The 109,422-nt window shown below is 35.7% G+C and overlaps 9 protein-coding genes, 1 long non-coding RNA gene, 7 other non-coding genes and 1 pseudogene across 41 annotated transcripts; 4 read left to right on the plus strand and 14 right to left on the minus strand.

The window, feature by feature from the left end:
* Nucleotides 1–15,984: 15,984 nt before the first annotated feature.
* On the plus strand, nt 15,985–22,794 carry LOC113740690 (putative multidrug resistance protein). 2 transcript variants are annotated; one of them, XR_011813577.1, is made up of 8 exons: nt 15,985–16,590; nt 16,886–16,940; nt 17,365–17,549; nt 17,639–18,096; nt 18,837–19,377; nt 19,473–21,352; nt 21,470–21,908; nt 22,286–22,794. XR_011813577.1 is itself a non-coding variant. In XM_072047555.1 (8 exons), exons 1-7 carry the CDS (start codon nt 16,351–16,353, stop codon nt 21,840–21,842), a joined length of 3,732 nt encoding a protein of 1,243 aa, XP_071903656.1. In that variant the 5' UTR covers nt 15,985–16,350; the 3' UTR covers nt 21,843–21,866; nt 22,286–22,794. The 2 variants fall into 2 exon arrangements, 1 of the variants encoding a protein (XP_071903656.1); XM_072047555.1 differs by having other exon boundaries at nt 21,470–21,866.
* A 5,915-nt stretch (nt 22,795–28,709) lies between these two features.
* Nucleotides 28,710–29,934, minus strand: LOC140005708 (uncharacterized). The gene is made up of 2 exons (XR_011813273.1): nt 29,811–29,934; nt 28,710–29,218 (listed from the first exon to the last, which is right to left on the minus strand). It is a non-coding gene; the product is annotated as an uncharacterized lncRNA (long non-coding RNA).
* Nucleotides 29,935–31,353: 1,419 nt separating this feature from the next.
* On the minus strand, nt 31,354–34,380 carry LOC113741359 (autophagy-related protein 16). The gene is made up of 5 exons (XM_027268874.2): nt 34,251–34,380; nt 33,972–34,110; nt 33,065–33,246; nt 32,767–32,962; nt 31,354–32,591 (listed from the first exon to the last, which is right to left on the minus strand). The coding sequence occupies exons 1-5, from the start codon at nt 34,277–34,279 to the stop codon at nt 31,572–31,574; spliced, it is 1,566 nt and encodes a 521-aa protein (XP_027124675.2). The 5' UTR covers nt 34,280–34,380; the 3' UTR covers nt 31,354–31,571.
* Nucleotides 34,381–36,197: 1,817 nt separating this feature from the next.
* LOC113742852 (autophagy-related protein 16-like) lies at nt 36,198–39,350 on the minus strand. Its single transcript, XM_027270859.2, has 5 exons — nt 39,172–39,350; nt 38,938–39,076; nt 38,201–38,382; nt 37,866–38,061; nt 36,198–37,388 (listed from the first exon to the last, which is right to left on the minus strand). The coding sequence occupies exons 1-5, from the start codon at nt 39,348–39,350 to the stop codon at nt 36,366–36,368; spliced, it is 1,719 nt and encodes a 572-aa protein (XP_027126660.2). The 3' UTR covers nt 36,198–36,365.
* Nucleotides 39,351–48,041: 8,691 nt separating this feature from the next.
* On the minus strand, nt 48,042–55,294 carry LOC113740691 (protein argonaute 4A-like). Its single transcript, XM_027268225.2, has 23 exons — nt 54,561–55,294; nt 53,739–53,990; nt 53,459–53,664; nt 53,144–53,365; nt 52,933–53,069; nt 52,768–52,865; nt 52,587–52,684; nt 52,322–52,493; nt 52,089–52,205; nt 51,891–51,998; nt 51,726–51,788; nt 51,545–51,658; nt 51,278–51,446; nt 51,087–51,199; nt 50,870–51,007; nt 50,607–50,737; nt 50,309–50,374; nt 49,717–49,780; nt 49,514–49,625; nt 49,367–49,440; nt 48,932–49,026; nt 48,824–48,855; nt 48,042–48,479 (listed from the first exon to the last, which is right to left on the minus strand). The coding sequence occupies exons 1-23, from the start codon at nt 54,672–54,674 to the stop codon at nt 48,322–48,324; spliced, it is 2,853 nt and encodes a 950-aa protein (XP_027124026.2). The 5' UTR covers nt 54,675–55,294; the 3' UTR covers nt 48,042–48,321.
* A 123-nt stretch (nt 55,295–55,417) lies between these two features.
* On the minus strand, nt 55,418–59,542 carry LOC113741535 (uncharacterized). Of its 2 annotated transcripts, XM_027269071.2 has the most exons (5): nt 58,827–59,540; nt 58,166–58,202; nt 57,834–58,070; nt 57,616–57,663; nt 55,418–55,996 (listed from the first exon to the last, which is right to left on the minus strand). In XM_027269071.2, exons 1-5 carry the CDS (start codon nt 59,126–59,128, stop codon nt 55,508–55,510), a joined length of 1,113 nt encoding a protein of 370 aa, XP_027124872.1. In that variant the 5' UTR covers nt 59,129–59,540; the 3' UTR covers nt 55,418–55,507. The 2 variants fall into 2 exon arrangements, with proteins under 2 accessions (XP_027124872.1, XP_071903658.1); XM_072047557.1 differs by lacking the exon at nt 57,616–57,663 and having other exon boundaries at nt 58,827–59,542.
* A 12,535-nt stretch (nt 59,543–72,077) lies between these two features.
* Nucleotides 72,078–73,328, plus strand: LOC113740692 (protein JINGUBANG-like). Its single transcript, XM_027268226.1, has one exon. It carries the CDS (start codon nt 72,078–72,080, stop codon nt 73,326–73,328), a length of 1,251 nt encoding a protein of 416 aa, XP_027124027.1.
* Nucleotides 73,329–80,273: 6,945 nt separating this feature from the next.
* TRNAT-UGU (transfer RNA threonine (anticodon UGU)) lies at nt 80,274–80,345 on the minus strand. Its single transcript has one exon. It is a non-coding gene; the product is annotated as a tRNA-Thr (tRNA).
* Nucleotides 80,346–80,612: 267 nt separating this feature from the next.
* TRNAT-UGU (transfer RNA threonine (anticodon UGU)) lies at nt 80,613–80,684 on the minus strand. The gene has a single exon. It is a non-coding gene; the product is annotated as a tRNA-Thr (tRNA).
* Nucleotides 80,685–80,937: 253 nt separating this feature from the next.
* TRNAT-UGU (transfer RNA threonine (anticodon UGU)) lies at nt 80,938–81,009 on the minus strand. Its single transcript has one exon. It is a non-coding gene; the product is annotated as a tRNA-Thr (tRNA).
* Nucleotides 81,010–81,275: 266 nt separating this feature from the next.
* On the minus strand, nt 81,276–81,347 carry TRNAT-UGU (transfer RNA threonine (anticodon UGU)). The gene has a single exon. It is a non-coding gene; the product is annotated as a tRNA-Thr (tRNA).
* Nucleotides 81,348–81,601: 254 nt separating this feature from the next.
* On the minus strand, nt 81,602–81,673 carry TRNAT-UGU (transfer RNA threonine (anticodon UGU)). Its single transcript has one exon. It is a non-coding gene; the product is annotated as a tRNA-Thr (tRNA).
* Nucleotides 81,674–81,927: 254 nt separating this feature from the next.
* On the minus strand, nt 81,928–81,999 carry TRNAT-UGU (transfer RNA threonine (anticodon UGU)). Its single transcript has one exon. It is a non-coding gene; the product is annotated as a tRNA-Thr (tRNA).
* Nucleotides 82,000–82,239: 240 nt separating this feature from the next.
* LOC113741771 (protein MHF2 homolog) lies at nt 82,240–84,448 on the plus strand. 2 transcript variants are annotated; one of them, XM_027269394.2, is made up of 6 exons: nt 82,240–82,462; nt 82,622–82,670; nt 82,752–82,792; nt 83,109–83,148; nt 83,876–83,929; nt 84,011–84,448. In XM_027269394.2, exons 1-6 carry the CDS (start codon nt 82,442–82,444, stop codon nt 84,043–84,045), a joined length of 240 nt encoding a protein of 79 aa, XP_027125195.1. In that variant the 5' UTR covers nt 82,240–82,441; the 3' UTR covers nt 84,046–84,448. The 2 variants fall into 2 exon arrangements, with proteins under 2 accessions (XP_027125195.1, XP_027125194.1); XM_027269393.2 differs by having other exon boundaries at nt 82,267–82,462; nt 84,015–84,448.
* On the minus strand, nt 82,262–82,333 carry TRNAT-UGU (transfer RNA threonine (anticodon UGU)). The gene has a single exon. It is a non-coding gene; the product is annotated as a tRNA-Thr (tRNA).
* Nucleotides 84,449–86,218: 1,770 nt separating the features above from the next.
* Nucleotides 86,219–89,019, minus strand: LOC113740693 (cytosolic sulfotransferase 5-like; annotated as a pseudogene).
* Nucleotides 89,020–90,046: 1,027 nt separating this feature from the next.
* LOC113742147 (uncharacterized) lies at nt 90,047–101,169 on the plus strand. Of its 22 annotated transcripts, none has more exons than XR_011813598.1 (11): nt 90,047–90,512; nt 90,618–91,066; nt 91,673–91,858; nt 92,546–92,653; nt 93,635–93,838; nt 93,926–95,668; nt 95,749–95,859; nt 96,591–97,192; nt 97,270–98,222; nt 98,528–98,642; nt 100,220–101,169. XR_011813598.1 is itself a non-coding variant. In XM_072047559.1 (8 exons), exons 1-7 carry the CDS (start codon nt 90,437–90,439, stop codon nt 97,147–97,149), a joined length of 3,516 nt encoding a protein of 1,171 aa, XP_071903660.1. In that variant the 5' UTR covers nt 90,052–90,436; the 3' UTR covers nt 97,150–97,192; nt 97,270–98,228. The 22 variants fall into 22 exon arrangements, 1 of the variants encoding a protein (XP_071903660.1); XR_011813584.1 differs by having other exon boundaries at nt 90,052–90,512; nt 93,926–95,859; nt 98,528–98,674; nt 100,220–100,317; nt 100,400–101,169; XR_011813585.1 differs by having other exon boundaries at nt 90,052–90,512; nt 93,926–95,859; nt 100,217–100,317; nt 100,400–101,169.
* Nucleotides 101,170–103,656: 2,487 nt separating this feature from the next.
* LOC113740604 (leucine-rich repeat receptor-like serine/threonine/tyrosine-protein kinase SOBIR1) lies at nt 103,657–105,861 on the minus strand. Its single transcript, XM_027268153.2, has one exon. It carries the CDS (start codon nt 105,722–105,724, stop codon nt 103,775–103,777), a length of 1,950 nt encoding a protein of 649 aa, XP_027123954.1. The 5' UTR covers nt 105,725–105,861; the 3' UTR covers nt 103,657–103,774.
* Nucleotides 105,862–109,422: the final 3,561 nt, after the last annotated feature.

Raw genomic sequence — 109,422 nt, forward strand, 5'->3', positions numbered from 1 at the left:
GAAAAATTGTCTGCTCGCCTAGTTCCTGACCGGCCATTCCTTCCTAATGAATTCAATAAATCATTTCACCTTAATTTCCATATTCTCATAATTTTAATAGCCTACCATTGCTGCCCTGAAACTTTTCATGCAAATCAACAGTGACAATTAGAGTTTGCATTCAACCTAATCTTTAACTTCATTTTTTTTTGCCTAAACTCAATGTTTGAATTGACTAATATTACTATCCAAATTCAATCCAAATGGGGTGCAACCTTGTTGATGCTAAAGTAATATCACCAATCAAGAATATAAACATAAAACAACCAAAAGCAACACTAGAGATCACATTCCATATCTCTAGGCAAATATGATTGCAATTTTTATATTCCAAAATTCTTTTTTACACAATTTGTATAATACCGCAACCTTCCTCAGTCCATGTTTCCTTTTTAGCTATCACTTTTATTTTATTTTATGTACTCTGTATCACCGTTATTTTTTTCACCCACATTTAGTTTGACAATAAATATGATCCGACAACTTGTCATTTTACAATTTCAATTCAATAATACTTATTAAAAAAGGAAAAACAAAAAGGAAGAAGTTCTATTTGCAGAAAAATAGTGGATTATGAAATGTAGGAGAAAGAAAGTAGTTAAAATAGTTCGAAAGTTAGAATAAGAATTTATTTTATGATGCAACCGTTGTTTTAAAATGAAAGACTAGTTGTTTTAAAGTGAAATAATGGATTTGGAATACTTAACACTTGAATAATTAAACAATCATATTTTTTTTAGAAAATACAATCCGACATTATATGCTAAAGAGAAACTTTACATCCCAAAAACCATATCAAAGTCGCACATTTATTAAGCGTGTTTATCCCAGAAATCAAGTTGTGGGTTGATAATTAAAAAACAGGCATCAGCATCAACAAAAACACTTATTTCAGCATACAGATGATAAAAACAAAGTGGCTGTTAGTATAGCAGTAAAACAAACAACCCTTTAACAAAACATAACTTTCTTAGAGATTTCCTCATTTGCTATCTTTAAGTAGATACCATAAAAAATCAAGGTAGCTTTCACATGAGTAGCAAGTTAGCATAAACGAAGCAACATATTAAATTTATCCAACAAACAGACAAATTTGTTCCTGGTTGTTGGTTCTGAGTCCTTCCCTATAAAAGTAGTTGCAGCACACATAGCGTTTCTCAACAATTCTTTAGTTTGTATTCTTTTTTCAAGTATAGAAAGCGCGATGGAATGTAACTTGAGATATTTTTTAATTATGAGCAAAAACTCAGTGGATTTAGGAAGAAAAATGGCTGAATCTAGTGGGTTTAGGAGCTTGCCTCCACTGCTTCTCCAACTATTTTTTATTGTCATTTTTCCTTCTTCTTTGTTCTTCTCTTTTGAGGGTTTCTAATCCAAATTCTAAATACACCGTATTCCTCAAGTAAGTATAAGAGGACCAGATCCCATCATTTCATGTCCAAAACGTAGTATAGATACAAATTTGATGATTGATAGTTGTTGTATAATGTTTTTGAACAAAAACGATACAACATATAAGGACGTAATTCGTAGACAAAAATTCTTGTCGAAAATAGACTATCAACTAGGTTGGATTACAAAATTTTCACAGGAAACATCTAAAAAATTGTCTGCTCGCCTAGTTCCTGACCAGCCATTCCATCCTAACGAATTCAATAAATCATTTCACCTTAATTCCTATATTCTCAGAATTTTAATAGCCTACCATTGCTGCCCCGAAACTTTCCATGCAAATCAACAGTGACAATTAAAGTTTGCATTCAACCTAATCTTTAGCTTCTTTTTTTTTTTCATAAATTCAATGTTTGAATTGACTAATATTATTATCCAAATTCAATCCAAATGGAGTGCAACCTTGTTGATGCTAAAGTAATTTAACCTATCATGAATATCAACATGAAACAATCAAAAGCAACACTATAGACCACATTCCATATCTCTAGGCAAATATTATTGCAGTTTTTATATCCCAAAATTCTTTTTTACACAATTGGTATAATATCGTAGCCTTCTTCAATCCATATTCCCTTTTTAGCTATCACATTTATTTTCTTGTATGTACTTTGTATCACCGTCATTTTTTTCACCTTTATTTAGTTTGATAATAAATATGATCCGGCAACTTGTTATTTTGCAAGTTCAATTCAATAATACTTATAAAAAAAAGAGAAACAAAAAAGGGAGAAGATCTATTTGTAGAAAAATAGTGGATTATGAATTGCAGGAGAAAGAAAGTAGTTAAAAGAGTTCAAAAGATAGAATATGAGTTTATTTTCCGTTGTAACCGTTGTTTTAAAATGAAATACTAGTTGTAATCGTAGGATTTTTTTTTGTTTGTAGGAATTATTTATAAGTAAAGGATATTATAATCATTTTACTACATAAAGGGAGGTTAGTGTAATTATTTAAATTTGAAGGGAGGTGATTGAAGTTGTCAGAAACCTCAGAGCACAAAAATATGCTCTGCTAAGATTTAAATCCCAAGAATTAAAGGTCATCTTGTATCTTGCGCTTATATTTTTGGATTAAGCAACCTAGCCATAATTGACAATTAAATACTGTTCAATTCTAGTTATTGTTGTTCTCTCCACAGAACTTAAATTTTTTGGTTTGCCATATGGATGTCCAATCACTAATTAATTGGAATTGTTGCCTTGTCCACAAAACTTTAATTTTTTGGTTTGACTTGTCCACAAAATTTTAATTTTTTGGTTTGCCAAATGGATGCCCAATCACCAATTTAAGATCAGTAATTCAAGAATGATTTAACCTAACAAGTTGTCTAACAAAAGAAACAGAAACAATTTATCTTACTTTGTGAAAACATAAGCTTGGTATCAAAGAAGACAAAAACAAAAATTTACCTAAGAACATAATGCTAAAGTGTTTGTCTCTTGTAAATTACTTTTGAATTATCAAAAATATGATAGCAAGAAATCATGTCTATTTAACTAAGATGGTCTCTCAACAATGAAAATGAATTTGTTTTGTTTGATCATAGAGCACTAGAAAATCGATAAAATAGCAATGACATAACCCACAAATCAGCAAAACCACCAACTCTTTTTTGCTTTGATTAGCAATGCGCAAAGTGATCTAGATTCATCTAATGCATGAACAGTCTTGTCTACCATAAATAATGGATTTGGAATACTTAACACTTGAATAATTAAACAGTCATCTTTTTAAAAAAAAATATAATCCGTCATCATATGCTAAAGAGAAACTTTACATCCCAAAAACCATATCAAAGTCACACATTTATTAAGCGTGTTTATCCCAGAAAACAAGTTGCGGGTTGATAATTAAAAAAAGTGGTATCAGCATCAACAAAGACAGTTATTTCAGCACCCATACGATGAAAACAAAGTGGCTGTTAGTATAGCAGTAAAATAAACAGCCCTTTTAACAAAATAGAGCTTTCTTAGAGATTTCCTCACTTGCTGTCTTTAGGTAGATACCATAAAAAATCAAGGTCGCTTTCACATGAGTAGCAAGTTAGTATAAACGTAGCAACGGATTAATTTGTCCAACAAACAGACAAATTTGTTCCTGGTTGTTGGTTCTGAGTCCTTCCTTACAAAAGTAGTTGCAACACACATAACGTTTCTTCACAATTCTTTAGTTTGTACTCTTTTTCCAAGTATAGAAAACGCCATGGAATGTAACCTGAGATACATTTTTTACTAGTTATAAGCAGAAACTCAGTGGATTTAGGAAGAAAAATGGCTAAATCTAATGGGTTTAGGAGCTTGCCACCACTGCTTCACCAACTATTTTTTATTGACTTTTTTCCTTTTTCTTTTTTCTTCTCCTTTGAGGGTTTCTAACCCAAATTCTAAATACATCGTAACCCCCAAGTGAGTATAAGAGAACCGGATCCCATCATTTCATGTCCAAAATATAGTATAGATACAAATGTTATGATTGATAGTTGTTGTATAATGTTTTTGAAAAAAATGATACAGCATACAAGGACGTAGTTCGTAGACAAAAATTCTTGTCGAAAATAGACTATCGACTAGGTTGGATTACACATTTTCACAAAGAACATCTGAAAAATTGTCGGCTACCCTAGCTCCTGATCGGCCATTCCATCCTAATGAATTCAATAAATCATTTCACCTTAATTTTCATATTCTCATAATTTTAACAGCCTACCATTGCTGCCCTGAAACTTTTCGTGCAAATCAACAGTGACAATTAGAGTTTGCATTCAACCTAATCTTTAGCTTCATTTTTTTTTGCCTAAATTCAATGTTTGAATTGACTAATATTACTATCCAAATTTCAATCCAAATGGGGTGCAACCTTGTGATGCTAAAGTAATATCACCAATCAAGAATATCAACGCGAAACAACCAAAAGCAACACTAAAGATCACATTCCATATCTCTAGGCAAATATGATTGCAATTTTTATATTCCAAAATTCTTTTTTACACAATTTGTATAATACCGCAACCTTCCTCAGTCCATGTTCCCTTTTTAGCTATCACTTTTATTTTATTTTATGTACTCTATATCACCATTATTTTTTTCACCCACATTTAGTTTGACAATAAATATGATCCGACAACTTGTCATTTTGCAATTTCAATTCAATAATACTTATTAAAAAAGGAAAAATAAAAAGGGAGAAGGTCTATTTGCAGAAAAATAGTGGATTATGAATGTAGGAGAAAGAAAGTAGTTAAAATAGTTCAAAAGATAGAATAAGAATTTATTTTATAATGCAACCGTTGTTTTAAAATGAAAGACTAGTTGTTTTAAAATGAAATAATGGATCATCTTTTTTTAGGAAATACAATCCGTCATTATATGCTAAAGAGAAACTTTACATCCCAAAAACCATATCAAAGTAACACATTTATTAAGCGTGTGTTGAGAGGACCATATGTAATGCCCAGTCTTATCATATAGGACAAGTGCAGATGAGTGAAAACTCAATCAAACTCTGGTTTTAACTTTTGTCAAGTCAACATAAAATGGGAAAAAAATGGGAGCTTTTTGAACAGGTCTTAATTTCAAAGAAACAAAGAAATTAAAACAGTGATCCAGTTCCTATATGTGATTATAGATCCTATATTCAAGATGTCTTGGTCACTTCTATGTCATTTTGAGGTTAATAGCATAGAAAACCTTGAACAGTCGAGAAAATATGATTTCCCCAGTAATGTGCTATCTAAATCTCAACACACATCTCTTTTTCGATACACAGCTAGCTTCAATGCCAAAATGTTGCTAACAGACATTAAGGTTAAGAGTGACGTTCAACGCCAAAATCTTGCTGTACGACAACAATACATAACAAGTTAAAGAAGTAAATGGAGAATGACCTCAAAAAGGTAATTGATAGGATAGGGAGAGGAGAAACTTACTCATAGTCATGCTGATACAGCTACTCATGGTGAGCAATCCTTACAGCTATGAAGTTGTCACATTCAACAATTAATCTTTTGAATTCCTGTTTCCCATCAAAATCTAACTCCATGAATAGTTCCATTTTCAGTTGAATACCTTTTAATTCTGTTTCAAGTATATTTGTCATTTCAGGAACTGTGTCAAAAAACAAATCTCCTTCACAAGTCCCACCTAATCTCTGAACACCCCTCCAATGTAACCAACTCCTTTTGCCTCTCCATTCTCTGAACACCCTCTCTAATGTAACCAACTCTTTTTGCCTCTCCATTCTGATGTTCCACACCATTTTCTTTCTTCATATCTTCCAATTATCTCTCCATTCTAGTGTTCCACACCATTTTCATGTAACCGACTCTTTTTGTCTCTGCATTTTGATGTTCCACACCATTTTTTTTCTTCATACCAGTTGATCTTTTTCCACATATTTTGCCTCCGTCAATGATGCATCCACATTGCATTTCAAACATCCCTTCAAGGTGTTGTCACCATAACACTTGTAGTGATCCATTCAAGGGATTGATGCATCTTTTTATCGGAACAAAATTTTTTTGTTCAAGTGACAATACACAAATTATGCACCTATCATCCCATCACATAATTCAACTCTTTTAGCACATGGAATCTTGTGCATTCACTAACACCAACCATCAGTTAATACAAGTCTTTCCTCACATGAGTTATAGAAATATATTGCTTTTAATGAGAATATAATACGATAGTAACCTAATAAATGCTTCACTATCCATATGAGAGAGAATCAATCAGAACAATTTTTTTTTTGGTATAATGTGATTCCAAACATTGTATGGGAAGCATAAACTTCTTTTTTATCTAATTTGTTTTAACTTCATACTTTTCCTTCTTTCTTTTAGTTTATATTGACAATTACTTGATGAAGCACATTCAAATACACAATAAACTTGATAAAGATAAAGTGAGCATGCACATTATGGGTTTGTTTAGATATGTGATTATTTGGAAATAAAATTTTAATTACATCATAAAAACATTTTCAAATCATATTTTTAGTTTTTTAACTACCTTTTTCCTTACATATATTACGTCGAAAAAGTACTACAGTAATAAATGTCCGTGACAATGCTATATTAATAAATGTTGTTTGCATTCATAAATATTTTATTTTGACTTTTAGAAAAGCATTTTCCTCTAATTTTGGAATGTACATATTTTGAGATTTGCTTCAAGTCTTAGTTCGTGCTAACAAAAAGTTCAAATTCTTTTTATTTTCATTCCTATAATACATAGTATGAAGAATGTCTAATGGAAAATTATTTTGTTTCTTTCTACTTGATTTTAAGTACCTTGACAAAGTTATGTTATTTGTACATGTAGGTTTATTCTTTGTTGTGAATAGTTTCTCATCAATATTTGTGGTTCACTGATCTAGTTCCTAGGTTTTTCTCAACCATTTGATAAATGCATATTTTTTGAAAACTTTTTTAGAGTAATTAGTTGTTCACTATTGAAACTAATTATCTATTGTCTTATTATCTTGAAACTAATACATCATGTGACTCAATTTGAAAAAGTGATGCACTATCTTTGTAGCTCCTATTAGGCTATCAGTTTCTTTTCCTTATTTTTTCTTACTTGACTTTTCCTAGTAGTAGAAATTTGTGCTTTCTATTTTTTATATAGTTTTGGTATTTTCTTTTTCTTCAAAGGAAAAATATATGACCAATGATTCAGAATATAGTGCATCAACTAAAGTCCTAACTAACTAAATTTAAAAAATGGTAGATTGTAATGCTTAATAATTCAAGAGATTGATGTACAAAACTCAAGAAGACCTTTCTGTTTAAGTGCTAGTAAAGAAGAGAGAGAAATGCCAAATTGAAAGTTAAGTTTGTTCTTTCAACATTTCAATCAAGAATGTCATTTCTAGCCTTCAAAAAGTAAAGATTTACTCACTTAGACTAAAATGAAAAAGATTTTTTGTGTCACTAATTTTCGTTTTTTATAAAATTGCTCTAATATCATAATTAAAAATTTAATAAGCCAAATAAAAACTCTAAATGCTAGTCCTATATAAATCTTCAAGACTGTTTGCCAAGATATAAATAGTTAGGGGTAGATTTGAACACTCAAATAATAAGACATTGTAGAGTTACTTCAAATCACCTTTATGGAGTTTGACATATTTATAACACGTTGCCCAAGGTATAATAGTGAGACCTAAAATGTTTATTGTTAGAAATTTGAGTCTGTAATCCAACTAATCCCCATTTTTGGGGCTATGTTATTTAATTTTTTGTTAGGCTATGTTATTTAATGTTAGTCACCAGCAAATCATTTAATATTTTTAACTTTCACTCAATGTTTTGAAAATCGGACTGGGCCTGCCGGTTCAACCGGTTGAACCGCAAACCGCCCATGCCTCCGGTCCGATTCAATTAAACACCCAAAGAGTTAATTGAACAGGTCAAAACCGGTCAAGAACTGGTTGAATCGGTAAAAACAGGGAGGTTCAACCGGTTTTTATTAAATATTTATTTTTTAAAATAAATATTTTAGTTTTATTCAAAATTTTTAATACTAAAATGAATAAAAAATTATTAAACCTTTGAACCAGGGTCGAACCAGTTGAACCGGTCGAACCGTGAACTGAAAGGTTTTCCGATTCACTCTCCGGTCCGGGTTTAAAAACATTGCTTTCACTAACTTGTAATAATAGTCTTTAGGATTGCTTGTGGGGTTTTTGTTTTTGTTTTGGTGATTATGAGAAGCATAAGCATTTGACTCCAAATATAACTCAAAATTTTCATTGACACCAGCCACTTGCATTTTTTTTCTTCCTTCTTTTTCTAAAATGCTTAAAAAGGATGAAAAATTGAAAGTTACCTAGCATGAAAGATAACTTGGAAACCTTTGATGCTCAAAAAAAAAATATTTTAAATTTAAATAAATTTTAAACTATTATTAAGTGCATAAATTCCAAATCTCTAAAAGCCGAGATAAGGTTTGGAAAGTAAGAAGAAAGAGAATGATTGCAAAACTCAAAATATGCATCATAAAGTTAGTCGTAAAATATGCATCATAATTAAGAAAGTTCGCATACATACTGAATAATTGGAGAGGTTTATTCACCAAGTTTAGAAAGTTTTGCATTTATCCAAAATTTTTAACCTTTAGAATAATAACCAATTAGAATAGTAGGCTGTCTACAAAGCATTTAATTTTAGTCACGATAAGATAGCTGAAGGTTTGCATGTTCATCTTGGATCGTTTCTTCTTTCTTATTGCTTCTTTGACTCATATATGTATTTTGGATTTCATATGCACTTATGCCTATAGCTAAAAGTTCTGTTCCATACTTTTAGAACAACTTATAATCGAGTATATCCTTATTTTCACTTTTTGAGATAGCAATACCATCTAATTAAAGTTTTCTCATTCTCATATTCTCTGATTCCTCCAGCCAAAAGTCATAGCTTGTTTTAGATAGCCATGATTTTTATTATGCTAAATTTTAATATATAGGTCGCTTACATAAATAAATTAAGAAGTTTGATGAATTATTTGTATTGTACATTAACTAATGTAAAAGGCTTTCATGTTTCATAGATGCAGTTTGTTTTATTAGTTTTAAATTTTGCGAACTTATTTGTATTAATAAATAAATGAATATGGTTCCTTTTTTTTCTTCTACATAGAGGTCTAACATTGTCATCTAGATTATTATGGTTTGAATCATATTTCTACATGTATTTAATGTGTTTTACAACTTATTTATAACCTTTGACAATTTGAAACTTTTGCTATAGACTTTTGTAGGTATGACATAGTGATAGCTATTAATTATGCTGTTTAATGAAATTTTATTATGATTTCTGTTTTCTTCCTTTCTACAGGAAAAAAATTATCTAAGAGAATGAAAATTTTCATTCTTGGAACAGAGAAAATTATATACTAAAAGATACATTGTTCAGATAAGGAAATGATCTCTAAACAAAAGCCCTCTCAATTAGCATTGTCATGCCCCATTTTTCGAAAAAAATAATATAATAGAAAAAATGAATTTTTGATTAATTTTTGTTTGAAATTGATTTTTTATTTTAGAGAATAAATAAAGAAAAAAGGGGCTAAAATGGGACTTAAAATATGTGACGGATTTGGCCCAAAATAATAGTCAAAAAAGGGTTTTTAGGAAAAAATAAGAGTCGCCACTTGGTATTGAGTTTAGGTGTACCAAATCATCCAAAATTCATTTTTAAACAAATAAATAAAAATAATAAAACCCCTTTTAGACGACTTCAGGTCTTTGAAAACAAGAGAAAAGAATTCGGGAGTTACAGTTGAAAAAAGGGAAGGCAAAGATTTGATAGAATCAAACCTAAGGCACCCTTCAACCTTGCGAAGGTTAGTTGCAAGATTTAGACAAAAATTTTTCTAATTTAACCTATAAAACTTATCACATTTGAATGTTTCTACATGGATGCAAATCTAGACTTAAAGGATATGGGGGGGGTCGCAATGTCTCTTCAAAGTTTAATTGGTGCAAATCATATTAATTGTGATGCCTAAAAAATGATTTTTAGAAGATGTCACGAATATGCAAAAAATGAGACTCGTAAAAGAAATTATAATATATATATAAATAAATATATATGATCTAGAAGAGGGAAATGCAATATAATGGGTACGGGATGACTAAAATTCGGGACTCAATTTTTCTTTTTATAGAGGGAATGAGAGCGTACTAAGGTTAAAAAGCCATATTCGTTCATTTTTCATATTGGAAGGATGACTCTCCTAACCTAATCAAGCAAATGAACTAATCTACTTCTAATTTTCTAAATGAAATGCAAATCTAAATGTCATATTTCGTGCACATAAGAATAAGGGAAATAGTATAAAAGGGAATATCATGCAAAGTGAGAAAAAATATCCTAAAAATAAAAAATATGCATGAAATACAATAAATGTCACGCAAAAATAAGAAAAAAAGTGTAGGCAGAATCCGGATGATTTTGGCACAGATTTAAGCTTAGATGACAAGGGAAAAATGAAATACATCACCTTTGATGCTTTAAAAGGGCGAAATAATGCTTTAGGATCTAGACGTGGGAAAGTCGCAAATGGAAGCTCAGTTCTTGCTGCGAAATTTCTTTAAGGGTTGACAGTTTCGTGACTTTGGGTCTCAATTCGACTGACTTGGAGTTGTTTTTCCTAAATCGTTTTTGAAGCGCAGAAGTAAAGAAATGCTCCTAACAACTTGAAATCTGATCAGTATTTGATGAGAAAGTCGGCTGATGGCTCAGCCTGGTCACATATTTTTTGTAGAAATTTTCTTGTTCTTCTTTTTTTTTTTTCGTTTTTTCTCTCTTTTCTCTCCCTTTCTGCTTTTCCGCCGCCTTTTCTACCTTTCTCTTACCCTAAGGCTGTGTTTTGAAGCCTTTTATAGGAACAAAACCTCCCTCAAAACCCTAGGAGCAATGGTGTAGATGAGCTGGGTTTTTGTGGCATTTTTGAAGCCATTGGATGGCTTTGATTCTAGATTTTTCTAGATGTTTCGGATTAAGGTTAGGTGGCCTTGTACTAGGGGGCTTGGAGGGAAAGAAAAATGCAAAAAAATCGAGTGAAAGTGGGATGGAAATGGGCAGCTGTGATTCTGTACTGGTGCTCGGCTTCATAACTAGTACGAAGGTTGAAGAAAATAGCGTGCGTGCTGGCACGTGCACGTGGGATTTTTTTTTTTTTTTTTACAAAATCTGATTTTAATTTTTTCTTTTCTGCCTTTCCTTTTCTTTTCTTTCTAGTTTTCTAAAAAAATAAATTTGAGATGATTTTCTTTAGAAAAAGTAAGAAATAAAAATAAAATAAAAAATAAAACAAAAGTAAAATAAAATGAATAGATAAAAAATGAAAATAGGAATAAAAATAAATGACACAAAATTTTTGGTGTCTAGAAGCATGTCAAAGTGAAGATTTACTATGATCATTTGAAAGTAATCTACCATATAATAGTCTCATTTGACATAACAATTTTTTTAGCATGCCAAAACGAAAAAAAGTAATGTAAATAGACTATATATTTAGTTACTTACCTTGGTCTTTTGCTTACTGTGCTATTTAGAAAAAAAAATGATAAGCTTCAGTGCAAAACAAACACGCATAGCTTACATACTTTAATTAGATCATGAATTCATGTTTAAAATAGTAAATGGGCACAATTTTATGCAAATCTTGGTAAATTACTTCAATAGTCCCTTAAGTTCTATTGAATATATTCAGTTCCTCAATTTCTAAAAGTATTATCAAGTCCTAAATGTATAAATTTTGTTCTCATTGATCACATAAACAAAATTCAATTAAGAAAAATCTAATATCTACCCACTAAATAAGATTTCATTTGATGTTTCTTTGGCACCTTTTACATTTATAAAAGCATTCAAATCAAAGTAGAAATTGCATGTGTTTATGAATTTTGGTTTTCACAAAAATTGAATTAACCTTGCAATTTGATAATATTTCTTTCTCAAGCAAAACAGTTCTTTAAAAATTAAGTAGTTTCCTTCTATTGAACCCATTTTTCCTGTATTCTTCACTGGGCATCTAACATTCTAGAGTGTTAAAAAGCTAAATTAGAACTTTCACCAGTAAAACTAAAAATTAAGGTACAAAAGTTGGCATACATTTTTTATTCGGTAAAAAAGATGTAGCATATAGAGAATAGTTTATTAACTACCAATAGTATTAAAATGTGTCTGAAATAGTTTAGTAACCAGAGATAAGCAACCATACTCCAATCTGGATACCTTTGCCATTCAAACCATCCCTAAATTTTTGGAACTTTAGGTTCGATATTTCTAATCTAGTTTCTTAGTTTTTGATGTGTTTTTTGCAAATATAATTAGCATTAAATAGTATGAAAGTGTGTTTATCCTAATCATTACACTAACAGGGATTGGTAGAACGAAGATGTTATGCTTTATGCCCTATAGTTTCGATAAGTGTTGACAAAATTTTTTGAATTAATATTCTCTTGAGATTTTAACAATAAATATTCACGTGGCTATTGGCTACGTAGTTATATTGCTAACTACTAAATTCTAATCGGTTGAGATTCTTTATGCTACCGTCCGATACCAAATTCAATGCCAGTCCCATTTATCGTGTTAGGGTAAAGAAAACTTAAATAAATAGCACATGACAACTTAAATAATAAGACACTTGGCATAAACACAGTAGTTGATATTGAGTTGCCATTAGAAAATGAAACTGAGGATCCCATGTGAAATTGTAATAGTCAAAAAGAGACACAAAAACAAACCTCACCGTCCGATTAAACAAAGCATCCAACTATACAACTAATAATGTAAAGAAAAAAATTTCTGCTATACAACTAACAATATAAAGACACAACTTGCAAAGTTAAGTTACAAAATATGGGATCTCTTTCGATATGCTGCATAATCATTAAATTTTAAATTTAGAGATTTCTTATTGTACATTGTGTGCGTGTTGCTACTAATATGCATAAACCATTCACGATTCATCTTGTGTGTGTTGGTAGGGCCAAGAAGGACAAATTGCAAAATAACACATTGCCAAAGAAAGCAATAAATTCAACATCATGAGTTAAGAGATTTGGCAAATTCTCTCACGGATGATCTTTCAAAATTCTAAAACTGAAAAAAAAACCATCAATCCTATAACAATCAGTAATTCCTGATTTTGGAGCCAAAAGAACCATATAATGATCATGCGTTATCTGTTGAATTCAAGGTGAGCCAATATTTTATATATTATGTTTCAGTATTTCAGTCTTAGACTATAACGTATCTCAAAAAGACTAAAGCTCTACGGAAACTTTGTGATTTAACAAAAAGGAGATATGAACCTTGACATTGATGATGCTATGGGGATGAATTCTTTGGAGAGAGACTCAAAGCAGAAGATAACCAAGTTAAAGGAGATCAACAGAGCACATGAAGAGCAACCGAAGTGATTTTCTTAGATTGGACTTCTTCTTTCATCGATTTCTAGATTTTTTCTATTTAATTATGCTAAAAACATAGAGAAAATAGAGAAACCCTATATGCTTCACTCATGCCAGTTAAGGAAGTGAAAGAAATACAACAAAAGGTTTCTTATAGGCAATTCCCCCAAAAGACTCCGTTCGAATTAGCTGTTTTTGGGTGTGTTTTTGAAAAACTTTACTAAAGCAGAGTATATAAAAAACTTTTTTTGAGTTTTTTTTATTTGTGTATTATTGTAGCATTGAATTTGAAAAACTTGTATTTAAAAAATAGGGAAATCCAAACGGAAAAAAAAGGAGAAGTATGAATTTGGTTGTTATTGGTGTAATATGTTTTGGATGTGGTATGTTTAAGAAAGGTTAGAAAGATCGTAATCATTTGTTTAGGAAGATTAGATTAGAAAGACTTTAATCATTTGGTTAGGAAAATTGTGATCATGTAGGACTCAAAACAAGATTAGATTAGGTGAGAATTATGAGGAAGGGTATTTTAAGCATTACAAGAAAAGTAAGAAACACCATTATATAATATAGTAATAGAAAGATTTTAATCATTTGTTTAGGAAGAATGTGATCATGTAGGACTCAAAAAAAGATTAGATTAGGTGAGTATTATGATGAAGGGTATTTTAAACATTACAAGAAAAGGAAGAAACACCATTATATAATATAGTAATAGATTTGACAACTAGGAACTAGGATGAAGCTAATTATAAGGTTGTCAAGATATGTTTTACTTTGTAATTTCTCGGACTTTTATAATAGTGTGCAATGATTGATTCTCCAAATCGTTAATTGTGACCATTAATCTCTTTCGTATTAATGAAATAAAATAAATTATTTTCTTAAACCGTTAATCTCATACCGAACTAGATCATAGCATAAACCAAAAAATTTTTTTTTTTTGGATGATAGCATAAATAATGTTGCAACAAATTAGTCACATAAGCATCTAATCTTAAGATAACTGAATTTTACGCATCCATGGAAATGACAAAGTGCAGGCGAAACATTAAATCTCCAATGGCTTTTCTTGCTCTATGAAATGGAACTCAGTATATGTACTGATAAATGTTGTCCAAGTATAAAAGGGCCTATCTTTATACGCACATAATATCTATGGCAATACAAACTTTAATCTTATCTAAAGTAAACTACTTTTCTTGCCAAAATTGTTCTTCATTTTTTGATGAAATATGGGGTTGATTGTGAACCACAGGGGTGTTTCATGGACGGGTACCAGCGTTAGGAATGAACATCAATACTATTGGTACGTAGTGATGATAATCATTCAATATATATTGAATCACATTATTCAAAATTTTAGGTTTAGAGTAATACATTTAATTGAAAAATACATAATTGATCAATATAATTCATACCCAAAAAATTTAGCGATAAAACCACATATTTTAACTCGAATTTGAAATAAATAAATGAAGAACAATGACATGTAAACAAGTAGACAAATAATTACTTTGGCAGTGTGCAAGGTTTTAGAACTAGTTTGCCAAATGATTGGCATGTTTGCATCCCACCATCCCTTTCAAAACAAATTTGTATAGTGAGTCAATTTTGGATTGATTGATGATACAATATTACAAACATATTCTTTTCCAAAAGGGTATTTTCATTATCATCAGATATGTGTGTTTATAAATATTCCTCAATCATGTATATTTGTCATGATTTATAATTTGTCTTCACAAGAATATCCCCAATGCAAATTTGTTATTATATGTATGAAAGGGAAAGCAACAACACCAGTGGACCATCTTGGGAACTGACCCCTAGGCACCAACCGGGACAATGTAATATCCCATCTATTGCACATAATCATTTATCTAGATTGAGACAAGGAATTAGGAAATGCCTTCTGCTGTCCTTAGTTCTGCCCTTTACCTTGTATTAGAGGACTTAAAAACTTCCATCAATCCGGCCATTATGTGTAAAGATAACACAAGCGACACATGTAATATCAGATGCAGCTCCTCAAGGTAAATAGTGCTTGTTTTGCACCATCGGCAGACCTGAAAAAACCTGCTGGGACAAACAAACATAAGATTTCATCCATCATACAGGTATTGGAAAGTGTAGAACACTTGAATGTGATACGTCCAAACAAATATTTTTATAGTTTGTTTATTATGTTTCCAATGTCGAATTCCAATATAACTTTGCCAATAGTTATTCTACAATACGTAGGCAGAAAAGGTTGGCATGAAAAACTACGGCATTACAACAAAAATAAGAGAACAAACTCAGTTGTGTTCACTTCAATAAGCCCAAGCAAGAAAAGTGTTCTGCATATTGTTTCACATGTACTGGAGGTTTCTGCCAATCAGAGCTGATTTTGATTTGGTTAAAAAAAATTAAAGAATTTGCTTTCTTTTACTCTTTACTGACCACAAGAATTTGTGAAATTATAGTTTAACTTTAGACATTGTTGTCCATGCATATCTAGATCACTTCCCCATTAAAGAAATAAAGAGAGACGTTCAAAGAGTTTGTCCTCACACAACGGGAGTTTGAAGGTTCTGCAAAAAGTACGAGATGGGAGACACAACCATAAGTGCCGGCTTGCTGCCCTTTATACCAGCAAGGCTTAGAAAAGGTGTAGGCTAGGTCCTAACTCCTAACAAATGAAGACCTGGAGAATATTCATTAGGTAAGCTAGTGACAGTAAATAACAAGCATGTTTTGACAGTAAATATTCGTTAGCAAGCATGTTTTGACAGTAAACATCCCTTCAAGAAGTTTATCAGGAAAACTCTAGCCAGCAGGCATTCCTTTTTTGTATACCTGCTACTGTTCCAATATATATGGTTCAAACAAATTGAGCAGCCTATGTAGTTGAAACCCTGGATTAGCAAGATCAATTGAAATATGGAAGAGTCTGAGCCTGAGAACAAGAAGAAGAAAACTAGAAATCCAAGAACTTCACAAGGATCGCTTCGGCTTGTTCTGAAGCATGCAGACCTTCTGGATACTTTGTTGATGATACTTGGAACAATTGGATGTTTTGCAGATGGTTCAAGCGTGGCTGCAAACATGCTAGTGCTTGGCAGCCTTATGAACAGTTATGGTAGAGGTGCATCTGCTTTCAACCCTGATGACATAAACAAGGTCAACATACTACAATCCTATACTTCAATAAAAGCATGCACCTTATATTTGGTTTTGTAACAAGTATTTAACGCTTTATCAACTTTTAATACAATGATTGGGTTGGAAACTTTGAGTTGAGCAAACATCTAGATGAAAGATATCTGGCTAGCATATCAACCAATCAACCAATAGAATGTAACACGCATTTATACACTTCTACAAGTTGTAAAAGCTGCCAACTCAAGGCAAAAACTGCCAATCCTTTCTGTAACTCAATCTTAATATACACTTTCTCAATTTGCTCATTGTGCAGTATGCCCTTGAACTGTTTTATGTTGCTGTTTTGGTTGGTTCCGGAGCATTCTTAGGTATGTCATTTCATCCTTCCACAACTCATTGACTTTAAGAGTGTCCAAAATACAAAAGAAAGCTCCTGAGGAATCACATGTCGAAGCCATTCTTTTTTTTGCCCGAGGAATTAATAAATGCATCTGCTGTTTTCTAATTGAGAAAACAGAATATAGAAAAATCTGGAGTGCAAGCTAATGCCTGGTATTTTCATGGATATGTTCCTCATTTCAGAGTCATTCATGAACCGTAATCTGTATAATTCTGATTCTACAAATCTACAGATAAATTATACACAGATGTCAATGTAGTAGAAATGGATTGAAATGCAACGAAGAAACCACTCTATTGCTTTTCTAGTCTCAATGCCAGCAAACACCAGAACTTCTACTGTCCAGTTAGGTATTAATACTTATTGGAGTGTGATTTATGTACTCCTCACAGAGGGATTCTGTTGGGCACGCACCGCTGAAAGACAGACATCTCGACTACGCACCAGATATCTACAAGCTGTCCTACGCCAAGATGTAGGGTTTTTTGATAAAGTTGATGGAACATCCATGACATCTCAAGTGGTCTTGAGCATTTCCACTGACACACTTACCATACAAGGAGTTATCTCTGAGAAGGTCACTTGCATTTAAGAGTAACATAACACTTCACCTAGTTTTTTGAAATTTGTAGGTTACTAATTAATTTCATCTGTCCTGCAATTCAGATTCCAAACTTCATTACCAATATGGCAATGTTCACTACTGCTCAATTAGCAGCATTATATCTTTCCTGGAGATTGGCAGTTATTGGCATCCCTGCGCTCTTGATGTTGATTATTCCAGGACTAGTGTATGGGAAGCTATTGTCTTCTGTTGGACAAAAGATCCAAGAAGCTTATGCTGTTGCAGGTGGAATAGCGGAGCAGGCGTTCTCATCCATCAGGACTGTTTATTCTTATGTTGGAGAACAGCAAACAACAAGCAGATTTTCATCAGCTTTAGAACCTACTCTGAATCTAGGCATTAAACAAGGACTCCTGAAAGGAATGGCGATTGGTAGCATTGGTCTTATATTTGCAGTTTGGGCACTAGAGGGCTGGTACGGGAGCATCCTAGTCATTGAAAAGGGGCTCAAAGGTGGGGATTGTTTCACAGCTGGAGTTTGTATCATCTTTGGGGGAGTGTAAGTTCCAGATGTCCTGAAATCTAACTTTTAAGTTCGTCGTGTAATTATAATCAATACATTGGAAGTCCACTGATCATGAATTTTGTTGACACCATGCATGAAATTGGTTAATGGGTTTTGGACCATTTATGCATATCCCAACTTTTTGTGTTGTGGGTGTGTGAAATAGAAATTCAAACTTATGAGATTTTATAAGATGATAGGAATCATTACTGTTAATTAGAAAGATTTTAGGTCACACAAATTTGCTTTTTATCTTTTTAAATTCCACTGGCTGTTGGCTATCCAGATAAGTTTCAAATCCTTGTGAATTAAAGAGGGCACACCGATTAGAACTGTAAAAATCTAGACATCCACCTCTAATCTATTACCTACAGCCTACAAAAGACAGGTTATACTAATATCTGTATGCTCCCATAGATTTTTGGGATGCTCATCTTCTCAATGTTATATAATAAGAAGCATATACTAAGAAGCATTCTTTTTCCAGGGACTAACTTCTGTGTATAATCCATTATGTTCAATTGTTTGGTTCCTTTCGATTATAGCAAAACTGACAACAAAAGACTGCAAAAAGAAATATGCTGCTGGAATTTTAAATTAACCGATGCAAGACAATAATTATGTATTAAAAAATTGCAATTTAATGAGATAATTGTAAGTGAAAGTTTCCTGAACAGCAAATAGAACTACAGATTTTCAAGCTTCAAAAAGTTGACTGTTACTTCCTGTTGCAGTGCATTGGGGAGTTCTCTAGTAAATATCAAATACTTTGCTGAAGCAAATATTGCAGCTGCAACCATTTTTCAAATGATTGAACGCATTCCAAGCATAGACTCTACAGATCCGAAAGGGGAAACCATTAATGATGTCAAAGGTGAATTGGAGTTCAAGGACATTGACTTCGCATATCCAACTAGACCAGATAACTTAGTACTTAGAAAGTTCAATCTCAAGGTGATACCCCGCCAAACTGTTGGCTTGGTTGGTGGCAGTGGTTCAGGGAAATCAACAGTGATCAATTTGCTTGAGAGATTTTATGATCCGCTTGGAGGAGAAGTATTACTCGATGGGATTAATATAAAGACCTTGCAACTAAAATGGTTGCGGAAGCAAATGGCATTAGTTAGTCAAGAACCTATACTTTTTGCAACATCAATCAAAGAGAATATTTTGTTTGGAAAAGCTGAAGCTTCAGAAGAGGAGATTATCCAAGCGGCCAAAGCTGCCAATGCGCATAACTTCATCACACAATTACCTGATGGATACGATACTCTGGTAGGTCAAATGTCGTTTGCATATGCTTTGGCTTATCTATGCCAATATTTCCTAGGAATTTTCTCAGTATGTAAAAGAACTTTATGTATTTTCAGGTGGGTGAACTAGGAATTCAGATGTCTGGAGGGCAGAAACAGAGGATTTCCATTGCAAGAGCATTGCTCGTGAACCCAAGAATCTTGCTGCTTGATGAAGCCACAAGTTCACTAGATTCACATTCTGAGAAAGCTGTTCAGAATGCCTTGAATCAAGTCTCACAGGGACGTACTACTCTTATAGTTGCACATCGTCTTTCTACCTTGCGCAATGCTGATGCAATTGCTGTCATTCGGTCAGGACAAGTTGTAGACTTTGGTTCACATGATGAACTTGTTCAGAACAAGTATGGTCCATATTCACTGATGGTGCAACAACAGAAGAAACTCATGAATGATGAAATAATTTGTACGCCTAAAGAAGCTGAAGTCCACAGCTCCTCGATCACTGAAACGAACGCTCCAGCTGAAATGAGGATGACCTATCCAGCTTCTTCACTCTTCCTCCATAAGAAGCAAAAAGACCACGAAGTGATGGATAAAGAGTACAGTCCCCCTACTTTTCTGCAATTGTTGAAAATGACCACACCTGAATGGAGTTCAACCCTACTGGGAAGCCTTGGAGCCCTACTCTATGGATTTGTACATCCATTGCATTCTTTTTGCCTAGGTGCATTAATATCCGTTTACTTCATCAATGATCACAATGAAATCAAGTCACAGACAAGAATATATTGCTTTGTCTTCGTGGGCCTATCAGTTGTTGCTTTCATAACAAATACAATTCAGCATTACAGTTTCGGAATAATGGGAGAGAATCTGACCAAGAGAGTCAGAGAGGCAACCATGGCGAAGATCCTAACTTTTGAGACACAGTGGTTTGAACAAGAAGGTAACAGTACTGGTGCTTTGTGCTCAAGATTAGCTAAAGATGCAACCCTGGTAAGATCTCTGGTTGCAGATAGATTGGCATTTCTTATTCAGTCAATTTCAGGAGTTACTATGGCAGTCATTTTGTCACTGGTGTTGGCTTGGAGAATTGCTCTCGTAGCTATTGCACTGCAGCCAGTTACCGTTGGTGCCTTTTATCTAAAGGGCAAGATGATGACTAGCATGTCCAAGAAAATATTGCAGTCCCAAAACAGAAGCAATGAGTTAGCAAGTGAGGCTGTTGGTAACCACAGAATCATTACGGCATTTTGCTCTCAGGATAAGGTCATGACATTGTTTCAGAAGGCACAAGTAGGCCCCAAGAAGGAGAGCCGCAAGCAATCTTGGTATGCTGGCCTGGGGCTATTCACCTCACAGTTTCTTGGAGCAACAAACATGGCACTACTTTTCTGGTATGGGGGTAAACTGATTTACCATCAGGATATATCATTCAAGCACCTTTTCCAGACATTTTTCATCATGATGACAGCAGGAAAAGTGGTAGGAGAGAGTGGAAGCATGAGTACGGATCTATCAAAAGGGACGGACGCATTGAAGGCACTTTTCATGATTCTGCGAAGAACGAGCATGATGGATCCGGATGACCAACATGCCATCATTCCCTCACAATTACATGGAAAAGTAGAACTAAAAGAGGTGGATTTCTTCTACCCAACAAGACCAAAGCAACTGATCTTAAATAATCTCAGCTTAACAGTTGAAGCAGGAGAAGTGGTTGCTTTGGTCGGTCAAAGTGGCTCCGGAAAATCAACAATCATCAGAATGATTGAAAGATTTTATGACCCATCAAAGGGTTCAGTCGAAATAGATGGCATTGATATAAAATTATACAATCTGAGAGCTTTAAGGTCACACATTGCCTGGGTAGGTCAGGAGCCCTGTATTTTTGCAGGAACAATCCATGAAAACATTGCCTACGGAACACAGGGTGCAACCGAAGCCGAGGTTGTTGAGGCAGCAACTCTTGCAAATGCACATGAATTCATAAGGTTAAATGCTAGTTCCGAATTCTAGGATATTATTTCTCACCTAGTCAACAAATTTCTTTTATTCTATAGTTAATCATGTGAACTTTTCTAGTTGTGCTTACTAATTTCAACCAACAGCTCAATGCAAGATGGTTATGGAACTTACTGCGGAGAAAGAGGAGCGCAGTTATCAGGAGGCCAAAAACAAAGGATAGCTATCGCTCGTGCGATTTTGAAAAAGCCACGAATATTTCTTCTAGATGAGGCAACAAGTGCATTGGACGTTAAATCTGAAAATCTTGTACAAGATGCCTTTGACAAGACCATGACTGGTAGGACATGCCTGATTGTGGCTCATAGACTATCTACAATTCAAAAGTCAAACAAAATCTGTGTGGTTGAGAATGGTAGGATCATAGAAGAGGGCTCTCATGATGATCTGCTAGCAAAAGGAGAAAGTGGTGCCTACCATACACTTGTAAAACTCCAACACCAGGCAACAGCGAAATGAAGAGCAACTCATGTTAAGGCCAAGGTGAAAAAGATTCATACAAATCAACATCTATAGAGTCAAACAGTGAGAGTTCGTTTTTATAAGCTCAATTTGTATCATATCGTCAGGCATTTCGTTGTATGATCTCTCCTATGGCTATTGATATCCTACCCAGTGAACTAGTTCCAGTTAATCAGTCTGATGTTTGTATCAGCTTTTCCAATCACTGATGATTCTAAGATTGATCACAATATATCTGCTATGCTTAGATGATTGGAAGTTGGTTAATGTAATATCTGTGTAGAAACGTAATGTGCTAAAGTTGATTCAAGACTAAATCATGTGTAGTTGATAGGGTGTTAATTGTTAGCAATTTTATTGTTAATTTCCCCTGTTATCCTTGCCAAATATTGTTTTAATTATTAATATTTACTTATATTTGGTATTGGACCCAATTTCAGGAGTGAAGCAGAAAATTACCAAAAAGGAGGGACTTGTATGGAAAAATGCAGATTTCTAAGGGCTTCAATCCTTGGGCCCTTGAATTGGTGGGGGACCACAAGCTAGTGAAAGGCATTTGGTCATTTGGGCTTCAAAGAAAGCAACGTAGAGAGACTTGGAACAAGAAGTACTTGGGAGGCTTTGTCCACATGTGTGGGGACCACCTAGATAGCTTTTAGTCATCTTTCTTTTGTTGCTTTAAAAGGGGGACAACGTACAGAAGCAAGAGATATCTAGGGCTTTAGTTTTAGTTTTTTAGTTTAGTTCTAGTTTTCTTTCTTTGGACTGGCCTCTGACACACGCCAGGTATTCGACAATATTCCCCAACGGGGAGAGTTTCTCATGAGGCGTGGTTAAGCTTTTCTAGTCAAGGGGACAACTGACGATTTGGTTCGACAATTACTGTGAGATCGAATCTGTTTTAATTATTTTCTTCATTTATTGGTATTTATATGTTCCTTGATTTTAATTGCTATGGCCTTGTGTATGATTGATTAGTGCGCAATAATTAATTATTCATATAGGCTATTTTTGCTAAATAGGGGTAATTGAATCCGTAATTGTTCGTTATCTCTACCTCAGTAGCAACTGGCGTAATTGGGTTTATGTCAGGGGAGCATATGATCTAATTTAAACAAACCCTCGTAGCGTGTTTGTTGGTTAGGATTGGGCCTTTCTAATTATTAATGCAATCTAGAAATTAAATCCTACGGTCGTACCTAGGGTTATTTTTGGGTTAGAGAAATAGCTAACGGTCGTACCTTAGCTATCGAGAAATTAAGGAAGGGTTGGTTGTTTATCGCGTGCATGACAACTATAACTAATCTATTGCTAAATGTTGGAATTATTTCTGCATCAATGATCAGTGCATGAACCATTTCTGATGTGTACCCTTGGCTAGAGTTTCCCCTTAATTATTTCTTTGAATTAATTATTTCCTGCAGTTAACTTATTTAGTTAGCATTTAATCCAAAACCCCCCATACTCTGGACTCTAGAAGGAACGAGTTATCCCCAGTCCCTGTGGATTCGACCCTGCTCACCGCTATATACAAAATCTGTATTTTTTCTCGAGTAGGTATTTATTATTGTACAGGTTCGGCACCTGTCAATTTTTGGCGCCGTTGCCGGGGACTGGCGCTAGTTATTTGTTTCTTTTTAAGTTCATCTTGTTTTCATTTTTTTTTTTTATAGTTTATGGCTGCTAGCATTCCATATTTTGATGATAGACCGGACTTTGTTCCTGAATGGGGTTATGAGACTCATGTTTTTCCTAATGATCAATGGGCTGTTGCAAATTGTGGAACTTATTTTGACTCAGGTTATTCAACTGACACATGCCCCGCATTTCAAGACAATCTAAGTGCTCCAATTGATACTTTCGGAGATTTTCCACCCCAATATCAAATGCAGTATGACCCTTATTCAAACGGGTATGATCAAGGATGGTGGGATAATTCCAGTTTTGATTATGCAACCGGGCCAATGGATTTTCAACAGCAAGAGTTTCAACAACCATCGTCCCTGTCAGGGTACCAGCAGCAATACCAACCCCGACCACCTCCGCCCCCTCAATCTGGTTCATCTACGGAGGAGATGCTGAAACAAATGATGACAACCATGGCGCAAAATCAGCAAAGGACGGAGGCAGTTATTATGCAAAATCAGCAAAAGACGGACTCCGAAATGCAGGACATAAGGAATCAGATAGGTCAATTGGCCACCAGAATGAACCGTTTGGAGTCCCAGAACCAAGGGAAGCTGCCATCTCAACCGGAGTTGAATCCGAAGAACGTGAGCGCAATGATCCTAAGGAGTGGGAAAGAGGTTCAAGGGCCTGAGCCTGTGATCCCTAAGGACAAGGATGACGAGCTGCAAGATTTTCAAGAAGAGAGATGTACAGATGCAGTTGAAAAAGAAGCTGAAAATGAAAAAATGAAACCCCAACCGCAACCCATTCAAGTGAAAGAATCCAGTGGAGAATCATCAAATGTGGTGACACCACCTCCATTCCCTAACCCGCATTTTCTTAACTCTTACTCCATGATTTCTGTTAATGATATTGATTTTGTTATACCGGAAGTTCTTGAGTCTCATAGCAGGAATGAGTTAAGAGTAGCTATGGTCAAATATCTTGAACCGTCGAAGGCTCTTGATGGAGGAGTGGATGAAGAATTGCGATCAATGCTTGATTACTTGGCGCCATCAACTAGTTCATGGAAGACCGTAGCTCGTGTGCTCAAAGATTACTCCATCTATGAGGGCTATCAGGACTATGTAGAGGATGAAGCAATGAGACGAGCCACAAGATTTTATCCTCCGTGAACAAAACATGATAATGTCTAGCCAAAGACATTAAAGAAAGGCGCTCATTGGGAGGCAACCCAATTGTTTCTTTTAATTGTTTGTTTGATTTCGTGTCTTAGTTTAAATCTATTTTCCTTGAATTTGACTGATTTTGGGTGTTAGTTTTCGTTTTTGCTGCTTTATAGGTGCCATTCAGTCATGACGCGCCCGCGTGGTGACGAGCAGGAAGCTAACGATCAGAAACTTCAAACTTCTGGGAGCTCTCTCGCCCTCATGACGTGCCCGCGTGGTGATATGCAGGAAGCTCACGACCTGAACTTCTGGGAGCTCTCTTGCCCTCTTGACGTGCCCGCGTGGTGACGTGCAGAGAGCTCACGATCAGAAACTTCTGGGAGCTCTCTTGCTCTCTTGACGTGCCCGCGTCACGTTCGTGGGAAAGGTCAGGATTCAAAAAAAAAAAAGAGAAAAAAAAAAGAAGAAAAATTTTTATTTAAAAAAGTCGAAATCAATTTTTCGAAAAAAAAAGGGGAAATATTTCCGTGGCTCAAAGAGCCTCATAATTGGAAGAAAAGAAAAGAAACATTTTTGCCAAAAAAAAACAAAAACAAAAGAAAAAAACAAAAACAAAAACAAAAAAAACTATTTTTTTTTCTTTTTCTTTCTTTCTTTCTTCTTTTTCTTTCTTCCTTTCTTTTCTTTCTTTTCTTTCCTTTTCTTCTTCTTCTCTGCCGTTCCCCTGTTTTTCCCTTTTCCTTCCTGTCCTTCATTCGTCCGCCGCCGTCGCTAGCTCCTCCTCCAAGCCCGCGAGCCGCGTCTCTGTCCCTCCACCAGACGCCGCCGCCACCTGCAGCCCACAGTGACGCGCGCCGTCCATCCCGCAGCTCCGCCTCTCGTCCAACCCAACCTCCCTGGTTCCAGAATGATGTCGAGAGTCCATGGTGAAGCCACGAATGGCACCAGCTCCAGATGTGAGTTGCCCCACAACTTCCACCTGAACCGCCCCTATTTTGATGACTTCAGGGAAGTACCGTTGCCCCTCTCATTCCTTCTGCTTTTACATTATCACATTGAGGGCAATGTGTCATTTAGGTGTGGGGGGGAGATCAGTTGGAGTGCTAGTATTTTTGTTTTTAGTTTCTAAAGGCTTTTCCTTTGTTTTAGTTTGATATTTATCTCCTTTTTCGTTTATTTTCTTTTCTTTTTTCTTTCTAGTGGTCAGTTTTCATATGAATACCAAGTTTGATGCTGGATTGTTGTCTCTAATTCTGTTATTGCCAAGTTTATTAATAAAAAGGTATCAAGTTGATGTGGTTGAGTTCAGGAACATCTCTTTGGTGAATATCAATAATTGCTTAACTTTTCCAATTTTTGGTTAATTTTTCTAGGCATAGGGAATGATTGTTGGCATTTTTCATGTGAATTGGTCCAATTATTAATTTTAGTTCTCCATGTCTGGAAATTTGAGGCTGGCTGCTGTTATTCTTGTGTTGCTTTTAGATATCGTGTTGTATGATGTAAATAAGAATTGACTGTACTCCACTAGTAGTTACTACTGAATAACCGGGGATCTTCACCTAAAGTGTCGATTCTCGCGTCAAAAGGTAGTAGTTACTATGAGTGCGTGGTCCCGTAGCGATTGGAGCTGAGTAACCGGGCTCCTCCATCTGTCAAATGTTGGAGTTCGCGTCAAAAGGTTCTAAGGGCTATAGACTAAGTCTTTTGTTATTCAAAAAAAAAAAAAAAAAAAAAGAGAAAAGGAAAAGAAACAAAAACAAAACAAAAAGAAAAAAATAAAATAAAGATTGTGTTAGTATGTGTATAAGTCAGCTTGCCTATTTGTGATCTTAATGTCGAGATTTTGGTTAATAGATGAACCATTTACTGATAAATATGAGCAACCATTCCTTTTTCTTAGATTAGTTTGCTTTAAAATTGGAGGAGTTGGTAGTTTAGATGCTAACCGGGGTGATTTTTCTTGGATCTTGACCTGTGTCGCTTGATATATGATTTTCTTGGTGTCTTGACAATACGGTAGTTGGAGTAACCGCCATGGTCAAATTTGGGTGTTCAATTGTTGTTCCCATGCTTGAGGGCAAGCATGATTTAGGTGTGGGGGGAATTGATAGGGTGTTAATTGTTAGCAATTTTATTGTTAATTTCCCCTGTTATCCTTGCCAAATATTGTTTTAAGTATTAATATTTACTTATATTTGGTATTGGACCCAATTTCAGGGATTGAAGCAGAAAATTATCAAAAAGGAGAGACTTGTATGGAAAAATGCAGACTTCTAAGGGCTTCAACCTTTGGATCCTTGAATTGGTGGGGACCACAAGTTAGTGCAAGGTATTTAGTCATTTGGGCATTTCAAAGAAAGCAACGTAGAGAGACTTGGAACAACAAGTACTTTGGAAGCTTTGTCCACATGTGCGGGGACCACGGATAAGAAGCATGAGTCATTTGGACTCTAGGAAAAGAAACGTACAAGACTTTGAATTTGGTGTGGGGACCACTAGAGATAGCATTACACTTCCTTTTGGCTTTAAAAAAAAGGGAAAAACGTACGAGAGGGGGAGGAATCAATAGTTTTAGTTTAGGCTTTTAGCATAGTTTTAGTTTTCTTTTTGCTTAGCTCTTTCGCATGGTTGTTCTCCATTAATGGAGGACTAACCTCTTAATTCTAGTCAAGGGGACAACTGAAGATTTGGTTCGACAATTACTGTGAGATCGAATCTGTTTTAATTATTTTCTTCATTTATTGGTATTTATATGTTCCTTGATTTTAATTGCTATGGCCTTGTGTATGATTGATTAGTGCGCAATAATTAATTATTCATATAGGCTATTTTTGCTAAATAGGGGTAATTGAATCCGTAATTGTTCGTTATCTCTACCTCAGTAGCAACTGGCGTAATTGGGTTTATGTCAGGGGAGCATATGATCTAATTTAAACAAACCCTCGTAGCGTGTTTGTTGGTTAGGATTGGGCCTTTCTAATTATTAATGCAATCTAGAAATTAAATCCTACGGTCGTACCTAGGGTTATTTTTTGGTTAGAGAAATAGCTAACGGTCGTACCTTAGCTATCGAGAAATTAAGGAAGGGTTGGTTGTTTATCGCGTGCATGACAACTATAACTAATCTATTGCTAAATGTTGGAATTATTTCTGCATCAATGATCAGTGCTTGAACCATTTCTGAAGTGTACCCTTGGCTAGAGTTTTTCTTAATTATTTCTTTTAATCAATTATTTTCTGCACTTGATTTATTTAGTTAGCATTTAATCCAAGAACCTCCCATACTCTGGACTCTAGAAGAAATGAATTATCCCCAGTCCCTGTGGATTCGACCCTGCTCGCCGCTATATACAAAATCTGTATTTTTCTTGAGTAGGTAATTATTATTGCACAGGTTCGGCACCTGTCAATTTTTAAAAAATTGACAGGTGCCGAACCTGTACAATAATAAATACCTACTCGAGAAAAAATACAGATTTTGTATATAGCGGTGAGCAGGGTCGAATCCACAGGGACTGGGGATAACTCGTTCCTTCTAGAGTCCAGAGTATGGGGGGTTTTGGATTAAATGCTAACTAAATAAGTTAACTGCAGGAAATAATTAATTCAAAGAAATAATTAAGGGGAAACTCTAGCCAAGGGTACACATCAGAAATGGTTCATGCACTGATCATTGATGCAGAAATAATTCCAACATTTAGCAATAGATTAGTTATAGTTGTCATGCACGCGATAAACAACCAACCCTTCCTTAATTTCTCGATAGCTAAGGTACGACCGTTAGCTATTTCTCTAACCCAAAAATAACCCTAGGTACGACCGTAGGATTTAATTTCTAGATTGCATTAATAATTAGAAAGGCCCAATCCTAACCAACAAACACGCTACGAGGGTTTGTTTAAATTAGATCATATGCTCCCCTGACATAAACCCAATTACGCCAGTTGCTACTGAGGTAGAGATAACGAACAATTACGGATTCAATTACCCCTATTTAGCAAAAATAGCCTATATGAATAATTAATTATTGCGCACTAATCAATCATACACAAGGCCATAGCAATTAAAATCAAGGAACATATAAATACCAATAAATGAAGAAAATAATTAAAACAGATTCGATCTCACAGTAATTGTCGAACCAAATCGTCAGTTGTCCCCTTGACTAGAAAAGCTTAACCACGCCTCATGAGAAACTCTCCCCGTTGGGGAATATTGTCGAATACCTGGCGTGTGTCAGAGGCCAGTCCAAAGAAAGAAAACTAGAACTAAACTAAAAAACTAAAACTAAAGCCCTAGATATCTCTTGCTTCTGTACGTTGTCCCCCTTTTAAAGCAACAAAAGAAAGATGACTAAAAGCTATCTAGGTGGTCCCCACACATGTGGACAAAGCCTCCCAAGTACTTCTTGTTCCAAGTCTCTCTACGTTGCTTTCTTTGAAGCCCAAATGACCAAATGCCTTTCACTAGCTTGTGGTCCCCCACCAATTCAAGGGCCCAAGGATTGAAGCCCTTAGAAATCTGCATTTTTCCATACAAGTCCCTCCTTTTTGGTAATTTTCTGCTTCACTCCTGAAATTGGGTCCAATACCAAATATAAGTAAATATTAATAATTAAAACAATATTTGGCAAGGATAACAGGGGAAATTAACAATAAAATTGCTAACAATTAACACCCTATCAATTCCCCCCACACCTAAATCATGCTTGCCCTCAAGCATGGGAACAACAATTGAACACCCAAATTTGACCATGGCGGTTACTCCAACTACCGTAATTGTCGATCTCACAGTAATTGTCGAACCAAATCTTCAGTTGTCCCCTTGACTAGAATTAAGAGGTTAGTCCTCCATTAATGGAGAACAACCATGCGGAAGAGCTCCGAAGAGAAAACTAAAACTATGCTAAAAGCCTAAACTAAAACTATTGATTCCTCCCCCTCTCGTACGTTTTTCCCTTTTTTTTAAAGCCAAAAGGAAGTGTAATGCTATCTCTAGTGGTCCCCACACCAAATTCAAAGTCTTGTACGTTTCTTTTCCTAGAGTCCAAATGACTCATGCTTCTTATCCGTGGTCCCCGCACATGTGGACAAAGCTTCCAAAGTACTTGTTGTTCCAAGTCTCTCTACGTTGCTTTCTTTGAAATGCCCAAATGACTAAATACATTGCACTAACTTGTGGTCCCCACCAATTCAAGGATCCAAAGGTTGAAGCCCTTAGAAGTCTGCATTTTTCCATACAAGTCTCTCCTTTTTGGTAATTTTCTGCTTCAATCCCTGAAATTGGGTCCAATACCAAATATAAGTAAATATTAATACTTAAAACAATATTTGGCAAGGATAACAGGGGAAATTAACAATAAAATTGCTAACAATTAACACCCTATCAGTAGTTGAGCTATAAACTGATGTTCAAGGCTTCTAATATAGCACAAACGAAAATATGATTGTAAGACTGTTCCCCGTTTTACTTTGATCAGGAAATTGCTCAACCAACCAGGCATTGTAGAAACAGACCCAAGGAAGCAGCAGTTCCTTGTTGGGCCATTACTAAGAAAGACTTTGTTTTTTTTTTTGGCGATTATACTTCAATGTACAGTTTATAGGTTTACAATTGAAGTTTTATGCACTAAATAGGAAAATAATCCAGTCAATCTAAATTATAATAATCCTTTTTTTTTAATTGTTCGAGTTCTGTTTGAGTAAAAATTGTACGATTTGAAAGCTCATCCAATTCTAAGAGTTGAGCTCCTACTTTACAGAAAAAATTGGATGATTTAAGTTTGGTTTGTTCTAAAAGTCAAGTTTAGACTTAGTTGTATCTCAAATTTTATGGGTTTCATATTATACAAAATAATGAGATTTAAAATACTTTAAGAAGGGTGTATTAAAAGTTTCACATGAACAAGTATCAAAAAAAAAAATTTAAATACATGCTCCAAAGGCTCGATTAAGATAAACTAGCTCTCAAACCTGGTAATTTTATATTGGAGCTCAAAGTACATGCACCCCTAAGGCAAGGAAAACCAAGCAGAAGTACATAACAACTCGAAATAAACATCTCTTAAAATAAACCAGGAATGATATATTGCATTTTGTTTAAGGCAATTTTTTGAACCTTAAACGAAATTATTGTTTCAGTTTGAACAACGAAAACTGTTGCTTCATTGGATTAAAAGTACAGCAATTTGAACTAGGATGACTTTTCTTTTCCTCCTTTCTGCCTTTTTTGGTTCTTTAAAGTGGGTTTTTTTTTTTATTTTTTATTTTTGGTGCTTGTGTTTGTGCGTGTGCGTGTGTGACTGAGTGAGTTGGGGTAGAGAAGAACTTGAACAGGAAAAAAGAAAATCCCTTGATCATACCATTCTGCTGTCCCCATTCTTCCTCCATCCCAAGGAAAAACAAGAAAAAAACTTCAAAACATCTCAAGTTGTATCCAAAAAGTAGAAAGTCATATGGCAACAGGGTAAAATGCAAAAGATTAGCTAAGTGTGAAATTATATGGAACCACAAGTATGACCAAAAGTAGGAGACTGCAAAATGAATAGATGATATTCCTGATTTCATTTGACTCAAAGCAAATCAGAAGAAGGGATATTCTAAGCAAATCAGAACTAAAGACACACTTTCAATAGTCAGAAAATAAAAGAGTACGACAGATCCAACATAATAATAATAATAATAATAATAATAATAAAGCATGTACAGTTTTATGCACAAAATGAACTTTTCACAAGATAAATATCAAATCAGGAGTCAGTCAACAAAATTGTACCTCCAGCAGAAGTCTCTCAATTCTACTTAGGAAGTGAGAAAATTTCTCTCTCGTTGAAATTTACATGGACTGGATGCTGATATAAAACGCATCAAGTAGTAAACCAGTATGAAAAGGCCTACCATATGCACATTAAAATGTCCTTATCCTATCATGCCCATATGCAAATAGAACCATTCTTGTCAGATGTAGCTAGTGGTTTTCCAAAGCCACTCCATGTACAACAGACAACTGAACCTTTGTGCTTCTTTAGAGTGCTTACTACACTACCATTTGATGTTGACCAAATAAGAACAGATCCATCTGCCGATCCAGCAGCAATGTAATTGTCATCTGAACTGAGACAGGATCGGCTCCAGTTAGAAGCAACTCTACTGCCATTCGCTCTAAACGTGCCACAGATTTCTAGACTCCGCATGTCAAATAAATTGTGCATGTTGTCTCTCCCACTCGTCAATATTAGATTGCCATTATGGGATAGAGATAATGATGTAACAGCAAGTGAATGTGCTGCAACTTCACTCAGAAGTTTACCAGTTTGGATATCCCACAGCCGAAGACATCCATCTACATGACCTGAGAAAATGGCTTGACCGTCCGTGCTAAAAGAAAGTGCATTGCAATTGCTGTGGAAGAGAAGTGTTTTCATACAATAACCAGTGTGCAGATCCCAAACTTTTATGGTACGATCATAAGCTGAGCTAACAACATGGTGGCTTGAAACTTTACTAACATCTACAGCACATACTTTCTCTACATGGCCCGTGAGAGTATGGCGTGCTCGGCCCGAATTTACATCCCAGGCAACTAAGTTGTTGGAAACACTGGCAGCAATGATGGTTCTGTTATCATGGGTGATAGAAAGATCAATAACAGAGCCCACACAGCCATGAAAGGTGCGCACCAATGCCCCGGTAGTTGTGTCCCACATGTTTACTACTCGGTCCTGCCCTCCGCTAATCAATTTGGTGGAGTTATGCTCAAACACTATAACATCACAGCCACCGTCATGTGCAGAGATCTGTCGCTTGCATATGCTGGGAACAGTTGATTCCATGCAGTACTCATCCTCCTCTCTCAGGCGGACCACACCATCTACTTGTCGTCGAGCCAGCTGTTCGATACTGCTAGCCTTCATTTTGTTCATCATATCTTCAAACGTGGCATCTGCCTAACCAAAAAAAAAAAGGGAGAATTCATCATGTTCAACAGGCACCATAGCTGACATGTAAATGTTATACTTCTTACTTATCCATGTTAGGACTATGAGACTTCCTTCAATTTCTTAATTCCAACATAAAAAAAAAATTACAGGCAATATATTAAAAAGAAAATGATGCTTGTACCTCATTCAGGTGTTCAGCTTCCTGCATCTTCTGCAGCATCCATCGATCAATTAACGTCTTGTTTTCTGCTTCAAGATCATCAGCTCTAACAGTTGCTGCTTCAAGTTGTATTTTCAGATCATTGTGCTCAGTCATGATAAGTTCTAGAGCTTCAGTCTTTTCTGCTAAGAGTGCGTTTAAACGAGAACATTCCTCCCTGTAATTAAAGAAAGTTCAGTCGCCATAAAATAACTAAAATCTTTAGTATCATATCTTGACATGGGAAACAGAAAAATCCAAATTGGGTGGTCGATAACACCTCGATTGTGCAAGCTCATTTTCTAGATCAGTGATAAGGGCTTCTTTCTCCTGTACCAATGTTTTCGACTCCCTGGATTCAGCAACTTCGACCACAAGCTGCTCTGACAATCGAGCTTGAGCTTTATAACATTGCTGAAGTTCCAATTCAAGATTTTCAGCTTTCGTTTTCCATTCTGAGCCCTTCGGTGCCACATATCAACGAGGTCAATCAAGATATCCAATGTCTAGTGAAATGCCAAGGACAAGTATTCACAACAGCAACACTTTCTATCAGATTTCTACTCATCAAATTCTGAAATATTCAAAGCATACACAAAACCAAAGCCCTCGACGAATACTAGTACTCAGCATTGTCATATAAGAATCCATGAAAACAAATGAAGAATATACACAGCATTGTCAAACAATCCCATAAACCCATGAAGACTTTAGTTGCAAACCTAATAAATAGTCAAGTTTAAAGCAAATTCTGCCCCATATCACGCTCCTCATATCTTGCTGCAACCTTGCAATTTCGTCAAGGAAAATAAACATATCCACTTGCATCTTTCATGTCATAAAGTTGTAATCTTCTGAAAGTTATTACTGCCTCACTGTGCAGTCTAAACAAATATACAACTTAACAACTTAAAGCGACGACTCAAAATAATCAATGAAAATTAAATAAAGAATAAAAACAATTAATTTTTAAGCAAGTTAACATGGCAGGCAAGTCAAGAATGCTATAAATAGTTAAAGGGGCCCCGAATGCTTTGATCTTAAAACTAGTTCACAACCAAGAAAATCAGTATTAACAGTAGCAATCAAGTTGAATATCAGACGAATCAGGGAGATTATCCAAAAACCAAGCTAGCTAAAAGAAGCAAAAAAATATAAATTGAATAACGGGGTCGGCCGGCAAGTACCTGAGAAAGAATCGGCCTAGCAAGAGCGAGGAAAGCTGGAGCATGAGCGGCTTCTTCGACTAAATGCCGTTTTCGAAGAGCCGTGATAGCTTGCTTGATTGCTTCTTTTGTTACTACTATATCGTCCTCTGGTTCAGGCCTAAACCCAAAACAAGAAAAAGAAAAATATCAGAAGAAGAGAGAGAGAGAGAGAGAGAGAGAGAGAGAGAGATAAAGTTTTATCAAAGTGAATTTTTATAGGCAAACTGCAAAAGGTTGAAGGGTTTTAGTTGTGCTTACATTATACTGTGAATTCTTAGTGTTACCATAGCGGGGCTATGGCGTAAGAGAGGAAGAGGGGTTGATACAATGGATACCAGTTGAGGTTTCTTTTTTTGATTTGGAAGTTGGAAGAGGGAAATAGCGAGGATTTACAGCAGCAAGAAATTAGAATGTTACGAGTTACCGGGCTGTTCACCTTGAGAGGGTTGGGGTGTTTGAGGAGGGGTAATTCCGGAATTTTGGATTTTACCCTCTGAAGTGAAAAAAGGTCTCTACTTTACTCAATGAAAAATTAGCATGTAACAAAAAACACTAAATTAATTGTAAAGGTAGTCATGGTCATGGTATAACTTTTAAGAACTGTTATCTTTTTCTTCATGAAAGGGTAAATTTAGCATATATGCAAGAAAACAGCATAAGTTATTCCAATTTTTGTAAAAATTCTTCCATTTTGGTAACTTTATGGAAGGAAATGAGGAGTGTATTGAGTGTTGCTTTCTTGTCGTAAAAAAGTAAAACTTTTTTTCTTTATGAAAGACTGGATGCAACAAATGTAATTCAAACTATGGGAAGTTTTCCTTGTAAGTCAGCTCTTGTGATGATATTTTGATGTTGTCATCTCGTGCCCTAGTAAATTTTTTTTTAAAATTGTAATTCCCACCAAATTTGGATGTTGAAGTCTTGGACTCATTTTGGGATATCAACATCAAGAAATCAAGAAAAACTTCAATTATAATTCCCGTAAAAGTTCGTAGTTTAGTATATAGATTGAAGGATCAAATTTCCTGATTTGCAGTTAATCCAAAAGTTGCTCAAATGTACCATTTTAGCTTAAAGATGACTTAATCTCCTTTAAGCTAACTTTTGACTTATCTGATTTTAAATTCACCCGTTCTCCCATAGTATATGTGGGCGCTCACCTCGGCCCTTTTCGGATCTTCAATGCCGAGGTGATTACCTCGGTTCCTTAGCGTTAGAACGCATCTCATCTTCGCCTTTCCGAGATAAGTATTGTCTCAGTTTATCGATTCAGCTTCGCCCTCGAGCATGGTCATTCAATTCGCCTTGACATATGATGCTCACAGGCAAAACTGACTGATACCTGACAAATTGATATCACCACCGCCGCCCTTTTGTCCAGGCCTACTTCTGACACCGCCACCCTACACTGTCGTGCTACAGTTGACAAGGAGTAAAATTCATCATTCCTCCTATAGGTCTCTCTACTATAAATACCCTTCTACTATTTATGAATAAGGTATGCAAAAACTCCAATCTAATTGGTTTTATTTGTAACTTTCGACTCATAACTGACTTCAGCATTGGAGTGGGATCGGGTATAAGACCCCGCACGCTCTTATGTTTCAACAGGTGAGTTCGTGCTGCCGACTTTGCTCGCCCGCCCAGAAATCACCTCGTTAGTATAAAAGTAAGAATATATATAGCAAAAAAAAAATCAAAAATCAATGTCCCCATTTCAATTAGGGTTCAGTTAGAACTCCCATTTTCCCTCCGAAGTCTTCTTGTAATTATGGATGGATTAAGATCCAAATGCTAGAGTCAAATGTGGATATCTAGAAGGTGTTACCATCCGTCCGGATATAGATACATATTAGATCCAGATTCAAAGTCCAGCCCTATTGGCAGCAGGGTTTGAACCGTCAAATGAAGTGTGCAATATTAGCAATTAGTAGCACTCTTGGAGGATTTGTTTTGCCTTTAGAATTAATGAGGAAAGTTCTTGGGATGATGCTTCTTTGGTAGAGATGTTATAAACCATTTTTAATTATTTATTTTTAATGCAATCTGATACAGATAACCATTTTTCACTTAATCACCACTTTCGCAAAGAATAAGTTAATAAAGATCTCGAACTGTCTTTAACGTGTCCTAGCCCAAAGGCCAAATGAAAACAAATTACCTTGTGTTTACTAACTAAAAGAAAATCACAGCGCTAAACAAAACTGGGCAAAGAAATACATGTTTACAGCAAAATCAAAGTGGTTTCGGTTTGAGCTTTAGGCATGATATACATTTCAAATGTACAAATGTACATTTGTACAGTAGGTATAGACCACAGAAGGAAGGAGAAGACATCATATAAATACAAATGTACAAATAACTTGCTTCCTATCATGTCCATATACAGATAGAACCATTCTTATCAGATGTTGCTAGTGGTTTTCCAAAGCCACTCCATGAACAACAAAGAACTGAAGTTGTATGTTCCTTTAGAGTGCTTACAATTTTAGCATTTGATATTGACCAAATATGAACAGATCCATCAACAGATCCAGCAGCAACATAATTGTCATCTGAACTGAGACAGGATCTGCTCCAATTAGATGCAACTCTGTTGCCATTTGCTCTGAATGTGCCACAAACTTCAAGGGTCCGCATGTCGAATAAATTGTGCAAGTTGTCTCTGCCACTTGTCAATATTGTGTTACCATTTCGAGATAGAGATAGTGATGTAACAGCAAGTGAATGTGCTGCAACCTCACTCAAAAGTTTACCAGTTTGTATATCCCACAGCCGAAGATTTCCATCTACATGACCTGAACAGATAGTTTGTCCATCTATGCTAAAAGTCAGCGCATTGCAATTGCTGGGGAAGAGAATTGTGTTAATACAGTAACCCTTCTGCAGATCCCAAACTTTTATGGTACGATCATAAGCTGCACTCACAACATGGCGACTTGAAATTTTACTAACATCTACAGCAACTACTTTCTCCATATGACCTGTGAGAGTATGGCGTGTTCTGGCTGAACTTGCATCCCAGACAACTAAATTCTTTGAACCACTAGCAGCTATGATGGTTCTGTTATCAGGGGTGATAGAAAGATCAAGAACAGAACCCACACAACCTTCAAAAGTGCGCACCAGTGCACCAGTGTTTGTGTCCCACATTTTCACATCTCGGTCCTGCCCTCCACTAATCAATTTGGTGGAGTTGTACTCAAATGCTATAGTACCACAGCCACCTTCATGTCCAGGGATCCGTTGCTTACACATATTGGGAATACTTGACTCCACATAGTACTCAGCACCCTCTTCACTTCGGCGGACCACACCATCTACTTGTTGACGAGCCAGCTGTTCTATGCTGCTATTATTCACCTGGTCTAGCATATCTCCATATATTGCATTAGCCTAACAGATCAATAGATCACCAATCATATATAGATACGCATAAATAGCTAACATTTGAATTATATGTTTCAGTACAAAGACCATAATGCTCTTATGCAAACCCTATTTAACATGCATTAAGTAAATAAAATTAGTTTTGCATGTATCAGGTAAGTGAAAATCGTGCATTTACCAATCATATCTGACATATGGTAGTCAATGTGTGCATAGGTTGAAATTCATAAAAGAACAGCAGATATTATGTAATAAGAATGATGTAATTACCACCAAGCTTGTGTACCTTGGCGACCGTAAGGACTCTTTTCAACAAAATTTAAAATGAAGCTTCAGGGGGTGGGGGAATATGATTTTAGTTCTGCCAGCAAAGTGAACTGAATTATATTGCTCAAGTCACTACCAAAGTAGAATCAAGCACGTACATCCAGGAAGAAGAAGAAGAGCCAAGCAAATGCATTAACCAGAAAAAAGTCATCTTACCTCATTAAGGCGTTCAGCATCCTGCATCTTCTGCAGCATCCATCGATCAATTAGCATCTTATTCTCTGCTTCAAACTTGTCCGCTCTAGCTTTTGCCTCTTCAAGTTGTGTTTTAAGAACCTGGTTTTCACTTATCATGAGTTCTAGAGCTTTAGTCTTTTCTTCTAAGAGTGTATTCAAATCTGAACATTCATCCCTGCAATTTAAGAAACTTCATTCACCACACAGTTCCTGAAATTCCAACTTATAATCCTTAATTGAGAAAGTGGTTATCTAATTCAGATTTTCCATTCTATAAATGCAAACTGATTTCATATTTCGGACAGCAGATAAACCTTGCTTTTGCAAGCTCACTCTGTAGATCAGCTATAATGGCATCTTTCTCTTGAATTGCAGTTTTAAAAGTTCTTGATTCAGCCACTTCCACCACAAGCTGCTCTGACAATCGAGCCTGAGCTTTATAACACTGCTGAAGTTCCACTTCAAGATTTTCAGCTTTCTCTTTCCACTCTGAGCCCTTCAGAAGCAAATTTAACGATTCAATCCAGACATCTAATGTCCAACAAAACGCCGAAAACAAGTACAGATACGACCAACTCTCCCTATCAGATTGTTAACAAGCAAGACCATCTAACTTCAATCCAAATTTTAATAAAGCACGATGAAAACTCTCAATGAGGTATTATTATACAATTAGAATGCCATAAACTAACAACTTTAGGCACCATATTCCAATCAATATGCAACAAAATTCCTCGAAAGCTAGATGCCTGACCCTTATGATCGGTAAAACTCAAGTAAAGTGACAATGCCAAAAACCACCTAAATGCCTGCACTCAAGCAAGAAGATCCCCTACCATCACTATTAGAGAAAATTAGTTCCTGGGTTTTGGAGATGAAAGATTTTTGTTCATCATTTCCCTTTTTCTTATCACTATTTTTAGCCCAAACTAATTTGCACAAGAAATAACAGAGGATCAACTGAAACTTAAAAAAAAAAAAAACTATATAAAACTAAATAAACAAGTCAAATATCAAGAATTCGAATTGGGGAGGTGGGGATTGATAGTACCTGAGAAAGAAGAGGCTTAGAAAGGGCGATGAAAGCCGGGGAATGAGCTGCTTCTTCCACCAAATGCCTTCTTCGAAGGGCTTTGATAGCATGCTTGATTGCTTCCTTCGCTATCTTTATTTCCTCCTCTTGCAAAGCCCTGAACCCCACAATTAATTTTTCATCAGCAAAGAATCAACAATAAAAGTATCATTAAATTTACTGGAACTAGTCCGAGGTTAGATTTATACTTACATTTTTTGCTGGAGGGGATGGACTCTTTGTTTTTGTTGTCTTGAGCAAAATGAATCTGAGTTGAAATTTTGTGATTTTTGCTTGTGAATTTGGAATAGGGAAAGAAAAGGAAAAGTGAAGGGGAGAAGTGGGGAGGAACGCTGCAGCCAGCCAGCCACCCACACCGGCTGTTGAGGCATTAATCTGGTCCCAGCTAGGCCTGTCAACGGGCCGGGCCGGGGCGGAATTCATTATTCCGGATCTGGCATGCCAAATCGGATCCGGATTCGACCGGTTTACCAGACGGGTCTTCTACTCTATGTTACGGATCCGGATCCGACAGGTCTCGGATCCGGGTCTGGGTTTACCCGAAAAAATTATGAAAATTTACAATTTCTAATAAAAATGAGAAAAAAATATATTTGTACACTAATTTCTAACTAATACAAAAAAAAAAACCAAATAAGAAAATAAATCAAATTGACTTTATTCAAATACATCATCCTAATCAAATTATATTGATAAATATACATATTTTAAATTATTAATCTATTTATATCCGGATCCGGGTCTAATACGGATCAGAATATTATATTCTGTATCCGACCCATTTTTTTGTTTGACAAAACGGATCCAGATCCGGATCTGGGTAACGGAATTAAATCCCTATCCATATCCGCAATAATTTCACGGATCCGGGCCGGATCCGGATCTAGACCCGGACCGTTGACAGGCCTAGTCCCAGCATAAAATGGGAAAAATATTATTTAAAAAAATTGAGATAAGCATTACTAGAAATTATTTTATGTGATAATTTTATTTTAAACGTATCACATTATAAAAAAAAGTGTTATATTAAAATATTTTTTGAAAATGCAATTTTAAAATATTTCCCAGTTTTATCGAAGTATATTATAGCAAAATTTTAAAAAAAAATGGACTGGATTTTAAGTCAGTTTTCCCAATTTCTCATTTTCACCCGCCAAACGAATTTTATTGATAGATTTGGTTGGGTGGAAGTGAATGGGTTTATGCCTTGTGAGCCCAAATTCACTTTGCTAAATTCCTTTTTATTTGGTGGATTCGGTTTCATTACTATCGAGGGACCATATGGATACCGTACCATCAGCAGAACAAACAGCAGCAAAATTCTCATCAGGACCAACACAAGTTCTTATCCAATTATTAGCCACATTACTGCCCTTTGTCTTAAATTTTCTGCAAACTTGCATTGTCCTAACATCAACCAAGTTGTGCAAAACATTTCTTCCGCTGCTCATCAAAATATTCCCATTTTGAAGTGAACGAATTGAAGTAATTGGTTGACCGTGTACCTTCATGTCACCAGCTTTTCTATGGTAAAAAACATGATTTTCCCATCATCATGGCTTGAGCAGAACATTCTGCTTTCATCTGCAAAACAGATGGCATTAGTGTTACTAGGAGAGAAATGAAGGCTAGTTAGAGGGTATTCATGTTGCAGGTTCCATATCTTTATGCAGTCACTAGGGGCAGCGCTGATGATCAAATATTCATCCTCAAACTAATATCAACTGCACAAACTTTTTGCTGATGGCCCTTCAAAGTTTGAAGAATTTGGCCTGAATTCAAGTCCCATACACATATATTTCGCGAGGTGAGGCCTGCAACTAGTAACCTGTTGTCTGTGCTGATTGCCATATCACAAACTTGACAAGTTTTCTAGATCAAAGACTGAATGCATCTTTTGTGCATCTTTTCCATTTAAATAGAAAAACTCTGTACCTTCTCTCCTCCGTCAGAATATCTACCTCCCTAATGTATTAATTACAGATATGCTAATATACATCTAATATAGTAGACCATAATCAGCTCTCCTTGATTAGTGCAATTAGTAGACTAGATCCCATAAGCAGCTGTTCTTGTCTTTTGCTAGCAGATCAGATCCCATAATCAGTTGTTGCCCATGACTTTCATAAGCAGCTGTTCTTGACTTTTACTTTTGCTAGCAGACCAGATCCCATAATCAGCTGCTGTCCTTGACTTCCATAAGCAGCTGTTCTTGACTTTTGCATTTAGTAGACCAGATCCCATAATCAACTACTGCCCTTGATATCCCCCCTCAAATTGATGCGGGTTGACCAACAAGCTTCAATTTGTCAACCAGAAAATTGTGCCTATGACGGGAGAGAGCTTTAGTAAATATATCAGCAGTTTGGAGATCAGTGGTAATATGAGGAAGAGAAATAACATGATCATCATATGCTTCACGGATAGAGTGACAATCAACTTCAATATGTTTTGTACGCTCATGGAATACAGGATTAGCAGCAATATGAATAGCGCTAGTATTATCGGCATGAAGGGGAGTAGGTGCAAGTTGGGGAAACCCAAACTCACCTAAGAGGCCTCGAAGCCAAATGATCTCAGAACATCCAGAGGACATAGCACGATACTCTGACTCAGTAGAGGATTTAGACACCCTATCTTGCTTTTTGCTTTTCCAAGAAATAAGAGAATTTCCAAGAAACATGCACCAACCAGTAATTGATCGTCTAGTATCTGAACACCCTGCCCAGTCAGCGTCGCTATAGGCTACCAAATGAATAGGAGAATTTTTGGAGAAGAATAGACCACGAGAGGAAGTGCCTAGTAAATAGCGAATAATGCGACGAACAGCAGCTAGATGGAGATGCCTAGGCGTCTGCATAAATTGACTAACTTGTTAAACAGCAAATGAAATATCAGGCCGAGTAATAGTTAAATAGTTAAGACTTCCCACCAATTGCCGATAGAGAGAGGAATCTGAGAGAAAATCACCCTCATCACGGCGATATTTAACATTTACTTCCAAGGGAGTATCAACAGACCGACCATCTTGAAGACCTGCCAAAGCAATTAATTCCTGGATGTATTTATGCTGATGTAAGAAAATACCAGCTGAGATAGAGTGCACTTCTAGGCCCAAAAAATATTGTAGAGGACCTAAATCTTTCATATGAAAAGAACGTTGAAGATGCTCTTGAAGTTGAGATATTAATGCAGAGTCATTTCCTGTGATAACAATATCATCAACATATACCAGAAGTAAAACCAGTCCCTTATCAGTCTTGCGAAGAAACAAAGAGGAGTCATACTGGCTCTGAACAAATGAGAAGCTAATAAGGGTAGAACGGAACTTATCAAACCAAGCCCGTGGAGCTTGTTTTAAGCCATAGAGTGAACGTTTTAGCTTACAAACATCAGAAGAAGATGTAAAAAAAAACCCTGATGGTGGAGTCATATAAATATCTTCTTGAAGATCGCCATGTAAAAAGGCATTCTTAACATCCATCTGTCGCAATGACCAGCCTGTAGAAACAGCAATAGCTAGAACAAGTCTAACTGTTGTCATCTTTGCCACAGGAGCAAAGGTCTCCTCATAATGTACTCATAGTTGTCAAAATCGCGATCCGGATCGTAGGATCGTACGATCCTACGATCCGGATAACCAAAATCGATCCGGATCGTATGCAGAGTCGCAAATCATATTAATCTTTGTAGGATCGCATAGAATCGTAGCAGGATCGGTAGGATCGTGTAGGATCGGTAGGATCGTACGATTCTACAATTTTTTTGTAAATTTGTGAAATACGAAGCTCCATTTTGCAAGTAAATGAAAATATTTGTGGTATATTTGTAATTTATCAAAGAATTACAACCTTTAATTGCAATTAAGAGCTTTTGGTAGGATCTTACGATTCTACGATCCGATCCTACGATCCGATCCTGTGAAACTAAAATCGATCCTATGTAGGATCCCAATTTTACAAACCTTGAATGTACTCCATACTTTTGCCGATTACCAAGAGCTACTAATCGTGCCTTATACCTTTCAAGTGAGCCATCAGATCTCAATTTAACAGAAAACACCCATTTACAACCAATGGGTTTAACACCATCGGGACAAGGAACAATATCCCAAGTATGATTCTCCTGAAGAGCTTGAAGTTCCTCATTCATAGCTTTCACCCAACATGCTTGTTTAGTTGCCTGTGAATAGGATGTAGGAACTGTAGTGTCAGTTATAGTGGCAGAAAAACCATACCGATCAGGCGGACGACTAAGACGTAGGGACCTTCGAAGAGTGGTTGGAGCAAGGACTGGATTAGTGTCAAGAAGAGGTTGTGATGAAGAAGCCTGTCGTCTCTGATAAACAATCCCAGGTTTAAATCGATCAACTGGTGGAGCAATATCATCAAAGCTAGGAAGAACAACACCTTCAGACGAGGAAACATGGTATGGAAAGTAGTGCTCATTTTCAAAGAAAATCACATTTCTAGAAATGTGTAGATGATTAGCAATAGCATCATAACACAAAAATCCTTTATGAGTTGTACTATAACCCATGAAAGCACATTTTACAGATTGAGCTGTAAGTTTGTGACGCTCATGAGGAGGTAAGTGAACAAAGCCAACACATCCGAATGTGTGTAGATTGCCATAATCAGGATGTACACCAAAGAGACGATAATAAGGAGAATCAAAATTCAACCGTTGAGAAGGTAGACGATTGATTAAATAAACTGCAGTGGATAAAGCTTCCACCCAAAATTTAGATGGAACCGAAGACTGCAAGAGTAAGGTGCGTACCATATCCAACAAATGGCGATGCTTACGTTCAGCCACCCCATTCTGTTGAGGGGTATAAGGACATGATCGTTGAGATAAAATACCTCTCTGTTGCAAAAATGCTTGAAAGGCATGTGACATATATTCCCCGCCATTGTCAGAGCGTAAAACTTTAATGCAAGTAGAAAATTGTGTTTCTACATAAGCTACAAATTTCTTAAAAACAGCAAATACTTCAGCTTTAGTACGCAAAAAATATACCCATGTGAAACGACTATAGTCATCAATGAATGTCACAAAATATTTATATTGTGCATGTGAAACAACAGGAGTAATACCCCAAACATCACTATGAATGATCTCAAAACTTGTATTAGCATGACCACCATGACTAGGAAAATGTAATTTTTACTTTTCCCTAGTCTACAAGTAGAACAATCAAAAGACAATTTATGATTAAAACACTGATCCTTGCTCCCCAGAAAATCGTGCTTTATTAAATGAGATAAAATGACATTATTTGGATGACCCAATCGTTGATGCCATACTTCAACTTTATTGTCAACAACCATAGAAGCCAAAGACAAACTACTTGGAACTGAAAATTGCAAAGGAAATAGTCTGCCCACTTTAGGCCCCTTCGCGATCACCTTCCCCGACACCTGGTCCTGCACAAGACAACCATCACGAGAGAACCGTACATCACAGTTATTATCCACCATCTGACCAACAGAAATCAAACTCGTAGACAACCCTGGAGAGACAAATACATGACGAAAAGAAGGTCCAATATCACCAATGGCTGTAATTGGAAGATTACTGCCGTTAGCAATCTGAATATTTTGTGTACCAGTATATTGCCGTAGATTATGTAGTGATACAGATGAACCAGTCATATGATTTGATGCTCCAGAATCAACTAACCAAGGAGTAGAAACAATTTTACCTTGACCTTGAAGTCCAAGAGCAGAAAATGCTGAAAGAATCATTTGTTGAACCATTTCTGGAGTAAGTGTTGTGGCTGTGGATGTAGAACCAATAGTGTTAGAGTCTTGGACAGCACCTTGAAAGGCTTGGACTCTTCGATTCTCAGGGCGTGTAGGACAGTCCTTGATAATGTGTCCAATTTGCTTACAATAATTGCAAAATTTCTTTCCACAATTGCGTGCAATATGCCCAAGTTCCTTGCAACTATAGCACTGTACTTGTCCCTTTCCGCGATTCTTCCCTTGAGCAGCATAGGCAATATTGACAACTTCAGATATCTCCTTTGATGTACCTATGATAGTTTGTGTAGCCATTCTCTGTTCTTCTCGCAACAAGTCACCAAGACATACGTCTAAAGAAGGAACTGGGTTTCTATTTAACAATCCAGCTCTAATCGCCTCAAATTCAGGCCTCAGTTTCATTAGAAACTGGTCACGCTTACTATCTTCGTGAACCGCTTGAATACCGGCTAAGGCTTCGCTTGGTACCTTAGAATAGATTATACCAGAGTATTCACTCCATAAATTAAGAAATCCAGAATAATACTGCTCAATAGAGAGATTACCTTGGCTATATGTACTAATTTCCAATTCAAGCTGAAATCTTCTTGCTGTATTATCTTGATGATATACACGCTTCAAATGATCCCACATCTCCTTTGCTGTATTAAAAGAGCGTAAATTGTTCACCATATGAGCTTCAATAGATGCTAGAATCCAAGAAATAATTCTAGCATCCTTTGCCTCCCATTGACTAATTTCCTTTCCATCTCTAGGTGCTGTAGAAGACCCGTCAATATGACTCCAAAGCTCTTTGCCTTTTAGAAACATCCTAAATTGAAATTCCCATGCCGCATAATTTTTTCCAGTGAACTTGATGGACAAAGATTCCGTATGTATTTTTCCCAAAGAGTTTTCCATAGACATTCTTTCAAAAAAAAACAAAGATCTGAATTACAAGAAAAGCTGCCAACCACAATATGATTGACCCAAAAGGATATCTTGAAACCAAATGATTGATCAAAATAATCAACCCAAGAAGGATAACAACTCAGAAAGTTTGGAAAGGCTGAGAAATTCAAATAACTGGCTCTGATACCATGACAAGTTTTCTAGATCAAAGACTGAATGCATCTTTTGTGCATCTTTTCCATTTAAATAGAAAAACTCTGTACCTTCTCTCCTCCGTCAGAATATCTACCTCCCTAATGTATTAATTACAGATATGCTAATATACATCTAATATAGTAGACCATAATCAGCTCTCCTTGATTAGTGCAATTAGTAGACTAGATCCCATAAGCAGCTGTTCTTGTCTTTTGCTAGCAGATCAGATCCCATAATCAGTTGTTGCCCATGACTTCCATAAGCAGCTGTTCTTGACTTTTACTTTTGCTAGCAGACCAGATCCCATAATCAGCTGCTGTCCTTGACTTCCATAAGCAGCTGTTCTTGACTTTTGCATTTAGTAGACCAGATCCCATAATCAACTACTACCCTTGATAAAACTGCACCTTGAAAACCTTCGAAAGAGTTAACTTGTGCTCCATTTCTAGGGTCCCAGATTTTTATGGCATTGTTTTTCGCACCAGTGACCAAGTAATCTTGTTGAGAAATAAGACAGAGTTGCATTGCCCTGTGTGAGCATAAATCTTGTGCCTGAGGTGGTTTGGGATCAGGGGCTGTGGCAGATTCGCAGCATTTGCCTGAGTTAAGCTGGATTCACTGAGATTTTGCCCTTCTTTCGAGGTGGCGAAAGCTAAATATTGGCTTGATCTTCCATTTCTTCCAGAGAAACATCTTCCATGGTGTAAAAACAAATTTCCTTCTATCCCTTCAATAAGTAAAACAAATAAAATATAGATGATATATAAGATTGACAGGAACTAGAATTTGAGATCATTATCTAATAGGGATCTAGGAATTGGATCTCAAAACGTTCAAATACATGGAATAAAGAAGTTTGAACTTAGCTAATGAGGATGGTCAACCCGGCTCGGTTTAACCAAGCCGAGCCCCCTTTCCTGTCCATAGTTTCTGATAATGGTCATCTTGGCCCGGTCGTGCCGAGATGATCCCTTCATCTCGTAGGGGACCCCATCCATTCTAGTCACCTCGGCCATACCTCGCCTATGAAGGATTGAGGTGACTCTACGTCTACTGTTGCCCCAAAGTGACACTGTGATTGACGTGATAATAGAGGTCTAGTCAAAAGTCTTGACACTTGCAGGACAGACAGGACATCTAATGAGACCTATCCCCTGCACAAACCTATCAAATCAGGCAGATACTCTCAATCCCCATCAGATCCTAGGAACGTGGATTCCACCATCCTTCCCTCCAAGTTGTCTCATATAAGTATTAGAGCCTCCCACTCAAGAAGGACCAACTGAATACTCTGTAAGATCACTCCCAATAGCTCCTTCCATTTTTTATTCCTATCCGAACTAATTAGACCGTCGGAGGGGAATCGGGGGACACAGCCCCACCTCTGATAACTTGAGCAGGTGGTTTCTATAGAGCCGTACCCCACTACAGGAGAATACCCTAGCCGCTCCACACAGCTCATTAAACCAGAATTCACCTCTTCAGCTAACAAGCAAAATAAAATGATACACAGTAACACAGTATTGTATATTCTGGACTTGGCCCCCAAGCAAAAGTGTAATATACTTGTTAGCTTATCTTAATAATTTTAGCTAATATGCGAAGTCAACAAGAGGATAATGAATGGAAGTTCCTTCACAGGTGTAAAGGCTAAGGTTTCACAAGGGCGTAGATTTGGGATCATTCTTAGGCTTGAAAGTTGTATTTACACGCTATGGTTTTAAGAGTGCAAAATTTGCTCATTACTTAATGTTCTTGATCTCATAATTAGAAAGACATCCCATTCATTTTCTATTTTCCATTGTAGTGGCCTTCTTTGTTTTCTCATTTTTAAGGGACTTAATTAGTTTCATACTTTTTTTATAATTTAATTCAATCAACTTGTCACCCCCATGTTGTGGTATATTAGTATTTTGGTAGTAATGATCAAGCTTTACTAAAATGTGTATGGATGATATCTTAAATGATGATATACGGACAGATTGAAATGTGAGGCAGAATCAGAAGGCGAAGGAAGTTTTACATGTATAACCATCTTAGTCTTGTAATATACCACAGGTTAGCTAAAAATTTTTATCAACTATTGTGCTAGGAATGTTTTGTGCTATCAGGATTTTAGCAACTGAAGTTGTGAGCATATATTCACTTTTGCCTTGAAGACTGTAGTAGTTGGTTAATTACTTGTATCCTGAACTGTAGAAAGATCTAAATCTGACCACTTTATATACTAGAAATCAAGAATTTCTTCTCCTATGTCTACTTTTTATAAGAATTTTCCAAGCCAACACGGCCTCAAAAGAGATAGAACTAGGTCTTCCATTCACTTCAGTGAAGGAAAGATGTTAATATATACAGATGAAGTTTAAGAGCCTCCATAGATCAACAGCAGTGAAGCAGTGCAAACGAAAGAGTTCAACTGACATAATAGAACTTCTAATTCCAGTGGGAGTTAGCAGAAACATAATAGTTCTTCGACATTCCAGAAATTTCAACAGAAGAACATTGAGGAACGCACATCCTTGTGCAACTTGGGAAGTTCTGAAGGGGATGGAATTCGGTTTCCTGGATACATCTTCCTTGTTTTATCAGACTTGAACAACTCTAACATCTGAGCTGCAGCCAAGCGTGCATAGCGGATTGGAGCAACTGCAAGAAGCACGATTGTTAGTGATTTTAAAGTAGTATTTCTGGATGTAAATGCAAGAAAACCAAAATGGTTAGCTCATCATGGCAGAATAAGAAGTCTAGGGCTCCACCCAGAGAGAACAAAGCTTCTCCATCCTCTCCTGGACGTGACGTGACAGTAGGGCAGCAAGTCATCAAATTAACAGCTTGAGATGGGAAACCTGGTTTCATTTTCTATTTCTCTCGCTGAAAATGATCATAACTGATGTGTACTAATGCAAGAATGACCTATTAATAGGTTCTGCACAAATGTCTGAACTTAGATCCAAAGCTCTAATCTAACTGGTAAAGTGAGAGTTTGGTACCTTCGGAAATGGCAGTCGTGCTTTTCTGGTACCTATAAAATGTACAAACGCTAAGTTTCTGGAGCTCTGTAAATCAAATGAAGGATATTAAGATGATTGTCAACTTACACATATGATAAACAATGAATAAGTTCCTGTATTTCATCAGATGAGAAACCAATCTCATCTAACAGAACATGATAATGAGTAGGCCTTGCTGTTCCCTAAAGTGAGACAAGAAACATTTAAGCCATCAGATACATTTTTCCACCGTCAAAAAAAGAAGATGTAGCAATAGCTAGATTCCATAGCATTGTATTTTCTTTTCTTTTTTTTCCCTAATGCGAAAGCAAAGAGGAGTTGCAAGGGTCATCAGATCAGTGGCAGCCTTCCTATCTTGGCCTTTACATGGAACCTTCCTCTCCCAAAGGAAACGAAATGAAAAACCAAATTCAAGCAATTATGCAGGTACTAATGCATGGTTTACTCAATTTGAGTTGGTGTAAAGGTGGTGCTGCTGTCTTTCATGAGATGAGTGTTGTTTGGTCTATATAACAGTCTCACCTTCTTAGCTATATGGGGGCACAAGAAGAAGTTGTTACATTTTGCATGACAAATCTTTTTGTCCACAACAGTTCCTGCAAAGAACAAGGACAATAAACATATGTTTTAAATGGTCAACATTGATGCTTAAAGGAGCCAGAATGTTACCAGGAGGAACATTGTCAACGGGAGAAGCTTTAATGAATTTTGTGTGATGTGATCTCTCTGATATAATCAAAGTGAACTTAGGACACCAGGTCTCATCAAGCAATTTGCATGCCTACAGAAGATAGGAGGTAGTAACTAAAAAGTGTCAACTTACAGTATGGGGGAAGACAATATATACGTCTAAGCACAAAGACATAATAAACCTTGAAAATTTGATCCATCTCATTGTTTAGAAGTTGATTGAACTGTGTTGTGCTGAGTCCATTCCTAAAGAACAAAAAAACCAGTGAGTAATGATTAGCACCAAATCCTGCCACTTTCGGAACTCTCACATTTGATGGATAGTTAAAGAATGAAGATTCTTTTTTTGATAATGGCACAAAGATAATAGCGCTAACTGAGCAGATTTAAGTTAACAGCGCACTGAAAAAAGATGGGATTTTAGATTGGAAGCATTCAAAGGAAGATTACAAGGGGATGTGATTGCTACTAAATTTTAATGTGGCTGGAAAATTGCCAAAAAACCTGTTATGCCTTTCTTAGCTAGGTGGAGTTTGATCTTCAAAGTCTGGCCCAAAATCTAAGCGTGACTAAATAACTTACAATTCTGGTTCTGTCAAGGAGCATAAACATTGATTCCCATAGCTGTATGTGCCTTAATCTTAATTCATGTAGAGAAATGATTAATGCATCTAGTAGTGTTAGAGAACATAAAGTCTACTGAGGAATGAGTATTACCGCATAATAACAAAAGATATCAGATAAAGACTAATTAATCCTTAATAGAAAATACACCTGAAAATGATGATTTGTGCAGGTTTTTTCTGTCCTGAACTTGCATAGAAATCCATCAGTAGCTCCCTGTTAAATAAGAAGAATAAAAATTAGACTACTCCAAGTACTCATAATAACACTTTGATATACTAGATGATAAACTGAGGTCAATAATTTCCAGCCAAGAACGGTTCCATTGCATCATCAATTTTGTAGGTAATAGCTAATAGGTATCCAGAAAGGACACCATATACGCCTGTAGTTCCTCATTCCCTTTTGTATGTGTTATTTTTACTATACAGGGAAAGGGAGACGCTACCTGATCATTCCCTTGTCCTCCTGTTGGGACACTTGCCTAAACAGTGAATCCATCATTTGGTCGTTCCTAGTCTGCGTATGAATAGATGCTCTATAGCAGGAAATTGATGGCCATTGTCTAGAGCCAACCACCTAAGTCAACAAAGAGAACCAATGGGTGAAAATGATTTCTACACTGATCTATATTTGATTTATTAGTTATTGAAACCAGAGTCCACACTAACTGGTACTTGAACCTGAGCATCAGTACAAGAGGACACTTACTGCGGCAATGGGAGGTAGCTCTGACTGCCCATCGACACATGGCATGACTTCCATTCCCAAAATCATTGTAGGAATCTTCGATACCCAAGGGATGGTTCTTGTCATCTCAGAAGCTAATCTTGTATTAAAGCCACCGAGCTGCAAGAAGGCAACTTGTTACATGAGAGAGATAAAATATATGCAAATTAAGAATCAAGTTTGTACTGAAGAACATTACTTTTGCATTAATCTTCAAAAGAACATGCAGCAGATAACTCTCATCAACTCTATCATTTGCAAGGCACTGATTTGGAACTCCAACCTCAGCCAGGCTTTTCCATTTCCAATAACCTAAAAGAAGAAACTCAATCTTTGACTAAAATATAAAACTTGAAAGACGTGTCTAGTCAAATGATGTTTGGAACAAACCATATAGAGGACTCTGTCGTTTCTCAGATAAGAAACAAAGCACAAAGTAAAGAGGGTTGTTGCGAACTTTTGAGCTTATTTGCTCACACATCTTCTCCACTCTAACATGTGGTGGTTTCTTTCTGTATTGGGGATTCTCTTCAAAGACACATACTGGGGGATCCAATGTCTAGAAATTGGAAACAAGATAAGCTATGCAATAGATAGAGCAACTCAGTAGTAAACCTACTGGAGAAGTGAAACATATATGAAGACAAAGAAGTCTACCACTCCTATCTTTGCACCAAGTTTTGCCAACTCTTGACAGAAATTGCGGGTGTAATGCTGACTAGAGAAGTTTACCACTGCCCAGCACTGAACTCTTTTTGGTTCCACGAGCTTCTATTTAAGATGTAAATGGCTATTAGAACCAATAATGTAGAATTTCCACATTAAATATTTCATTCACCTTATCTTTAAAGCTCCATGAGGCATGTCTAGGAATAAGATCTTCATTGTTTCCCACTTTCAACTGCAACAGTGGGATAGATTGGAACCATCAGAGTTATTCAAGTTTAGACAAATGCCCAATGGGACATTAAAATTGTAGAAAGCAGAAAAACTGTCAGAATACCCTGGGTGCTGATAATACACGACCTTCAACTTGGGTGTAACTATTAGAAATTGAAAGGCCACAAGAAAGCAACAGTGGATCCGCATTGTAATTACAGTGCCTCAGTTCCTGAGAAAGAGATATATTTTAGTATGAACTCCAATTGTTGCTTTAACCAAACTGCGGTGATAGTCGTAAAATAAGTGGTCGTTGACCTACATTTGTCAAAACCAAGTATAATTCTTCTGGCTGTATGCTTGATTTTGATACCCTCATTCTCCTCTGATGATTGGTCAATGCTTTTTTATAATGTTGCAAAGAAACCAATGAACAGAGCTGAATAAATTACACGAATTACATCACATTTTTTCCCAAGAAATCGTGACTGCCGGCTGCATGGATTAATTAACTTGAAAATACAGAGAAAATACAAAGAAGACAAAATTTTTCACCTCAACTGGAAAATAAGTTGGTCTGCATGGTTTTCCAGCATCGATGCATGGCAGGTCTGCAGAGTAAGTCAATGAAATGCCAAGCACTTTAGTAAAATAATCATATACCGTCATTTCTTTTTGTTGGAGAAGAGCAACTTGATTACTTCCTCCATCTAGTTTACACCAAAATCTGCGGAGGATTATCAGCAACGCATTAAGGGAAGAAGAAGCATCATTTTTGGCCGGCCAAAATTTGCCATAAAATCATAGCAGTTGAACTTACTTCTCTTGCTTGCAGGACTTCTCTGAAAGCCCAGTGATTCTCCATTCACGGTTGTTGTGCGCTACCTTTATCCTTAAATTCTTTAATGTTCGTTTTGCCTTGTGTAGAATGAGCAGAAAAACACCTGAGGAAGGTTCATCTACATGGTCTGCGAACTTAACATCAATATAATTTTTATTACCTGCAACCAGTCAACCTTGAAGGGATCGCTCACATTTTGGTGGCTGATGAGAAAATTAATCACTGGACCAGGCTGAACAATTGTTGTAGTAGTCACATCTGGCATTTGAAATATATTAGCTACTAGGAGACCTACTTTGAAACCTGAATCTAAATGATGTCTTACCAAAATTCAAATATAATCCACCCTGGAGATCCTGAAACCTTGAACTGAAACCTCTACAACCAAAAACGCCATCACCCAAGTCCATGAAATTCTTTGAGTCATTTGAGAAGTATGATTGGCGAAGAACAAGATATTCCCTAAACAAAATTTTCAATTTAAATGGAAGTGATGCAAGAGGAACAAGGAATCTCCAAGCCAGTCATGCACGTACTGTTTAGCTGCATGTTGCCTTAAAATGGTATCTAAGACTTTCAGGCCTTCATGCTTCTCTGGTCCTTGTTCGCTTGTTGTATTCGTAATCTGCTGTGTAGAAATGGTTGCCACAAAGCTCATTTGTATCTTAAAAGTTTTGGCTGAAGACATAAGCCTATGCCTCTTTTGATCATTTTCACAGGGACTCTCTTTGCCGCTAAGATTACCTCCTCCAGAAACTCTGAATTAAAGAAAAGACCTTGTAAATTGAACCAGCAAATACTACAGGATATTACAAAACCACAAACGAGAGAAGGAAAAAATTTCCTGTTACCTTTTTAGCGAGATGGCGTTAAGCACAACAACAAAGTCCAGATTATTTCGTGGGAGACAACCAACTGTATATAAGTTCTTAAATCCATCATACGCAAATGATTTTTCAGCTAGTTCTGATTTGTATGTCTCATGGGCTTGAGCTATAACCTTTCTTCTAAGGTTTGAACTGCCAACAAGCTTCCCATTGTCATGCAAGATGGAAACCTGTAGGAAGACATTAAAACTTCAGGAATGCAGAAATCCCCTTCTCATCAGAATATAGGAAGGCAGGAGTTTACATTGTAATGGTAGAAGTCAGGAATCTTAGCAGCAACAGAGACTTTGAAATGATTAGTCAGTAGCAATATTTTCAGTCCTTTGGACCCGGGGCAAGGCGGGTTCATCACTTTGCTCTTCTGATTTAAGAGTTCAACCCTCTCAGTCTCAGGTCCCTTTTCTACTTCTATTCGCATGGGAGCTACTGTCAAAAGCTGTTCAGCGAGTGGCCCAGCACAATGCTTTGATAAGTCTGCAGGCTTCATTTTCAATACCTACAGCATAGGAGGAAACGAGTTGCAAGATATTCTGTTTATCCCATCATACAATTTTCTTAGTGTAAACAGCAGATTTCTATAATCCACAAGAAGTACTTTTTTCTTGGAAGAAACTTAAACATGGCATGGAAAACATAATTTCTTAAGAATACGAAAAACCAACATGGTTCTAATTTAGTAGATAAAAGCAACTCAGAGAACAAAACTTCTTATTCAGGAAATCTTAGAAAGTTCAGAGCTTCACAACTCATTACATAAGACTTCTACTCAATAGTATGATATATAAAGATGAGAGGAAATTCACCTCCTTGGTCATTCTAACTATTCAAATAACAGGACTAAAGAACTGACTGATAGCTGCATAAGATGCTCCAATTAGAGTAGTAAATTTTGAAGTTGTCTTACCAATGTTCTTGTTCAGCAGAGGAAAAAAAACAGATTGTTTGTTCTATTCAAGTTGAAGAAGCCATTAAGTATTACTTCCTAGTTGTCTTGGTTGCTTGCTTGTCCTAATCAGTATATATATTGAAAAGTGAAATACTACATATGGGCTGATCATTTTTATACCGAATCAGAAGAATGTTCATGCCAGCCTGGTGAAACTGTGATTTCCGCTTGCAAACATATAGTCTTTGTTTGTCGTTCAAGATCAATCCACAGATTAATCCACAAAGAATGCATGTGGAAGGCGAGTACTTAAACTTTGTTCCTTTCTATTTGAGGACAGGAGAACATTTCCACACGCCAAACTAAGAGCTTACGTGAGTACAATTGTTTCAGACTGCAACCTGCAAAGATGTTTCCTCATCTGAATCATACATGACTATCAAATACTTCTACATCTTGACTTCTAAACTTCTAAGAAATTCTAGGATGTAGGCTTTATCGCAGATATACATGCAAAAATGAGTTTTTCCGTGTGACGAGCAGTGAAAATATTGTGGCAAATTAATGGAATTAAGACAGGTGGTTGAGGAGAGTGAAAGTGTTCTGGTGCACCTATTCAAGACTTCATTTTTTTAAGATAGGAGAACAAGGGAATTTCAACTCTCTTCCCTTACTTTATGTTTTTCTTTTTCCTGGGGGAAATTCAACCCTTTTCCAGTCATATTTTGGACATACGTGTCAAAAAATTTTGTTATCAATATGTCTATCTAGACTGTACCTATTACATCGAACCCCATATTTCACTGGAAATGTGACAAGAAGCTGCAATAGTCTTGCTGCAGGTTTTTAACGTCTGAGAAATGGGGATTTTTGTCTTCTTCTATAACTTAAATTACCTTATCAAAATAGCAACTTAGTAGAGTGCAAAAATTTCTATCAATTTTTCTTCTGACCGTTCAAGGTTTCACAACACAGATGATCTATTGCATTTAACCGTTATTGGAGAAAACATCAGAGCAAGAGAGGACAAACACACAGAACCACCAATTAATTTTCAACTTCTTCGCCTATATGCACTCCTCACAAATCGAGACGCTAGTTACAAAATCTAAATGAGGTTTAAAGAGTCATGTAGCTCGTATCCTGTCTAGCCAATCCACACTCTTCCTCGCTTTCTCTGGCTGTAGATCAATGCTCATCCGAGACTTCTCGTGATACTCCACGCTCCTGCGAGATCTCTCCATGTAATCACAGGATATTCTTGACTTTGAGATTTTGTCATCAGTTGTATGCTTGTGTTCGTAAAATTTCAGTCTTTCCCCCTTGTCAGTGCTTCGCCTTGGTTTTTCTCTCCGGTCAGTGCTTTTTCTTGGAGCCTCAAAACAATCACTCTTCCTGGAAATTTCAGGCCGGTCTATACTTCTCCTTGTAACGTTTCTCTGTGAGGGTGGTTTTTCAACAGTGGTTACAAACTTCTTCAGGTGCCTAATGTATTCAGGATATAATTCCAGGTTACAATGGTTTCCTCCCTTGAGCCATAATGGCTCATATTTCTCTTGGCACAGTTCCCAGAGCTGTTTCCCATGAGAGCAGTCAACAACTTCATCAGAAGTGCCCTGCAGAATTGAGCCAGTGTCAATGCATATCAATAAGACAATACCTAGAAGTTTGAGAACCAAAAATCTAGCTTAGAGAGTGCTAAAGGCAGTAGAAATAGAATGAGAACTTGAATAATATTGTTGCTTTCATAAGAAGATGAGTCATTGATTTGAAAAGATAGATCTTGCCCTTAATGGGTTCAACTGCCAGGGCCAGCTATAAAAGCAGACTCCTCAAGATGAGCCCCCCTTCCGTGACACGGTCCGTGCGTGTCACACCGGCTATTGCATAAGTAAATTAGCCAACCTTTGACACCTAGCACCTAATAAACTTTTGGTTGCAGTTAAGGCATTTCACAACCTAGTACCTGGAAATCAGTTGCACTAAAGCAACATCACTTGCACTAAAAAACTTTTGGGGATCTGAAAATCAGTTGCACTAAAGCAACATCAATTGCTATCAGGACCAATTTTATTCAAACACAGAAGCTATGTACAGGAATTGGAGATTCAAGCAACAATTTTTCTGCATTTCAGATCAGAAGAGGTAATGAAACACAACAAAGACTTGGACCATTAGGTGGACAAATGCCACATGGTAGAATGAGATGGATAAGGAGTATGGATACTCTGACTGATCAAGTAATTGATAGAAGTATCCAGATTATGGTCAATAAAACATTATGGGAGGAACTACTTATGATTAAAGAAAAATTAGACATAGCGAACAAAAATGAGGACACTATCACTTCTCGAAGGTCAATGTGCATGTAAAGAGGCTGGCACGTCACCTTCATGAGGACATAAGAACATAAGAAGGTATTACTCCATGGTCTTCGCTAATCAACTAACTAGCTGTATTCATTAATATACAATTCACACCCTGTTTCAGGCATTGATACAGGAACATGATTTCTGACACTAGGTTTTAGCTGCATTGTGAAGCTGAATGATTCCTAAAGAGATCAACCAAATCCAGCCAACAGACATCTTGATGACCTACTACTGCCACAATATTTTAAAAACAGCAAGATAGAGTTTGGTCAAGGGAGTCAAATAACATTTTGTTGCCTTTACTTATCAACTCCCCTTCTCCTGGGGGACAGGCAATGGTGTGCTTTCACTATTCTACTGACAGTCAGTTTGATACGCATTGCATGTATTAGAACAAAATTTCCATGCAGTGTTCCATTTAAATTGTATATAGAAAGTCTGATACGAAAAGAAAATCAAATCTACATTCCTTCATTGAACTCTACAGATGCTACTTGCAATGTTAATTAAAATCTTTGACATTTCAACATCAGCTTCAGTTCATTTACCCACTTAATTCCTGTTCTCCTTTTTGGTAAATATAGTTCCCCATTGAAATGGGTGCCTGTCATCATGATTTCGCTCCAGATACTGTTTCAATTGTTTTTTAATGATGAACATTACCATATTCAATATGTCAATCTAGAAGGACAGGTTACTGAAACTCAAGATACATTATTGTGGTTGACTCACTTGAACGTAAAATAGACACACATAATCTGACATGAATTCTATTGAGGAAGCTAAAAAAACTACCATGTTAAGGGCTGCTTTAATCCAATTTCCAACGCACATATTAATTAAAAAAACAACTGAACACTTACATGAATGACCAGAACCGGACACTTCACTAATGGTATTTTGTCAATATTCTGCAGGAAACCAGCAAAAGCATGCTTAGAGATAGGATATGTTGAAGTCCTTCTTCTTAAAAGGCAGATGATTCACGCACTGGAGCTATTTGGGCAGTCTGGGGAGTTGAATGGCACAATATAACGTTACAATTAACAGGATCAAAAAGATCAATAAACAATTTTCTCACCTTGTAGATGTCAAACCAGTATGTACGCTTCACAGGATACATAACTCTTAAGCCAGATAGAATAGGACTATGCAGAACAACAGCCTTTAGCTGAGGCAAACGTGCAGCAAGATCCAAAGTAGGGCCGCTTCCAACGGATTGACCATAAAGGATGACATCTTCCTGCTTAGCACCATATGTCTCTTCAAGACACTTGTATGCAGCTTCAATATCTGCATAAGTATTATGCTCACTTGGCTGCAAAAGTGGCACGCATGAACTTCAGTGGGTGCAGTAGACATTTGATCACTTAAAAGAGAGGGCCAGATATTGCCATGACAAACTTTTTTTACCTTTCCAGTTGATTGTCCATAACCTGAGTAGTCATACCTGCATAGATGATAATACATTTTAGAACACTCAAGATTCTTTGATTAACTTGACCTAAGCAGTTAAAACATACAGGGAAAAAAAATTACCATCAGCTCAAGAATGATGGAGCCAGCCATGAAAATTTTAGAGACATCAATAGCATGCTAGCTTATTTGTCGTTGTTGAAATAATTTTCACATCTGCATTCAGTAAGACAACTTTCTCTGTACCATTAACTATACGAAACACCAATTTCGGAACCAACCTCATTCCTATTTCAATAACAACAGGGAAGGTGCCAACATCTCAGTTTCCAAGCCAAGATCAGATTATAATGAATCAAAATCACATTTTTCAACCAATAGTTTAACAAGCAAAACCTTTTATCTTCTAATACTCCGCACCCCCACCAAAAAATTAATACATACACAAATAATCCTCAAACCAGGATTAAAAAGAAAGAATTTAAGCAAAGATTAGTTCTTGAAGGACTGCCACCTAATTTCCAAAAATTTTCAACTTTCAACAAAATCTCTCTTTTTCCACAGCTTTTATTCACATAAATCAGCATATAAAATATGCAGTTACACAGTTATTTCCAAAATGAAAGGACATAAAAACCCAGAAAATTCAAAATCATACCCCATAAGATTAACTCTGAGATGAATGCTGAGCTCAATGAAGAGCTCATACATCTGCCCAACATCAGCAGCATTCCCATGAGAATAGAGCAGAGTAGTGGAAGCCATTGGGTACCTAATATAAAGGGCCACAATTTCATTCCCTCTTCTTGTGGGCAGCCTCAGAATATCCACATTTTCTCTATGGGGAAAAGGGTCCATCAGCAACAGCCCAGTTTCTTCATCCTTGAGTATCTTATATGTTGGTGGGTTTGGTGGGAAAAATGCTAACTTTGCTGCCATTGATGATGTCACCCCTCCCATCTCTTCCCCTTCCTTCCCTCCCTCCTCCTCCTGCTCAATCCCCCTATTTTCTTGATAATGGTGGTATAAACTTTGAAGGGCTTGTTCTGGGAAGTGGGCAGAGAGAGATTAGAGAAGATGTTTGATGGCTGCTTTGGTCACTGGGAAGGAGTAGATTATTCAAGTTGACATGTGCAAGTTAATAATGGTTTTTTCCCCTCTTCCCTTTGTACAACATAAAAGAGTGGTAGTTTTTGTGTGTGTGCTATAAAAGATGATGAAAATTGGGATTGGACTTGAGGGTGATAGGAGATTGCCCCTCCCTCCATAATCCATGGTAGGAGAACTATCCCAAAAAATAGATAAACATTCTGGAGGAATGGGGAATCCCAAATAGTGCAAAGTTGGCACAAAAAGGATAAAAAATTAGAATGTGTAGTTCCTCACAACTGGAAATGGTAGTATTAACCAAAAAAGAGTAAACATCAAGTACTTGTAGAATTATGGTAGATTGGATATGTTAGCAAGTATTGGTCTTCTTCTTTTTCTTTTTTCTATTATATGCAAATATTATGCCCACTATTATGGCTAGTAATTTGTTTATTTTGTTCAAGTGAGACTCAAGCTGCATAAGGAAAAGGGAGAGGTGAGAGAGTTTGAGAGTGAAATCAAGAATTTCATGATTAATTGATTAATACTTCATGACGCGTCTGTTAATATTACGTTATTTTGAGGTACTTTCACAATTCAAAGAATTAGTACTTAAATCCCCTAATGACTAATAATCTATATAAGTACTCAATAAAAAGCCCTTAATTTTAATTCTTTTTCTTGGTTACATTTGGCCCATGACCAATGTTTTAAAAACCGGACCGTTAATCGAACCGGTGAAGTGAAAGGGTCGAGGTTCAACCGGTCGGACCAGTTCAACCTCGGTTCAATGAATTTTTTAAAAAATAATTTATATAAATATATATGTGCACAAAATAAGACATGTAATGGATAATTTAATACTTTATATGATGAAAAGTTTACTATTTTTTAATAACTTGGATTTTTAAAAATAAATTTTTTAAATTATAAGTTAAAACAAATAAATTTCATCTCAATTTCAATTATATCTACCAAAAAATTCTTAAATATAATCCAAAAATATCACAATATTTGAAATTATACAAAATTCACGTCTATGAGAATTTAGACATTGTGAACTTAAATTTTAATTTACAATTTAAAAAAGGAAGTTTGGAGTTCGAAGAAAATCAAGAGAATTGAAAATAGAAATGCAAATTTGATAAGAAACAAAAAATGAGATAAAAGTGAGTGGTTGTGGTATTAAATAAATTGGGTTAAAGAAAAATAATTCTTTTTTAAATTTTTTAAATTTAATGGACAAAAACAAAATTAATATATGGAAGAAAACATCAATAAATTAAAAATAAAGAGATTTGATTAAAAAATGAGTGGCAAAAGAAAAGATGATAGAGAGAGAGAGAGTGTGTGTGTGTGTGTGTGTTGAAGATTAAAAAGAAAGAGTCATGAAAAGATGATATTTTGTAAAAAAAAATGGAACAAAAAAAATGTGAGTGTTTGTTTTATATAAATAAGTTATAAAAAAAACTAATAAGATGTGATAGTGCAACGGTTACTACATTGGTTTTCTATTACAAAGGTCTTGAGTTCGAATCTTGATAACTACATTTTGCAAAAAAAAAAAAAAAAAAAAAAAAAAAGGAAAACTCAAAAACCGGAAATGACCGGTTCAAATCCGGTTCAACGGTTTCGCGGTCCGACCGATTTTTGACCGGTTTCTTGACAAAGTCAAACCTGCCATTGAACCGGACCGGAGCCATGGCCGGTTCGCGGTTCAACCGGTCGAACCGGCCGGTCCGGTCCGGTTTTCAAAACACTGCCCATGACTATATTAATTTTGGAAGCCTAAAAATATTTTTCGAAAAAAGAGTGACTATAAACGTTTAGCCAATACTGCCCTGGTATGGACCACTACTATACCTTTTTTTTTTATATATATAAGTATCTATTATAAGTAAAGATTACCTTTGAATATCTAAGAGGAAAAGTAAAAGGAAAACTTCTATGAATGATTATTAGCTTTTGTTTGGGATGGGAAGAAATAAATTTGCTTCATTTTGTAATTAGTCGTTTTAGTCCCCAGTCAGTTTCGGGTGTGAACTAGTTAGCAATTTGGTCCCTTATATATTTTACAAAACTAGTTTAGTCCCCCTATTTTCACTGTTGACCAATTCAGGGCCTTTGACTAAGAGTCAGGTCACTAGTGTTGAAGAATTTGGACAAATGCCTTTCCACGGAAGTGGTTGAAATTGTGTTCTGCATAAAGAAGCTTATAAGGATCACTGAGTATACATTTCAACTTTGTACCATTAACTAAATGATTAAAAATACGTGTTCGATAAAATTATGTATATAAATTTGTACGTGAGTAGTATGAATACATTTAAAAGTTGTGGAATTAAAAATGCCAATAAAATTTACTACGGTTTTCAAATACTATGATGCATTTTATATCAATTTTAAATTTATTTTTATGAATAAGACGTTAAATTTATTAAAATTTTATCACCTTATTACTTAAATATGTATATATCTACATTTATTATGATAGACATATATATCGCTCTTATTTCTACATTTATTATGATATATATAGATATCGCTCTTATTTTGTATATAACTCAAAAAGTATGTCATTATTCTTATTCAAATTTTAAAATTTTTAACAGTTAAAATATAATATGTTAAAAGTTTATTATGTCTTTTATACGGTAAAGTGAAAAGTACAATTATTTTTCAAAGTATTTTTAAAATATATGATTATGAGAGTTTTTTTGAATGATATATACAAACGTATATTATATGGATATAATATGAGTATTTACTAACAAAGGCCGGGGGCTAAAAGTCTAAAATAGTATTTATCCCTTTGGATTGGAATGGAGGTGAGCAAGAAAATAAAAAACACATTAACTAATAGTAAATGCTTCAGCAAATCCTACTAAGAAAGGTTTCCTAAAAAGAAAAATCCGAAATCCGAAACTAAGAACCTATCCATTCTTTTGCCTCTTTATAGGAAGGAATCAAATATGGAATAAATTGCAAAATCAAAAAGTTGTTGCCATTCTCAATTGTTTTCTACGTGTTGGTTGAAAAGTTAATCACATACTCCCGTTTGGATTGCATTTTTTTGGATTTTTGGTAGAAAAATTACTGTAGCAATTTAATGTATGTGAGGAAAAAAGAAAATAGGGAAATGTGATCACGAAAAATGACACAATTTTTCGGAGAAAAATGGCTGTCCAAACGGGGGTGTTTGTCTAAAACTTTACTGTAGCTTACTGTAGAAGTTTTTTAAAAATTTTTTGAATTGTGTAAATTTCTGAATATTTTAAAGTGTATAGTTTAAAAACTTTGAAAATTTTTTTGAAGTTACTGTAAAGTTTTTAAAAAACTTGTAACAGACAAACTTGACAAAAAACTTGTCTGCCAAACAAAGCCCCATTTCTTGACACTTGCATAGGATGCCCTTTGTCTCTTCCCTTGTTTTTACACTACCTCATGAACTACAATTAAAGAATTTGGATGAATATCTCCATATCATTTGGAAAAGTCTTCTTTTATCACAAGCAAATTTTTGCATAAACCTAATAATTACCTATTGTTATTTCATTTCGAGATAGTAAATGACATATTGACCACTCATCATCATTATCTTTTAATGATGAGTCCAACCCAATTTAGATCAAAATTAACAGACGCACACTTATTATCTCTGTTTTAGTGAGTTTGTCTAATTGCAACCTTTATCAATGACAATCAAACAATACAGTTATCAAATATTGAATCTATAACTGTATCCAGACCCTAGCCTTGAAGTTGAATTCATGTGGAATTATGGAATGCAGAGTTTGTTGGTGACTGGAACAACTCGTGATTAATCACCTCAATCATATGGAGGACTTTTCTTGTCAAAGGAGGTGTCACATTCATATCTGATTTACTTATGCCTATAGTAATTGTCATATCTTCTCAATTAATTAAATAATTCAGTAACTTAATAGATTCAAATTTCAGATAGAATAAGTAATACTTTGATCTAGTAAGGTCTGTGTACCTACTAGTCCCCAACACAAGCCTCTTTAGACTCCCCCTCCTCTGTAGTTTAGGATAGAATAGATTATACAACAATTATCGTCTCAAAAAAAAAGATAATAGATTCAAATTTCAAATTTCAGAACTAATTCACATCAAAAAGTCGTGATAAATTGGAGTAAATTAAACAGGAATAATAGGCAATATCTTTTTCCTTTTTGTTTTCTCCATGAACAAAGGGAATACACTAATACATAGTAACTTCTTAAATTTTGCATGATAACATTTTAATATTGGATTGACAGATATGTATTCCTTGACTATCTGGTTCTAAATCTAATACCTTATCCATCAATTGTTGCTTTATGTTTTACCATTTTCTGTGTCTTTCAAATCAAATGAGTGCTTAATTTTCTTTCCTTCTTTCTTTCTTTTTTTTTATCTTTTTCTAAAATTTTGCATCATGACTGGTCTTCATTGGGGCAACTCATGCGTTGCATTCTTGATGATGGAAATTATTGTTGTGAAGAGACCAGAAAGAGCAAGAGTAGTCTGCATCAACGCATTCTAGGCGTGCGTTCTGCTGTAAAAATAGTTGTACTTTGCCAATTCATGTGCATATAACGCATGCCATTGCAATTTCACTTTGAATTTATGGTTCACATCTAAATCTTTATTAATTTTCAATATGTTTCTCTGTCACTGAGAAGTAAAAGCTGAACCTCTAAAAGTAAATTTTTTGAAGTTCAGCTTTTAGACACGTTTTCAATTTAATTTTATGTTTTCTGAGAAAAAAACTTTGGTACAATTCACAAGTGCCCATTTTGAGCCCTTGGCATATGAACTCATGTAAATTGTACGATACAATACACTTTTGCAGAATATTCGCAAAATAAGTTTATGTAGAAAAACTTTTACGTTTTTTGTGAGCATATTTTTTAGTCACCTTTTTACTTCACATAAATCAAATCGCTACGGTACATTTTTCTACAAAAACTTCTAAAAATAGCAATCCAAACGGAACCTTAATTCTTGATAAGGACTATTTTGAAAACTTCCCAATTTTTAAGGGGTAAAGCAGAATTTTTTAAGATCATAGGTAGGGGTGGCAATGGGGCGGGGGACACCTCCCCCAACCCCCGCCCCGTTGCATTTTAATTCCCCCCGCCCCTGCCCCCGGCTTCCCCCGCCCCGCCCCGCCCCGCTTCCCCCGTGGAGTTAAAAAAAATTTATTATATAATTTTATTATAATTAAATTTGAACAAATAATCAAGTACTAAAATATCAACACATCACCAAATTATTATTCATTATAACTTCACAATTGAAACTCATAAAAATAATTAAACAAAGGTTATTTGAATACAATCTAATATGATAAAACAAATATAACTAAAATAATCAAGTTTTCACTTTTAATACAAATACAATCACTAAATTATTATTGTATTTTTTTAGAAAAAAGTGTTACTGTATTAAGTGTAGTTAGGAATTTAACATAAATTTATTAATAAATTTAGTATAAATAATTAATAATTTTTATTAATAGACATATATAATTAGTAGTATAATTGATAATAATATCATTATATATATAATTATGTACATATATATATTTTTAAACGGGTGACGGGGCGGCGGACGGGGAAAAAATTCTCCCCCGGCCCAATGACCCTCGCGAGTGCCCGCCACCGTTGCCATCCCTAATCATAGGGGCAAAGGAAAGGGTAAGTGGCCCCTCCCTTCCCCCATATTCCCAAATCCCAATCTTTTTCAATAGTTAAAAAATCATAAACTTTTGTATCACTAGGATTTACTTTATTATTATTCAATTTTTCTTAGTAATTTTTTACTTTTTCCTCTTCCTCGAGATAACTACTAAAAGCCCTTATCCAATCCCAAAAATAAAAATAAATAAAAATTAAACACAGCAACCCAAAAAAAAAACCTTGGTGATCTCACTTTTGAGTTTCCAATGTATCTACAATTTGTGTGGCATTGTAATGAATAATCCTAGAGAAGGGCACCACACAGCTATACATGAATCATTACACAATGAGAACTGTGATCACTGGTTAGTTTATTAGTAAAATTGGTCAATAACTGTTCAATTTATGAAATATATCCCACTGTTTCCAGCTAGGAAAGTTGAGGCTATTGCTTGGGATAAGAGTCTGAGATCCAATCCAATCTATATGAGGGCTCACATGCCACTTTAGAATAATTGTTCTTCCGCCTTGGCCAATGAATGTATCTTTGGTTGGAGAGATTACAATGGAATGTATTCAATTATTTTTATTTATTTATTATTTTTATAATAAATTAATTAGGGTAAATTTATATATACACCGACAGTGTATAGACCATTACCATTAGAATCATGACACATGCGTAAAAATTAAATTTCAAACTTAAATTTTATATAGTTGTCATTCATTCAAAACTGACAGTGTATACACTGTTAATGTAGGAAAGATTAATCCAATTACTTATGTCTCGTATGAAATTTTTTAAAAAACTTTTTACTATGTCTTAGATTACAATTTGTGCTAAACACAGAACTCTATCTAGAACCCTGTTCAATCTGTGAACCCAACAAAACTAGGTCTAGGAACTAAGAAGGGCATGCAAGAAACTTAGAATGTGACTAGTTGTTAGGATTAAGGACACCTTATATGTCCCCACAAATATTGACCTTAATTATTTTTTGCAGATGTCTAGTGCACATGAGATGAGCCCATAAGAATGCAGGGAGTATGTCTGTGAAGTCCATGACACTTTCCTTGAAGCAAAAGAAAAGAAAGGCCATATGTTCCTTCTTTCATTTCTCCTTCAGCAAATTAGAAAATAAATTCTAGTGTAATTAAGAGGAGAATTAGGCTGATAAACCGGATTACTGAAGAAAGCATGTTCCTCAAGGGCTGGAAAAGTATAAGTTATGGCTGATTAAATAGTAGAGAGAAGAAAAGAAAAAAAAAAAAAAGAAGACTCGTATGAGCTGTACTAGCTAGATCCTCCATTAGCACGTAACATGTATTTGATTAAGTCAAAATTAGTGTCCCTTTTCTAACTTTGCTGGATATTAGTCTCCCTTTTATAATAAGAATGTCACAAAAGTTGTGAGGCTCACAATTTCGTTCATGGATTAATAGATAATATCATATTTGTCTTCTTTTTATATGTTATTCGTGCGACTCATGGTTTGATACAAACAGAAGAATTTTAAATGAAAACTGTTTTTCTTGAACATTTCCTCTACCGTTTCTTGCATGAAATGATAGATTAAACAAAATTAAAATTATACAATGCTTCTAGCTTGAAAAATATCAAGGTCTCATTGAGGTTTCTTGTTTCAAAATTATATTCCTCATGACATTACCTAAAAATTAGCTGGAAAATTGAGGTTAGTTTTGTGTAAGCCACTCTATGCTAAAGTTGTCTAAGAAATTAGAGGATAGTAATTTTTTTTTTCCTTTTTCATTTCATCACAGTGGTAAAGCTCATGTAGGTAGGGTTGCTATGAAGGAGAACTTGAGTTCGAACTCGTTGAGCTCTTAAATGTTCTGTTCGAACTCAAGATCGATCTTATTTTCACCTTATTTGAGCTTAAACTCAAGTTTGATCAATTAGAGCTCAATTGAGTTTAGTTGAGTTCAACCGTGTTCTCAAGTTTGGTATTTGGGTAAATTCTATAACTCACTTACCAATAAAAGTAATTGTGCGATAAATAAATAATTAAATACGCACACACACATACATACATGCTACACACATGCATACACACCACTTGATAAATCTCGATGAATACTCGAGTTTTAGTTTTTCTATTCATTTACGACTCGTTTTGTTTTTTCTATTCATATACAACTCAAATACCTTATCAAGTAGCTCAAATTCGACTCGAATTCAGTTAATACCGTGTTAGAGTCAAGTCTTTGACCAAGTAGCTTGTAAAGTCTGAATCGAGTAGTTTGATTAAATTACATGCCATATAGTTTAAATTATTATAGATAAACTATAAAAGAGAGGGAATTGTGCAGTTCATTTTGGGTATCATATATATATATATATATGAGTTTAATTTAGTGTTCGATGTGCAAACAGATGTTAGTATATTAAGATTTTAAATTATTGAATAATGTGGCAAGAAATAATTGAATCACAATCATAGATATAATAGTCAAAAGGGGTAGTAGAATTTTTTTTAAAAAAAAAAAAAGAAGAAGAACATAGGATGAACCACAAGAAGCAGCTGAAGCCTTTTTAAGGGCAAGGAAAAGCAGGTTTGACTGTTAATTCTGTCTTTAGAAGCGGGTTAATTGGGCTCTGTTGTAGAGCCCTGGCTAGTGCTAAATATGACTGAAGATGAACTGCTTTTTCCACGGAGCCCAGTACCTAGCCCAAATGCATCCCATCTTGGGTTTTCTAGTGCCCATTCGGGGCAATGCATTTCAATTGAACGACAATAGTTTTTTTTTTTTTTGTTAGAGACCACGTGTGGTATCCTGAATCATCAGACTAATCCATACGTGTCCATACTAACATGTCCAAGTCATGTTAACGATGAATTTAAGAATGTACTATTCGTTGCAACCATAACATTTTTTCTTTCAACAAGAAAAAGATGGAATTTAAAAAACAGGGAAGGGAAAGAGGAATTTGAACCCTCGTAATGAAACTGAAAGACTTCTTTGTCTGATTCTATTATGCATTAATCATTCAATTCAGTATCAAGATTAACAAATCTGCAGGCAAACTACAAGAAGAAGATTGCTTAATAAGAGTTATTTCACTTCAATAATAGACTGAGGCATTCCATGTTTTTGGATCAAATCATCTTGGCTTATAATGTTGAGGCACTCAAGTTGATGATATGCTAAGCATTGAACTACTTCATTATATGAATGTGTTGCTCTATTATTAATGATTAAGGGAAAGAAAAAAATTTACTTGGACAATAAGAGACAAGAAAAGTTCAACTCTTTCAAACTAGATCGACTTAGAAATTACACGAAATGATATCTCAACATAATTAAGGCAAGGGGAGAAAAATTTTCATACACTAATCAAAAATTTTGAGATAAGATTGTTTATGAAATTTGTTTTGAAACAATCTTTGACCCTTGGAGCTAGCAGCTATGCGTGCAATCCTCCTGATTTATTGAGTTGAACTCAATTGCTTATTTTTGTCTAAACTTGCACTAGAAGTTATAGAAACTTACAATACTTTAATTGCTAATTGTTCTTGATTCTATAGATGATTATATTAATTTTTTTGGCATATTTGGATGAATAGTAATAAGAAATTCAAAAAATTCCAACTAGTGTACTCTTTGATTACTTTGGATTAAGGTTAATACAACTTTAACCTTCCAACTTTAGTTACTTCCATCAATCATTTGCTGTTAGACGATTTCCAACAATCTGAGTAATAAAAATTCTCTTTTTATAAAAATAAAAAAAAAAGGTTAATACAACTTTTAATTGCACTCAAAAGTAGGTATTAATAATTTGATGATTCACTACCAAAACCTCTACAATTGGCAATTTTAGTCGAATTTAAGAGTTACGTGGAAACTAAACTAAAATAGAGCAGAAACGCCAATTACTGAACACAATTCGCTGGACTGTTATACAGTGTACGATTATTGTCCATCACCATCTAGGACTAAAGCGATGTTGAAGTGATTAATACACATTCACAGGTATCATCAATAAAATATACGGCAAATTACATTTTATCCCCCTGTGGTTTAGCATTTTTTTACATAACCCTCCTATAGTTTCAAAAGCTATACATAACCCGCTCATGATTTTGATTAAAGTGTCAAAGTGACGAAAATAGTCATTCGTAACGGAACTTCTAAAAATATCGAAATTACCCTTATAAATACATGAAACACTAACCCCGTATGATTTTTATATTTTACCATATAACCTCCTTATGGTTTAATATTTTACCATTTAACCCCTTTATGATTTTTAAAATATACACACAATCCCTCTTGATTAATAAATAATTTTCAACTTTACACAATGAATGATCATTCCCGTCACTTTGACACTTTAATTCAAATCATGAGGGGGTTATGTATAGCTTTTGAAACTATAGGAAATCATGTAAAAAATGCTAAATCACAGAGGGGTAAAGTGAAATTTGCTCTAAAATATAATTAATTAGCGACCTAGCTAAATGCACGAGAAGCTATTTGCTTTTCTCTTTTCTGCTCTTGTGAGTGTAGAACTATTGAAATGATTCGATGGCCTAGCTAGGCAACAGAATAGCAAGAATAATACTTAAGGACGTAACCCCGATTGATGACCTTGTTGATGCATTGTACCTTAAAATTTGATTTTATGTACAGAATGATTTTCTTAAATAAAAATAACCCCCCTCGACTAGGGGTGAAATCGAGCCGAGTCGAGCTCGAGTAGTGACGTACTCGAGCTCGAGCTCGATGCTGACCTCCAGAGCTCAAGCTCGAGCTCGAGAAATAAAAATCGAACTCGACTCGATAGTAACATAAATAGGCTCGAACTCGACTCGATTGAGCTCGGCGTGCCATTCGAGCTCGAGCTCGAGCTCGAGTACTCGAGTCCTCGAGCTCGATTTCATCCTGCACCCTTAACACGAGGTCAATATTGAGTCGAGTACTCGAGCTCGATTTGATCATGCACCCCTATTCGAGCTACTCGACGAGCTAAAAATGCCTCATCCTAACTACTCGAGATCGACTCGTTTCATATACTCGAGCTACTCGAGCTCGACTCGAGATCGAACAAAATCGATCTCGCGTCGAGTAGCTAATCAAGCTACTCGCGAGCTCGATTCAAGCTACTCGATTGGTGTGCACCCCTACCCTCGACCTCCCATACCCCCCAACAAAAAAAAAAAAAAAACAACCAAAAGAAAAGTATCCAAGACTCCATGCTTATCGTCCTATGAACTTTAAGGTGTATGAAGTTTCATCTTTCATTTTCTAAGCAAAATGGTAGAGACTTCATTTGACTGGAGTTGATCTAGGCTAAAGGCAGACCTCGGTCGTAACAATCCATACATATTGATAGATCGAATTGCTCCGCTCCGCTGGATTCCTCCGCGCACTTAACGTGTCCGGGCCGGGTTGGGGCGCCGGACCCGGGCCGCAGGGGATTAGTCGGGCCCCGTAAGGATTGACCCAGACACCCCTGTGTGTCGACAAAAAAAAAAAAAAAAAGATAGATCGTATTGCTATATATTTGTTGAATAGACAAATTGATTGAAAAAAATCATGACTATAATTAATAATATAACACTCTCAAAAGACCACATACGATGAAGACTTTTTGTTGCTAGCGAAAAAAGAAGAAGTCCAACCCCTATTAATATAGGAATTGAAAGTGGTATGAAAGGAGTGATCCACCATTAACGGTAAATATTGTGATAGCTAGGAAAACCAATCATTCAACAAAGTGGCATTTGAAAAGTTGGGTATTGAGAAGGAATTTAAATTATTTTTTTGTATTATAGGTCGGATGTTCGAAATTTGCATCTAAAATTTTAAAAATTTTAAAAATGTGCAACAATGCACGCTTTTGGTTTAGTTGGTCCTGTCCTTCTAGCCCCTTATATTCAGGGGTGAGGCCCCTTCCTCCTTAGAGAACCGAAGAATAGGTTACACATGTTGCTGTATGAGAAAGGAAAACAGAAAAATAAAATCATTCATAGGGCTGCTTGATTGAGGAATAGAGCAATGACACATCTCATTCCGACCAATATTGAAGTACCCTTTGTGTAGAGTGACACGTTGATTTCCACTCAAGAGATTTTTTTTTTTTTTTTTGTCAACACAGGGGTGTCCGGGTCAAGACCCGAAGGCGGCCCGACTAATCCCCTGCGCCTGGAGTACAGCGCCACCCCAACCGCACCCAGACGTTAAGTGGGATTCGACTACCTGACCTTGGAGTTCCGGAAGAAACCCAAGACCAGGTGGTCTAGCCCCGGGGGCTGCTCCACTCAAGAGATTGTTATAGTTGTATTTCACAATGCCCTGATAACATCAAATTATATGCTAGCACGTGCAAATGAGATTGATGAATCAAGATTAATCGACTCTTTTCTTCAGGAACTTGATTAATTTAATCTTCACAGACACGGTCCCAGGTGGATGCTGTTCCTCTTTAACTTAATCTTTGTCACTTTCGGAGTAGTATAATATATGCTTAATCTATGGTAGGAATAAAGGTTGTTAAAACCTTAATCCTAACTCAAGGCACCAATGTCCCTTGACGGCCATCAAGACAGAGTATTCGGCGCAACCAATACATTGAGGAACCCAAAGTTTAATAGAACATCAAAAGTTATGCATATTTTTTGTTTTATCAATTTCTATAGATTGGTTTAAGGCAAAATTGATCTCAAATGCATAAGGATTTATACAGTCCAGATCTATTCCATTTAATTCAGAATATATCTTATCACTTCTGCGAATTTGCAGAAAAATGATAAGATTAGGTTACCTGTAGAGCTATGATAAGATTGAACTATACACAAATTTGCAATAAATTAATAAAAAGAGGTTATTGATTGGCACAAATTCCAAGCCAACGTACCAATCTTACGTGACAAATATAATTGAGTACTAATACAGCAAACATGTTCTTTTGCAAAAAGCAAGGAATAAAGAATATTTATGTCCTTATCGATGGTTAGGCACCAAAGGACAATTGTTCAGGCTCTCAATTCTTATTTAATCCTTAATTACCTCACCTAGTTTCAATCCTCATCTGCCCCTTTTCCTCCTTCCCCTTTAGCTTTCTCTGGTGCATTTTCCGAGTTGATCAGTTCTGATCTTGAGGACTAATGGAGGTCCATTCATGGTTTGAAACCAGCCCGCCTGTTTTACCAAAACCAGGATCATTAACATCCTCCAGAACTTCATCTTCTGGCTCAATCACAATACCTGATCGAATGCAATATTCATCGGCAATTTATGAGGAAACGAGTTTCAGTAGTCTTCAATCAGATGTCTCTCAAGACTCATCTCACAATTCTCACCAAAAAATGATAAACAGCCCTTCAGTAACTCACTCATGCACTGGCAATTTTCAAACGTTAACCCCACAAATAAGCTTTCTTGCAGTGCATGGCAACACCCTTTATGCTGCTTCGTTGAATGAAATCAATGTCTTCGATTTAACGAATTATTGTCTTGTTGACAACTTGAACTGTTCAGGCATGGCTAAATCAATTGCATTTGTCGAAAACAAGATCTTCACTTCTCATCAAGATTGCAAGATCAGAGTATGGCAAATTGCATCATCATCAAAAAAGCATCAACTAATCTCAACACTGCCTACTGTTAAAGATCGCCTGAGGCGTTGTGTTTTGCCAAAGAATTATGTTCAAGTTAGGCGGCACAAGCAAAAGCTTTGGATTGAACATGCAGACACCATATCAGGTTTAGCAGTGAATGATGGATTAATCTACTCGGTTTCTTGGGATAAAAGCTTTAAGATATGGAGAATATCAGACTTGAGTTGTTTAGAATCGGTTAAGGCGCATTCTGACGCGATTAACGCCATTGTTGTTTGTGCAAATGGATTAATCTACACTGCATCAAGTGATGGAACTATCAAAATTTGGCAGAGAAATGATGATGGGAGAAAGAAGCATAAGCTAGTAACCACTTTAGACAAGCACAAGGCAGGGATTAATGCATTGGCTATAAACGAAGATGGATCAGTCTTGTTTTCAGGAGGTTTTGATGAGAATATTTTGGTGTGGGAGAAGGATAATACTGCAGATGATCACATGGTGCTTTCACATTCATTGAAAGGACATACAGGCGCTATACTTTGCTTGACAATTGTGGATGATTTTCTAATCAGTGGATCATCTGACAGAACAGTGAGGATTTGGAAACGCAGTAGAGAATATGGATACTGTTGCATTCGTGTTCTTGAAGGACATTTGAAACCAATCAAGACACTTGTTGCAATTTCAGGTAGGAATGGAGATGGTACTGTTATTTCAATATTTAGTGGAAGCCTAGACGGACAAATCAAAGTCTGGAAAGTTACTACAAATTCCACAAGTTGCACATCTCCTTAAGTTTTCATGAGATCATTAATAGTAGCATCTCATATGTGGATTCATGGATTGTGCCCATTAATGTTCATCAAGTTGAGCATTCTTCAAGATTTTCATTGATGTATGAAAACTTGTAATCCACACAAGAAATTTATGGAAGTATTATTATAATTCTTTTATTAACGATTTAAATTTGTATACATAGTCTCAATTTGCAAAGTAACTTTGTTTGAAAATCGTGCCCTAATACATTCTGACTTATATTAAAGTTAGAGGAGGACGAGAAGGAGGACGAGAAGGAGGGGGAAGGGGGGGATGGTTCTTTGCTAATCATACCTCCTTCCTTGGACATTCCTTCCCCCTTCGTAATCATAATTAAAGTTAGCAAGAAACACACTAAGAGTTAATGTGATTCACCTCAATTTTAAAATATAATATACAAGACTTTTCTGTAGAAACAATTGACTCTCTTGTAGTGGAAGATTTTCAAATAATTGAATATGGACAATCTTTTTTCTTGAAGAACAGGAAAGTAATAATTTTTTTTAAAAGAAGACATGAATGGCATCGAACTAAGCAATAAAATCAATTGTATGGGATTAATTTTTATAGGTGGGTCAATGTCAAACACGTTTTGTGCTGTGCCTTTGTAGACTTTGATAGGAGCAATGAAAATACAAGAACATGATGATTGTTGAGTTGTTGGAGTTGAAGGTTTTACAATTCAATAATTTCAGCCTATCTTCCTGTTTGCAGATAAAGGTAGCAAGAGACAACAATAATATAAAACTGAACTTGCTTTTCTACCAATTCTAATATAACCAAATGCTATCAGAAAAGGGCCATCCCAGCCTTTGGGTTCATACCATTACCTTGTCAATCATTCACAGGACAATGTTGGAATGCACTTTTGAGAAGTTTGACGCCAATTTGAAAAACTCAACCAAAACTATGATAACCTGCAGACGGTCCAAACCAGTTGAGGCTCGAAATGGGAAAAACATGTCTCTCTGCGTACACTTGGAAAAATTAAACTAATACTAACACAGATTCGAATAGATTTTTTGTACTATCAAATGATCCTTCTATGCATATGATACGCATTTAAACACGCTTGTGTGATACTTTAAGCCGACAATGAAGGAAGCCGTAATCCAAACAAGTTTAACATTTGGTTTTGCAGAAGATATATTTTTTTGAGTCCTCCTCGTTGTTAGGTTCAGGGTTTGAATTCTGTTCCTAACAATTGAATGTAGGAAGGACATGGAGAGAAATGGAAAGATAAATTATATATATATATTGACAGTGTATACATAATTGCGATTGGATATATAACACAAGAGCAAAATTTAGATTTTAAATTTAAATACAGATGAGTTGTCGTGCATCCAATGGCGATCATGTATACACTGTCAATCTGTAAAAGATTAATTATATATATATACATATATTTATATAATCTTGAGAGTGTGTGTGACACTCTCAAGATTTCCGACGGAGCATAAAAAAAAAATACTAATGTGCCAAAAGAAGCCTTGCACGCTTGTCACCCATCCACACAGCTTTTCAATCAAACAGAAATTAGATTCCAGGTTAGTAGGAGTAAGTCATAGGGGCATTTCACATGGATTACTTTAAAATTATTGAGAGGTTATTTTAATTAAAGTAAGCAGCAAGGTTTAACCAATGTTTAAGGCAAAAAAGGTGTAATTAATGTTTATAATTCTTTCCATAATTCTAGAACCACTTTTACGCAAGTGCTTACGTAGTTTGAGAATGCGATTCATCTATATACTTACTAGTACTTACAGGAGTTAATACACTGTTTAAATATATTTATCCTCGTAAACCTTTAGAAAATCACCAGAATTAGTGCCCACGATGAATTATATAGATTCATGATTTTGTCCTCTAATTGGCCGGTAAAAATGGGCTTCTTAACTTTGACTTCACAAACGTAGATAGTTTGACAAAACTTAATAAATTAAAGTATAGGGTCAATTTTAGCTCATTAGTACCTTATAGCTCATTAAGGTACTAATGAGCTAAAATTGACCCTATACTTTTAATAAGTTGAATTTAAAGCCTTTAATTTTTAGGATAGCAATTTTAATCAGTAGACCAAGGCATTTTCTAAAAGCCGATGAACTTGTCTTGCAATTTTTGAATTAAAAAAGTTTTAGTACTACAAATTTGAACCCGTCTACTAAAACAATCTTATGCTTTTATGGATACTAAGTAGATCTTTTCATTTCTAAATAACTACCAAGATTCATTAGCCAATATTGGTTTGAGCAACTTATTAGAAATTGTCAGTATGAGATAATAATTAAGTGCTACAATTAATAGTTTATTGTGTAAATTGCAAATGAGTGGTAATCTAGGAATGCAAATTACAATTAACTCTATGTTATATATATCTACAAACACAGCAAAATGATACCCACTTTGATGCAACTTTATGTGTGTGTGTTCATAATTGGCCTATTGAAGAAGTTGGATTAATTTCTTTGGCAGGTTCACTTGGGAACTAATGACCAATCTTAAGCCAAATCATGTCCAAGGAAAAAATAAAATAAAATAAAGGTAACCGACTATGATTTCATGAAAGTATGCTTTCTGCTTATAAACAAGCATTATTATGGAATCGTTTAGAATCATCTAATCCATAATTTACTACTATTATATTTTGAAAACCTGAATAATTGATGATCTCTAAACATTCCTGCTCTGAAATTTCCTTCACCAAGAATTCCTTATGCCTTGGTTTATCGTTGAGGATCAGAGTAGTTGAGATGTGACAGATATGGAAATGGTGTGCCACTAATTATTTTACTGGGGTTGGAATTGTGAATTAGGATTAGGTTATTAATTTTTTATTTTTTTCAGGTGAGAAGAAGGGTTTGGGAGTTAGGCTGAATGGTTGGAATCTTAACTGTTCGTGGCAGCATATTAGCATTATTTTGGTGTCAAAAACTTATTAATAACATGTTTGGATGCATTTGATAACCAAAAATTCAACATTTGAATTACTTAAGTGGCATTAAATTTTTTTTTAAGCAAAATTTGCTTCCAAAAATAAGCGATAAGTTATTCATTTATTACTTAATATGATATACATTCAAATGCATCAGATTTAGTAGTTAATAATTTAATGAAAAAATCGTACAAAACGTCCCTCACATTTTATAAAATGACTTTTTTTGTAAAATATGAGGGATGAAAAAATTCATTTTGTGAAATGTGAAGGACGAAACAATTTATTTTGTAAAATGTGAGGGACGAAACAATTCATTTTGTGAAATGTGAGAGACTATGGATTGGATGATGTAAATTTTGATGTGACAATTTTGCCCTTCAAAAATAATCACGTGCAAGGCACGTGGTGGATTCCGACAAAAACTAGTCGAAAACCTAGATAATGACTAAATTTGATCAATGTGAATTTGTAAGGGACGTAAAAGTACATTTTTAAAAGTGAGGGATGAAAAAAGTCATTTAGCAAAATGTGAGGGACGTTTTGAACAATTTTCCCTAATTTAATAACTTAATATATTCAAATTTCAAACTTCAGTTTTATCGAACATACTTAAGTGGGAGGTCTTGAATTGGGGACATCTCACTTGCACTCCCTAATCCCCTTAAAACTTGTTAAACTTGCTAACTTATTATTTCATACTCGTTCCTCTTTATTTTACATTACACTATTACCAGTTCGGAGATTAATCGATTTTGAGTTCTGATCATTATATTTAACCATGAAGTAGTGATAATTAAACGTTTATTATAGGAAACAATTCTGAAATCTACAATTAACGGATGTTTATGCATGCGCGCGCATTATGCTTAGAATAGAATACATGACTGTTGAATAAGATCTGTATCTAGCTCTAGGCATCATCAAGTGTTTATTGTTTTTTAGTTTAAATATCTGTGTAAGAATAAATTACAATAATTAATTAATTTTAATGTGTGTAGATCCAATCAAGCACGCATATATAGAAGATAAGCGATGCAAAATTAAAACATTATTTATTTAATTACAATAACTCGATGATTGATGATAAATATTCAATTTTGGGAACTTCAAAGCAATCTCGTGATTCTTCTTGTGTATGTAATGAGAATTGTTATCATTTATTCCCGCAATTAATTTGTTCTTCACTAGGGCTTTTCACCATTTCTTTTTCTTATTTTGATTTAAGAGGAAGGAGAAACTTTGTCAAAACCTATCTCATTTCTTGACTTTTAAACTTAATAAAGTTAGCAAATCAAGTCGATTTTGAAGTCATCCTCATTTCATTAAGAAAGAGTTAGCCAAAAAATGTGGACACAATCAACAGCTTCTCTTATCATATTGTATTCCATGAGACCGTCCGATATGATTAAGTATTAGTCAAATGCCAACTCTCTTTTTTTTCTTTGAAAAAAAATACACGATTGATGAATATTATAATAGGAGTGCCATATTTTTCATTTTGTTAGTTGTAGAGTTTTTGAACATATGACTCAATCAATCATAAGAGTATGTTTGGGTAGCTTATTATTAGCAAAAATTTATTTGATTGCATTACAAACACATTATTTTACATATATCACACTAAAAAAGTGTTACGGTAATTTTTTAAAAAAATTATGTCAAATAATATCCTAGCCAGACACATTTGTTTTTATTCCCCTTTTTTCTAGAATTCCCTCTCCAAAATTACCTCACTTTGCCCCCTTCAATGTTGAATTAGATCAATTACCCCTATGTGATATTCGATTGTTTCCAATCGAGTACATAGATCACAAGTGGCAGAATCTTTAGTATATATGCAATGGTCCTCTTATCTCTCCCACTTGTAGGCAGAATCTTTAGTATATATAATTGTTTGAAAGAATGAAACTTGTAGTTCGAATTTGGTTTATATTTAGTCTTCTATTTTTTTTTTTGGCTTACTTTTCTTCTTTTTTATTCTATTAAAAGTCTTCTTTTTTTGTTAAAACGATAACATTTGTATTGATTTAAACTTGATAATACAAGTATTCTTCACAAAAGAGGCAAGCTGCCCTCACAATCCTTTCGTGCTAGATCTTTTATCCAGCCCGGGAAATTTATTTTCCAATATACATCATTAACTAGCTTCAAAGCAAATTTTGCTAGCCTATGACACACTTCATTTCTTTCCCTATATATAAAGGAGAAATTGCATTGATCAAGAAACTCCCTCAGCTTTTGTATATCCTCCAATATCACAACATAGCTGCAGTTGTTGCATGAGACTGTTAGGATGCAGTCTATCATACTTTTGCAGTCCGATTGTATTTCAATCTTCCTCCAGCCCGCTTCTTTTCCTAATTGCATAGCGGTTCTGATTGCCACAGCCTCATCTAGCCCTGGTTCACCTATCTTTTCCTCCATTATGGCCCAAGCTTTCAGAATCTCTCTTTTCCAGTTCCTAGCAACAATTCCTTTACCAGTTCTGATCATTTGTGCTGAGATTGCAGTGTCTGTGTTTATCTTGTACACCTTCTATTGGAGGCTTCCAGCTTCTACCATGCTGAGTGGGTATTTTTGCAATCTTTTGGGCTATCTCTCTACTAAAGATTCTATTCAGTAACTCCTTGTCCCATTGTCCTTGTTTAATCAGCTCTTTGACATATTATACGTCCCCATGTGCTACTCTATCTGGTTCCACTCTGCTATCTCTTGAGTCTGGTACCCATCTATCTTGCCACACCTTGATAGTACTCCCATCCCTAACTTGCTTCCTTATTCCATTTATCAATAGAAATCTTGCACTTAGTAGGCTCTTCCATAGGTATGATGCTGATGTAGAAGCTTCCCTCATCCAGTCTTGTTAAAAGTCGAATATGATATTGTATGCATCTTGTATGAGCAAGTTAATGAGAAATTAGGCCTATTATGCTGATTGTAGTCGCAAGCGGCAAATTAAACCAAATTAACATCCAAAGGGAAAAGTGAGAAAAATGTAATTTTAGAAGGACTATCTTAAATTAAAATAAACATTTTTCTAAAATCTAACTGTTTATAAAGTTAGATCAACTATTGTTACTAAAAAAAAAAAAAATTGTTTAGGGGAAGGGTTAGGTTGAGTGGAAATGTGGGAGGATTATAAGTCGGAGGTTTTGGGTTCAAGACGACCTTAACTCCCACTTAGTGAATGTTGTCCTTTTTCAAATATCAATACTCCAACTCTATTAAAGGACAAAATCGTACACACTGCCCACAAACATGGTCAATAAATAATCTCCCATAGTGTTTTATTTGAAGATAATTGCTAAAATCTATACTATAGATAAAGGGAGAGAGAAGGTATTAATGTAATCTATTTGTGTCACTTTTATAATTTCTATTTTACCCTCTAAGTACAAGACCAAATAGTATCATCATCCCTCTAAATTAAACACACGCAAATACACACAACATCCTCATTCCTAGACTAATAAAACCTCTAATAAGATAATAACTGCCAACAATTTTCCATCCAAAAAAAAGAGAGAAAGAAAAACATAATTCTTCCATTCATATTTAAAAAAAATTATCCTAGATGTTTTGCTAATGACAGAGCTGCCCCCATGCTGGATCAAACTACAGACCTTCAGTTTACAAGACTGATACTCTACCATTGAGCTATAGAGGCCTCCTGACGCTCTTCCATTCATAATTGCTAAAATCTATACTATAGATAAAGGGAGAGAGAAGGTATTAGTGTAATCTGTTTGTTTCACTTTTATAATTTCTATTTTACCCTCTAAGTACAAGACCAAATGGTATCATCATCCCCCTAAAATAAACACACACAAATACACACAACATCCTCATTTCTAGACTAATAAAACCTCTAATAAGATAATAACTGCCAACAATTTTCCATCAAAAAAAAAGAGAGAAAGAAAAACATAATTATTCCATTCATATTAAAAAAAAAATTCTCCTAGATGTTTTGCTAGTGGTAGAGCTGCCCCCATGCAGGATCGAACTACAGACCTTCAGTTTACAAGACTGACGCTCTACCACTGAGCTATAGGGGCATCCTGGCTTCTGAGATTCGCTTGTTCTTAAATCACAAAAATATAAATACACACAAATTAAACACACACAAAAATGGTATCATCATCCCCCTAAAATAAACACACACAAATACACACAACATCTTCATTTCTAGACTAATAAAACCTCTAATAAGATAATAACTGCCAACAATTTTCCATCCAAAAAAAAGAGAGAAAGAAAAACATAATTCTTCCATTCATATTAAAAACAAAAAATTCTCCAAGATGTTTTGCTAGTGACAGAGCTGCCCCCATGCGGGATTGAACTACAGACCTTCAGTTTACAAGACTGACACTCTACCACTGAGCTATAGGGGCCTCCTGGCATCTAAGATTCGCTCGTTCTTAAATCACAAAAATACAAATACACACAAATTAAACACACACAAAAATGGTATCAACATCCCGTAAAATAAACACACACAAATACACACAACATCCTTATTTCTAGATGTTTTGTTGGTAACAGAGTTGCCATAATTCTTCCAAAAAAAAAAGAGAGAAAGAAAAACATAATTCTTCCATTCATATTAAAAAAAAAATCTCCTAGATGTTTTGCTGGTAACAGAGTTGCCCCTATGCAGGATCGAACTACAGACCTTCAGTTTACAAGACTGACGCTCTACCACTGAGCTATAGGGGCCTCCTGGCTTTTGAGATTCGCTCGTTCTTAAATCACAAAAATACGAATACACACAAATTAAACACACACAAAAATGGTATCATCATCCCCGTAAATAAACACACACAAATACACACAACATCCTCATTTCTAGACTAATAAAACCTCTAATAAGATAATAACTGCCAACAATTTTCCATCCAAAAAAAAGAGAGAAAGAAAAACATAATTCTTCCATTCATATTAAAAACAAAAAATTCTCCAAGATGTTTTGCTAGTGACAGAGCTGCCCCCATGCGGGATTGAACTATAGACCTTCAGTTTACAAGACTGACACTCTACCACTAAGCTATAGGGGCCTCCTGACTTCTAAGATTCGCTCGTTCTTAAATCACAAAAATACAAATACACACAAATTAAACACACACAAAAATGGTATCGTCATCCCCCTAAAATAAACACACACAACATCCTTATTTTTAGACTAATAAAACCTCTAATAAGATAATAACTGCCAACAATTTTCCATCCAAAAAAAAGAGAGAAAGAAAAACATAATTCTTCCATTCATATTTAAAAAAAAATTTCCTACATGTTTTGCTGGTAACAGAGTTGCCCCCATGCAGGATCGAACTACAGACCTTCAGTTTACAAGATTGACGTTCTACCACTGAGCTATAGGGGCCTCCTGGCTTCTAAGATTCGCTGGTTCTTAAATCACAAAAATACAAATACACACAAATTAAACACACACAAAAATGGTATCATCATCCCCCTAAAATAAACACACACAACATCCTTATTTTTAGACTAATAAAACCTCTAATAAGATAATAACTGCCAACAATTTTCCATTCAAAAAAAAGAGAGAAAGAAAAACATAATTCTTCCATTCAAATTTAAAAAAACATTTCCTACATGTTTTGCTGGTAACAGAGTTGCCCCCATGTAGGATCGAACTACAGACCTTCAGTTTACAAGACTGACGTTCTACCACTGAGCTATAGAGGCCTCCTGGCTTCTAAGATTCGCTCATTCTTAAATCACAAAAATACAAATACACACAAATTAAACACACACAAAAATGGTATCATCATCCCCTAAAATAAACACACACAAATACACACAACATCCTTATTTCTAGACTAATAAAACCTCTAATAAGATAATAACTGCCAACAATTTTCCATCCAAAAAAAAGAGAGAAAGAAAAACATAATTCTTCCATTCATATTTAAAAAAAATTTCCTACATATTTAGCTGGTAACAGAGTTGCCCCCATGCAGGATCGAACTACAGACCTTCAGTTTACAAGACTGACGCTCTACCACTGAGCTATAGGGGCCTCCTGGCTTCTGAGATTCGCTCATTCTTAAATCACAAAAATACAATAAATTAGCTTTTTTTCTCTCATTAACCCCCCTTTTTTTATTGACGAGACCTGAATCAATCGATGGAGACCTCTTTTGATAGCGTAAGAATCCCTTTCCCAGTTTCCCTCCATTTTTGTACCTATTTTTTCTTTTGTTTTGCTTTCCCTAAATTCCATGCTCTTTTTTTTTTTTTTTGGGGGACAATGTCCATATATCTATATGTATGAACAATTGAATTGATTAGTGTCAACGAAATTTAGGATTTAATCGGTGAAATATTCAAGCGCATTTGGAGGAGAAGAGCCGCAGGTTCTTTTCTTTTCTTTTTTTGTTGTTTGGTTGTGTGGTTAACAACTTTATTTGCTTATTTATTTGTTCCCATTCATGCAGAGCGCGAGAGAAATGAAGTTACTGAAGCTCCGGATACCGAGGTTTTCCGAATTCATACTTTTTTCTTTTTTACATTAAAATTTTCATTTTTCACCTTTTTTGTTTAGTGTTTTTAGTGCCAATTTGGTCATAATACGCATCCAACCTATTTACCAGTTTTTTTTTTTTTTTTTAATGTTTGTCAAAATTTCGCTTCAATTGTGATTAAATTTTGGAATTTTCTCGAATTCGAGTTAGTTACAACGTTGTTTATTTTTATTTTTAAAATTTTCGCTTCAATTGGGATTAAATTCTAGAATTTTCGTGAATTTGAGTTAGTCTATAATTTCTATTGTTGGAACTGTGATGTAATTGCAGGTTGGAGTTGGCACACCTAAGAAAAGTCGGCCTACTTTGGGTAAATTCTCTGTATGATCTCTGAAGTTGAAGTTCTTCTATTGCTGAACTTTTTTGCTTAAATGTATGAGTTTTATATGCAAATTGCGCAGATAATCTAGTGTACATAGCTTTATACTGCATATTGTTGGATATCTGAAAGAACCTTTTGAGTGAACTAGATTCTTGAAGTTTGATGTAGGAGTTTAGGATGCCTTCACTTATCGAGTGCATTGTGGCATTTACATGGACTAGGATGATAGAAGGATCACATGTGAAGCAATGCAGAAATGTAACAGGAGCAATTTGGGAATTTTTGGCCTGCTGAGCCAATTTTGGATGCCTGTGTAGATTTGGATATGGTGGATGCGAGGGGATAGAAAGAATAGGGAGAGGTATGAAATAATGAAGTTTTAGTCGAAATTAAAGGAACAAAAGCTGTTGGAGTGTGTTTTTACCTTTGTGTTATGTTTCTGTGCAAAAATACATGTTAAAAAAGTGAAATAATTATAAGGTTCTGGAAATTTAGGCACTATGACAAAAATCAGGGTTGGATCTTCTGCAAAGGTATACATTCTATTTACAACATGGAGGATTTAATTTGTAGAAGTGGTTTAAAGAATGCTAATATAAAACTGCATGATTAAGGTTCCTTGTCATTTGAAAGCTTTTTGGATGAGCTAATGAGTTACATTTTGGTTAATTATAACGAGTGATAATCATTTTCTCCTATATGCTCATGTTTGCAGCTAATGCAAAGGCCCTGAAGCTTAGCTCTGAGCTCCTCAGACTCTTTGTCACAGGTATGGTCTTGTAGTCTATTTGATGCAAAAAGTGTTCTACGAGATGTTGCATTGTCTTGATAACCCTTTTTTCCATCTGAGGTAGAGGCTGTTCAACGAGCTGCTATGATTGCTGAAGCAGAGGGTGCGAGTACAATAGAAGCAACTCATTTGGAGAGGATACTTCCACAGTTGTTGCTGGACTTTTAGCAGATTTTATGGTCTAGGGATTTGTAATCGTTATTGAAGTAAGCATTTGTTTAAATCATCTAAAAGAAGTTGCACATTCTCTTTTGTTAGTGGTCTTGCAATTGCTAGGTCTTCTATTGGGGATTGGTAATCTTAGAACTGATTGGGTGCATTTGGCAGTCCCGTGAGTTATTTGACACTGCAGATTAAGGAAGAAATCTATTTTTTTTGGGAGGGTGGGGGGTGTTTCAAAGGAAGAGATGTTCTTTGCTATGCGTATATCATGAGAACTGCTAATGTATAAGTTTGGTTTTAGATATACAGGGACTTTGTCCTAACCATTTTCTGTCTTGTGAAAGTTTGCTATCGCTCTCTGCTGTAGTATTTGCTTGTACTCCCTCTGGCTAGTTGATGAGACATGTCCCTTTTAGTGCAAAGTGATAAGCTTGGTTGGGCAGCTAGATCATGCAGGACATGATGTTGATAAATTCCCAAATGACAGGCTATGGTGCATTTTTTACACTGTCATTTTGGCTCTCTCCCGGTTAGAGCTTGGGTTCACCCCTTGGTTTCCCCTACTTAGCAGGTTTTCCCCCTTAAATGGTTATGTGTCATGTGTAGGGATGGAAGATTAGAGTAAATCAGCAGTTTGAGAGCTGAGAGCCTGGAGTAATGGAATTTTCTTCATCTGGTCACTTGGAGGTTGATTACCATTAAAGTACAATGCTCTAGCTGCCCAAGTTCAATCAGCACTTATTTTTTGGGTAATAATTCAATCAGCACTTTGAACTAGAATAGATACCTGAAAACATGGAACTTGGGGGGAAAGAATGTGTTTGAAAGTGTCTACTGTCCTACTGTCCTAAACTTGTACTAGTGTTTTAGCCCCGCGCAGCCCATGGAGTGCCCAGAATCCCACTTTATAATAAGGAATTCTGGTGGATGGTTATTATCATTACTTTGATTACAAAAGGAAAAGAAATATCTACAAGCATTTGAGTACATACTAGTGTTGAAAGCACAATTCTGCATCTCTAATGAAACAGACACATTTAAATCTATTGTTTGGGAAAAATTTGACAAAGGCAGACTTCAGAATAAGATTAGTGCTATCTCGTTCTCAAGGTAAATAAGGAATTTAAATGCTGTTTTATAGGTGATCGAAGTCGAAATCGAGGTCCAAGCAATAGAACAATATGGTGCATGGTAAATTGAGATCCAAGAGCAATATGGTCTATGGTATTCGCTTGTCCTTCTGACTTTTGTCCACTGCCAACCCCAACTGCAAATTCAGATGATGAATTTTGGCTGCATAGCCTACCAAATACGTTCAAGGATGCATCTCCCATGATAAAAGTTGCATCCTGCTCCCTACTAGATGCCAAAATTTAAGGAATTTTCCCTAAACAAAAAATTGTCTGACTTTTGTAGCAATGTGTTGCAGTTGCCTCTTAAATTTGTGCAAGTCCAACGATCCAAGTTTTGATTCTTGCCCAATAACTATTGACAGATACAAATACACAAACACTTGGTAAGAAATGAATTCAACAGTTGTTGCTACCTCCGAAAGGAGTTTGATAATGCTCGATTCTAGATTAGTTGGGGCTAATACAGTCACTGGACATTTGAGTTTTGCACAAAAAAATATAATTATCTAGGGCGGTTTGATGTAAACATTATTTGTCACTATTTGAATTTCCATTTTTACCTTTATAGAAACTATTTTTATTTTAACTACTTAAAGACATTTTATGGCAACATGACTAATCCTAAGCATTATAATTACTAATATAACAATCATTATGTAAAAGAAATTTAAGAGATTAGAATTTACTTTAGCAATGAAAAATTCATATGAAATTTATTTATCATAAATCTTACGCATTTTTCTATTACAGACACATTGAGTGTGAGAAAAGCACTAGTAATTTATAAAATCTTAGAACTGATATATTTGAATATTCTACAATCGAGCAAGGGGCTACAATTAATCCAGATACATGGAGACCCACAAAAAGAAGTCAAGTGTTTGTTTTGGTTTTGTTCTTCCTTATATTTACTTATTTATAAATGTTGGATTTGTTGTGCACTAATTATTAATTAATTAGGCAACAAATTAATCTAAAGAATTAATCCAGATCCTTCAAACTTGGTTGAAGTGATCTGATCAAGCTGTAGTGCCATTTCATTTGTGAGATGATTTTTCCAGTCTCCAACCTCAGCTTTCGGGATAAAGTGTTGATTTTCAATCATCATCCATTTTCCAGTCTTGTTCACCTCCAAATTGCGCAAACTATCAAAGCTACAAAGCCTCAAAATCTCATCAATCAATCCAGATGTCTCTTCCTCGGGAGAGATAGGACACCCAATGAACTCAGCTATGCGCTTCAGATAAAGGGCTGGTTCTTCTTTCACGTCTTCATATTTTACAAATAGTACCTTGTGGGGTTTCTTTCCAGTAATCCAAAATATGATCCCAAACTGGTCCACGAACGCTCACTCCCCTACAGAATTTGTCGAACGTATCCTCCTCAAGTGAATCTTCAGCTCCTCGCATCTTGCTGGTGAACTTCCAATACGAAGCAAACATGTCCTTGATGCTTCTGCACAAATAAACAATCTTGCACCCTGATTTCAGCACTGACTTGGGTAGTAACACGAGCGGGGAATGTGTCGAAAGCAGCCTATTTGAGGAAGGTGTATAATGTTGATCTGCAATCAGCTGATCATCAGCAGCATGTGTTGAATATTCAATGAAGGGTACCGGCGTATGAGGATCATGGTTCAAAGACTCGGCCGAGTCGTCACTGGAACGTGCTTCCCGATTCGATACTGGGATGAGATGACTCCGACATAATGAATCGCCGAGAACTCGGCCGAGTCGTCCTAAATCATTCTAAGTCAGCTCGAATGTTTATTAATTTTGCTAATTTTTAATTATTTTTTATCATATTTTTTTTACAATTTTTAGAATATTAAATATTTCAAAAATTTGCATCTCGCCGAGACCGCGACCGATATGACGAAACCGTGATGAGGATTTGAAGTGAGTAAAGGATGGCTTTGGTTGATAGGATAATTTTTTCGGTTGATTAAGGCGAACATGAGAGCCTTGAGCCAAGCAGTGCCTGATTTGGGAATTGAGATTAGCAGGACATCACTACTTTGAGACTGAAACTGCCTCTATAATGCAATGAGCCCCTCCAACATACCTATCATCCAGGAGCCAGAAACCCCTGAATCCTTACAATGAGAAGATCACCAGACTGATGATTTAGAAATTCTTTTACTTTTTTCCTCTTGGAAAAATAAAACTTATATCTACCTCTCACATCTATATCCACATGATTCACATCATCAAACTGATACGATATGGTTTGGAATTAATGGAACCAAAGATTCGGGGTGAGGGGGAGGTGGCGTTGAGCAAGAAACTGAATATTGGAGAGTTGACCATAACAATAAACTAGTGTCATCCTGAATAGACCAAAGCCAAGGATTAATGGTGGTTGGGGTTGGGAAGGTTGAACAAGAAATATCAATGTTCTGAATCAACCAAGACTTGCAGGGTTTCTGACGGAGCATTAAAAAAGAAAATGTGCAACAGGAGGCCTTGAGCACTTGCCACCCATCAGCACAGCTTTTTAATCAAACAGAAAATAGATTCCAAGTTATTAGGAGGACGTCAATATTGGTGCATTTCACATAGACTACTTTGAAATTATTTAGTGGTTATTTTGATTAAAGCAAGCAGACAAGTTTTACAATTTTTTAAGGCTAAAAAAAAAGTCACTAGTGTTTATAATTGCTTTCATAATTTCTTACAGAAGCAATTTATGAGACCTCTCTAAGCCAAGGAAACTTTCATGCAACCTTCCCTTGAATATGCGTAGGTAAAACGTATTTACTCTAATAGCATTTGGTAGAATCAATTCACACTTCATACGTAGTTATCATCATAATTTTTACAATTTTAGCATAATTAGTGTACTTTATAGGTAAAAATACTCACAAATTGGAAAGACCAAAAGTAGATCATAAAATAATGAAATTGAATTAGGTCAGATTTTTAAAAGAGAAATTTATTGAAATTACCGAATTCAATCAACTGAATTAGTGACTTTGAGTTTGATGGTCACCCCTAATTATAGTTACATAGAGACATTATATAGACATATTATAAATGAAGAGACAAAATTCATATTGGTGCATATGGTATATATACTCAGATTGTATAAACCAATGGAAGGCGTCTAAATGCTTTAGAGAAACTACTTAACAGGTGACCCGTTCTGTCACCAATTGGCTGAATCGGGTTGCTTTGTGGGTCCCCCTTAAATTGTCCTTTGAGCCGTTCTTTGATAACTCCCTGATTGTTAATTTAACTGTGTGCGTGAGTTCTTGCCGTCCTGTGAGAAAAAAAAAACTACTTAACAAAGTCATGATTTCATGGAACAACTATATTAGTGGATTTGCCTTAAAATCCTACAAAACTCTTCCATACATTTGGTTCGTGAACTTCTTTTTTCTATAATTGTAGCCTTCTTTTCTTTTCTCTTATTATAGCAAAACAAGTTTGTCAAGCGTTTGTAGCTTATAAATTAAAATTAATATGGTTTTGTGTGAGGTATGAGCTAAACGAGGGATTTTACTATCACTCATGTGTTAAGTGATGCTAAACTATTACTTAGTTGTTCAAAGATGAGGGATCGAATTTATCAAGGTTGATGGACTAAATCGGAACATATAAAAAAGATTAGGGGCCAAATGTGTTAAAATTGAAACACAAAGAACCAATGCCAAATCAGTTCCCAAAAAAAAAAAAAAAGTAAAGAATGATAATTGTAGAAACCTCCCTTGAAGTTGCTGATACATATAGATAGTGCATTCGAGGTTTGAAATATTACACATACCTCCACCATTTTTACCGTTGAGTAGCAAAACCTCAAGAAATGACTAACGTTAGCCAAAATTTCTTATGAATGCTTAGAATTACTCTCATGAACTTCTCAAAATGATAATTTTTTTTTATATATAACTAAGTCTATCGCTACTATCACTATTTTGTAATTTGCCACCATGCCTCCATTAAGCATCCTTTTCACCAAATTTAGCTAATCTCTCAAAGTGCACACTTTCTCGTTATTATCTCGGTGGTTGTCTGTTATAGTCTAATAACAACTTTTAATTTGCAAAATATGTAATTCCAATAATTTCTATCAAAGATAACAAAATAATTAGCTCTTTTTTTCTTCACTTATTCTATTCTTCTTTTTATAGAACTCTCTTTTCTTCTCTTCCTCTCCCATGTCTTTCATCCCTAGCATTAAGCAAATTTGAAAACAAAACACTCTTTTGAACTATATTCTTAATTGGCTTTGTGGGTAATTGATCTACTAACATGTAATCCATATTGGGGATGAAAGAGAAGGGAATTAAGAAAGAAGGTGAAGTAATTAGGTGAAGGTGATCCATAAAGATTGGTCAAGGAGATACAATGGGAGAGTTTGGATACCATATTATTTTAAAAATTTATTTGATTACATCATGAAAGTATTTTCCAAACACTTGTTTTAATCTTTCAACCATCTTTTCATGTCACGTACATTATATCATAAAAATTATTACAATGTTATTGTAAAAAATTTCTCCAAGTAATCCTCTATCTATCTAAATATACTCAATACTTTTTTGGATGAATGCTCAAGAGTAAAGACAGAATGAGAGTTGATTGAATAGTTATTGGGTGTAAAAAAGTTTGGGGAGAGGACTAATGGCATGAACTCTATGGATAAAAATTACTACACTGTTATTGTAAAAAATTTCTCCAAATAATCCTCTATCTATCTAAATATACTTAACACTTTTTTGGATGAATGTTTAAGAGTAAAGACAGGATGAGAATTGATTGACTATCTATTGGGTGTAAAAGAGTTCGGGGAGAGGACTAGTGGCATGAACTCTACGGATAAGATTATAGGGAAGGGTTTTCAGGATATGTTGTTTAGATGAAGAAGGTTGGTAGTTATCTTAGTTTGTTTGCTAGGATATTGCTTCCATGCAATCATGGGAGGTAGGCGTAATCTTTTAAGCTTTAAAGGTACCATCTACAATTGTTGAGAACCTCAGGGAGGATTCTGAAATTATCAGAAAACACAAAAGGCAGAATAACTTTCAGTTCCCCCACTGGGTTTAGACGGGTTTTTCCCAACCATCTCCTCTTATTTGGATGAATTCTCAGTGGAAAATGGATTCCCTTTAGACGGGTCTTTCCTCTTCAATTGTCGAGTCTAAAATCTCCGTCTTTTTATTTCCCAGAAGAAGAAGAAAAACACAAACATGGAGAAAATTCCAGCAGCTTCTGCAATGGAATGGAGTATTGATCTTGAGAAAGGCCTCCGTTCCAAAAACCCTGGTCAGCATCTACTCCAAACTCTTCCTTCATCTTAATTTTACTTAAGAATTAATTATCCAAAGCTCTCAAATTTTTCTTCAAGATTATTTGCTTATCATATTTCAGGCAAATGTATTGAAGCAATATTAGAAATTGGGCCAAGGCTTGAGTGGTGGAATAGAGAATCAAGAATTTCAGTTGCAGAGTACAAAATCTTCCATTTAATTCCCGGTGAGGATAAGCTCTTCGCGAATGCTATCCTTCTTCGGCTGGCGGATGCGTTTAGAGTGGGAGACAAACGAATTAAAACGTGCATTGTGAAGGTATTTAGGGAGGAATTGAAAAGTAGGAGGAGAAGGAGTGGGAGAAAGGTGGAAGATGAAATTTTGTCGAAAAAGAAGCTGGAGAATTATTTGGAGATTTTGAGGAGAGTTAAGGTTGTGTTTGATGAGGGAGATGTCGAAGAAAGAGCTTTAGCGTTGTATTTGTTTGGTTGTTGGGCTGATTTCGCGAAAGATAGTGCTGATGTTCGATATGTTATACTTTCGAGTGTTGTTTCTGATGATGTTCTTGAGGTAATGACGGATAACTTCTGTTGGATTTTGATAGTTGTTTATTGAAGTGATAAGTTTACTACAATGCTGCATTGTGTAGTAGTTTTTTTTTCTTCCTTGTCTTGTTTATGCATGATGTGATGTTTCAATGGTTAGCTGTTATCTTGTGCTATTGTGTTTGAATGACTCCAATGTCTCCATTTTTATGTTTGGAAGGATGTAATCTGCACCTTTGGTGGTTTTAAATTGCTTTTTTTCTTGGGAGTTTTTTGGTTATGTTTGAATGACTCCATTTTCCCTACTTGTTTGATAGGAAGTAGTGATTTTGGTTGCCTGAGTGGGTTTGAAGTGTGATATTTTAAGCATTTTTCAAGCTCTCACATGCTTTCTTGGAAATATACGTGGATGAATAATTGAAGTTTTACATAATCTAGGTAAAAAAGTGACTATTTTGTTATTTTTAGTTGGAATTTAGCTAGAGTGGTTTTTGTTACTCACCTTCTAAGTCTCCAAGAAGTTTTTCAATCAAATATCAGCTGCTATGTTCTGTTGTTCTTTGACTTTGCTGTAGTTTCTGTTTTTTATTTTGCAATTCGAAAGAGATTACCTACTCCCTAATCTACACAGGTGAAGGCTGCTTTGTTTGCTGCTGGACGTTTCTGTGAATTGGCAAATGACTTTGCTAGTGTCCTGATGGAGATGCTTACTAATAGGTTGACATCATGTGAAACATCAATGGCCTTAAAGTTAGTAGGAGGGCGAGCATTGGCTAACATGTGCTGCTCACTATCACTTGCTAACAGAGCATATGAGGTTAATTATTTTCACTACCTTATTTTACTATGTGCCAAAGATGAGTCAGCCTTTCCTATTTAGTCATTGGTCTGTCAGCCAGCATTTATGCGGAATATCTTTAGTTTGCTTCCTTTTCTTGTCCCTTCATTGATACTGATATGATTTGATTCTCTTTTTGTTGCTTGACTTAAGTCTGATATACTACAACAATAGTGAAGGGCCAAATCTCATATCTTTGTGGACAAATGCACATTTTTTTTACTTTGCTTTCCATCTACAATGACTTCAAGGAATTAAATTGTTGGCATAATGTGGTCAGCTAAGAAATGCATCCATCCCGGCATCATTCTGTATTCAACTTACATACATGTGACTTGTGTGTCAAAGATTTGGAAGCTAGTGACCATCAGTTATAGTCTGAGTTGGCTAGTTTCCTCTGTTGTTTGTTTCAGATGCTTTGACAAACAGAAACTCTAAGAAAATTCTGTTCTGATGGGAATTGCTATCGACTTGATTTTCATATTCTTGTGCATGAGAGGTCTGGTCGTCTATTGCTAGTTACTTATGAGGATACCTAATGCTTTTTTAGTAGGAAATTGTTTTGGTAATTGTGGGGTTGCATAAATGCTAAGATGTATATGTCTTTTCCTTGTCATTCTTTTTAGATGTATGGAACTGTTCCAACCAGTAACATGGTTATTGCAGACAGGTTTAAAGCTGCTCTTGGACTCATCAGAAGAAAATTTTTCTGCAGTTATGCTGGTATCACTTACAAAACTTGCTTCTTGTTGGACTCTACTGATTCCTCAACAGGTCACTACTATGCTCTGTTTTCATGTGAACAGTTGTTTGTGCTAGTGTAACTCGTATTGAAAAGTTGCAATTTAGTAAACAACACTGTCTATGCTAAAATAATAGTTAAAGAAGAAGAAAAGTTAGACATTGGCGTATAATTGTCAGTTCTTGAGGTAGTGTTGTATATAGTAGCTTTGTCCAGGAACGCTAATGGATGTGATATGAACAAAGCTGCAAATAATTGTTACTTGATTGCTGGTTGTGATTTTGTTGTTCAAGTTAATTATTATCTCCATGGTGATGATACTAAGTGCACATTAAGTTTAACATACTAGTCAAATATATCAAGGTCATTTTTTTGTGATCCAAGGGGCATGGCATGCTGTTCAATGCAAAACGTAGTAGACTAGCAGGGTAAAATGCTTTCGCATCAGTAAATTGGTGAAAATTATAATAGATAACTGTACAATTCCTAACTGTTGCTTGGGTTAATTTATAGTTAGAGATGACAACAAGATTTATATGATAAAAATGGGGCAAGTCTATCAAGTTTGTAGACTGGTGCTGATAACCCAGAGGCTTAAGAGAATGATGCTTATCCAGATTTTCGTAAATTGAAAATGTCAAAACTACATATAAGTCCACAGGTTTTGGTTTTTGGCATGTAGAACCTATTTTGCGCAAATCTTGGTGACTGTATTATCTGTACTATTTTGTTACACAAATTGCAGATGGAACAAAATTTGCAAATAGGACATGAGTTGCTTGTACGATAGAAATCTCATCTCTTTGATGATATGAATAGCTTAAGACCGGAGAGATGATAATTTCTGAGTATGGGAATAAGTATTAAAAGTTATAAATTCGTTGCCAAACACTGATTTGAATGGGAATGACTATATTGGACATCATAGGTCCTCTAGTGTGTTGATTTTGCCAACTATTGCTCTTCCACTGGCTTCATAGTTGTGATGAATATCTCTGGCTCTTGTGTTGCAGATAGAACTGCTTTTCTCTTATCTGGCTAAGTACAGAGCAACTCAGATTGAAGTTACAACTTTAACATGTCTTCAATTTCTTTTTGCAAGAGGGGTTTGTCCTTGTCCTGCATCTAGAGATATGGTTCAGAATTTCTTTGATATGCTGAATCAATCCAAATTTCCACCAGCTGTGCTGCGTCAAGTTCTGAAAGTCTTGCATAAGGTAATTCTTCTGCCCTTCCCCTTCTCGTGATTGGGTTGACAGGAAAGGTACAGTAATGGTTTGCTTACATCCTGACAACTTTTTCAGATGCTTTCATATAACCTACCAACCTTACCTAGCTCAGAGATGTTTATGGTGTTCTCCACGTTCTTGAAGTTTATTGAGAATGTAAATCAATCTTCAATCATGTCAGAGAGACTTGTAGCTGCACGTGTTCTAGTAAATATTTTGTGCAAGTTTCTGGGAAGACCTAAACTGGAACATGATGAAACAGCTTTCACTCTGGCATACCAAGCAATTTCGTTCATTATGGATCGCATTTCTGAGCTAGTGAATTCAATTGTGACTAGACATACTTTTCTGGTGAATGGTCTCAAAACAACTAAGAAAGGGCTCCTGGATGGAGATCAGGCCAATGAAGAGTTGGAGCGAGAAGTGACAAGCTTGCTTAGATCTATCTTTTATCTGGTTGAAAACCATTCAGACATCAGCGGTTTGGTGCTAGATAGAGTTGGCATATTTTTGGAGCATCTAGTGAGCACGCTTTGTAGGGATGTAAGCATAGAGAAAGACAACTTTTTAAACTATGAACTGTCAGAATGTGGTGAAGAATACAAGACAGCAAATATACTAAAACTTGTGTTTTCTGTAACGAGAATAATAGTTACTTGTCTGGAAAACCCTGAAGTAGAGCATGCAGAAACAGCTAAAGTCCTGAATTCCTTAAAGCTTTTGATAGATTATGTATGCAAGTCCACCCCAATTGGTTCATCTACGTACACCATTTACCTGCTTTTGCTGCACTTTCATAGTGCCTGTAAGTGCATCTGGCGACAGATTAACCCCATTGTATACCTTGATGACAATTATACTCCATTTTATGCTGGTTCTTTTCTTCACGATAATACTTTTATTGCTGAATTTGGAAAAAAAATGTTTGGAGGAAGAGATAATTGGTCTTCTTATAAAGCTGGAAAGCGTGCAGCTTTACAGGGACTATGGTCGAATGCTGCTTTCATATTTGAGCGACTCACAAAAATGGCTGTTTCTAATTCGAGCTATGTCTGGTTGAAAACCTTGAATTTGTTCTCACATTCTGAAAGTCAGATTGAGTATTTTGGGATTATTAATGTGAAAGATAGTTTGTCTGAAGCTGGAGAAGAAATTACTCCAAAAAATAATTTGTATAACTATGTTGAAATTCTTGTCAGAGCTTATGATGGCGTTCACCTTGCAGAGAAAATGCTGAAGATGTCTGCTCCTGGGCTTTCCTTCACTTTTCAAAGGTGGTTTTTGGCTCTTAGAGCAAAATTTTTGGAGATTCTGGTGGACTTAAGCACACTCTTAGGTGCAGTTTCATTTCTAGAAGATAGCAGTAGCTGTGGGCCAGAAAAGATGACTGTTTTGGTTCCAAGTATGATACCTTTGGAAAGATACAGATTCTTGGTGGATTCTCTTGCCTCGGTATCTTCCCAGCTCAAGAAGTTGGCAGATGAATTTGATTTATTAGCAACATCTTTTGTTGGCATGGACAGAAAAAGCACGAGGATACTTTTATGCTTGTCAGCAGGTTGTTCGCTGTTGGCCTTCAGTACTGGGTTGTTCTTATCTATCCCATACTTACATGTTTCAGAAAATAGCGTGACTAAATGTCTAGATGGCTCAGAAGGGCATCATCGTGGTGTGCTTATTCAAGATTTATTTGAGAGGCTATCACTTGTAGACTCTGAAACCAGTAAACATCTTTGGATGCTATTAAAGGTTTATGGAAAGTCCAAGAGCTGTTTTCTGTCCAAGTCCGGAAATCAAGCTGCAGGCCTTTATTACGAGGCAAGTAGCATTGTTAAACTTTTTAAATATGCTGTTTCAGAGATTGTTGGCCTCCAAAATGAGGCACGCATATTTTGCAGTGATGAAACCAAATCTCAGATTTCTAGTCATGGACTAAAGTTGTTGTTGAGCATCATTTGGAAGTGGATGCAGATCCCCTTCAGGTGTCCGGATTACTTTTTTCAAGTAAGGTATGCATAATAAGCATTTAAATGGATCATCAGATCATCCATTATGTGTTTCTTCTTGATATAAAAACTGCTGTCAAATATAGAGACTGTGGAGTTCTTAATCTGCATTGTTATCGCAATATGGATGTAGTGATGAGATTTCAATTATAATTTCTTGCAAACATAATTTTCTCTAAGCAGTAGGAGGGCCTAAACTTTCCTTTATCTAGTTGCTTGGAAAGCTCCATTGTTTATGGTTTCATCCAATCAAACCAGCAAAGAAAATAAAGATATGAGAAAAAAGATTAAGACAAGAAGAATCCAATTCTTTTTCAATCTTTTATTGTTAATGCGTGGTAGGAGACCATTATTAACAACCACTAGTAGTCAAAAGTTTGCACATACTTTGATAGATCCACTTGCCATCTTAGATTTTTCTAAAAACGACCTTTCCCAGAAATTGTTGAAAAAGTAGTTTATTGGGTATGAAACATTTTCATCAAGACAAATTAAAGGATTTTAGTGTAGAATAAAAATTTATTAGCAATGACTGGAAATTGAGCATGTCCATAATCCACTTGAGCAGAAGCAGATACTGCCGGGCCTAGTTCTTTGCTTCTGTGGCTTTTGCTGATGCAAATCCTGAAATTCATATATATTTTTGGTCCCTTTTCAGTTGTCCTTATTGCTTTGTGTTGTTTCATTGTCCACTTTTTCCAGTAACCTGATCTTTGAAGCTGGATTATTTTCAGGGATAATGTTTTTTCAGAGCTATTTTCCATGAATGAAAATGGTGAAAATTTTGATGGGATGTCTGTCTCATTAGGCAGCCATCTATCTCTGAATTTGTGCCTTAAATTGAAAAACATGCCACCGTCCCTTCACCTTCAGCTTTCTAAGCTTTATTGCATCCTTAGCTGTACTGTTCCATCTCCACATGGAAAGAACATAGAGAAATCATGGTTGAATAGTGAAGAATGGGACACTGATGATATTCTAGCTTTGAATCATAAGCTCATGAGGTATGCCACTGGGTCTTCTACGCCTAATGCTATGCAGGATCGAACTAATGCTGGTAGCAGGTGGACAGAGGAGTATGTGTGTTTTCGTCTTAATGAGAGAGGCCAAGGGTTCTCGACTTGCTTGCTTGATGTGTCTGCTTTTCCTCCGGGAAACTATAAAATTAAATGGCATAGTTGTTGGATAGATGATGAAGGTTCTTATGGGAGCCTCCTTCCCATGAATGCTGGTCCCAACTTCGCTATTGAGAATTCTTCTAATTCCAGAACAATGCAGACAGAAGTTTCTTGACTATTTCATATAAGAGGAGCTGTGATTGATTCCTGTTCTTTTGGTATGTCTTATTTCAAACATATTCTGCTTCCCTGTTGCTTCATTTCTTGTAAGTCATTTATTGTTCCTGTGTGATAGGTGCCTGGGGATTTTAGGTCAATTTGATCATCAAACTTCCAATAGATGGATGTTACGCATATATGAGAGAGGGAGAAGTCTCATCACAGAAACCACCAGTTCCACTAGGATTTTGCTGCAAATTTGTGGTTAAGTTCATAAAAAAAACTCAGACCATCCCCTGTAGACAGCAGTCGTCTGGGCTGCACCCAGAGTTGAAGGATCATGTACCTTCCAACAAACCTCCTTTTTCTGTTTCTTCAAACCTTGTGCTGCTACACCTGGTGATACGGAATTCACATGCATCCTGGGTCCAAGACTATTTTAAACAATTTATTGTTCCTATGGCTTCTGCTCTTGCTGCCCTGTAGCCCTACCTGATATCCTTAAAGAGTACAAGACTCGCTGAGTGGCTGAACTTCTCCCTATCAGCCAAAGTCTTGTAAGCTTTATCGGAGAATACGCTGGTGCACTTTAAGAGACTCTTTTCTATGATTGGCGAGTTCCAGGGAACCCTGTCCACTCTATTGTTTCTGTGTCAGCTGAGTGGCTGAACTTCTTCCTATCAGGCAAGTCTTGTAAGCTTTATTAGAGGATATGCTGGTTCACTTGAAGAGAATCTTTTCTATCAATGGTTTCCATGTCCAGTCCAGGTGCTACTAGTTCTTCAGTCTGGAACAAGAAAATAGACCACAATTTGCTTTGCAGGTTCATAGACCTGGTTAGTTTAGTTAGTTAGCGAAGGATCCTCCTTTTTTAGGGCATTTCGTGGAAGTTGAATTGCCATCTGACTTTTGTAGCTCATGGATGTAAGACCTGGAGGCATATCACTCTGTTTGATGGGCATGTTATCTTGTTCTGGTTTATGGTGAGGAAGTCAACATAAAGAGCAAGCAAGGAAATTGGGAATGTTCCTGTGGGAGTATTGTATTAAATGGACGTTGAATTGGTATTAATTATAACTTCCAGAAAGGGTAAAATTTTAGTACTTATCTTTATGGAATTTCTTGATAATCTCTATCTTATTTAGTTATGCATCTTGGGAATGAATGCAAGTTTATTACTCCTTTGCACGTCTCTGTTTGCACATGATTCTTGGTTGCATTTGTGTATCTGACATGCATAATCTGTCTCTTTCTGCATGTGTTGCTGTAGACTTCGGTTTTATGACAGTTAAATACTTATTATCCTAATGAGTCCTGTATTTTTGTGAGATTTGAGTTATAGTGGTTGACCTCTCACTTTTCTAACTTTGGCACTTAATCAACCTTTCCAACAGAATACACATAGAAGCGTGGTTATGTTGCTGAAGATCTATATTATCTGGAGCTGTGACTTTGGTTTTTCTGATACTTGAAGTGGTCTTCCTACCAGAAGGATAACTTGATTCTGAGGTGAGGGCATCATGAGTACTAGTAGAATTGAGGTATTGTTCTTTAAGGGAACTTCTGAGGGTTTATTTATTTTCCTTGCAGATTTCTACGAGTTCATGTTGAAAAATGCCAAATTCCCATGTTTCAAACTTTATATTGCCCTTGGAAATTTTAAACTCCAGGGATGTTTAGGAGAATCAAAGCCTTTTTTTTGCGTTGAGAGATTAATTTGTTTCAATGAGTCATTAACATTATGCTGTTGCCTCCACTGAAAGTTTAAAGCTAAAAGATAGATTCTAAGGATGCTGAGAAATTTTTATTCAAAACAGAAGAAGAGGAAGACGATAGACTGCTTTTAGTTTTGATAGAATTTTTACTTGTAAGAAATACTTCTTTGATGATGAAGATTTAAAACACTTATGCAGTTGTTTAACAAATTATTCATCAACTGATACAAAATAGGATTGAGAAGTAAAGCTAAAGAATGTGAAGTTGTATGCTAAAATCAACTTCTCTCAGATATTGTCATTACAATGTATTCACCCCAGATGTATGCGAAGTTGAACCTAACGATTTGACCAAGAGTACTGGGTTGCTGTGGTAAGTTATAGATTATTAGTGAGCTAACTCATAAACCACTGGTCGTTTTTCCACTTTTGGTTTTCCACCTGGACAAAAACACTTTGAATCGTGTCAATTGAAGTGTGCAACTTGACAAACCAATAGGGGGAACTAACTCAAGCAAGCTGATAACTAAAACAAAAGGGAAGCTCTGTTTTTGGTCATTGTTTGATTAGATATACGCTTCGAAGTTGCTTAGTTTACATGCAGTTTTTGTGATTTTGATGAAGCAACACATGCTTCTTAAAGTTCCTCGGCCTGGTCCAATCCGTACAGCCCCCATATATTTAAATTAATATGTTTTTCATATTTATTGATTTCATGAGCTTGCTTACATGTTTAACTTATGCTACTGTTATACTACATGAATTGCATTTCTTCATCTGGATGATATTTCCATTATGTTTTTACTTTTTTTTTCCTACTTTCAATGAATTTTTAATGTTTCAAGCTCTGTGGCACACCGAATGACATGACGGTCCATTTTTACTTAAAAGAGAGAATTTTTTTTTTTTTTTTATCAAGATGAAAACTTCTAGTGTAAAATGATGAACAGACCATTTTCTGCTTCTACTAGGATTTCAACATCTTGAGGTTCTATGGTGCTTTCTCCTATGCTTGTGATTTATTCTTTTTCCTCTTTGTCTGGAAAGAGGTAATGCAGGTTTGTATAATGGAAGAAATTTCACTTCCTGTATTCTTTTTTGCTTAGAGGATATTACTAGTTTTGCTTCTGTATTGGAAACTTTTAGCAGTAATATGAACTAGACTTTCATTTCTTTAATAGTGAATTGAGTGCTTTGTTGTAATAGAGTTCTTTTCCTTCTCTTTGATATGATTCCTTGCATTTGATATGTGCTGTCGAGTACAGTTGACATGGCCAACCTCGTTCATTGCTTACATTATTGCAAAAGAAAAGAATATGATGTATAGACCGCTATAGGTGTATTTATGTGTTCAAAATTTCTTACCAGCAGTTTTGCTCGTTGGTCCGGAGCTTGGCCATACAACTGTACAGTGTGCCTTTTCCTGCCTCCTACAGGAAACAAAGCCCAAAGGAGGCTAATTGTTACAGGTAGAAGTTAGGTAATGCTTTCACTGCAGTTATCACAGTAGGCAATGTTCTCCAGATAAGGCTTAAAATGCTGATATTGTAGATGAATTGCTAATAGCTAGAGATATGAGAAGGCAAGACTGTCTCAAGTGTTTGTGCAGAGAGAGGCCAATTTGTGTGCCAAGTGTGGAGCTCCCTCTGAGGACGTCAGACAAAATTTGTGCAAGTGCGCACAAAACCAGAAAAAGCTGGAGTTGCCATCTAGTTTTTTCAGTTTAAGGACACCAATTCTTGTTAGATTTGCTAGTCTATTGGTAAAAGTCGGATGGATACGTGCACACCTTGGCTTATCAGATTTTTTTGCAGTAGTCTTTCTTCCTTATTCTACTATGGCTGGCTTGTGGACAAAGCTGGGGTCAGTAATGGCTGAATGTGCCAAGAAAAAGGGAGAAAAGAAGAAGGTTTCAGGACTTTTTTTTCCTTCCCTTGCTTAGATTTTTTACTGGGAAAAAGTGATGAAATTTCCTCTGTCGATATTCTCCATTATCACAAAGTACGGCCGTGAAACATGAGGTCAGATTATGAGAATGTTTCAGAAGAAGTTTGTCCTTCTTATCTCCATTCCAAGAAAAAGAGTTCAATGTTTCTTTTAATTCCTGCCTAGACGCCCGAGTTAAGAAAAAGTGAAACATGTCTCACTCGTTGGAGGACTTTGTCTCTTAAATTTGTTCTTCAGTCTTTGGTGGACTTTCCCTTTCACATACTCTATTGCTTGGAGGAAATTTAGGTGGGCAGCAGTTGGAATTAAGAAGACGAAAAATGTGTTTTTGACTTTTTCATTGGTATGAAATTTCTGACCAAAGCTGCATTCCACATTGTGTCTTCGTGGAAGTTACTAGTCAACGTTCTTGATCTTGGGTCTACGCTTCATTTACCATAAGAGAATTATATCAACCATAAGGGAATTATGGGGAAAAAAAATGCACCAATAGTCTTTCACATATTATTGGCATTAAATTTTAGTCCACAGAATTAAAACGAATTGGCATTAAATTTTAGTCCACAGAATTAAAACGAATGATTTTAGTTCACAACAATTAGAACACACTCACTTTTGATCATTGGTTACGTTTTTAGTCAAATTTTGCTCGAAATAAGGCATGGATACATCATTGCATCAATATTTGAAGGGTAAATTTCACAATTTACTTAATATTTACTCAAAATTTCTCATTAATTCTACCATTTCCCCTTGTTCTTCGCTACTTGAACCCTAATTTTGCAAACCCAAAAATGCATATACCCATTTTTTGTTCAAGTTATTATCACTTTATTCCCATAAACTATAGTCTTATTATCAATTTACCCTCTAAAGTTTATTTTAGACAATTTATCCCACTATTAAACCAAATTAGCAAGTTAAAAAATTTCAGAAAAAAAGTACCATCCTCTTTATATAACAAAAACAATAAAAAAAATTTAGAATGGCTATTTTCCTTTCTATATCAAGAAAAAAAAAGTCAAAATATTAATCTCTTTTTTCTTGGCAATTTTATTAATATTGAAACAAAAAAGAAAGATACAGGGAAAGAGAGAGGAAGAGAGAGAAAGACAGAGCTCAATATTTAAAAAAAAAATACAAAGAAGAAATAATTCAATATTTTTATTATTTTAAAATTACTTTACTTTTCTTATTACCGACAAATTTCAATCCTAATTCTGACGATGTTAAAGTAATACAATAATATTAGATTCTTCCTTATTTTTTTCTTTGCAAAACCTAATTTTCTGTCTCTTTCTGTCCCATCTCTTTTTCTTTTCCTAGTATTGATAAGTATGGAAAAAAAAGTTTGAGAAAACCCTTTTATTGTTATGTTTTTGGGACTCTCAAAGTGAAAAAAAAGAATAACCATTCCAACTTTTTTATTTTTAATTATATATATAAAAAAGATAAATACATTAAAAAATTTTTGAACATACTAGTTAAATTAACGATAGGATAAGATGTTAGAGAGTAAAACGATTGTATAACTATAATTTAAAATGATAAAGTGATAATAACAATGTAGTAATGTTATAAAACAAAAATGTATTTTTATCTAAAATTTGTTAACATATTGAGTTGAATTACCTACAAGAATGAAATGATTAAAGGATAACGTTATGGGGTAAATTGATAGTAGTGATATAGTTTAGGGGATAAAATTATAATAACCCTTTTCGTTCCACCACCACCCACTTCCACCATTCTCACCCACCACCACTGCTGACCACCTCTTACTCCTTTCTTGCCACATGAAATCAACTAACCGGTACTAGTACTACTATAGCAGTCAAATTAGAAAGTAATCTGAAACCCAGTTCCAGAATCTTGGTCAAATCTTTCAGCCTCAATGGTCTTCAAAGATGCAGATGCAGCTTTAAACTCGGGTAAGGCCCCTTCTTTTGCCAAGGCAAGCTTGAGCAGCACCATAGCAGCAGCCTTCCTCGTTGTCCTATCCTAATTGCTCAAAAACTCCACCAGACATATTAGCAAGTTACTCAGCTTCATCCTGAAGAGGCCACCATTGACCTCGATCATGATTTTCATGAACCCCAAATAAGAGGGATGGTAGTGGAATTAAAAGGGTGTGCATAAGAGGGAGAAGGAAGGGGAAGACGAGAGAGAGAAAATGGGTGTATTGCTTTTGGCTTGCAAAATTAGAGTTTGGGTGGAAAAAAATTAGAAAAAATAAAAATTTACTCAACGTTAAACAAGTTATCATGATATTCAAGTTATAAAATTTGACATAAAATGCGAGGAATTGACCAAAAATGAACAATTTTTTATTTGTTAGAGACTAAAATCACTCATATTAATTGTGAGGGATTATATTTTCACGTCAATAATACATGAGGAACGATTGGTTTCACCACCAACATTGATTTGAGCTGTACTTCCTGTTCTGAATGCTCCAATAGAATTTGCTGATTACTTGCTCTAAATTTGAATGTGATCAGGCTAATTATGTCCAACAAGTGTCTCAAAGTTGCATGGTTTTTTGTGTCCCAGCGTAGTGTATGGTGTCCTTTCAATTGAGCCCTTGGTTTCGGTCTATTCATACTTAAATCTTGACATGAGCCAATTTAATCCTCAAAATATAAAATTAGTCATACTTAAAGTAAAATCGTTGATGTAAATGAAATAGACTTTATAGTTAAATGGGATAAATTCTACACTTTGGTGACTAAAGTGGAATAAACTCATCATTTAAGGATTAAGGTGTGATAGATTTCATATTTTAGAGACTAAAGTGTTCATCCATGTAGCGTTGAAGGTTGTAAAGTGAAATTAACCAGTTGATTATTAAACTGAAAAAGTAAAAAAGTCAAGTTGGTAATCTTCCATCACAAAAAGCTTGATACACTTGCACACAATATCCTATTATCAATATCAAAATGTGTTGCACTTTGGACAGTGCAACTCATAGATTCATAATTACATGACTTGACGTTTCTCATACTTTATTTGAAATAACATAGCTCTAATATCTATGCTATTAGGCCTCTCTTTGGGATTTTCCAATGTGCAAAAGCAAGCAATCTTGAGGACTAAAAGCATTTGCTCCTCGTATCCATTGCCCAAGAGCTTAGGATCGATTGCCCTCTTTGGATCCTCTGAGGTCATGACATTCCTCATCCAATGCACTAGATTCATTTCATCTGTCTCCTGGAAAAATTCATCTGATGGGAGTTTTCCCATCACCAAAGAAGCCAGCAGGACACCAAAGCTGTAGATGTCACACTTGTCTGTGAACTTGAGTGTTTGATGATACTCTGGTGCAATATATCCCAAGGTTCCCACCACATTTGAAGATGTAACATGCGTGTAAGCTTCTGGCATTGCTTTTGCCAGCCCGAAATCAGCAATTCGAGCTTCCATGTCATCATCAAGAAGAACGTTTGCAGGCTTGAGATCCCTATGAATTATACGTGGAGTATGATTCACATGGAGATATTCAAGCCCGGCTGCAATCCCTAAAGCAATTCTGTGCCTGGACAACCAATCTAGTTCATTCTCCCCAGCTGCAACTTTTTGCAGCATATCTTGTAAGCTACCATTTTTCATGAATTCATACACAAGGTAATGGCAGTCAGGCCGCGGCATATGGGCTAAAAGAGGAAGTAGATTCCTGTGCCTGATTTGACCCACAGTCTGAATTTCTGATTTGATCTGGCGCATTTTCTTATGCAAGGCCTTGCTCTCCTCTTCGGCGAGCTCCGCAGCATCTCTGGGGGGTTGAATTATCTTCTTAATGGCAATCACCTTACCATTGCTTCCAGGTAACTCAGCTTTGTATACTTCTCCACATCCTCCTCTACCAATGACTTCAAGTCTTGCAATTCCTTCTTCGTTTTGCAAGAAAGCCAAGTCCTCAGCTCTCTTAATGATTGGACTGAAAATTGCCAGACTTGTGTCCTTATCCCCTCCTTGAATCCAGAACTTCAACATCTTAAAAACCACAGATGCCACGAACCCTGATATACTTCCTGCAACAGTTCCAGCAAAAAACCCAACAATCCAAGCTCCAATCTTCTTTTTAGCCTTCTTATGATGTTTGTGGACCCCCGCGGTTGTGGATGGTGATGGAGCTTGAGTTAAGTTTTGATTTGAGCCCACCCCTGGTGCTATTGCGGGTGCTACTGCTGAGGTCTTGTTACTCCTTGATGAATTTTCAGCAAAAATATATCGTCTTGGGACAATATTAACTTCTGTGGACTCTGATAAGGAATCATCTCCATTTTGATTCGGAACGGGGATAGGACCTTCCAGTAAATTGTTTCCGGAAATATTCAAGAACCGAAGATTCCGAAAAGATCTCAAAGACGGAGGGATTTTCCCAGCAAACAAATTATCTGCCAGAGAAAGCTTTTCCAAGTTAGGAAAATGTTTCAAGAATCTCAAGTTTCCTGAAAGCTGATTAGAAGAGAGATCAAGAACCCGAAGCTGAATCAAGGACGATAACTCCGTTGGAACTTTGCCCGAAAGTCGATTGTTTCGCAAGTCTAGAACTTGAAGCTTTCGACAGTTGACAATCTGAGGTGGGATTTGATCAAGAAGTTTGTTGTTCGGCAGTGACAGCTCTTTGAGCTCAGAAAGTCTACCAATTGCAGGAGACAAAACTCCCCTCAACTGCTCAGACTTAAAAACAATTCGTGTGACTTTAAGCACAACTGAACTGTTTGAGATTCGCCGTTCGCAGGATATCCCAGCAGAGTTGCAGGGACACTCTAGGCCACGGCGTTGACCATGAATGCCCAAGTCTTTTTGAATGATCGAGATTGCTTCATAGTCTGATTTGTCAAGACTCAGCTTTGATTGAACAAGAAGGATTAGAGTGAAGAAGGTGAGAAAAATGATGTGGGATTTGGCGAGGCGGAAGGCCATTGGTTCTCAGCCTTGGAGGGAGGAGGAGGGCCAAAGAGAGGTGGCTAAGCGGAGGAAGAAAAATCAAAAATGGTGATCTGAGCTTGGATTGGTGCTGGCTAGGAGGGAATGGGAATGGTAGTTTGCAATTTTTATGATTATCATAATATAATATAGTTGAAGGCGGAGTAGACTTGGACTAAGGACTTTGGAAATGTTGGGTCATTTGGGCCCATATAGTGGAACCTTAGGTCCAATTCAAATAATTTAGGATGGTTTTTCTCATAGCGTTGACATCTGAATTCCCCCTTTTAGCCTCCTTTTTATTATTTAATTCCCTTTTCCAACCTCGTGTTACCGACCAATCATGTCAGCTAGCCTAAGAAGTGTTGGGATTCTCCATGATTGGTAGACTAATTGTAAAATACAGCAGATGGCCATACTGTTGGGATGCATTGCATTAAAAGTAGTAAATTTGTTGTGTTTATGCACGTTGTTGTATTACTGCCTGTATTCATTACTGTAATGTCTACGTCTATGTATGTAATCGCCTACGTTACAGGCAGCCGCGGAGCGAGAAAAAATTTTCAATTGAGAGTGTGTTTAGATTGTAAATTATTTGAGATAACTTTGTAAAAAAGTACCGTAGCACTTTTTTGATATGATGTATATGAGATAAAAAGATGATTGAAAAATGTGTTTATGATACAAGTAAATCAGTGCGTGTAAATAAATTGAAATAATTGACAATCCGAACACAAAATTTTTTACCGACTCTTTTTTTAGTTTTTTAAGTAAAAAAATATTCACCAACGAGTTGAAATAAAAAACCTTTTTTTAACTCACTTCAAATGGAATTTTATGACCCACATATCCTTTTAGAATATTAGTTCATTAATCAACTTAGAAGACCATGTAATCCTTTCACTTCCTTTATAAGAAAACTTTGGAGACACACTTGAAATTATATCAAAATTCTATGAATATTATAGGAATTTACGGAGGCAGTGGAGGCCCATGCCCCCGTGTCCCACCTTAAATCCACCACTGTTACACGGTACAATTCTATTTGTTAACGCCCGGAGAGATGCAAGTCTAATCACAATTAGAAAGCCTAATAGCATTTTACATTGGTTAAAATTTGAGAAATTAACCAATGGACTACCTTGTACTTCTACACCCTTTTGTGCCTATCAAGTTTTCAAGCGATGGGACACCGTGCGTGTCATGCTGGACAGGTTAAATCATGGGTTTAATTACAAATTTCGATTAATTGATTTTAACTGGCTTATAAAGTTCCACATATATATAAACTTATCCAATGATAAACTCTTTAAAATTTATAGAATAATTCTACGTCTAGCTTTATATTCATCGGTCACCATGAAAGCAACATCTCATTGAATAGAAAACTGCACCTCCCTCTAATGACTTGGAAAAATCTTATGTCAAGATTAACGTTGGGTTCGGGGCACAAGAATGGCTCGTGTTGATTGGCTTGCCCCTTCAAGACCGGAGTCTCAAGTCTTTGAAGCTTTGCTATCCAAGAATCAAAGGCAGGAATTATTCATGACATCATTTGTTGAAGCTCTATCATTAGAGGATAATTTTTTTTTTACATTGTCTTAAAAATGTATTGTTTTCCCTCTTTATCATTTACTCTTTGAAAATCTGTAATAAATAATAAGTCAGAGCCTATGGCTGGTTCTCCACCATTTCTAGGTGATTTAATAAGACAAAAAGTTCCAAACCGAGACAGGGTATTATTATTATTGGGGTAGAGCTGTTTTGACCATCCAAAAATGAATGAGTTGTAGGAATTATGTTGCATCGCAGTTAAGGGCTAGTGAGACCTCTTTCTATGACTCTTCCCTCCTTAAAAGTTGGGGCAGCCCTCCAACTAGGGTGTGGTTTGGCACCACTACTGCTCAATGAGTTTTTCATTTCTTGAGTGAATGCCTTGCAAGTAATTCTTATAGCCATCAAGATTAAAAGCTTTTTATATATATTGAGTTATCTATTTACTTAGAGTCTCAAAAACTAGCCAAACTTGTTTATATTTCCGAGCAACTATCAAATAGATAGTCTCTTCCTGAACCAATTAGCCTTTTTCTTATTCAAAAATTATTAAAGAAATATATAAGTGCTCAATATATATATACATCCTTCCAAATTTGCATAGGTCACAATATCAATGTGTCTATCAACAAGGGCATGTTTAGGCTTCACAACTCTTTTAACTTGCCATTTCAACTCTTTCACCCTGATGAGGGAACACTCATCATGAAATTTGGTACTAGGCTTCCTAACAAAAAAGAAAAGTGAGGGGCAAAAGAAAGGAGAGTTGTTGGGAATTGAATTCCTTTCTTTAATCAATGTAATGACTTTGGACCTTTGGTGGCAAGCTTTGGCTACTTTCTTCAAAATCTTAAGGAGTATAAAAGGCAAACACTCATGCTAATTGTAAGCATGGCACTAATCAGAATAGGCTGTTCTTGTTTAGTTTTTGTTCCTTTCTTCATCAGTGTTTATTTTACCATTATTTGAGAACATCTTGAAACTTCTAAGGTTCAATTTTCAGTTAAACAGCACAACTCCTGCATTTTCAAGCACTGTTTTGTTGGTGGAAAGAAGCTATTATTGACATTTAGTTTGGGTTGGACGATACACTTCATGTTACATAAATATTTCTTAGCAAAAAGAATTTATAATTGCACTTTTCATGTAGAATTCGATTTTCATTTTTTTTTTTTGGTTTCTTTTGCCGTTGCAATCTTTTGAATACATAGTTATCAATGCATTGATCTTCAAGGGATTCCCTTTATTTTATTGAAACAAACAAGCCTGCAGAAAGATTCAAAGAAACATATCTTTGAATAGCTCAAGTTTCTGCTTGCAAAATTGTTCCACACCTTATCATCATAAAGCTTGAAGGAAAGCTATCAAAAGTCGGGGTTAACAAGAAGTTGCAGACGGAGTCAGCCATCATCCAATGGTGCAGCATTGATTCAATGACCTGATACAAACATTTTGCTACCTGTTTTCTATATGCCTAGCAAAGACGGAGGAGCTACATGCCTGCATCAGCAATGCAGCATTCTGTAATTCTCACGAGCCAGCACTTGCAGATTGAGGGTATGGATCCTAATAGCTTTATACTTATTTGTATCATCTTAATATCTTACAACTGATGAACATAGTGGATATCAAAAGTTTTAGACTTGATCTGCTGTACCAATACAGTTTTAACTAGGACTATGGCTACAGCTCCTACTCTTGTAGATTGGAAAGACGATTAATCACCAACTGCAGAATCAACGACTTTGTCCTAGATATTGAAAATGATGGCAAATAACATTATATTCTCTTTTCGGTGTTTTTTCTTCATAAAGGGACGGCTAGACCAATAATATATGGCATATGACCACTGATTTCAGCCAAGTCTTGAGTCACAACTCAACTTACTCAGTCCAGAAATAAATAAATGATCATTTTGTCTTTATACAACAAGAAGAAGGTTGGCAAAATCCATGAAAATTCTTTAACATGAATGGAAAACTCATACATGAACTTTTCTTCTTGATAGAAAGCTTGCAGAAATTTATTGGCGACTGATTACTGCTACGTGCTATCTTGTTTGGTTGCTTGCTTCATTTTTGGTAGTGCTAGCAAATTATCTTTCCTCATTATTCCATTTATTAGTGAAAAGTCTGTTTTAC

Source organism: Coffea arabica, chromosome 4e (assembly GCF_036785885.1).
Source record: "Coffea arabica cultivar ET-39 chromosome 4e, Coffea Arabica ET-39 HiFi, whole genome shotgun sequence".
NCBI lineage: Eukaryota > Viridiplantae > Streptophyta > Magnoliopsida > Gentianales > Rubiaceae > Coffea > Coffea arabica.

Coding starts and splice junctions, on each gene's coding strand:
- LOC113741771 (XM_027269393.2), top strand. CDS start 82,442: ATGGAGACCTCTTTTGATAGC. Junction 82,463..82,621: donor TGGAGACCTCTTTTGATAGC/GTAAGAATCCCT, acceptor AACGAAATTTAG/GATTTAATCGGTGAAATATT. Junction 82,671..82,751: donor TTGGAGGAGAAGAGCCGCAG/GTTCTTTTCTTT, acceptor CCATTCATGCAG/AGCGCGAGAGAAATGAAGTT.
- LOC113740690 (XM_072047555.1), top strand. CDS start 16,351: ATGGAAGAGTCTGAGCCTGAGAACAAGAAGAAGAAAACTAGAAATCCA. Junction 16,591..16,885: donor ACCCTGATGACATAAACAAG/GTCAACATACTA, acceptor CTCATTGTGCAG/TATGCCCTTGAACTGTTTTA. Junction 16,941..17,364: donor TGGTTCCGGAGCATTCTTAG/GTATGTCATTTC, acceptor TACTCCTCACAG/AGGGATTCTGTTGGGCACGC.
- LOC113740692 (XM_027268226.1), top strand. CDS start 72,078: ATGGAGGTCCATTCATGGTTTGAAACCAGCCCGCCTGTTTTACCAAAA.
- LOC113742852 (XM_027270859.2), bottom strand. CDS start 39,350: ATGCCTCAACAGCCGGTGTGGGTGGCTGGCTGGCTGCAGCGTTCCTCC. Junction 39,077..39,171: donor CATCCCCTCCAGCAAAAAAT/GTAAGTATAAAT, acceptor TGTGGGGTTCAG/GGCTTTGCAAGAGGAGGAAA. Junction 38,383..38,937: donor CTAAGCCTCTTCTTTCTCAG/GTACTATCAATC, acceptor TTGCTTCTGAAG/GGCTCAGAGTGGAAAGAGAA.
- LOC113740691 (XM_027268225.2), bottom strand. CDS start 54,674: ATGCATTCTTTGTGGATTAATCTGTGGATTGATCTTGAACGACAAACA. Junction 51,659..51,725: donor CATGGAGCTTTAAAGATAAG/GTGAATGAAATA, acceptor CATCTTAAATAG/AAGCTCGTGGAACCAAAAAG. Junction 49,441..49,513: donor CGTTGACAATGTTCCTCCTG/GTAACATTCTGG, acceptor TGTTCTTTGCAG/GAACTGTTGTGGACAAAAAG.
- LOC113740604 (XM_027268153.2), bottom strand. CDS start 105,724: ATGGCCTTCCGCCTCGCCAAATCCCACATCATTTTTCTCACCTTCTTC.
- LOC113741535 (XM_027269071.2), bottom strand. CDS start 59,128: ATGGGAGGGGTGACATCATCAATGGCAGCAAAGTTAGCATTTTTCCCA. Junction 58,203..58,826: donor CTCAGAGTTAATCTTATGGG/GTATGATTTTGA, acceptor TCATCTATGCAG/GTATGACTACTCAGGTTATG. Junction 57,664..57,833: donor ACTGGTTTGACATCTACAAG/GTGAGAAAATTG, acceptor GGTTTCCTGCAG/AATATTGACAAAATACCATT.
- LOC113741359 (XM_027268874.2), bottom strand. CDS start 34,279: ATGGTAACACTAAGAATTCACAGTATAAT. Junction 33,247..33,971: donor CTAGGCCGATTCTTTCTCAG/GTACTTGCCGGC, acceptor GTGGCACCGAAG/GGCTCAGAATGGAAAACGAA. Junction 32,592..32,766: donor AAGCTGAACACCTGAATGAG/GTACAAGCATCA, acceptor TTTTTTGGTTAG/GCAGATGCCACGTTTGAAGA.
- LOC113742147 (XM_072047559.1), top strand. CDS start 90,437: ATGGAGAAAATTCCAGCAGCTTCTGCAATGGAATGGAGTATTGATCTT. Junction 91,859..92,545: donor TTGCTAACAGAGCATATGAG/GTTAATTATTTT, acceptor TGGTTATTGCAG/ACAGGTTTAAAGCTGCTCTT. Junction 95,860..96,590: donor GATTACTTTTTTCAAGTAAG/GTATGCATAATA, acceptor GATTATTTTCAG/GGATAATGTTTTTTCAGAGC.